Source organism: Vitis riparia, chromosome 1 (assembly GCF_004353265.1).
Source record: "Vitis riparia cultivar Riparia Gloire de Montpellier isolate 1030 chromosome 1, EGFV_Vit.rip_1.0, whole genome shotgun sequence".
Taxonomy (NCBI): domain Eukaryota; kingdom Viridiplantae; phylum Streptophyta; class Magnoliopsida; order Vitales; family Vitaceae; genus Vitis; species Vitis riparia.
Genome location: NC_048431.1, coordinates 9196749 through 9302916, shown reverse-complemented (window position 1 = coordinate 9302916; position 106168 = coordinate 9196749). Strand labels below are relative to the sequence as shown.

Sequence of the window (106168 nt, the reverse complement as noted above, 5' to 3'; positions counted from 1 at the left end):
AAATGTTGGCGCTGGTATTGTAGGGTTTGTTTGGAAGGTCGAAGGGTGGTTGGGTGTGGTATGAAGTTGATTGAATTTTTTAGTGGATAGGAGGTAGAGGGCAAAGGAGGATGTTTACCAGGTGTGGGGGCATGGCTAGGGAATAGGGATAGAAACATTCTCCCCGCCAATCCCAAGCCAACACATGTCACGTGGATATTGGGTCCTTTGCTTGCCGTGTGGGACTGGGCAATCAGTCATGTGTGTCTTTAGTCTTTACTCTTTACTTTATATGAACATGGTTATTATACGATCCATCGTTGTCTATTTAGTATTTACCTTGCTCTAGGGCCAATCTTGGGGCCTGCTCCTTCATCACTTTCTTCATGGTTTTCCTATGACTTAAGACTTTATTTTGTTTTTAATTAGGGGCTAAAAAATTCATGAATTCAAACCATTTGCAACACTTTTTTTTTTTTTTTTCTGATTATGTTTCATATATGCTTGGGAGTGTAAGTACCTAATATTTCCATATCATATGTATTTGCTAAGTTTGGCAACATGTCACATCTTTATTGATTCAATTTTATAACTGAAAATATTTTTTAAGATTTGTATGAACTGTATTCACGAGAACATGATTATCATCGTGACAACTCGTTCAAAAATCCTATACAGATTATCAATTGTCGTCTCATCGTGGTTATTTGAATATTCTCATATGCATATATATTTGTAAAGTCGTCAACATGTCACATCCTTATTGATTCAATTTTATAACTGAAAATATTTTTTAAGATTTGTATGAACTGTATTCACGAGAACACGACTATCATTGTGACAAACCATTCAGAACTTTCACACAGATTCTCAGTTGTCGTCTCATCGTGATTATTTGAATGCCCACTTCAAGGAGGAGAGTATGTTTTGTAACAACTCCCTACAAGCTTTAATTTTTCTTTTAAATTTCAATAGGCATATATATATGATTTGAGTACATGAAAATTAAAAACATTTTAAGTTTTAAATTGTTTACATATTTGTCAATTCCCTTTCTATCTTAATTGAACTTATTTGACATTAGAAGTAGCCTCATTTTCTTGCAATGATAAAATATTTTTATATAAATATAAATACTACTAAGTTCAACTCTTCACATGGGGAAATACTTAGGAGGGTTTAGATATAGGAAACTGCTTAGGAGACGAGGGTAGGGGTTGTTGTGAATGGACAGTCTAAGTGAGATATTTGAATTTTAAATTTTTATTCTGATTTTTCCTGGTTTGATTCAAACAATAAATATAAAGAATTAAGGATCCGCATAATAGTGCCAAACATAACATGAAAAAATCACCTATAAAGTATAGATATAAAAAGATCATAAATGGAGTAATAGTTTAATTGACAAGATATGTATATCTTAAGAAATCATATCTTATTGAGTAAAAAGTACAAAGAGTATCAATGAGATATGATATTATTGGAGGATCTAGATATAGGAATTGCTTAGGGGATGAGGGTAGGGGTTGTTGGGAATAGACAGTTTAAGTGAGATATTTGAATTTTAAATTTTTATTCTGATTTTTTTTTTGCTTGATTCAAACAATAAATATAAGAAATTAACTATCTACATAATAATGTCAAACATAACATAAAAAAATCATCTATAAAGTATAGATATAAAAAGATCATAAATGGAGTAATAGTTTAATTGACAGGATATGTATATCTTAAGAAATCATATCTCATTAGGTAAAAAATATATATTTAGAGTATCATTTCCAATGAGATATGATATTATTGGATATTATATTTAATGAACATTATATCTTAAAATAGTATATATAATGCCTATTTTGTAAAATGAAATGAAATATATATTATTTTTTAATATTTTAATATTTATTTAAAATTTAAATTATATTGCATCATAATATTTGCTCTTAAAAAAATATGAATTTTCTTTAATGTGGACAATATTCATGATTAAAATATTAGGGTAATAATATGAAGGTGCATAATTTAGAAAGTAAGAATGAATTGAAAACTTAGAAAAATCGATTTCATATATATATTTTAGGAAAAATAATCTTCAAATTATGCATTAGACTAACAACTTGTGTATGCTTCCAAAATTACCCTCCAACCTCCACATCAAATATGTCATGTTCTCGTAAATTAAGCCATAATTAACCAAAATTAAACATCAAACATAAATTCCAAAATTAAATAAACCCAAAAAAAAACTCAAACAAAGACGAACCCTTTGGAGAGCCCTAACCTTCACATCTTGAAGAGCCCCATCCTACCCATTTCTTCATTGTCAATAGTCACTCTACGTGGTTTTGACATCATTAGATGGGAAGAAAGTGGCGTCGACATCATTTATAGAATTAATTTGATCACTTATGTGAAAGATTTATTTTGAATTAAAAACCTTGAAAATTTGTAGACTTGATTTATTTTTTATTTTTTTAAAACTATAATTTTAGTCATTTAGATGCATGTTTATGTGAGTTGATTTTGATCTTGTTATAAAAGGGAGTATTGGGGATGAAGTTATCTTTGGAATATATTTTGGACATGCAAAGTTGTGTTACTATAAATTACTTTGTTTTATCGTATGTTTAGTTGATGATGAGATAAGATAAATTATTTTATCATTTATTATATCTTGTGTTTGATTGAATGTAAGATATGATAAATGGTGGGATATATTATCCATTTTTTTCCTTTATACATAAAGATAAATGTTAATCTCGAGTTAAAATATAAGATATGTATATCCTATATATCATAAGTTTATTTATTTATTTATTAAATTTTATATTTTTTTATATACTCATTTTGAAAAATAATTTTTTAATAATAAATTAAGTTTATGGTTTAAATTTTTTTTAAAAACTATTTATAAAATAAAATACGTTGTAAAATTATAAAGTGAAATAGAAGAAAATAAGAGAAATCAAAATGTAGAAAGAGAATAGAATACACGAGAAAACTCTATATTAAATTTTATTAGGGGTCTCTCCCTTTTATAGGGAGTTACAAGAGATATTTATGGATAATCATCCACAAGTTACCATAGTGGTACAAAATCTCATATTTTATAACACTCCCTCTTGAATGATCATAAGAATATGCCTCATTAAAACCTCATTAGGAAAAACCCTAGTGAAGGAAAAATAGTACAATATTCTTTTGGATTACTATAAGTGTCTCGTTAAAAACCTTGCTAGTAAAACCCATTGGGATAAAACCTGGATGAAGGAAAAAAGAGTGCAGTATATCCATATTATCATTCTCCCTCTCATGTAAACATGATTATGATTTCTTCAACATTTCAAATGGTAAATCTCTCGATCTTCGTATTCCAAAGTCATACCTTAACTTTTTCAATGTGGTCGAAGGTAACACCTTTGTGAATAGATCTGCTAGATTATTGCATGACCGAATCTATTGAACATCGATCTCACATTTCTTTCGGAGCTCATGAGTATAAAAGAATTTAGGGGAGATATGCTTAGTTCTATCATCTTTTATGAATCCTTCTTTAATTTGTGCAATACAAGCAACATTATCTTAATGTAACACGGTTGCATTGCCTTTGATGGAAGGCAGTCCACATGTTTCTTATATATGTTGGATCATTGACCTTAGTTATACACATTCATGACTTGCTTCATGAATTGCAAGAATTTCTGAATGATTTGATGATGTGACCACCATTGTTTGTTTGATAGATCTCTATGAGATAGCAGTATCATTGTAATTAAACATATACCATTTTTGTGACTTACCTTTATATGGATCTAGAAAATATTCTGCAGTTGCATATCCAAACAATTGTTGCTTTGATTCACTTGAGTAAAATTGACCCATACTAGTAATTCCGCAAAGATAACGCAATATATGTTTAATACTATTCCAATGTCTTCGAGTTGGAGCAGAAGTATATTTTGCTAATAAATTGATAGAAAAAACAATGTTTGGACGTATACAATTGGTAAGATATATAAATGCACCAATAGCACTAAGATATGGTACTTCAAGATGAAGTAATTCTTCATCCTTTTTCGCAAGGATGAAATGAGTCATTTTTCACATCAAGTTATCGGACAACCATTGGAGAACTTAAAGAATGCGCTTTATCCATATAAAAATGCTTCAAAACTTTCTTAATGTATGTTGATTGATGTATTAAAACTCCATTTGGAAAATGCTCAATCTGCAAACCGAGACAAAATTTTGTTTTTCCAAGATCTTTCATCTCAAATTCATTTTTCGAGTAATTTGTTGTTCTTGTGAGCTCTTCAGGAGTTCCAACAAAATTTAAGTCATCAACATACACTGCAATAATTGCAAATCTAGTTTCTGATTTCTTAATGAAGATGCATGGGCATATAGGGTTATTCATATACCCTTTTTTTTAGCAAGTATTCACTAAGGTGATTGTACCACATGCATCTAGATTGCTTTAATCCATACAAGGATCGTCGGATCGTTGTAACTTGATTGAGTACATGCTACGAGACTTTGTACAATTTGCTTCAAGCAATTTAAATCCTCAGGAATTTTCATGTATATATCATTATCCAGGGATCCATATAAATATACTGTAATAACATTCATAAGACACATATCTAATCCTTTTGGGACTGCCAAACTAATTAAGAAATTATATGTGATTGCGTCCATGACGGGAAAGAATGTTTCCTCATAGTTAATACAAAGTTTATGCAGGAAACCTTGAGCTACTAATCACACTTTTTATCTTATGATCTCATTATTCTCATTGCATTTTTGTACAAATACCCATTTGTACCCAACAGGCTTTACATCTTCAGGTGTTTAGACTACAGGTCTAAAAACTTCTCATTTTGCTAATGAGTTTAACTTTGTCTGTATATCTTCTTTCCATTTTGGCCAATCATTTCTATGTCGGCATTCTTCCACATTTTGTGGTTCAAGATCTTCATCATTTCTTATAGAGGCCACTTGGAAAGTGAAAATAATATTATTTTAATCCCATTTTTCTCATGTGTATACATAATTTATTGATATCTCACAATTTTCAAGTACTTGTGCCTCTTCAAGGGTTTCTTATTCAATATGTGTCTCTTCAAGGGCTTCTTGTTCAATATATGTGCATATTCAGGGGCTTCTTGTATTATTTGTGTCTCTTCTAAAGCTATAAATTTATCAATTTTAAACTGATCAGTTATTTTTTATGGCCTCTTTTAGAGTGCAAAGTTTTTCTTGGGTACTCCTCTTCCGAGGAGTTATATCCTTTGAGCCAATAGGTCTACCACGCTTCAGGCGTATCTTAGATTAATTTGTTAACTATCCTATAGGGACATCAATTTGTGCTGGAGTATTTGCAGTCGGGATATATGACTTTGTCACTTTCTTTGTATCAATGAATGCATCTTGCAATTGATTTGCAAGATTTTGCAAATGAATGATCCTTTGAACTTCTAGTTCACATTGATTTGTATGAGGATCAAGATGAGTTAAAGTCAATGCATTCCAAATAATTTCACGTTGTTCTGCTGGAACTGGCTCTTCTCTCCCTAACGGAGGGAAAATTGTCTCATTAAAATGATAATCTGCACAACATGTCATTCTATCTTTTAAGTGTATAGGTAGACTAGTAACTAGTTAAAAACTTCTGGATTTGTAATGTACATCCATATGACCTTTTACCCCGAGGGACCAAGTTGGTCTTACAAGATTCTTTTGGATCTATCATCGTATAAAATGTCATTCACATGGAATCAAATACTACTAGTGACATAGTATAAGCTCTTCTAGAGAGCTGATGTAATATTAACATTATTTGTCATCAATGTTGTGCAATTAATGAGACAAGAGTTTCATCAAAGTAACAAGTCATAAAACATTGTCATAAAGACTTCGTCTTTATAGAGTTAAATAAATATTATCATAGAGAAAAAGTTAAAATCAATGGAAAATTATTAGTCATTGATGATAACTTAACTTAATAAGTTGTGTAAAAGCAATGAGAGCATATATTACACAATAAAACAAATATGAAAAGATAATTTAAAGTTATATATTTCGTAAGTATCTCACACATTTGATTTTGTAAGTGTGGAGCAATTTATACATGAAATAACTAAGAAGTATTTCAATAATCAAACTAATTGTAGTGATGGATCAAGGTATGAGAGAGATCCATGTATCTTCAAGTGTAAATAAAGAAAAGAATTTAAATGATAAATAATAAAATGTGAAATAAACTATAAAAGATGAACAATAAACAATGTGTTCAAATCTGATAACAAAATAAACCTATTTGCAAATAATTAAATAAAAACATAACGTTTAATCATGACAAATATTTCCATCACCAATTAGATGGTCAATTTTCCCATTAGGATTCTCAAAGAAATCTGAAACATCTAAATGGGTTAGATCCACTTGGTCATCACTATCAATGAAGTTCATTTCAACTTCCTTTCCTTTTATTGATGCTTTGTAAAGGTCGACCAAATGTTTGGACATACGACAGGTACACGACCAATGCCCCTTCATACCACATATATAACAATTATTCTCATAGTTCTTAGGAGGTTTATCTTGTAAACACTTCCTATTTTCTTGTTTTACCTCAGTATTATTCCACTTCTGGTGGTGCAATGAGGCTTTCCTTTTTTGAGAATTTGGTGAATTATTACTATAAGAACCATGGTATATGGGATTTCTTCTACGACTACGACCACGTCTTCATCATTGTTCACGAGTTTGGGACAATATTGCATTCACTTCAGGGAATGATTCAGATCTAGTTGGACGAGACTGGTGATTTCTCATCAAAAGCTCTTTTTTTTTTTGTTAAACCTTCATGGAGATGATGACAAAGGAAAATCAGTGCTTTTGTGCGATCTTGCAAGGATGCTTGATTTCCTTCTTTGATTATAGCTCTAAGATTCATTGACAATTTTGTTTTGAATAACTTCTGGTTATACAAGAGAATTAGAAATTGTATGCATAACTTTTGGCTGTGAAACAATTGTTAATAAAAATTGTTTTCCATAATTCCTGTTGTGAAAAATAAGTGAGTACAAAATAAAAATTGAAAGCAAATATTTTTCATAACTTTGAATTATAATCATTTTGTCAGAACAAGAAAATATGCAAATTTGTACATAGCTTCAGGCTATGAACTATTTATGTATAACTTCTAGTTACACAATATAATTAAAAGAAATTAAAGAAATTAAGAGTGAATATATTTCATAGCTATAGGTCATGATTATTTTGTCATAACAAGAAAATATTTAAATTTGTGTATAGCTTCAGGCTATGAACTGTTTTTTTATATGAATTTGTGCATAACTTTAAGTTATAAACTTTCATTATATAGATTTATACATAATTTCAGGCTATGAATATTTATTTATTTATTTTATACCTTTTGGTTATATAATATTGTTCGGTATAACATCCAGTTATACCGTATAATTAAAAATAAATAATTAAGGATCATATACATAACTTCTGGTCATATATCTATAATTCTGTAATTTTTCCCATAACTTTTTATTATAAGAATTGCACATATTTTTCATAACTTCTAGTTATGAATTTACCCCACAATTTATAATTTACCCCATAACTTCTGGTTATAGGGATTATATATATTTATGTATTCAAAATAAATGAAAATAGAGATCAAAGGGTAATAAAATAGAAAATCATGATATAAGTTTATCACGTACCTTTTTGTGAGAAAGAAGAAAGAAAATCTTTCTATTTTTTTGAAGAAAATAACATATTTCTATTTCTTTTGTAAAGACTATTCGTGTTGATAACTTATTGTAAAATTATAAAGTGAAATGAGAAGAAAATAAGAGAAATCAGAATATAGGAAGAGAATAGAATGCACAAGAAAACTCTATATTAAATTTCATTAGGGGTCTCTCCCTTTTAGAGGGAGTTACAAGAGATATTTATGGATGATCATCCACAAGTTACCACAGTGATACAGAATCTCATATTTTATAACAAAATAATATTAATATTTGATGTATAAATTATTTTTATATATTGAATAACATAACATAAAAAAATTATTTATAAAGTTTAAATATTTTAATGGTTAATATTGTTAAATATAAGATAAATTCATTTTTAAAAAATAAAAAATATTACCATATAATTTTTATTTTAAACATTGAAATATATATATATATATATATATCCCATCAAGTCTTACTGTATTAGTTTAGGTTAACAATTTTTGTTTCCAAAAAACCCAAATTCACAACTACTAGATTCTAATAGAAATCACTAGCTTTATGAATATGATGGAAAGCTCAAGGAAGTGAAATAAATTAAAGTATCTAGTTTTGAATTTGGTTAAATAATGCAAAAATTAATAATGAAATTTAATATGCAAAGAAGTTTAAGAAAATTAAAATAAAATTTAATAGCCTTTTGGCAATCGTTTTCAAGAAAATTCTTCAAGAAAATCTTTCTAATTCCCTAATTAATAATGATTTTATATTTTGTATTATATAAATCTATTTATTTTCTCATTTTTTAATAAACTTAAATAAAAATTTTGTTAGTTGACATCAATAATAAAATAAGAAATTTAAAAAATAAAAATACAATTAAAACAAAAAAAAAGCATAAAAATAAGTACAATTAAAACAAATCACTTAAAATTTTAAAAAATAAAATATTGACTATCATTATATTTCCAACTCTTTCTCTAATTTTTTTTTCCTATAAGTGTGATCTAACAAAGTGAAAGTTAATATTTTATTTTTTTTTATTTTTAGCTTTAAAGTTTTTTTAGTTTTAATTATATTTTTAATTTTTTAAATTTCTTATTTTATTGGTCTCAAATCAATTCTCCCAATAAAAAAAATTGTCAATTGGTATTATTAACCTAACAAATAAAAGGTGTTCTTGGCCAAACTAGTATTTTATAGAGAGCTGACAAAGAATTTTATTAGTAACCAGTTGTTTTGATCATTTGGAAAAATTCAATGAACCTATCTAATTTTTATGATGCGATAGTTGACTGTTCACCAACTAACTATACCTTTTTTTTTTTCTTTTTTTTTTTTTTGGTTAATATCAACAATTTAGTTTATCCAACAAATTATAAAGTTGCAACAAAATCAAATCAATTGAATCGTACCGGTTTTTATCGAGTTAATAATTATTTGATTTATATTTTTTTAAAGTAGTGACTTGAAACCCACTTTTCTCTCTCTCTCTCTCTCTCTCTCTATATATATATATATATATATATATATATCTTTCAAAATTTGAGATAAGGAGTCTTATACATATAAATTATTATTATTTTTTATTTAAAAAAAAAAAAGAAAAAAAAAGATATACCCAGACAATGCTATAGCTTCAAGATTAACTAAGCAAATCCCAATGACCAATCAAATCTTCAGGTTTTTAATTTCATGCAATATCTATCCACATTGTATTTTGAAAAAAATATCAATAATATTCAAGATAATAATGGTAGAATTTGAAACTTTTAATATTACATTATTATGCTTTAAAGAAATAAAAAAATAATAAGGAGTATGTTTGGAAAATACTATTAATAATTTTTGTTAATAAAAGATGTGTTTTCAAACTTTATTGTTGTAAAATATAATGATATAAATATGGAAAATGATAAAAAAATAATTTTTTTTTTTTCATTTGTATATGAATATCCTGCCATATCTTGATATATAATTAGAACTTAAAAATATTTTTAACTAAAAAAATAAAATAAAAAATCTTTAAATTGATGATTATGGAAAGTGATTATGAATGAATAAATAAATTAATTAATTAAAAAATAAATAAATAAATAAAGACCGGGCAGTTGGGCTGGAAGCGTGGAGGCCAAGGTCGGCGCGGCCCATCCTTAACGGACCTCTATATAAACACATCCCTCAAATGCTTTGTCTATTCATCGAAGCGAAAAGAGGGCAAGATTATCAGAATCAAGAAAAAGGCAAGAAACCCTTGAAAAAGCTTCCAAGCAGCAGGAAGAAGAAGGCGGCCAAGAAGAGAGAGCGAGGGCTTACCCGGAGATTCAATGTCTCTTCATTGAGACGCATACTTTCGTGCTCTTTTTCATCGATCGCCTTTCAAGATCGGCGTTTCTAACGTTTCCGCTGTTCGATCCGCTCCCCGGCTGAAATTTCACCTGATCGAAGAATCGGGGCGATAGATCGATCCAAGGAGGTGTTTCGGCTTGTTATCGGCGCGATTTGTGGCCTGGAATAGGAGAAATCTTGGCTCCTAAGAGAGATCTTGTTGCGTTGCGCGATTCGAAGAAGAGGATCTTGATTTCAAGAGTTGTTGATGGGGTTTGTTGCGTCGGTTTGATCTTTCTCCGAGAGAAATTGCAAAAAGAAGAGATATATTTTTGTACTTTAATTGAGTTCAATAACAGGCCTTTTGTGGTTTTTTTGTTGATTATCAAAGGGCCTTTTGAACTTAAGAGTTTTTTTTTTTTGTTTGATTTATCCAAATTTTAGAGGGAAAGAACTGAGAAAGAAAAAGAATGGCAGTGTATTATAAATTCAAAAGTGCAAAAGATTTTGATTCGATTCCAATCGACGGACACTTTATATCAATTGGAAACTTGAAAGAAAAAATTTTTGAAACAAAGCATCTGGGCAGGGGCACTGATTTCGACCTCGTGGTCACCAACGCCCAGACTAACGAAGGTTGGTTTTGTTTTGTATTGCATATCTACTTCCTCGATCGTTATTTTCTTCAAAACTTGCGAATTTGGGTTCGTCATCGATAAGAAAACGAATTTCAATTTATAAAGATTGCTTTAGTTTTGAAACTAATTGGCTCTCTGATTTCCAGCTAAATGCTTGTTGAGAGTTGTAGAGAATAAGGGTGTGTTTCTTTGTGTGGTGGTATTACGGTAGTGCATCTTCTGATGTGTGGCATTGCATCTTTGCATAGGGGTTTTGTGGATTTCATAGTGGTGTATCATTGATTTAAGAAGACAAGGGGTTTTTGGTTTCATTAGGTAAAGAGCTTCTGCCTTCCATTATGCAAAGGGGGTTTTGCAGATATTTTCCTGTGTTTCATTAGGCAAAGGGCTTCATCAATTACTTTAGGCAAAGAGGTTTTGCAGATTTTTACATTGATTAAATTAGGCAAAGGGGCTTTATTAATTCCATGAGGGAAAGCCGCCCATGGTTTCCCTTAGGCAAAGGAACTTTCGTTCATTCCATTAGGCACTAGGTTTCCTTGATTTCATTAGGCAAGGGCCTTCATCAATTCAATTAGGCTAAGGGGTTTCATAAATACCAAGGGGTTTCATTAATCCCATTAGGCGTGGGGTTTAGGCAGAAGATTTTCAGTCATTTTTACAATTATAGAATGAAAAGTGTATCTCGGTAGGCAGATTGGTCTCAATTTCTGGTTGTTGATTCCATGCTATAGGGCATCAGTATACTTGTAAAATGAAAGGTGCATTTCAGTAAGGACTTGTTGACCCCCTTCTGTATGGGGGTACTTCATCTATACAGGGGTACTGGGCAATGAGCACTTGTTTGATGATGATTGCATATTGTATTTGATGGAAAGCATGCCCCTTGTGAAGAAAGTAGGAGGTTGCTATTAATGAATCTGGGAAAATTGTGTTTAAATTTACATGACCTTAATAAGTTGGCCAGGTCGTGAGATCAATTTTTTATTACAGCAAATATTTGATCTCTATTCAGGAATGTTTTTGTTTTTGGCTAGAACTATGTAGGTTAATATTTTTGCAGAGTTTTTATAGACCTGGTGTTCTTTCTTTTGCAATTTCAGAGTATCTTGATGAAGCAATGTTGATCCCGAAAAATACCTCTGTTTTGATTCGCCGGGTTCCTGGACGGCCTCGAATGCCCATTGTGACTGAAAAGGACGAGTACTGTCTCAAACTTTTAAAGCTTAGTCATTGTATATCAGTCCTTTTTATGTTAAAGATGTCAGGGTGTTAGCTCTTTTAACTTATGTGTTACTTCCATAAGCTTAATGGTCTAGCCAGTATTAGTTACTTTGATTACTTGTTAACCAGTGTTAGAGACAATTCTGGATAATCGTTTTCATCTTCCATTTGAGCTTTTAATTGTGGGGCAGATTCCAAGGATTTGGCTGATTGTATTTTTTTTTTCTAAATTTATTTTATTCTGTAGGCCTAAAGTGGAAAATAAGGTAGATGAAGCTCAACCAACAAATAGTAACTTTGTGGGTGCTGATTCATCTGCCATGAAATATGTAAGCTTTAGTTTCTAGTGTTCCTTTCTCATATTTTGGTTTTTTAGCAAGTGTCTTTTGTACTGTGTTGAAGTGGTAACCCATGTTTCAAATTTATAGCCTGATGATTCAGAGTGGGATGAATTTGGAAATGACTTATACGCCATACCTGAAGTGGTGCCAGTTCAGTCAAGCAATCCAGTTTTGGATGCTCCTCCTCCAAGTAAAGCTGATGAAGACAGCAAGATCAAGGCTTTAATTGATACTCCAGCCTTGGACTGGCAGCGGTGAGATGTCTTGTTTTGTCACATTACTTGATTTTTTGATGATTGAATTTTAACTCTTACTAATGGAGGAATATTTCTATTGTCTTAAATATCTAAACTTTTGTATTTACAGTCAAGGCACTGATGGCTTTGGACCTGGAAGGGGTTTTGGAAGGGGTATTGGTGGAAGAATGATGGGTGGACGTGGTTTTGGTGATTATCTATACCTCTTCTAATTAGATATTGGTGCTAGCTGCTATATCATATTGCTTAGTAGATTTTCATTATACCTTTGATTGTTTTTTGTCTTTGTGCTTCCAATGCTTTCTTTATGTTGGTGAGGATGCTTTGATTTTTTTCTAGTTGATTTTGTATGAGCCTGAAACTTATCTTCACTAACTCAGGCCGGATTGGGTTGGAGCGGAAAACACCTCCACAAGGATACATATGTCACAGGTGCAAGGTGCCTGGTATGTTCATGTTCTTGATGGATATGTGTTTATTTATTTAATAAAAAATTTTGTTGGTTGTATGGTTTATGTTTCTTTCAAAATCATGATCACTGAATGACATTCTCCTCTTCAGGACATTTCATTCAACACTGTCCTACAAATGGGGATCCGACTTATGACATCAAAAGAGTGAAACCCCCTACTGGCATTCCAAAGTCAATGTTAATGGCAACCCCAGATGGCTCATATGCGTTACCAAGCGGAGCTGTTGCTGTTTTGAAACCAAATGAGTAAATAGTTCCTCATTATTTGTTATATTTTTTATAATTCACTTTGTTGGAATTTGGAAGTATAATTTTGTTCTAATCATATGCCCTCAAAACAGAGCTGCTTTTGAAAAAGAAATTGAAGGGTTACCTTCCACTCGTTCTGTTGGTGAACTTCCACCTGAGCTTCATTGCCCACTATGTAAAGAAGTGATGAAAGATGCTGTTCTAACAAGCAAATGTTGTTTCAAGAGTTTTTGTTATAAATGTAAATTGTTCTTTCTTTCTTTCTTCCTTTTTTTTTTTCTTTTTTTGTTGTTGTAGTTTTAGAAAATATGGTTCCAGATCTGCAAGGGCTTATTCTTAAAATTTTACTCAGGTATCAGAGACCACATTATCTCAAAATCAATGTGTGTTTGCGGTGCCACAAATATACTCGCAGATGATCTTCTTCCAAACAAAACCCTTAGGGATACAATCAATCGCATTCTGGAGTCTAACAATAGTAGTGCAGAAAATGCTGGAAGTGCTTTACAAGTTCAAGGTCAGTAGATATATGATCAACTTGGCTCCTTTTTTATTTCAATAATCATTCTTGTTGTGGATCTAAATTTTTATTTGTTTGATTTTAATTTTCTTTTATCCAGATATGGAATCTGCTCGCTGCCCACAGCCTAAGATTCCATCCCCTACATTGTCTGCCGCATCAAAGGGAGAGCAGATGCCACCACCTCAGATTGAAGAAACTCTGAACATAATAAAACCAGTTGCAGATGAGAGTAAGTCTGCTAATCCTCCACCACAGCTTCCAGAAAAAGGGAGGACAGGAAAAGCTGCTGATGTGTCTGAAGCTACACTTGAGTCCATGAGTGTGAAGGAACTGGCTTCACAGGGAAGTGCTCCTCTGGCTGAGGAAGAAGTGCAGCAGAAGCTTGCTTCTGGTGAGGCAGGTAAATGACATCAAAGAAAAATTCTGTTAATTTTTTTTTATTGAAAAGAAAATCTTCTTGAAGGAACATCAAACTCCTTGTTTACTGTTTTGAGAAGTGAGGGAGTCGGTTAAAATGTGGAGAAAATTCTATTGATGTGAATGTGTTCTTAGAAATAATGCTTTTAGTTTCAATTATTGATGAGGCTAGGTGGATCTGGCATTTAGATACTTACTGCTGTAAATTTTTATATCACCCTTTTTTTTGGGTGCAAAACAGCTTTTATATACAAATGGGCAGTGCCCATTCAAAATGATTCTAGCTAGTTTAGTCCAGATACAATGTTGACCAGTTTGATTATTGCTATGGGAGGTGAAATCTATTATTCTATTTGGGTCCCTGCCAGGAGTTGAACCTAGAATCTTCCACATAGCCACTCCAACATCCTGTCACCTGAGCCTGACCTCAAGGGCACCTTACCCTTGAGGTCTTGTACTGCAGTAGGAGCTGGATGGGTTCTTGCTCATATAAGATTGAATTTCCATTAGAAACCTAAGAAATGATGTCAATATCGATAAAGAGAGATATACATTGCTTGTTCTTGTTAACGTAGGCCATGAATATTATCTAAGTTATATTACTTATTGCTTTTCAGGAAAGAAAAAGAAAAAGAAGAAAGCTCGTGTGCCTGTAAATGGTTTGTGTGCTGCCATTTTCAATTCTATCTATTTATTACTCATTAAACCTTTTCATGTGAATTTTGCTAATGATATTCTGTTCTGGTTACAGCAGCAGACATTCAGTGGAAGTCCACTCAAGATCTTGCAGCTGAGAACTATATGATGCCTATGGATCCCACATACGCTCCTTACTGGAATGGCATGCAGCCAGGAATGGATGGCTTTATGAACCCTTATGCTGGTGCCATGCCATATATGGGGTATGGTTACAATACATTAGATATGCCTTTTGGGGGTGTTCTACCTCAGGGGCCTTTTGGGGCACCGGGTTATATGCTGCCTGTTGTTCCACCTCAGAGGTATGCACTTTACTTCTTGATTATTGTGTTCAGTTGTGTTTTATGTCTAGATAGTATTTGGTCTTTCTATGCATTAATCTGAGCTTGCATAGCTTAATGTTTATAAATGTTGGCAACTATGCCTAATCAGTTTGCTATTTTCAGGGATCTGGCTGATTTTGGAATGGGTTTAAATGCTGCACCTCCTGTTATGAGCAGGGAGGAATTTGAGGCTAGGAAAGCTGATCTGAGAAGGCGTCGTGAAAGTGAGAGACGAGGTGAAAGGTAAGAACAGCAATTCTACTTTCTTATTGATAGATATTTGCAAACGTCTTATAAAAACAATGAGGCTGGAATTCTTATACGAAATTTTTATGAAGGATAAAAAAATTTCATCAATTTGTATACTTTAAATGAGGCAGAAGAGTAGAAATAAAAATGAGTATCGTATTAGTTTTAATCATAGGCCTGCTAGAAGGAAGAAAGATTTCACATTATTCCTCAATGGTTGGTTGATTGCTTATTAATTTATTAGTAAGTTTTATATTCTGTTATGTTATTGCTGTAAATTTGTTTCCACCTTCGTCTTCCTTTTTCACCATTATATTTTTTTGCTTAACTAGAGGTTTGAACTATATAATTCTAGTGGATTGGACATTGTACTGAACCATAAATTTAAAACCGTTGTGATGAAACTTTTTTGGAATATCCATTTGTTTTTTTCTGTTTTCATCTCCATTGTTTTTGCTTGGCTATTGGTTATTGGACTGCTATTTGCTTTATTCTTTTTTCACCTATAGTACCGGTTACCATCTAACTACACCATATAGTTAACAAAACATGAGAACAACGAAGCCTAATATAGACAGCTCTAGCTGCTAATTAATGACAAATTTTATTCCTTGCTCTTGCAGCAAAGAGTTCCCTAAAGATCGAGAATATGGTAGAGAAGGGAGCATGGGCGGTGACGTTTCTACAATGAAACCAAAACCCGTATGTCTTTATGTCCAAACTTGCATTTTTCCCTGTTATTTATGTACTGCAGCAGGTATTTTTTATGGCCATGGTTGCAAGCTACACTGTCCAGAAATCGCCAATGTGGCCCGAGAACGACAATTGGGAGAGACAAGACTGAACATTCATTTTCTTTTAGGCTTAGGAAGAAAGAAAAGGGAAAAATCTTTTATATTTTGGGTGCGGTTAGGATCAAAAGATATGAAATTTATTCATTGGATGATATTTATTTTCTGTTTTTTTCCCCTTCCGATGCTTCATTTGATTGGTAGAGAAATGGTAGGAAAAGAAAGGAAAATGTGGAATCTTTTATGTGGGGTGATTGCCACAGCAGAAGTAGGTGGCAAAAGGACTCCAAGTTTTCATTTCTCGTTCCCTTAAGTCTTCTTTGCAGTCAAATGGAGCTTGAGCAGGAGGAAAAAAAAAAAAAAAAATCAAAAAACATAATCCCATTCAAACAAATGGCTAATTAACTCTTGGTTTAAGACAATAATACGAGTATTTCGAAATTGTTTTCCAATTAAATTTTTTATTTTCTTCTAAAAAAAATTGTTTAAATATCGTCTGATATCTCTTCTTTTGTTTAAAAAAAAAATGGCTTTGCATAAAGTATAAATCATTAATTTTAACTTGTTATGTAAAATTTTTATATTATCAAAATGATTTTAAAGCACAATCAAAAGAATTTATGTTTACAACGGAGAGGGAGTGGTAAAGGAAAGCACCAAAAGAGAAATAAATAAAAAAGAAAAAAAATATTATTTAGTAAATGGTAATCTACTCTTATGATATTTATTATATCTAAATTATTTATGAAAAAGGTACTTAACGGAATTGCATCCTAGGACCTGGTAGAGGGGGAAAATAGCAATAATGATAATTTGTTGGACTATGGTGAAAGAATTTTGTTTTTGTTGTGTCTTCTTATGTAATGTGACATTTATAACATAGTGTTTCGGGATGTGATACAGAAATTGGCTCCCCAATCATCGAGCGCCGACCACCACCACCGCCGCCCTCGACAGGAGAGGTCATCGCCGGAGCGCCCCACCAGAGACGTAGAGGCACCGCGCCCCTCCAAGAGAAAATCAGAGCACCACCACCACCGCCCCTCTGACTCATCCGCCCGACCTCCTCCCTCCGCGGCCGCTGAATCATCTAGATCCTTGGCGGATCGCAAGGCAAAGCCCAGCGTCTTCTCCCGCATAAGCTTCCCGGAGGAAGAGCCCACCAAGAAGCGTAAGTTGTCTGAAACTCCAAGCGCCTCGGCGATTCCAAACGGACAACATGAGGATTGGAAAGTGTCGCCCTCTTCGGCGGCTGCGTCGAGAAAGAGCAGTGTGACAGAGTACGAGTCAAGTGATGAGGATAGGCATTTCAAGAGAAAGCCATCGAGGTACGAGCCGTCACCGCCAGCCCCGGCCGCGAAGGAGGCGGAGTGGGAGGAGAAGGAGGCGAGGCATTCTTCGAGGGGGTCGAGGGAGCGCGAGAGAGAGTACGATAGAGATCGTGGTTACAATAAGCACAGATAAAGAAGAGGGTAGAGAAATTGGGGATGTGAGAGGAGTGAGGAGTGATGAGGAAGTCTTTGGTCTCTTGCGCATCGTGGAAAGATGGGAGACTTGATTTTATATGACTTGAAATATGACTCTGTATTCACCCTTTCTTTTTTTAATATAAATAATTTCATCTTTTTCAACATTTCCTCCTGCTTCTCCCTTCATTCAATTTTTTTCTTTATGCATGTGTTATAAATATTATATGTGAATTTTCTTTTTGATTATTGAATTCTAAATTAATAATTTTTAGATAAACACTTCATAATAATTCAGAGTCAAAAGCTTACTATATCCTATTTGCCCACATCCATGAAATAAATATCAAATATAATTAAAATTACTTATATATTTTTTATTTTTAAAAGAAAATTAAATATAATTAAAATTAATTATAAACCTACGTGGAAGAATTTTGCTAAAATGTGATTAGTTTAATCACATTTAATATCTTCCCTTGATTTGTGTAATAAATACAATATTGTTTTCATATAATATTGTTGGCTTATGTTTGATAGAGAACGAGTTACATGACACCCAAATATGCTAAATCTATATAAGTTTACAACTTGTTTCATTAATTACATAAATTACAAATATTTAGAGATGTAATTACCACTATTTGCTTGACTGATATTCATAATTTCTTAGTATTACTAAAAGTAAATATGTATCTATCTCAAATCAAGTTTTATAGGGATTGGAAAGATATTCAATATCAACATATCCAAGCAATTACGATTTTTATTCTTTTGAATAAATAAAAAAGCTCATGCTAATTGTCCTATGAAAATATCATCGTATATGTTTGAACTCATTCCAATACCTTCAAGTTGGTGTAGAACTATATTCAATAAGAAAATTGATAATGTCTAGTACGTGTAAATTGCAAAATACATCAATGTGTCAACTGTATTGAAATATCATAGTTCTAGACCAAATTTTTGTTCACTTCAACAGAATATTATTTATCCATATGGAAAATACTTCAAGACTTTTTCCATATATATTAAATAGTAGGCTAGTAGGCTAACACACACCTGAAAAATATTTAATCTACAAACCAAGACAAAATTCTGATTTTCAAAGACTTCTTCATTTCAAATTCAGTTTTTTTTTTCAAATAAGAAATTTTTCTTACAAACTTTTTAAGACTGCAACGATTACAAACCTCCCCTTCAAGCGTAACTTGATAAAATATATTGTCATCATGGATAGAATCATTACTTCAGACTTTTTAATCCTTCTAAGAATGATTTATTTAAGGTATTTTAAATCCTTCAATGAGTTTAACACATTTATTGATTTATATATTATATTATTAAGTATATACCAAGTCCTTTAAGAATTATCAATCATATTATTGAGTCATTACAAAAGCTAATGCTGGAAAGTGTATTGTCATTTTTTGTTTTCTATATCCAACAATTTTCATGTCCTTAAGTGTTCGACTTCAAGTCCAATAGACTTCACATCTTCAAGTATTAGACTTTAGTTCCTAATACTTCTATAAATAGGTCTAAGGAACATGTATTATTAGCTGATAAGTCTTTCAAGTTTCAAACATATCTGTGATTCATTTACCATGATAATGGTCGATTGTCCCACTAGGGCATCATTGTATCATACTTCAAATATTTATTGAATTCATTTGTTAGAGTATTGGTTAATTATACCCTAGCCATCAACTCATATTTACTTGTACAATAATAAATAATATTTCCAAGAAATTTCACTCCCATTCTTCACCCCATCTTTGCTTCACTATAATTCATCATCCTTGTCAAGATTTCATGGTGCTTTCACCAACTCACCGAGGTTTAAATCATCTAGGACCTATTTGATAATTGTTTTCAAAAAACAATTTTTGAGAATAGTTTTTTTAAAATTATTTTATAATTTTTTATAGAACAAATGCCTATTTAAAAATCTAAAATACTTCCAACCTATTTTCTATATTTTAAAAATAATTTTTATATATAATATTTTATTTTTATGATTCTTCATATTTGTATAATTATTTTTTAAAACAGTTTTAAGATGTTTTTTGAAAACATCATAATTTTTATTTTTAAGAACAAAATTTCTTTTCTGCTTTTTGATTAATATATATATATTCTTTCTTTTTTTATAAAAAAAAAACAGAAAATTATTTTAGCATACAATTACCGAATAGAGCATTAGTGATTGTCTCACTGATCACGACTTTTTTTGTTAATTCCCTTCCAACCCATCCTGGATCCCTGTAATAACAAGACAAGTGATTTCACCCTCTAGCCTTTGGGCGAAGGGGCATTTTGACGCTCGTAAATATATGTCTCTCTTTATGTTTTGTTTAATTTGAGTGTCATAATTAATTTTGTTTTTTGGAATATCTTCGGCCATAGCTAATGAGCTTATACCCCATGTTTGGTTTCTACAAAGTTTAAAAGAATACATAATATACATATATATATATTAAATAATTTTAAAACATATAAACTTTTAATTATATTTAATTTTTATTTGTATTTTTCATCAATTTCCTTGGTATTCATTTTTCTTTGTTTGACACTTTTCTAGATCCAAACATGGCATTAGAAGCCCTCAATTATTTGTCATTTCTTTTTTTTTTTTTGGGCCAACTTAGGTAGATTCATGCATTCAAGCAAAACTATCATTCCCCACTTTTTGAAGGATGAATAATCAAATTAAGAGATACTTAAGAAGATTCTCAACCTCATTGGTTGATTCATCATCTTAAAGATTTCTTGGAGAGCTTGTGTGGAGCACTCGAATGCATGCTGGATTGCATTTGTAAGAACCATGCATAGCACAGTCCGAGTATAGCAATCAAAAACTTGATTAATAACAAACCTTTCTGAATTTTGCATAACAATTGATCGTTTTCTCTTCCCCAAATTTGCAGAGAGATTCCATGCACACTGAAAAAATCTGATCAATGACCAGGAAATATGGGTGTGCCATCTTTCTTCATTTCAACTTAAATTGAAAAACAGCTCATTTACAGAATAAACACAAGCACAAAAATCCACAATTCAAATTTCTGGTAATAAAAACGTATTTGCCTTATCATATACCAGAAATGAAATTAGGGGAAGCAAAGCTTAACAAACATCATATGTGCAATTTCATCAAGTATTTCTCAGTAGACCTGGATGTCCACAGTAAGCCCTCCCAAATGATCAGGCCTCACCAACCTTTCCCCTGAAATCTTTTGGTTGGCATGGTAACGGAGCCATAGGCATGAGATTCTTGCCAGAGCTGCCTGGCCAGCAACTCGAAACCTATAGACTACACTTAAATCTGCCCATATCTCACTTCCTACAGCACCCGATTCAAGACATGGGTCATATCCATCAAGATCCGATTCTGTTACCACAACTATAGTGTCATCATCGAACGCTACAAGATCTTCTGCAGCTGAGAGAACTGGAGGTTTCATAACTAGATTTGTCATATAGCCACAGACACCAGTCTTCTTGACATTAAGATAGTAGTATTCCTGGACAGCCTACAAAATCAATCAGAACAAAAAAGAATTAGCAACTGTACAGAAACATCTTTGCCAAGACACATTATTCATATGCATATATTTTGAAAAAGTCTTAAACATCATATTCTGTCGGTAAATCCCCTCAAGGATATTTTAAAGCGGATTAATAAGAACTGGCTTCTGTATACATATGGAATTACATGGGAAAAACAATCTTCCTAGTAATGCCCACGTGCAATAATAAAAAGCTGTCAGTTCCAGACAATGGGGGAGGGGAGGAATGCAAAACCTTGCCAGGTCTAAGTACCTGCCACTGCGAAGAGGCTAGGAGCACTCTTGGCCGGATTGACTTTAGATAATCATATGCATCAGCGGGCATCATATGCTTGTGCTGCACCTGTATAACAAAGAAACCTCAGAAAGGTGCAGTCATTGATTGATTACCCAGGGTTTAAGGAATTTTAATGCATCACTGACCAGATAACATATAACAATTGTTGTGCTGCGGCCTCGGCCAGCTTTACAGTGGACATATGTAGTTCGCCCATAAGTTGCATTCTCTTCAGGACGAGATATGAAAGAATGATTATTAAAAATTAAACAAAGATGGTTCCCAAAAACAACAGGGGAGAATACTTGTTTGCAGAATTAGCTAAGAATGCACAATATGTGATAGTAGCTTGGTTGCTTTTTGTACATGCCATCACTGAATACTTGCACAGACTGCCATGTTTTAAGTTCATATCCAAGCATTTTCCAGCTTGGGTACTCCAATAGCCTCACTAGACTTTGGCAGTTTGGAGATGCAGACCCACCACAAAATGGCACCTTGATCTTTGGTCCCATGCTTTTTACTTGCAAGCTGTGACTATAATGTTAAAAAATGTGGCATTGATCAAGAACTGAGCATTCAAATCCAACATTCCCTACTTGGACTTAACAATGAATGATGTCCAACATTCACATCCAAGCATTCAGCTCTGTATGTCCAACAGTTAATATCCTGGGTTTGCATCAATTTTCAAAACTTACTGTTGAATAAAAGTCAAAGTTATCACATGCCTCCATTAAAGTATAAAGTGTGCCTGTGAAACGAGACACAACATTTTTTTTATTGTCCGAAAAAGCCCAGAACTTAACAATGAATGACGTCTCTGTTTAGCAAGTTAAATGACAATATTTGTCATGGCCCAATGCCAAAATGATATAAAGCAATTAGCTACAAATACTATAAAGAAATTAGCTAAAAATACTTACTATGAATGAAATCTACAGCTTGACGTATATCAGTTAATGATGGTGCAAAGAGATAATCTCTAGTAGGGATCACCAAATGGTCAATGTCATGAGCCTGCCAAAAGTAATTAAATAATCATTAAAAGATGCAACAACAAAATGATAAACTTGGCATTAGAACCATTAAAATCCAAAATATGTTAGTCAGCAATGGTGCCAAAGCCAAAATGGAGAACCAGAAATTTTTTTTCTTCTGGATAGGTATATTTTTATCCCCATTGAAACTTGAACCTAGAACCCACAAACCCTCCCCAACCTTTTACCGCTTGAGCAAGGCCTCAAGGGCAAATACCCAGAAAACCATCAACCTGGAATATGCATCATATTATCACCGGGGTTACATTTATTCTCATCCAGTAGAACTTCTATTCCCAAGAGGGCAGAAATATCACAATTTTAATACTCTATTCTAAGAGATATGAAAGCATTCCACCACAAACTGGCATTGGAAAGAATCTACAGTGACAGTTAACTCCAAACATGATAATAGTAGCACAATGGGCATAAGGTCTTCACATAAAATAAGCTAAAAAATTAGAAATAGAAATTCATACTGATTTTCCAAGTACTGTTATCTGCAGATCAAATTCATATAAAAATTGAAAATAAATGGCTAGCCTCAGCACCAAGTACTAGAAATTTGAATTCAAGCCCAGAAGTCCAAAAGGACTACAGTGATGTTGAAAGGGCAGCACAGCAGCATGAACTGTAGCTTGATATGATAGAGCTAACTTAAATAATGCTAACAACATTTGTTGCTCAATCATGGTAAAATAATCATGCATGAAACACTAGATTTATTTCAGCAAAACTTGCCTACATCCATAGAGGTAAAAAAAGCCCTATCAATGATTCGAAAAAACAGAAAAACTTATGCCACTTGTCAACTCTTTTCACTTCCAAAACCATGTCCAAGAACATCAAACTAGAAGAGGAAAAACCCACACAAAATCACCGAAACCACCCACAAATTTTTTACCAGTCATCCTGCCCTTGACCTCCCATATTGGGCCACTTGGGTTCCTTGCCTGTGTCTCTCCTCTGAGCCAGGCCACATTGGGCCTAAAAGACTAGTAACATAAGAATGCAAGACATCTCACAACTTTCTTACTATGGAATTACTAATATGGACCACCAAATCTATGAAATCAAACAAACTAGAACAACCCCTATTACCACTCTACACATCATTTTTATTTAGTTAAAAAGCACATCAACCCAGCACATGCACCAAATAGCATGAACACTAAAAAGGCAAGAGTGAAACCAAGCTGCCACTTGCATTAACACTAAAAAGAGAAGAATACAAGCACGCTGCAAAGAAATAGGATGACTCAATAATGGAAGCACTCACATGATACAGAGATGTTGGAACCAAAGTCTCATATGGCTCATTTAGTGTGACCACTCCACCCACGCCAAGCTCCTTTAGGCGTGAAACATCAGATGGAAATGGAACAGCACCTAGCAGTAGAAACTGAAAATCAATATGTTAGAACTAAAAAGAAGTAAGGTTCACACCATACAAGTACTAATCCCATGTACAATGCTTGAAATCAAAGAATACAATTACAATTGGAGTATACTTCTATTCAAAACTAAACATGAAGAATTCGGTTGGGAATCTTATGACACGTCTTTATATGATACAAACAAATGCATGGTTTTAGACTTCTCAATTTATCTCGTCCTGCTCATTTGTTACATGGTCTTCTTCCACTGAGTTCCTGTTAAACACGTTACTGCTTGAAAATTATTAAAGAAAAAAAAATCAAATCAGTGGGTCCAACCATATGGAGTGTACGACACTTCAAAATTCATTATCACTGAAAAATTTCGACAAAGAGACTCACCAAAGACTGAATACAGAATACTACACTCAGTGATTAAGTCTTCAAAATTTTATGTCCAGGCAGCATTTTTTACTTAAAAAGTGTTTTACTTCTGCCTATTTATTAGCTTAAGATCTTCAATACTATTAGCTCAATCCTAAAATTTCCTGGCACTCCACAAATAAGAAATTTTTTTTTCTTCTTTTTTTTTTGTGGACTTTAGAAATCCATATGGTGAGAATAGATTAAAAGAAGCAAAAATCACATAACTGAAACAAAAAACAAAACAAACTAACTAAGGCATTTACACAAACAAAAACCAAAACAGCAGAAAGAAATTGCAGAAGCAATTGACACAACAAGAAACCTCGAACAGACAGAAATAACATAAATTTACCTCATCAACCCTATCCCACCACCGGAACTCTGCCTGAACCTTATTCCTGAGAACATTGTAAAGCAAAGTCGGATAGAAAAGTGCCCGAGCCCCCGCTCCGACCAAAGCCCTTCTCGCATCCTCCGCAACAAAACCAACACGAAAAGCGCCACTACCAGATAACTGTTCTTCCTCCCTCCCACAGTCCACTTCCCCTCCCTTTAATTCTTCAATATACATAGCCCCGATTCAAACCCAACAACCAGAATAAACACCACGCCTCCAAATGACACCTGAAAATGACCACCAAACAAACTACAGGCAATGGATTAACACATATCACATAATACCACGATTTTCACATCCGTTCAATTCCCCAGATCAATACCAAAAATCCACCGATTCTTCCTTCGTTTCTCCAAAATCCCGTAAATCAGGCTATGACAACAATTATATCTAAAACAATTGGAAATTTCATCGATCAAGGGAGTCGCGATAAGGAAATGCACGGGCTTTGGTCAACAGCGAATTTCGCCGAAAACGGATCGATCGGACGGGAAGAAGGAGGCGGAGACAGCGGAACTGGAGTAGTATCGAGCGGTTTGAGAAGATTCGAGAGATCTGGAAACCCTTAACCTAACCCTAGGTTTTGGTAAGGAAGGAATGGAGGAAAACCTTGGTTCTACTCCACCTTTTGCCCAACCAACTTCGAAACGGATACAAAGAGGAGGTAGTGTTCGTCTCACCGGCCTCGTTTGGTGAAGATTGTGACAGCCCGTGAGTAAGTTCCACGTGTATGAGTGTGATGGTTAACCGCACCATCAAGTTGAAATTACAGTTGATGCACTGGTTTTTTTTTCAACGGTGGATATGGCATTGAAATTGGATCGCTTCTCTATTCCATTCATTCTATATTATATTTAGAAATATATTAAATACCCAATCCCTAACCATTCAACTCCCGGCGGCCATTCATTATTTTAATACACGTTTTGACTCACTAATTAATTTAAATATATAAAAAACAAATATTTAATTTTTATAAATCAATTTTATTGTTTAAAAATATTTTAAAATACATACATTTTTTCATAACTTAAATAATATTTCCTGCAATGAAATTTTTATTTATGACATTAATAACATCAATTAATAAATTTTTTTAACCATAAATTCTTATTTAAGATTAATAAAATATCAAAATAAAATATTAATTTTCATTTATAAGGACTCTGGTAAAAAATATAGATATCAAGAAAGAGTAAGAAATATAATAAAAGTAAATATTTTGTTCTTAATTTTTTAAGTTTTTAACTATATTTTTTTAATATATTTTGGTTTTAATTGTATTTTTTATTTTTAAAATTTCTTATTTTATTGTGAACGTAAACTAAGAAATTTTTTATTCAATTTTATTTATTAAAAAAATGAGGGGATTTATATAACACAAGATGTAAAATCGTTATTGAGGGGATTACAAAAATTTTATTTATCATTTAGAGATCTTGAAAAAAAAATTTACAATGATTTGTATATCATATTATATAATAAAAAAATTATAATATATTTATTTTTAAAACACTTTGATCAAATTAAAATGATAAATTTATTTTAGATAATTTTATTTAGTATTATCAATTAAAATTGTATTTTAAGAAATAATTATTTAACTTATGAAAATGTATATGTATAAAAAAATATTTTTAAATAAATGAAGATAAAATTAATTTATAAAAATTGGGGTTCCTTAATTTTTTGAAATTAGTGAGCCAAACTCCACTTTTCCCTTAAAATTATCTATTTAAAAATCATTTTTAACTTTTGCTTTTAACCATTCCAAAAATAATAATAAAAATAATTATTTTATGGCTAATTTCATTTACCTCCCCTAAAGTGTTAGTTAAATACACCTAATCCTTATTGATTTGAAATTTTATCAATACCTTTCTATCATTCTTATTTTTAACTTTCACTTACCTCCTTTCTCACTCAAAATAAGGGAAATATTTGATGAAATTTAAATCTTAGGAGGGTTAGATGTATTTAGCCAAAATATCAGGAGAGGTAAATTAAATTTATTCTTATTTTTATTGTCAAAACGACTTTACATTTGGAATATCGTGTTTTTATTAAAAATAAAAATAAATTTGAGAGGTTTTAAAGTATTAATAATTATATTAAATTATTTTTTTATATAAAAAAATTAATGATATTTAGCTTATTAGAACATAATATTCATTAAAAGAAATTTAAATTGGAGTTAGTTTTCTTCCTATGCAAGGAAGGAAGAGAGTAGAGTGATTGAATTTGCTTTTAGAGATGAAGGAGGTACAATGAAAATGATCTCATTAAAGCTAAAGCCAAAGCCAAAAAAGGATGTTGCCAAAGTGTTGGTGCCTTGAACCTTCCTCCCTTGTATAGTAAACGAGTCCCCTTTTTTTGAACATTAGTGAAGTAAGAAAGAACAATCAACGACTAATTGAACTTATTCATTGTATAGTTCTCTTACCTTCAAGAATCAAGCAAATGGGCCTCTTTAAAATCCCTCATCTATGGGTTAAGTTGGTTTCTTTGGAGAGTTGTATGGGTTATGGTTTTTTCGATAGTCGTTTGCTAAAATATAATAATATAAGTTATCGTATGATTTGATTTATTTAAATATATCATATCGATCTCATATTTTATTTATACAATAAATAACAAATGGAATGTGGTAATATTTTCTATTAAAAAAAATATAAAATCTTAATCTTTGATTCCTCGCTATGTGACAAAAGGGTTTGGGAGGATTTGAGTAAGGTTTTATTTAGGTGTAATTATAGTCGGTTTAAATATTTATTATGAAAAAATAATGAAATATCTCTTATGTTTAGTAATATTTAACAATTATAGACAATTTATCTTTTAATAAATAAAATTCTATTTTTTTATTAATAATATTCATTATTAAAATATTTAAAATTAATAAATAAAAAAAATATTATATTATGTTGTTACATATATAAAAACATTCTATATGTACATATTAATATTATTTTGTAGTATATTTTATACATATTTTTTATTTTTTGAACCACAATTTTCATTTATTAATTAATTTTTTTGTTTTACAAAATGAGTAACATAAAAATTTGAAAAAAAGAAAGAAAGAAAATAAATAATAATAATAGTAAATTGATGATATGACTGACTTACACTTCTTAAACCAATAGTATCCTCATTCGTGTCGAAATGTTTATTATTAATAGGAGCCCACTATGAAAATGAGATGCCATTTGAAATTGATAATGAAGTGATGAGCCAAATTGACATTGATCCAATAGAAGAAGAAGGCTATTCTTGAAGATAATAGATCATGATGTCAAAATGATTCGACATCAGCAAAAATAAAAAATCATACCTTTAAAACTATTTTTGCCTTAGATTTCTAATTGTCGTGTGTCACGCCTTGACCACTCATCTCCAATGTTACTTGTGTTCCAAGTTATGCAACACTACACGATGTGTGGTGGACCCATGAAAAGCTAGTGTCATCATCTTCACTAACCACTGAGCCTATAAATAGGAGAACAGGTTGTAAATTTTGGGATAAGGTTTTCCAAAAGAAAAACTAATATTGTGAGTGATTAGATGTCAAATGTTGCAATTGATTTCAATTTTTATTAATAAATTTTAAATATGGTAATAATGAATAATATTTCCAAATAATAAACTTTTATTAATAAATAATATTAAATATGTTAGTGCAATGCCAACCAAGTCGAGTTCGTCTAACTTCTCTGAAGTTAGACGGGCTTCTCCCTGCATAAAAGGATGTCCAAATAGATGGTTCAGGCACACCCCTCTGAAACTTAAGTCAGAAAGGAATAAGGATGGATCAAATTCTGTCGAATGACTCTATACGTGTATACCTTTTTCATGCTTCTCACGGGGCTTTTATAGAGCGAATGACACCATTGTCATAGCACTAACGACGCCTTCATGTCTTTTCTGTGATGGTGGTTGCCATCAGGATAGAAATCAAGCCTTAGCAAGAGGGTCAACGCCATCATTTCTACGCAGATTGGGTAATCATACCAAACATAATCCACTTATTGGTATCACCAATTGACTGTCGAGCAAGAGTCCTGGACCATATAGTTGACCATGCATTTACGTTTGTCAATGTTGCAGATTGAGTGTAGCAATTAGTAGACATTGTCTTTCAAGCGTAAATGTCGTCTAGGCTGTTGCTCAGGCACTGGATATCATTATTCGTCTGCTCAATGCCTGGAGTCTCCGACTTTGTTGGTTAATCCGTCTGGAGATCTCAATTGACATGGTCTGTCTATTCTATTTGACTCTCAAAAAGAAGAGAAGCTCTTTCTACTTACGCCAAATGGAGTTTGTTTTAGCTCAAACGAATGGATCTAGAAGGATCATCTGCTTCCTTGAACGGACCAAGGGTTTTTTATTTGGGGGAGGACACGTGGAGGGAAGCCCCCCTATAATACCCCTTTAATTCGTCTTCTTCTATCCGATCGAGTAGACGATGGGTTGAGGCAGAACGGATTATCTGTCTCTTCAAGTTACTTGGGTGCTTGGGAACACGTGTCATTTAGGGCAACAATGATGGGTCACATCCATCAAGGCTGATTGTTAGGTGGCGTCCCTATTTAGGAAGCGTTTCTAGGCTCCTTGTCCCTTGGAATACCTAGGGTTTTAGATCCCTATAAATAGAGGGGTTCCACACTTTCTAGGTTACTTTTTGACTTTTCCCCGCGTTGGAGTTTCTCTTCTCGCACTACTCCTTCATTGTTGTTGCATCTGCCACTGGTCCCCCTTCGTCTTTCTTGTCGTCGTCCTCAGGCTTGCTTCAAATGGATTTCTTCCCCACTAAAGAGCACTCATTCCTAACTCCGGTAAGTTTTCTACTGCTCACTTTTCATTTTGTTTGCTCTTCTTCTTTGAACTGCGTCTGCGGTTGTTTGGTTAGAGGGAAAATGGACACCTTGGTGTCCAAATTCTAGGGTTTTTCTGTGTTTTTGCTTTGGAGATGATGAATGTGCCGATAGTCGAACATAGGGTTTTTCAGGTTTCCTCTTTTGCTCCTATGTTGTCAGTGCATTTGGTGTTGGTTCATGTTTTTTGTCCCGCTATCGTCGCACCGGGACAATGGGAGCAATCCTTCCTCTGTTTATTGGCTAAGGGACTTACTTCGCAAGTTTCGGTAGCCAATCCATCTAGGCTTGGACTTTTGGTATGTCTAGGTTTCTTGTTGTATTGCTGAGGTAATATTGAACGACGGATGGGTTAGATGATCGGTTTTGATAACTACATTGTCTTGTGCAGGTTTCCATATGACCCAAATCCACTTAGCATAATGGCAAGAGGATGAGTCGCTTCTACTAGCGGAAGGCCTCAGCAAAGTGGAGGAAAAAACACTAAAGTCGGGCACCTCAGACCGTCTAGTTAGTATCCCATCTGAACGGGAATTCTGAGCTCATTTTCATATCCCAGACAATATCTTTATCCAACTAATAAATGGTGAGGCTTTGTCATCAACCGACCTTCCCAACAACATGATGTATTTTACCAAGGAACAATTCGTTGTTAGGCTCCGTCTACCTATCCCTTCTCTTTTCAAGCAGTTCATATAATTCACACAAATCCCTATAACTTTTCTTCATCCGAACGTTATCCGGGTGTTGATGGGGTGTAGTGTGTTGGACATGCTATTCCAACTTGATCTTTCCTTGTTGGAACTCTTGTCCGTTTATACCGTCAAAATGAGCAAGAAAGAAAGGTTCATTTTGTCTGTCCATATTCCTCATCTCCAACTGGTGACAGGTCTTCCAGATTCATGTAAAGGTTGGGCAAAGGGGCATATCCTAGTTTTTGGTCCTTGGAGTGGTTCGTTTGAGGGACCAGATGAAGCCTTTTCTCTACAACGTTTGTTAGAGATTCCGAGTAGGATATGTTTCTATCACTTTCTTTGTATCTTGCAGTTTTTCTTCCTTGCTATAAATTCTCTAATGATCTATCAATTTGTGTACTACATGCAAGGAGAGGCGAATACACCTTGTAGAGTGGGTGGAAAAGGCTTCCTTCACCCAGCTCAACAAGCTGTTCGAAATAGACGCGATTGAACGAGCTTACAAGGTTCTTTTTTTGGAAAAGAACTTGCTAACGTTGATCGACGATCCCAAGTTGTTCATCATTCCCGTATTCTCTCGTCTAACTCCACCGTCTTTGGTGTTTGCTGAACACTTTGTGCGAAGGATCTACCCTTCTACAAGGTTACTCGTCTAGCAGATTTTGAGGCATGCCAAGCTCGTTTAAAGGAGCGGGAGAAAAAGCATCAAGAGGGGACATTGAGGCAAGCTGCGGTTGTTGGTCGTCCGTTCTCCAGTTTCACTATCCGTCCTCTCACTCAAAATAGGAAGGAACTTGCTACTCGTCCTATCCAGAGAGCCTTCTACGCCATCGTCTTCTTCATCTTCTCTTTCTTTTTCATCTTCTAGCGACGAACCAGAAGTAGGGTTGACCGGGTAGTACCCCTTATTATTTGCGAAGAAAAAGAAGAAGAAGAAGAAAAAGATGAGGATATAACTTCCAACTTAAGAACCGGATTTCATGAGAGACAGCATAAGCGCCTGTCCGAATCCAATGTTGTCAATCCTACACCCTTTAAGAAACCTGTCCAAAACCTATTTCAGTTCCCACAAACGGCACCAATGTTGGTGCAATGCCAACCAGGTTGAGTCCGTTTAGCTTATCTGGAGTCAAATGGGCTTCTCCCTGCACAAAAGGATGTCTAGACAAGTGGTATGGGCATGCCCTTCAGAAGTTTAAGTAAAAAAGGAATAAAGATAGATTAAATTCTTTCGAATGACTTTATATGCACATACATTTTTCATGCTTCTCACGGGATTTTTATAGAGCGGATGACACCGTTGTCATAGCACTAACGATGCCTTCATGCCTTTTCTATGATGGTGGTTGCCATTAGAGTGGAAATCGAGCCTTAGCAAGAGGGTTAACACCATCATTTCTACACGTATTGGACAATCATACCAAATAGAATCCACTGACTGGTGTCATCAACTGGCTGGCGAGCAAGAGTCTCGGACCATGTAGTTGACTATGCATTTACGTTTGTCAATGTCGTAGATTGCGTGTAGCAAGTAGTAGACATTGACTTTCAGACGTAAATGTCGTCTAGGCCATTACTCAGACACTGGATATGATTATCCATTTGCTCAATGTCTGGAGTCTCCGGCTGTGTTGGTTAATTCTTCTGGAGATTTAAGTTGACATGGTTTGTCTATTCCGTTTGACTCTTAAAAAGTAGGGAAACTTTTTCCTCTTGCGCCAGACGGAGTTTGTTTTGGCTCAAACAGATGGATCATCTGCTTTTTTGGATGGACCAAGGGTTTTTAATTTGGGAGAGGATATGTGGAGGAAAACTTCCCACAAAATATGGTAATAATAAAATTTTTAAATCATAAAATTGAGATAAGGATGCAAGGGGAGGATTCACTTTGGACATTCTCTGATGTCTTTTTTCCATGATATTCTTTGTTCGGACAGACAAATACCCACTCAACTGAAGGAAGATGGAATTATTCATGTCACATATTCCAATCCTTTCCATTCATAGTTATTTTGTATCCTTTTATAAAATTTTATATATTTAAAAAGTTAAAATCAATACACAACACCTATATTTGTCTTAGGAAAAACCAACTCCTAATTTCCACCATTAAAAGTACAATATATATATATATATATATATATATATATATATATATATATATGAAATCGTTCGATAAAATTATAATGAGACTATAATACAAAGCAACCGACACGAAACACTAAACACTAGAACCTAAATTTATACTCGACATAATTTGATTGATTGCACATTTTGGTGGGGTACCTCTTTTTTTACTATTGACCCTTTATTTTATATTTATTTTTTTTATTTGATTGTAATACTTAATCGAAAGTGAAACCAATCAAGTCATAATTTGTATACTTAAATCTCATTATTTTATACCTCGATTTCGATTTTCATATTTTCATCCAATGGTCTAAATTTTATGTACTTTCACTAATAGAGATTAGGAGTTTCGTAGGTGCATTTTCAACACTTTTTTTTTTTACATTTATTTTTTACTAATAATATAGTTAAAAATACGTATTATATGTATTTCCTTGGCAATATGTTAAAAATTAACAACATCAAATTTATGGAATATCGCTTTAGAATCACTTTCACTATTCAAATTTTATACTATGTGGAATTGTTCAACATAATCCATTTTTGAATAACTAAAGAAGTTTATTTCAATGCTATATTTGGAAAATAGGTAATTTAAAAAATATAGTTAATATAATATAATCATAAAATGTGCCTATATCCTTATTAAAATAAGAACAAAAAATGTTATATCATGGAATAAGTAACCATTATACTTATCAATTTAGGAGAAGGACATTACATTTAATTCTATTTATAAATATAATTTGAAAATTTTAAATTCAAAACACTAATTATTGCCATTTTACAAAATGAAACTTTTTAAAAATATATTAAAATTAAAAAAACCTTTGATATTCAAAGAAAAATAATAAAAATATTAAGATAAAAAAATAGAACCAAATAAAAAAGGAAGGAATTAATTAATACTTAAACATTGTATACACAAGTAATATTAAGATAATAATTTCATGAAAAAAAAAGAGAAAAAAAGGAAATTATGAAAAAAAATAAATAAACAAAAATAAAGAAGTGATGGGTTTTAAGCTTCGCTAAGGTTTTTAAAATTTTATGTTTTTTAGTTTTATCTTTTAATTTTAATTGTTATTTTATAATGAAAGAAAACTAATATGATAAAGAATTAAAACACCTTTCAAATGATTATAAAGATTTCAATTTAAATCATACTTAATTTTTCTTTAAATAAATAAATAAATGAAATGATTAATTATGAAAAAATATTTTGCTTTTTACATCATTATTTTTATTTTTCCCTTTTAATTTTCTTTTGATTATAATTATAATTTTTATTTTTATTTAACTTGTAATTCAAATAATAGAATTTTTATTCAAATAAGAAAGGTTAAATTGTTTGGATGCCCATATTTTTTATTTTTCACTTAAAAAGATTACCGTGATTTGTTTAGAGGAATTTAATTTCACCAAATTAATTTTCCATAATTACGATTAAAGAGATAATAAACCATGGTTTTAAAAATCGGTCAAAACCGGACGATTTGATTAATTTTTTTTTTATAACATCAAAACAACGTCGTTTTGGAGGATATAAAAGTACATTCCAAACCCTCCATTGGTCCAAACCGCAGCAGTTGCCGCCTGGCCCACCCCCAATGTGTCGCGACAACTCCCACCGACAACCTGGAAGCCATGCAAAACCTCCCTTCACCGACCATTACAGTGTCGCATTTTCCCTACTACACCGTTGCAAGACCCTCCCTCTCATCCCCTCTTCCCCCTTTGTCGCTATAAAGCGCCCCCCTCCCCCCCGCCGTGTGCTATAAAACCCCCACTTAACCCACTCCAGTCGGTAGCTGCAATTGCAAAGGTATGATATTTCATTATTTTGAAATTTATTTTTTATGTTTAATTATTAATATTCAAATTTTAACTTATTTATAATTTATTACACATTTTTATTTATAAATTTTAGATAAATTTACCCATTGATTCATCCTAAGTAAGATGTAACCTCTGTCTTCATTTTGACTTAGATGTTAGGTTTCATTAGTGCATGGTTTACTAAAATAAAACTTTTTGTTGTCTACAATCCATTGTTGGGGAGTTGGATACAAATTAAATATTGTGACGTGGAATGAGCATGAGAAAGTCTAGGATTGGTATGTTATTTTGATTCAAATTAAGAGTGATATCTGGTGAAATTTTAAACTCATGATGTATGCAACCTCTCTTTGATGGACTGTTTTCAAGATGAAGTAAATAGAGTGTGAGATTTGACTAAGCATGTGGGCTATGGTGGCAAGATATGAATTTTTAATTTTCAAATGTTCACAAAGTCCCCCTTACCCCGGTTGTAGTGACAACAATTTATAAATTTTAGATAAATGTTTGGTTTGAAAGTAAATTTCTTATTTTTTCAATTATTGATGATTTGATTATAAATCATTAAATTGTTGATGACTTTCATTCTCTAGATTAATGTGAGATTTTTGTACCTAATTTGATAGAAAAATAAAAAATGAAATCAAACTTGACCCCATCTTCTGGTCAAAATTCAATTACCAATTCACAAACAACTAAAAATAAGATCGACTCTACATGGGAGCATGTTTCTGAAGAAAGATATGTAAATGGAAGGAAAACTCTTATTTGTTTGTATTGGAAAAAAGATTGCAAAAGGTGGGGATATTCATAAAATGAAACAACATCTTGTTGGAGTGAAATGAGATATTGGTCCATGTAAATCAATTCCTCTTGATGTTAGATTTCAAATGAAAAATTCTTTGCAAAAGTTTGTGAATTCTAAGAAAAGAACCCAAGAAGCATATGAATATAGAAATCCTTATGGTCTTAATGTGTCACAATTTGAAAGGGATATGACAGAAGGTGAAGGAGAAATTCAAAAAATGCAAAGTCATATGGCAGCTAGTAGTGGAAAAAGAAAAAAATCAACAATGGATAAGTATTTTGTACCAAGAAATACTCAATGAGCTCAACCTTCCATGAGGAGTGTATTAGCTAAGAAATAAGTTATTTGGAGAGCATATATGACGGTTGGGAGATTCTTTTATGATGCATGCATTCCTACTAATGCTATGAATTTCTTCTACTTCAAGCCAATGTTGGATGCTATATTTACAATTGGTCCTAGATATAAGGGTCCAAATTACCATCAATTGCGGGTTAATCTTTTAAAGGATGCCAAGAAGGAAGTTCAATTACTTGTGGACTCTTATCATGCAATTTGGGCAAAAGTTGGGTGTACAATAATGGGTGATGGTTGGACAGATAATAAACAAAGAACACTCATAAACTTCCTTGTGTATTATCCTGAAGGAATATCATTTGTGAAATCTGTTGATGCTTTAGACATTGTCAAGAATGCAACTAATTTGTTTATGTTATTTAATGAGGTGATTGAATGGGTGAGTCCACTCAATATAGTTTATATAGTGACTGATAATGCAACAAATTATGTGACTGTAGGGAGATTGATTTCTCAAAAGCATAAACATATCAATTGGTCACTTTGTGCAGCTCATTGTCTTAATTTGATCTTTAAGGATATTGGTAAGATGAACCATGTTGCTGAACTTGTAAGATGTACATCAAAGACAACAATTTTTGTGTATAATCATGTTACTTTGTTAAGTTGATTGAGAAAAAGAGACGGATGGACAGATATTCTTCGACATGATGCAACTCGTTTTACTACTACATTCATTGCACCCAAGAGTCTTCATGATTATAAACATGACTTGCAAGATTTGGTGACTAGTAAGTTATTTGTGGACTCTAGATATTCAAAAGATAATAAAAGCAAAGTTGCAGTTTCCATCATCTTGGATAATAAATTTTGGAATGATTATTTGATTGTTGTGAATCTTATGTCTCCACTAATGCGCTTATTACGTATTGTTGATTGTGATGAAAGGTTTTCAATGGGATATGTGTATAAAGGCATGTATAGGGTTCGTTTGGGCATCAAGAAATTGTTTAACTACAACAAAAGACTATACAAGCCTTATATAGAGTTTATAAAGCAACGTTGGGATCAACAACTAAAGAAAAGCATTCATTCAACAGCTTATTGGTTGAATCCATGTTTCCAATATGATCAGAAAAACTTTTGTAATAAGTCAACTGTGATTAGAGGTGTCATGGATGTTATTGATCAGAAAGTTCTGAAAGGCAAGCTTGATACAATGAATTAAATGAAGTTGTTTCGTGATCGATTGAAAAGTTTTGGAAAAGACCTTGCTTATTATTCACATGAAGTACTTCAACCTAGTAAAAGATTATTTTCATTTATTAGTGTGTTTGTTCTTTTTCATTAGTTACCTACTTACTATTTAATATTTTAAAATTGCTAATGTTCTTTTTTTCTTATTTTTAATGTGAAAATGGTAACTAGATGAATGGTGGAGGTTACATGGATACAGTGCACCACATTTGCAAAAGTTGGCCATTCAAATATTGAGCCAAACTGCATCGTCTTTTGGATGTGAGAGGAATTGGAGTGTCGTTGAACGTATACATACCAAAAGAAGGAATAGATTGGAACATCAAAAGCTTAATGATCTTGTATACGTTCATTGCAATTTGCGGCTAAAAAATCTGTATAAATGCTTTTTTAGTTGTTTTGAATTTAAATTCTTTTATTCACAATTATGAATAATTATATGTTTTTCTTTTTTAGGTTCTATAAAAGAAAATAATCTATGATCCCATTGACTATGCATGTATTGATGAGACCGATTTTTGATAATTGATGAGGATCAACTAGTAGGGTTAGATGTTGAAGAATTGGAAAATCTTCTATATGAAAAATGGTCAATTCCAATAAATGAAGTGGAAGGTTCAAGTTCGTTAGTATAATATTTAAACTTATAAAAGTTCAATAATTATATTTTTATTCTTCAAAAATGATTTCTTGTTGATATATATTCAATATTTTTGTAAATGATGAAGATGGTGGTGACGTGGCTATAGAAAGGCTTGATGTGAAGAACTTTGGTTTTCCATATGCTCATTTTCAATTTCCATATTCTAATTTCCAAAAAGAATGAAGACATGAATTTTATATTTATTAGTATGCAAAAATCTTCATATTCAAACATAGATATGTTATATTTTAAGTAACTATTTAAGTGTTGTAGTTGACATTTATATTATCTATTATGGACAATGTGTTAAGTTAACAACTCTTCGATAATTTGGTTATTATAGGATATCAAACCACATCATCAATTCGATCGTTGGTTTTACCAATAAACCGTGAACCGGTAATTTATTAATTTATTAATTTTTAATAATATATAAAATAATAAAATATATATTTACAACGGCTCAATAATCATGTAACCGTACGAGTGACTTTTCCAGTTCAATGACCGATCCGGGTCTATGACCGCTATGGTTCTAAAAACATTGTAATAAACTATTTTTTCTCGACACTATAATGAACTCATTTCGTTTGGATTTCGTTGTATTTGGATTTGGATCCAAACGCGGCGTCACTCGTTTGCAGATGAAGCATTGTTTGGGTTATGCTCTGTTTGGTTGCCGGGAAAGCTGACAATCGAGACAAAGACGAGCCGACGGTAAGAGTATTGAATTCTGATGCTCTTTTGATTTTCTTTCTTCTCCTCACTTTTCCTCTGCAACCAAACAGAGGATTTGATTGAATTTGTGTTGCTAGGTATTTGTAGTCTGATGGGTGATTTTGTTATTAGATAGGGAAAACAGTAGCGAGGGGTGGAACCAAGGAGTTGGTGGAGGCACTGCAGCCCGAAAAATGCGAGAATAATTAGAGAAAAGGACGAGCAGGATCCAGATTTCGTACATTGCTTCATCATCAAAACCTAGGGTTAGGGTTTTCCAGATACTTCCCCTTTTCGATATTCTGCCGTTTCAATATATTTCCATCCAATGTGGTGGTAAAAGTATTGTTCTGTTAAACAGTACTTTTTACAGACGATTTTTTCGGGTCCGTTGAAGTCTCCACTTTTAGGGATCAAAACCTAATGCTTATCTGCAAATCAATGGCATTTTCTTCAGTCTCTCGATTACTGCCATACTCAATTCGCCACAAAAACCCTAACTTCTCAACTGCGCTGTCACCTGCGGAGAAATACTACACCCACCTGCAGAAATATGGGGATGATATCGAGAAAACCCTACCTGCGGTGAGGGCTAAATTAGACTCTTCATGTGTCAATGAGGTCTTAAATAGATGTTCCCTAACTCAGTCTCAACTGGGTCTTCGGTTTTTCATATGGGCTGGTGTCCAATCATATTATAGACACAGTTCATATTTGTATAGCAAAGCTTGTGAACTATTCAGAATTAATCAAAATCCAAGAGCCATTATTGATGTTATAGAAGCTTATAAAGTGGAGGGGACTGTGGTTAGTGTCAAGACATTTAATGTGGTTTTGCATCTATGTAGGGAAGCAAAGCTTGCTGATGAGGCATTATGGATATTGAAGAAAATGGCAGAATTTAATATAAGGGCTGACACTGTTGCATATAACAGTGTTATACGTCTGTTTTGTGAGAAAGGTGATATGGATTTGGCTGCAGGATTGATGAAAGAGATGGGTTTAATTGATCTTTATCCTAATATGATTACTTATGTCACCATGATTAAAGGGTTCTGTAATGTGGGCCGGTTGGAGGATGCTTGTAAGTTGTTTAAGGTTATGAAAGGACATGGGTGCTCACCCAATGTGGTCGTGTACACTGTGATTCTTGATGGGGTTTGTAGATTTGGGAGTTTGGAAAGAGCTTTGGAGTTGTTAGGGGAGATGGAGAAAGAGAGTGGTGATTGTAGTCCTAATGTTGTTACATATACATCTATGATTCAGAGTTGTTGTGAGAAGGGTAAGTTGGTGGAGGCATCGGAGATTTTGGATCGAATGAGAGCTTGTGGGTGTGCTCCAAATCGGGTCACAGTTAGTATTTTGATGAAGGGGTTTTGTGCAGAGGGGCGTGCTGAGGAGGCTTTTAAATTAATTGATAAAGTTGTTGCTGGAGGTAATGTATCATACGGTGAGTGCTATAGTTCTCTTATTGTGTCATTGGTAGGGAATAAAAACCTTCAGGAGGCAGAGAAGCTCTTTAGGAGGATGTTAGCAAATGCTGTGAAGCCTGATGGTTTGGCATGTGGCACTTTGATAAAGGCGCTTTGTTTGGAGGGACGTGTCTTGGATGGGTTTCACTTATTTGATGAATTTGAAAAGATGGAAGGATTGTCATACCTTGATTCTGATATTTATTCCATTCTTTTAGTTGGACTCTCACAAAAAAGGCACTCAGTAGAAGCTGTGAAACTTGCACGGTTAATGGTTGATAGAGGAATTCAACTGAAGACTCCTTACTTTGACAGTATAGTTGAACACCTGAAGGAATATGGAGACAAGGAGATAGTAATGTATTTGTCTCGTATTTTTTTTGATAGGCAATAAGGTGATGTTAAATAAAAGGTCATTTAATGGTTGTCTTGGAGTCATTCAGGTAAATAAAGGAAAAACCATTTTTTTTTGTATCATTATTGGGGAAATTGAGTGGATGTGAAAATCTCAGTGTTTTATGTTAATCCTATATACATGGTTTATTTTGGTGGTTTGGTTTTGCATGGTGGATTCCATTTTGTGGTGGTGATGCGATGTGTTGGGGGTAGTGCACACACTTCTGTACCCTGGCTCTGCTTTACAATGTTCTTTGGAATAAGATTCAGGCAAACTTCTGGTGGTGTGATAGGTTTGATGAGGTAAATTTTATTTTACATTTCTTTTTCTAGTCTTCATGTATTTGAATTCCTTTTGCAACTTTGTTTGTATTCTGACTTTTGTTCATCCAAGTGAGTTTTTAGTTTGGTTTGAAAATTGGAAATCAGGCACTAGAACTTCAGTACTGAATTAGTGGTATTTAATACGTTAGACTATTATGCAGAACCAAAGAACTTGTTGGGTAATATAGAGGATTTTGTATTTGTCAGATGGGTCTGAAGGATTTCTCATCCTTCTTTGTACTTACTATTTCAATGCAATGAAATAATTGTTTTCGAATAAGGAAGAAAAAAAAAAAAGAAAGCTTGTTGGAAATACCACTTGAATATTTTTTTTTTTGATAGGCAAAACACACAACAAAAATATATTAGAAAAGGGCGCCTTGAGGCTGACCCAAGCATACAGGAAGTATACAAGAGGCGCCAATAGGCCCAAAAAGAAATAGAGATACAATACCCGCCCTCAACTAGTGCCTAGCCAATCAAAAAAATTAATCAAAGGAAGAGAACCCTCATTTACAACCGATTTAGTCCACAGCCAAAGATTACAAACAAAAGAATTCTTCAACCTATGAATTGATAACTCTTCATTATCAAAAGCTATCCTGTTTCTTTCCTTCCAAACCGCCCAAAAAATGCACAAAGGGGCTGCGTTCCACACCTTCCTACGCTTCTTGTCCAACTTGAAGCCACACCAACCACTAAGAGTATCTTTAACCGAAGAAGGGAGGACCCAAGTAACACCAAACAATGCAAACAATAACTCCCATAACCCTCTTGCCTTAGAGCAATGAATGAGAATATGATCAATTGACTCTTCTTCCATACCGCAAAGGAAGCATCTGTTAGCTAGAGACCGACCCCTCTTTTTAAGTTGATCCAAGGTTAGCACCTTACCCCAATAAGCTTCCCAAGCAAAGAAGCTCACTTTGGTAGGCACACAAATGCTCCAAATATTACTATAAGGAAACTGAACATCTCTTCTTGAAGCTAGCGAACTATAAAGGGACTTAACTGAGAAAATCCCATCTTTAGTCTCTTTCCACAGCATTCTATCTTCCAAAAGAGGGTTAAGCCTCCTACCCGGATTGTCAAAAGTAATCTCTCCACCCCCTCCACCTCCCAGTCATTAAAGGACCTAGAAAAGCTAGGATTCCAAACCCCTTCATCACCCGAATGATCCCATAACTCCACTAGCCAAGCCTCTTTAGATGAAGCAAAGGCATACAAAGAGGGAAACAAATTACTGAGAGAGAAATTCCCACACCAATTATCTTTCCAAAATTTCACCCTTCTACCATTCCCACAGAAAAGACAACTTTGTTTTGCACTAGAGCTCCTTCCTTCCTTATTTCCTTCCACAAGCCTACTCCAAACCCTCCCTAACTTCTCTAGTATACCAACCCCCTTCTTCCTCCCCGAACTTCCTACTAATGACTTGCCTCCAAAGAGCCTCCCTTTCATTCGCAAACCGCCAGTTCCACTTGCATAACAGGGCTCTATTGAGAATAGACAAGCGTCTAACTCCCAAGCCACCCTTCCTTATGTCCGAGCATACGGAATCCCAATTTACTAGATGAGGCTTCCTCTCCAAAGCTCCTCCCCCCCATAAAAAATCTCTTTGAATTTTTTCCAATCTTAAACTAACCACTCTTGGCATTCGAAGTAAAGACATCAAGTATATGGGCATACTTGACAAAGTACTCCGAATTAGAGTAATTCTACCGCCTTTGGAGATATAATTCCTTTTCCACAAGGCAAGCCTTCTCCGAAATCTCTCTTCCACCCCATCCCAAACAGCCACGGACTTGTGATTTGCCCCCAAAGGGATCCCCAAGTTTGGCATCCTTCCCACTTTACAGCCGACCTCAAGAGCCAAAGCCTCCAAGTTCTCTACTCTCCCAACCGGCAAAATCTCGCTCTTATCCAAATTAATCCTCAATCCTGATATGGCTTCAAACCACAACAACAACCAGCTAAGATGAGCCATCTGATCTTGGGAAGCTTCACAAAAAACTAAAGTATCATCGGCGAACAGCAAATGGGATACCACAGCCCGTCTCCACTTCTTCCTTGTATCCTACAGCCCGAAAGAAAACCCCCTCTCACTGCTCTAAGGATGAGCCTACTAAAAGCCTCCATCCCGATAATAAAAAGGTAGGGAGAGAGAGGATCCCCCTGACGCAAACCCCTTGAACTATTGAAAAACCCGGCTGGAGTGCCATTAATCAAAACTGAAAACGACGCTGTGGAGATACACCAAGAGATCCAGCCAGTCCACTTCTCCCCAAACCCCATTCTTTGCAATACCAATAGTAGAAAATTCCAATTCAAGTGATCGTACGCCTTCTCTATATCTAGCTTACACAACACCTCACTCTCATTTCTCTTCAGCATCGAGTCTATTGCCTCATTGGCAATTAGGGCAGCATCCAAAATTTGTCTTCCTTCAACAAAGGCGTTTTGAGCTGAAGATACCACCTTTCCCACCACCTTCTTGATCCTGTTTGCTAGCACTTTTGCTAACAGTTTATACAATCCACCTATCAAGCTAATGGGTCTGAAATCTTTAAGGTCCTCCGCATCTGGTTTTTTAGGGATAAGGACTAGGAAAGTTGAATTCAGGCTCCTCACAAATCTGCCATGCTCGTGGAACTCCTTCATAAAGCCCATGACCTCATCTTTCACAAATTCCCAGCTGAACTGCCAAAAACTGAGAGAAAAGCCGTCTGGACCCGGGGCCTTGTCTCCATTCAGATCTGAGAGAGCAGAGAAGACCTCTACCTCTGTGAAAACCCTTTCCAGACAAGCTGCATCCTCACCATTAATCCTATTAAAATCTAAACCTTCCATTGATGGATGCCAATCTCCAGGATCTGTTAACAGATTCTCGAAAGCTCCAACCACACCCCCTTTTATGTCCTGCTCATCTGTTAACCAGCTACCATTAATCTTAATCTTAGTCATACAACTTCTCCTTCTATGGGAATTGGCCATCTTATGAAAGAAGCCGGTATTTCTGTCACCCTCCCTCAACCACAATTCTCTCGATTTTTGTCTCCAAGAAATCTCCTCCATAAGAGCCCATTTCTCAAAGTCCCCCTTAGCTTCCTTTTTGGCTTCCAGCTCCTCCAATGATAATGTACGCATCTTCTCCTGAGAATCCCAGAAATCCACTTTGTCCAAAGCCAATCTCTTATTCACTGCTACCTTCCCAAAAACTTCCTTATTCCAGGACTTTAAGATTGCCTTTAAGGCCTTCAATTTCTCTGCAAGGATGAAGCTAAAAGACCCGCTGAATCTTAAACCTTGCCACCACCCCTTCATCAAATCCTTAAAACCCTCCTCCTTGAGCCACATGTTTTCAAAGCGGAAAGGGACAGGCCCCCTCCTCACCCCTCCCCCATCCAATAGAATGGGAAAGTGGTCTGACACTGGCCTGGGAAGAGTACTCTGTACAGCCCCATTAAAATGGCCCTCCCAGTCCTCCGACACCAGGAACCGATCAAGTCTTGACATGGTTTGGTTGTTCAACCCTCCACTCCATGTAAACGGACCCCCCTGAAGGGGCAGGTCCTCAAGTCCAGGTCCTCGATCACCTCCGAGAATCTTCGCATTGAATGAGTCAGTCTCCCTCCTCTTCTACGCTCATTCGGAAATCTGATCATATTGAATCTCCACCAATACACCAGGGGTCATTCCACAGCCCTCGGATGGCCCTAACTCTTCCCAAAATAACTCTCTATATCTTTTCATTGTAGGACCATAAACTCCTGAAAAAATCCATCTGAACCCGTCTTCACAGTTCTTGAAACGACAAGAAATGGAAAAAGGCCCACCTCCATCCCCATTAACTCCAACACTCTATTGTCCCAATAAACTACCACCCCTCCCGCAGCCCCCCTGGCATTCAGGGCTCCCCACTCCAGAAATCTCCCCACACCTAGGCTTCGCACTACCCCTAAAGACATCTCAGTCATTTTAGTCTCCTGCAGACAAACTAAATCCACTTTTTGGGAACTAATTAAGGCTTTAATTAGCTTCCTCTTATTTCTATCATTTATCCCTCGAACATTCCAAGATAGGATCTTGATCTTCATTTAAAACACAAGGATCTGTCCCCCCCTCTTCTGTCCGAACCTTTCTTTCTGCTCTTTCCATCATAGTTAACCGACCATTCTAACTTTTTAACTTCCCGATCAAACTTGGTCAGTCCTAACGATTCCTTTTTCTTGCCTAGATCCCTTCTGGTCTTCAGTCTAAGCAATAATTTTAGAATTTCCCCTTCCACGCCTTCTGTAGCGAACCCCAATGCCTTACTGAACTTCAACAGATTACTTTCATCCCAAATACTACTAGAATCCTCCCTATCTTGCACTTCCTCACCAACCTCCGGCTTATCCACAATAGCCTTTTCCCCCTCTGAATCCATTAACCACGGATTACCATCCGATAACACCGCCCGTAGTGGAGCAAGGTTACTAGCACCTTCAGCGGCGACATCCAAACCAGAAACATTTCCCACCACTAAGGCTCGGTCACACCCAGAAGAAGGAGTAGAAGAGAAGAGGTCTCTTTCCCCCCCAAAGACCGTAGAATAGGGTTCGTACCTGGAAACCTCATCTATCAGCGCTTCGTCACTTATCGGCGCCCTAACACTCGTCGGGAAAGCCTCAGATGTCCTCTGGTCCCCTCCAGGAAAGCAGACGACCCCAGCATCCTCTCCTCGCGACGAATCCTCTGCTTCCCCCATCTCCACGACCTCAGAACAAGAACGAGCCCTAACTGATTTAAATCCCTCCAAACCGGGCCCAAAGCCTAAATCGGGTAAGCCCTCACAGCCCGAAAAAGATCCCTTAATGAAAAAGGGCCTTTCTTCACAGCCCATCAGCCACCCTTTTAACATAACGGGCCTTGACAACGGCCCAACCTTCTGGGCTTCCTCAAAGGCTGACTTAAGGCTCCCTTCCCCAAGCCCACATCTAAGCTGGGCCTCCCCAAAAGCAAGCCCATCATTAATATCTTCAGCCCCAAGAAGGAAACTACCCTTTTTAACTGCTGAACCGGTTGCAGGGCCCCTACTCCCTATGCTGTCTGCTCCATCAACCGCCTCCAAACCACACCCCCTTTCAGCGGAATCAGAGGATAAACCTGTGGCATCTTTAGAAAACCAACCACAGGGCGGCACGCACTGTACTTCCGCCTGCACCTTGGACTGATCCTCCTTTTCCAACACTCTTCCTCTGCACACTCCACGAGAATCACTCCTTGAGTCTTCCTCCTCCACTGTGACGTCCTTCCCGTTGACACATCCCGCCGGCACCACCTGAGAGAACCAGGGTGGGACTTCCCACCACAACTGGACTGAGAAACACCCCGTCCCAACCACAATCTGGACAGATGTAGGTAAGTCTCTACCTACCACCTTCACCAATAATCTAGCCCATTGCATTTCTACCATCCTATCCGTTTTATCATCCACTGCAATGAAGCCACCACAGCCATCACCTATCAGTTTAAAAACCTCGCGACTCCATAGGTGAAGAGGAAGACCTACTACTCTCACCCATGCCTCGTTTGCACTGGTTTTGTTACAAAAACACCCCACCTCCGGGTGCCATTTCTCCAAAAATAAGGCATTGTCTTTCACTCTTCTTTTCCCTCTTTCCAGAACATGCTTGGCTTCGCTTTGCAGTTCAAACTCAAAAAGCACAAGACCTCTTCCCAATACGGATATATTCAGTTTTCCTCTGAGGAGCCAAACTTGACCAGCCCAATTTTTCAGAGAATCCAACTCAGGGGGAGGGATCGCTTCATTTTCCCATCTACCTACTAAACAGCGATCCAATTGCTCTAGTCTTTCAGGCTTCACCCTTTGGCCCAACTCCAACCAAACCTTCTCTCCTAAACTTCCCGTTTTTGAGATTGCTACCTCCGCATAAGTCCTTGGTTCTGGTTCCCTTTCCTTCTTCAGCGCCTCAACGAGCTCAGGATTTTTTGAGCCTCCAGTGGGGACTACCCTAACCTCTCTCAACTTCTCTGCCAAAATATTCCACCCCCCAATCATCCCCTTCCCTTCTGGAAAGACTAAGCAAAAACGTTTTGCCTCTAAATCCCGCACAGAACAGAGCAGAAAACTTCCTGCCTGATTTGAGCGACGCTCCAGAATGTACTTCCTTCCCTTCTCCTCCCAGACGATGGACCAACCTCTATCATCTCTACCCCTGCAGCAAAACTCAATACCTTCCAATAACCTGCAGAGACTAATGTCTCCAAATCTAATCCAAGAGGTTATTCCTCTGCTTCTCTCCCAAATGCACCCCCTCAGCTTACCTCCTACTTCATCAACCAGAATTTCAAAGGATTTTGACTCCACAGCAAACCATCTTCTACCACCTCTTAGATTCACCATCCCCCAGAAACTCCTACTTCTCCCCACAGAACTAATTATGGACACAACCCTTTGTATTCTCCTCTGTTAGCTTTTCTGAAAGGCATTCAGTTAAACTTCAGAGAACGGAAATACCACTTGAATATAATGTCTTAAAGCCTCAACTGCTGAGTTGTTCTCGATCAGTGTCAAGCAAGTTTCTCTAACTGAAAATCTGAAGCTTTTTAATTTATTTTTTTAATTGCTACAACCATTTTGCAGCACCAAACACACAAAATCCCACTACCCTTTATTTATTAATTTATTTAAAAATTTCATTGAATAGTATGTCTATTGTATGAGCTCAGCAAAATACATCACAGGACAAACAAGCATGCAATGGACAGGATAAAAATTGAGAGGTCAAAACCATGTATTTTTTGTTTTATCATAGGAAGATTCTTTGTGTCACATCCCATTTCAACATGGTTTCTTGTTTGAACAAAAGCATACATCCAACAGAGGTTGGATGCGTGGAGAAGATATTGTCCTTTATGCAAATGTTGGATGTGTAATGGGATCAGGAAATAAGGCTACTGCTCAATGCCTTTGCCACCTGATGTGATAATAGTATTTTATTTTGGGTTGGTAGTTTTTTCATAATGCATTTCAAGTTTATTGTTAGATTTAACTAAGGGGTTTTGCATTCTAGATGAGTTATGAGTTGAGTGAAAGATTAAATCAGCCAATTGTTCTCACCACATGACAAATAGAAAGAGAGCAAAGCAATTTTATCAATATTACTATCTCTCAGTGCCTTAGAGAGCAAAGCGACTGATTTAAAATCTAATTGGACTAATGGTAAGAACGTTTAATGTTTTGTATCATGAATTGTGTTAATTTTTTTATTTTTTATTTTATTGTCTGATTGTATGGAAATTGTGTTATTTTTAACTTAATTTGATTGGCTAATGCTTGTTCAAGGCTTTTGGTTTTTCAAGTTTACTCGTGATCTTCCATTATACTTGTTTATATATATATTATGTATATATTGCTTTCTCATTTGTATTTTTATTTACTTGCTGTCTTGTTGTCATTACCTTTTTTTCGCAGCTGTGTTTTTCATATGCAGGATTAATTGTTTTTCTAGCTACATCATAGGTCGTTAGGTTGGGATTTTTTTGTAGGTCAATGGGATTTGAGGACAGTTATGTGCTAATGAAAAATCCATTGTTTACATTTTCTGCTCATAGATTATTTGCAAATAAGGTTATGTTTATTGTTAAAATTGTTTTTATTTCCACACTAATTGTTCACATATTTTTATGTGACTAGTATGTGCTTAGTTTTGTAGAAATGGCATTCTTCCAGTTCAAGCACTGGGATCTCATTAGAAATCTCTAAGAAACCCTGAGGGTTTGTTAGATCTGTTATTGTGAAAATGAAGCTAATATTTATATGGTGCCAACCAAGCTTCTTTTCTAATATATCAATTTTCAGTTCATACTTCTTGGTGCTGTTCCGTTTATGTCTGAAGTTTTGTGCCTAAAGTGGCTTGGTGGCCATGGAGTGGTCAGAATAAATGAGATGTGAAGACTTTGGTTGTGATATCTCTATGTCTTGTGAGTGTTCTGTTATTGGTTGATCCAAGTTCATTGTGGCTTAGTTGCTTTCTTCTCCTCACCATCTATAACCTGTTACTGGGTTGATGTGATTTGTGTTCACTAAAGCAAAATGATGGAGAGAGTCATTATGCTAGTGGTTCTTTTAGTCCTTTTAATTTTTTTTTTTTTTGTATTCTTTTAGTCCCTTTGATTAGGAATAAATTGGGTAATCGATATTAGTAATTACTTGGGAAGAAATGTTTAGCGATTAGTCACTGTAACTTGTATCTTAGCAAGGCATTGTTTATGTACTTTTAACGTTATTATGCTTGGAAGTAAGATTTTTGTCATCTTTGGAGGCCCTATTTCCAGGGCTCAATTGTTTGAGGGCTAGGATTAATCGTTGTTAGGTTTATGCATGTTTGGAAATCCTAGGATTACTTGGGTGCTCTCTCTTTCTCTTCTGGTCTTGAATCCAAATTTCTACTGCTTGGTTTTTGTCAATGCTAGCCCTTCTGTTGGTTAGCAGACAGCAAATAATTGGATAGCAATATTATTTCTGTTCTTAATTTTTTTGAGAATGTATTCTGTGGAGATCTTATAACTTCTGTGCGAGTATCATGTTTGGACTTGCTATGGTTTCAGATTATTCCAGATCCCAATTTTAATGGAATGCTTTTTCTCTAAAATTTATACTAGTAAAATTGAATTATGTAAGCTTGTTATTTTTCTGGTTCTATTGGAATAGGAGCTTTATTGGATGAGTTTAGATGTTAGTCCTGCAGATAAAATGATATAGGTTCTCCATTGTTTTCAGCATATGAATTCTGGTTTGGGTATCATTGTTTGCTGCATTCTTTTGGCCTTTTCAATTTCATGCCTAGTTATTCATTTTGTTATTGTGTGTGCTATTGTCATACAACAACTTTTGACAGGCTCATGATGTTGATAAATTGGTGATCCCTAGAGTAATCTTCTCTGTGCCGTAATTAAGTGATATATGCTAACTGTTGAGCTCTTTCATAGTAATTATCCTTTGGAAGTTGCTTTAGCCTGCTTTGGGTATTGGCAATAACAAATGTCATGTTATGTCTAGCATAACAAATATCATTTTGTTAAAATAGATAATAAACCAGTATCATGCTTCATTTTGTTTTTTTTTGGTGATCAGAAATGAAATATATATAGATAACTGTAATGTTCAAGAGAAGGATGAGAGGTCCTTCCCACAAAATACAAAACCTGATCAAACCAGTATCATGCTATTTAATATGCCAATTTCTAGATTTTGTTGATAGTTATGTCCTTTGCAGTTTGTTTTGAATGCTCAGGATTATTTTAGGCCATAAGAAATATTACATTATCTAACTGAAATTTAGCCTCACATCAGGGAGGCATGTGCTATAATTTTCATTCAGTTGTAGGTTCTGAATCTTGATACAAACTCAGGTTTCAGTTTATAAATGTACCCAACTGGATAATATCCTTGGAGCATATGTGGGAGATATGCTTTACCCAGCTGGATAATTATATTATTGGAGCGTATGTAGAAGATATAATTTTCAAGTAGGGAATCCTTGCATTGAAAGCTCATTTCATTGTCAGCATCCTATCTTTTACATTTTTTATATTCATCACTTGCAAATAGAAGAACTGGACCAAACCTTAGATATCTGCCTTGTTAAAAAAAATTCAAATTTGGATGCTTGAATGATGTCATTTTAGATTTTGGGTAGTCCTTCCTTGTAGTTCATATAGAAGATGAAACAAAACTTATCAAAAAAAATATTACAGAATAGGAAACAAAAGAGAATAGGAGAGAAAGTATTGTTCCTTCCTAAGATCTGAGAGAGCAAATGTCAATCTCCTTCTACACCAAGGATGCCTAGAAACTCTAAATGCAAGTAGAAACATACCGGAACTCATCCTGATCAATACATAAACATACTATAGAAACATACCATGACTCAAGTTATTTCCCTAAATCACAAAACTTAAAAAATTTAGAATACAGCAATATTCTTAAAAATAGATTCTAATAATTCTAGCCTACTAAATAAATGACTTGGCTTGTCATTTGGTGTGACCCCTGACAAATTAGACATGTCAAGGGCCAGGGCCACTGAGGTTGCTGCAGCAGCTGTGTTGATAAATACTTGGGGTATGAGGCTAAGGTATAAATTGTTAGCATTTACAAACAAAAACCAGCTATTGTCACATATCATGTATTCTCAACTAATTTTTGCATGCTGATTGCTCTTGCTACTTGGTGTATGTTCTGTTTTCCTTTTTCTGCTAGTCAACAAACTTGTGGATAGGGAATTTGAATGTTGTGGTGGGCCACTGAGGTTGCTGCAGCAGCTGTGTTGATAAATACTTGGGGTATGAGGCTAAGGTATAAATTGTTAGCATTTACAAACAAAAACCAGCTATTGTCACATATCATGTATTCTCAACTAATTTTTGCATGCTGATTGCTCTTGCTACTTGGTGTATGTTTTATTTTCCTTTTTCTGCTAGTCAACAAGCTTGTGGATAGGGAATTTGAATGTTGTGGTCCAGCTGTTCTTCATGGTTTCTTTAGCAGGAAGCTTTTTTTAATGATTTTGTAATCATCAAAGTTTTTGTGTCCCTGTGCTTTTCGTTATTTTTATTTCATGACCTGATCTTTCTTTTGTTTCCTGAAGAGGGGAAAGTTTAATTGGGCTGTATTCACTGTAGAGCTGGTGACGCTGCAGTGCAACAAGTATCATTAGTTAACTGGTCTTGTGATGCTAAGAAAGCCTTTAATGAACTTATCAATCAATGTCTCTGCAATATTTCTGAGGTTTCTCTTTTTGCAAATGCAGCACAAAGGATGCCTGATGCTGCATACAATGTCTGCAGTCAATCCACCAAGGATGCTCCTGGCTGCTTCCCAATGGCAGGCATGCCTGACTTGATGTTGGCAAGAGATTGTATTCTCCCCTCATTCTCTGGAAGTTGGGGCAAGAAATGCAGGCATTCCTGCTTTTTGTCATTGAGCTTGGAGGATTTTCTACAACTTCATTTAGTATGTTAAACATCAACACACTCATTCCATTTGACACATTGATCATTCCCATGTGGCCCTTGAGGCCTGGCTCCGATGGTAGGGGCTTAAAGTGGAGATAGGGATTGGGATGGGAGAGGCTCCGGCTATATTATTCTAAGCTTCTTTTTGTTTGTTGCCCTTGCAGGCTATCCGGGAATACTATCATCTCAAGGTGAAAGACTGGGACCAATCTATTTATGAAAACCGCAGTGGCCTTAGTTCCATGAGTTCTGGTGGCATTCGATGATGGCTCTATGGTTCTGGTGACTAGAGTAGGATCAGGCAGGACCAAGTCTTGAAGAATGAGGTCTGCAGGAAACAAGATGTGGTCAGATTTAAGCATTGTTTGCAGGGGTGCAAGTTATGGGCATGCAGGTCTGACTCAAAAGATTTTGGAGGACAAAGTTGGGCGGGGAGGGATGGCAGGGCTGATCAACTGGGTGGACTCACTGTGGATGTCATATCCACTGAGAAATATTGCCGAACTTCCCCATAAGATGTTTGACACATTTCTGTTTTCTTGTTACCGTTCTGGTACCATATTAAATAAATGGCAAATAAATTTCACCAGAAGTTTAGATGATGTATTTTTTCCCATTTTCTTGTTTTTGTTCTGAAAATTAAGATGTTCTGTCTCGAAAAAAAATGAAGAAAAATGTTCTCATATTTCCTGCTTGTTTCTTGAAATCTTTCCAGTTCCGGTGGAATCTCTGCAAAATTAGAAACAGAAATTGGCTTCCCGCAGATAATCAATGTTAGAAACGCATATCACAGCAGATAACATGTTCTTATGAACAGACTTGTGATTTCAATTATCATGGTGTGGTACTAGTACTACATTGTAATAATTCCATATGCCTATGGCTAAAACAAGCTTCATCAAGCATTGCAAGGCACAGGAAAAGAACAGATCTAAAGTTATTGCACACTTATAAATTGCCATCAAACTGACTTTGCAGTCATGCATTTGTAGATTGTGGTTCATAGAACTAAAATCAAGTGTTCATCAATGATTCATCCTCTGGGACCTGGTTATTTCCCGAAGAGATTCTTGATCCAGGAAGGCGACCAATGTGATGATGGATATCTAGTGATCACCTCAGCCGATGCCTTTTCTTCCAGATAAGGCACCACGTACTGTTTCATGTCGCTGTGGGAGATCCCCAGATGATTTCCTGGAACACTGATGTACTTAACCCTTCCAGCATCATCCAAGGTTTTCAAACCAATCCAGTCCTCAGTGTAAAGCTTTGTCTGCCCAGATGAAAACATGTCAGAAAACTAAGATGGCATATAAAATTACAACATAAAAGTATCTTCTAATACCAGACTACCTTTTACAAGATTCTAATACATGAGAATCATTACTTCTATTATTGAGCAACCACATGGTAGCCTTAAAACCTTTAAATGACTATTATTTAGTGGTCTGTGTCTGCTATGGATTTTGTTCACAATGCTGCCAACCAGTTTGATTGTCCACCTTCAGAAGTTCAGATTAGATGACATGGACTGTTATCAGTCTCTTGTTACAATCCGGTGGTTCTCTTCCCTCCATAATTTGAATTTATACCTTCAGTAAATGGCCCAAACAGCAACCAACCAGAATCATCATCCAAAATATTTTCGATTGTTGAGTTCAATTCCTTTAGACATACATTTTTTTCCTTTCACTTCTAAGAGCTGTTGTGACACTAGTCACCAATCCATAAATTTCAACAAGCATCAGGTCTAAAATTAATTTTTCAAATGCAATACCTGTTGTGGAGGCAGAACTGGTTCAAAGGCCCCGTCTGGATAATATCCAAACCAGGAGGTTTCTTTAGGTATCAAAACAGTGTCCTGCTCAAACTGTTGAGAAACCAATATGATAAGGTGGCAACTATAAATATTCTTGAACAGCTAAACCTACATAAATTGAGTAAAGAGAACAATAATCTGAGGACTAAGAGAGTTATAGTAAGGGAGAAAAAGCTCTTTCAACTCACCATGATAAGAACCAAATTCTCTAAGCTACTGAAACGTTCCTTGTAAGTTGAATTCCTCTCATTAGGGAGTTCATTATTAAGCTTTGGTAGAAATCTACATTTTTCCAGATACTTGGGGATATCCTGGAAGAGAAAGTTGATTGTTATTATTTTGATCTCAACAATTAGTTCCAAGAGAATAAAGCGATTATAACAGGCATTAGTTCATTAATACAACATATAACACATCTGATCAAGGCCAGAGCTGTCCTGGCATGACGCATCTGGATTCCAGATGGGTGGGGAGTAGGTTGCAGTTCAAAGAAAACTGTCATGCAAAGCCCAAACCCTACCCAACAGATAAAACACCCACCCACCCCCCAAGAATGGGAGGAAGTTGGATATCTAGGGGAAAATCAATCAACAAAATGTAAATAGTAAAGCATAATTTGTTCCCATGACTGTTAACTTTCGAATTTGTATGATTGTAGAGGCTTCATGAATAAACTAATAACAACAGAGCATGCAGTAGAATTTGAAAACATCTCCTACACTCTGTTAAGTTATTTTACTCACATTTGGTAGTTTAAGATAACCACTGGGAGCCAAATGAGTCTGCATTCCACAAATCAAAGTTTGTCAAACCTTGTTAGAGGCAAAATAATCAGAAACAGAATCAGAACAAACATATTTTAGTGAAAAGAGAGATAATTGTCTTCAACTAAGAAGTTGCTATGCTACAAAAATCTCAACTGCCAATGATGCTCTAAAATTAAAGAAAGCTCAAAGGCAGACGTATACTTGGACATAGTCGCTGTAGATCTGTGATTTGATCAGGTTGTCCGCAATGATGCAGAAAACGCCAGACTGCAAAAGGAGAAATTCCTAGCATATTAACAGAGCTCGAGATTGGGCAAACTGAAATTTTAATAAAATTGTCACCAGGTCCTTCTATGCATGCAAATCTAAGATCACTGCTATAGTAATCATTGATTCAAGACACATATCCATGTTGAATTGAACTTGCCAAAAATTTCCAAGTTGTACATTGTATAATAGGGCAATTCCTCATTAAAAAATACAAGGCCATTTTAAGTGGACTGCATGGTAGAAATATCAGCAATAACTTGTAAGCATTACAATCATACTCCAGTATCACAGAACTATCATATGACAGTGGTACAATATCATATGATAACATTGTAAATCTGGGAAGGATTCCTCATCCTTCTCATGCACTTGCTTTGTCCATTTCTAATACATTCTTGTTTCTGATAAAAAATAAATAGTCAGTCCTTCAAGGGTTGTACTTCATGGACAAAATTTGAATCATGTAATAAAATTTTAGTGTCGATCACACTCTTAAGCAAAATAGATTTAAACAGCATGGGCTCAGTTGATTAAGGCTTGTGATAAGAGTGGAACAATGTGAGACATGTTGTGTCCCCAATTTTTTGGATAAAAGCACAGAAGAAAACAATAATCCAGTCCATCTATGGAAACAGTGTTGTTCGTTGCTCATCATCCATATGCATTTGAAAAGCCTTTGTAACTACCTCTAGTTTTTTTTCTTTAGGTAAATTGTATTCCAAGTAGTTTACAAGTTGCAGTTAACTTATTCCAAAAAAATCTTATTTTCCCATCCCTTTTTTGGATAGACTAACCTTATTTCCCAATCTTAAACCAAGCAGTTTTAGAATTCATCATGCATGATATGATAATGATGACCACAAAAGCACTTACCCCACAAAGAGGGACAGAAGCAGTACCAGCATGAGGTCCTGCTAATGAGACAAAGTTCTTAACCTGTTGCAATGATTGGGAACGAAAAAAATTGAATGCAATCTTGAATTCACAAATTGAAGGCAGGAAAATGTATCCATATAATTAAAAGAATGGTGATAAAATGGAAAAAAAATGTGCAAAAAGCAATGAACTATACTTCACAAATAATCAAGCATTAATAGTCTTACAAAAAATGACATGCTGTTTGGCCTTCGCCCAAGTTGGTTGGATTTAAATTGTTGGTCTATTACCAAATAGCTTAAACTTTTGGGTTAAATTGGTGTAACTTAACATGGTATTAGAGCATTGATTCATGGGAGGCCGTAAATTCAGGTCTCACTGATGTTATTCTCTATTTATTTAGCCCACATGCAAACCAAAAAAGGGTGATCCTGAGGCAGGAGATTAGAGCTTTAGACTAAGCTGATTGATATACACCGTGGGTTTATTACCTAAAAGCTTAAGCCATTGGGTCAAATTCATAGTTTAACATATACCATCAGTGTGTTATGAAGAATACCAAGTACTGGAGAATTCATGATAGTAAATAGGAAGAAGCCTCTCACTCAAAGGCTCTGCATAATGGCATTAATCAATGGTACCTCTAACCTGGAATTTGATGGATCCCTCTAAAATACATACTATGAGTTCAGTGAATACCTGATCAGATGAAAGCCAACATCCAACTAAATCACATTTCATAATCTTTTCCAAAAAACATAGAGAAACTGTCTGGAGCTTAGTATCATCTGATATAATTAAGTTGGTCAAGAGTTTTCAAAAGTGGCATAGGTTCATGAAAAACAGGATGCTTTTTATGGATCTAAATGATAATTAGTCAAAAGAGAATTGAAAGCACCACATAGTGGTTTCCAATTAGAAGTTCAACTGTAATAAACACCATCTGAATTTTGATTGGTTTAATTCTTGGTTCCAGGAAGCTCCTCAAAAGGTAATGCTCCCATTCAAGAACTGCAATTTCATGACTTCTACTTAGAAACTAGTTAGATTCAAAGTTTCCCTGTGACAAGCTAGCAAGGATTGTGATAGAAGCTTGAATTTCCTTAAAAGGAGTTCAAACTCTCTAGAAGCTCAAATACTTTCATCGACAAATTAGTTTATCACCTGGGAAACATTATAATATATTCCTCTCTTTTCATAATATAGATACTCAAGATAATGATATTCACAAATTTTATTACTATTTGAACCATGTGCAAGAAAAGCTAAATCCATTTACTTGCCAGGGGCTACAAGAATTATTAGATGACTGTAATGCATCTAATCATCAATCGAGGCTATCCTTTTCTTTTCCTTGATTGCACCACACTTATACTGTATCAGACACACGACTGTCTCAAAATTTTTTTCCTTCAATATAATTGGTATTTGAAGATCATGCAACATGACAAATGCACTTATCCACTCTATTTGTTGCATTTTAACCCAATGAACAATATATTCTTCCCCTCATATTCCTTTCACTCATTACCAGATGGTTGAATAGGCACAGCAAAACAATCACCACTGAGACTAACCTGGTCATCTCACTTTATCGTCATTTATACTCATTATTTTACAAATATTAACCTAAAAATTCTACATTCTAAAGAATCTTCCCATCATTCTAGCTTTAGAATTTATGCCTACTTGGTTTTAATCAATTAAAAGAAGACTATTAGTAAACAAGAAATACCACAAGACTTCCATTTGAATATGTTCAGAACTAATATGTAACTGATATAAAAAGGATAAGGACTCGTTGCTGACTTGTAAAATGGGCTTAGTGTGAATTGTGATTAATAATTCACTTGTACACACTCCACATGTTCTTGTACTAGTTACTGCACCATCATCCTTGGTCCTTCATAACATAAATATATCAAGTTGATAACTCCTTTGCTAACGTCCATCATATCATCCCTCTAGCACCTTTTTTTCCATAAATTTATCAACTCATGATTATATATATATGAGTTGAAAATACCACATATATGCCTTTCTCTCCTTTTCAAACCTTTTGATGATTTGTTTAGGAGAAAAGATTTTTCCATGATTGATTTCCCTAACATAAAACCAAACTAGTTTTCTCAGACTATTGTTTAATTGCTTAATCTTTGCCCAATCATTCTACTAGTTATAGTACAGTGCATAAGTTTGGTACCAAGAAAATCTGTGAACTTTGAACATTAGCTCCATTTGCCATTGGGCCAAAATAAATAGGAAAAAGGAATCTTGATTATTTAATCATCACTGTTCATGATTTTTAGGTAAATAACATTGGATCCAATTGATACAAAACCTAAGCTATTACTGGAGCTTGCTCCTTGTCCTAGGGCCACTCATCCTGCCTTGTAACTGTGATAGAAACATCAAGGGTGGTGGAGATGTAGGGTGTTTGTGTACAATGATGGCAATGCTTACACTTGCATGACATAGCAATTGATGGCAATGTCTCTCTCTGTCTGTCACACACATGCAAGCATGCACACACACACGCACACACACACACACACACCCACACACCCACACCCACACTTTTCTCTATAAGTGGATAGAAGGACATCTATGTGAAACATGGTACACTGTCATAGTTCAAAGTTCATCCATTTTACCCCATTCATTGCAGTTGATTTTACCTTTTTCCAATTGCCTAGTGCTACCAAACATATTTGAGAAAGTCTCTCACATGGATGCCAACATATATAGTCTAAACTCATCCATGAAAAAAGTGTGTAGGTAGTCCTTAAAGAGATGAAGGTTTTGCAAATTTATCCAGGAAAAAAGTATCTGAGTAGCTCATTGAGTAATTAACTGAAAAGGAAGACAACACTGAACCAGCAAAGTTTTAAGCTCATTCTTACAGGTGGTCCTCCATCGCAGAACTCAACAACACCTCGACCTATTAAGTTACCCTGTAATACGAAAACAAAAGATCAGAGTGAGAGCCAGCATCCATAAAGCCACCTGAGTGTTATAACTCAAAAATATAGAATAAAGAGTGGAGACATTAATATGCTAGCGGTAAGAAAATTAGAAAACCATCCAAAATGAATATATGAACATTCTTTATGAACATATGCTAGATAACAGCAGGTCTAATAACCATGGCAACAGCAACAAGAATTAAGATGCATTTGAGCTTAACTGCATGGTCCACTTCATCCACAATCAGAACCAACCAGAAATACGAAGATGTGCTGGAGAAATTATACAGTAAAATCATCCTTAGCTAATGCCATAATAAAGATGTATCATCAGAAATTTTGAACATGTGTTTAATTGAGAGTTCATTTGATGTTAGAAAATGGATGTTGAGACAGTGAGGCAGTATCAGAGTGTAAGAAACTACAAATATGAATTTTGTAAATCACTCTTCTCCATCTTGGCAAGTCCCTGCCAGCCTGTATTTCATCAGAGAAGTTGTATCACAAAAATTATGGATAACATTTGTGATTTACGTGATATTTACATATATTGTACAAGGAAAAGGCTGATTAAATTGGTCACCTCTTTTTCCCTTTGATTACAAACTAAATTTTGATAGTTCTAAACACTATGAGATTTCAGCACTCCCAGACCCAAAGTGGGTTGAAAGAAACTAGGTTCAGCCATATCCCATCAACATGACTCCTCTGTTTCATAAGGCAAGAATTCCTGTCCATTAATTGGGCCCACAAGTACTAATTGAATGGATTTTTTGGGCTAATCACCATCAGTAAGCGGACTCTAAAACACCATCTTGAATGTAGCTATCCTTTGTAAGTTCAATGTTGCATTCCGAAAGAATACCCAAGGCAGGTGTTTAAGAATTCTATTTTTAGCTTATTTAAGACAAGGCTCCATATGCCATCAGTTCTTTTTAGATTTTTCAACAAGGTTTGAAAATTGTACCATATGGTATAATGCAAGTTTACTCTTTTCATTGAGTGAAGAAAGCACTAATGTGGTGGCTTTCCCCATCAATCACCTTCATTAGGAGTACAAGGAAAATAATGAACTGCATTTAAAAGGGTATCTGTGCAAGGTGCATTCAAAGCCACCAACATGAGTAAGGGGGTAACAAGTAATTGGTTCTCTGAACTAAGGGGATCTATATATATATATAGTTTATATATCGTTCTTCAGTGAAACAGTAGTAATTGAAAGATTCTTTTTACTAGTGACTAAAAAGTTCCATTTTAAATGAGAGATGTCTTTAACATCCAACCATCACAATGAGTCGACTCTTAAATTTTCACATGGGAGTTCCAAGGACAGTTACTTCTATGTCAAAAAAGTTTTAGTTGTAAAATTATTTGGAAAAGATGGGATATTAAGCAGTGCCTAAAGCTTAGATGAAACATGTTGAATTACAAATTTAATGTACAAAAAAAAATAAAAATTGCAATCCTCATTAATCACCTGGGAGAGACCAACTATGTTGTAACCGTCTCTAAGTTCTTCCATTTCCTTCACCTATATGTTTTATACAGAACTTATCAGAGACAAGAAAACCTTTAAAATTCTTGCCAGCAAGAAAACTAAAATTACCACACTGCTTCACCACCTTGTTGCAAACAATTTCTGCCTGCAAAAGATGACACAGTTCAAATTGCAATCAGATGATGAAAATCAATGCTTCAAAAATAATGAACCAATTAGTTTCTACTGTGTTCTTACCTGTTCCTTCATTGGAATAAACCAGGAATCCCATGTTCCATCTCCAACTTCTCTACAGAGAGGAAAAGAAGTAAAGGAATAACGTTATATATGCAAAAGAAAATACCAACACTATCAATTTACTTCAGAACATACAACATAAGGGCGAACACTATTTTTGCAGACTGTTAATAAAACTTTAATGTAGAAAGGAAACAAAATAGATGAAATCATGATTACATAATTGCCTATTAGAATTACATATTCAGATGAATGGTTTTACTAAATTCTTGATATATTATTTAAGTGGATAAGTCAATTTAAACTGGATAGTTAAAATAGATTTAAGAACAACAATGTAAATTCAATGCAGAATCTTTTGCAATTATCAGTCACAAAATAAAACCACTCCATAAAAGATAAATGCAGTTGGATTTCCCCTTCTCTTAGATCGAGTTTTGTTTCTGATGCTGAAATCATGATCCTTTCAAAGTGAAACCGAATATTGTGTGCATCCATTTTTAGATTGCTCTATAAGCAGTGTTTTTCACCTTTAAACACAGATTCAGGTTCACAACAGGTTTAACAAACTGTTAAATAGTATGCCATTAAAAACAATGAAAGTTTCTATTAATATATGTTTTGCTTGCCTATAAAAAAAAAAAACAAAAACAAACTTGAAGACTGTGAGATTGACATATAAGTAGACTTACTTCTAAGATAAAGATCTCAATGGAATACATGAGCAGACCTTCAAGACTTGTGCTAAAAATTGCATCAAGTAATAGTTTATTGTCTTGTTATTGATGTTGTTATTATGTTATTATCATTTCACATAAATAATAGCAAGCCACATAACCCAAAACGCAAGTTGTTTGGATAGGGATCAGCTTTCACAAACTAAGTTTAGAGTCAGACATCCAGTAGGCATGCTATTACTACCTTAAACAAAACAAAGTATACAACTATACAGACATACACACAATATCCTTCAGAGTTGGAGAAGTTCCTTAGTAGCTCAGTGAACTGTTTGACTCCTTTGTTGGAGCATTGATCTCCAATTCCTGCCATAGATTGGTCATTAGAATTCAAATAGAAAAGATAGTTAAATTGAATTAGAAATAAAAGAGTAAAAAGTCAATCTAAATCTACTATTGCAGTTTATAAATATAGGAAACTGAGCATAGTACTGCTGAGAAAGACAAAAGGTCAACCCAAAGAAATAATCCACAAACAACATTTCACCACAGGAAATACAAGAAGTCAACTGAAAAACAACTTGATTGGATACTTTGAGGCAAGAATACCCTTAATCAATTTCCAAAGTATAAGAATTCAGAGCAGGAATCATACTGCAATCAATATGAATAACAAAGTAGATATTGTTGTCAGACAAGCTGAGACTTCTAGGGACAATAATCAAATCGTGTTTTGGATGTCAAATGGAGCTTGACTTAGTCCATTATATTGCACACAGAAGGACTGCACAAATTGGTGACATAATATGGACTATGGAGACACATATCATGAAATAAAGTAAAGCTAAGAGAAGGAAATAGGATCTATAGATATCATAGAAAATACGGTGGACTCACTATCATATATAAAACACAATGCACTGACTTGATTTCCGTAGAACATTTCAATTCCAAATGCTCCAGCAATATATCTTCACTTTTAATTTAACCAAAAGTTGTCTACCATGATATGATTCAACTGCAAAACTATCCATTGATATATCTGCCATGTAAATTCAACAAATAATCCACAGCTAAGTTGTAAATTTTGTCCAATGAGTTCTAACCATCAAGGAAAGGTTTGGAATCGAAGGTACCGTTACTTTATAATTGGAGAACCTTAAGACAGAGATGAATGTAAGACATCTTGTAATTTGTGGTAGACGCACCACTGCAATGAGAGGCAACTCGCAAAACTCCTGTACTGTGTTCAGACCCTTCTACATAACTTGCTATACTTTTTTCCCTCAATCAAGCATCTAAATTATATCAATTTATGAGCATAACAATCATTAAATATTTGGGCCAAATTGAGGGCCCTTTTCTGTGTTATGCAAATGCAAGCTCCTCCTGACAGTGGATCATTGTAACTTCATTATGCGAGGGGCCGGGAAGCATGAGGATTTTTCTCAAGACAATGTCCTCATGTCACTACTCTACCAGGCCAGAACGAATTTCATCTTTCAAACCCACTGCTATGACAGCAAAATCCCAATCCAGTTCATTGCAATTTCCATGGTCAAATTCATGAGAACTACACAAACACATACACGCTCAATACATAAACATCAGTACGAAGCAAATATAGAAAGAATCCATAGTAGATAGTTCATTCCCATTTCAACCTTCAAAATACAATCACAAAATCAACAGCCCATATTGGAACTCAGAGTCTTCAATCAACCATACAACAATAAGCATTGAAAGCTTTAGCTCAAAGAAACAATATTATCAATTAAAAAAAAAAAACAATCATGCCTAAGAAAAAGGAAAAGTTACCATGGAGTACAATGAAAGGAATGGAATATGATAATTGGAAAATGATGAAGAAGCTGAGCAAGATAGTGAAAGATGGAGAGGAACCCATGATTGATTCCTCCTAACGGGAATGGGTTTTCGTGGGCTTTTGAGGTTTCCAGCAACTTTTGCAGAAATCGATGAGGAGACAGACACCCAACTGCTAAGAGTCAGGCACCAATTAGATTTTGGTTGGACTTTCAGTTACGGGATTAGGATTAAGATCCTCTGCAGTCCTACCGATTTCTTACGGTTGTTACGATTCAGTGAACTGTAGCTTGCAACGTAGGCAAAATTATCGCTATTGCTTATTATCATTGGTTATCATTTTTAAGATTGTGAAATCTGACCCATTATCCAACGTTCCAATGGATCAAGTCCATTTATCCTTCACATCAATCAACATACTATTGGATTATTTGATTGAGTTTCTTCATGGAATTGGATTGTATGATTGAATTTCTTTGAGGGTGGGCAAATCCTCTTGGCTTCATTCAACAATTATTCATTTATTATAGAAATTTCAAATTTGTTAGGCTTATTTATTTTATACATTAAAAAATTAAAAAAAATGGAAAATAAGGTTTAATAGATAGGTTATTTAAATCTGTTATAAAATGGATAAATAAATATGGAAAAATAATAGGAATTTTTAGTAAATAAAAGGAAGAATAATATGTATTAAGAAATAAATAAACAAGGAAGAAAATGCACATGACATGATAGGAATTTTTAGTAAATAATTTTTTATATAGGAAGGTAGGAAAATATATACTAAATAATAAATAAATATAAAAAAGACAAAGTGTAGATTGTAGTAGATAAATTATTTATGGTCAGTAATTATTTTTAAAAATAATTTTTTATTTTCTAAAATAAAAAAAGTAGGAAGTCATGTTTAAGATTTAAAAATAAAAACAGTTTTTTATTTTTAAAATTTTTTAAAATATATCTAAAAAATGATTAAAAATAAAGTATTATATATAAAAATTATTTTTAAAACATACTTAAAAATATAGAAAATATGTTAAAAATATTTTAAATTTTAAAACAAACATTTATTTTACAAAATATTAAAAAATAGTTTTAATAATTATTCTGAAAAATTGTTTTTTAAAATTATTTTTGAAAAATAGTTATCAAACAAAATCTTAAACTCTTTATAAAAAAATTTACAGATGAATGGAAAAACACTATGAATTTTTAGTAGATAAATTATTTAATTATATTATATAAAGTTATGAAAATGTATATTAAACAATAAAGAAACATGAAAAAACAAACTTTAATAAATGTATTATTATTTTTATATATATTATAGAATTACAAAAATAAAAAATTTCAAGAAATACCAAAATACAAGAATAAGTAAATAAATAAATTATTTAAAAATCTTTGTAAATAAAGAATATATATATATTAAATAATAAAGAAATAGATACATGATCAAAATAATTAAGGAAATGCATAAAATCAAGGGTATAATTGATATGAATTACATGCACATAATCAAGCACGTAACAAACATGAATTCCCTTTGATAGATAATTTCATAAATTATAAGTAATTAAATATTAATTAAGGAGATGCAATAAAATCAAGTGCATAGAAGGAAGTCAAATATGTAACAGACAATAATCCTGATGATTCCATAAATTAAGACAATCAAGTAGTATTATACACTTGATTTTAATTCTTTCCCGTTATGGGCTTGATTTTGTGATTCCCTTAATAGTTAGCAAGAAAGATATGTAGCATGGATGAAATTGATATTGTTTGATATGTTGGTCCAAACATTTTCTTCAACGATTCTGAAAGCTTCTCTCTATGCTTTTTGTGCTGGAAGCTTTGGTGTTTTTGGCCACCATTTGAGGGAAATTTTTTGAGTTGTGAAATGGGTTCATGTTGAAGATACCCACCACTGTTTGAGTCTCTGTAGGTACACATTGTTTCAACTACGGCTTCTGTTGCTAATTTTCACGAAGGATTTGAAATTGAATATCTTCTAGTGTTTGTTTATTGGCGCTAAGAGAATGGGGTAAATTTACTGCTGTTTGGTCGAGAGAATGAAACAGAAAGGAATGAAAATGGGATTTTGAGAATGGTTCTTCTTTGTTTTGGTAACTGAAAGTTGTGAGCAGCTTACTCTATGGGGTAAGCCAAAGTGTTGTGTGATAGGTTCCTGAGTTTAGGTTTTGGTTATATGGGTTACCACTAACTTCAGAATCAGATGTTCAGAATTTTAATTTCTTATATTTTCCTGCCATTTCTTCATTTTTGTGATTCTGTTATGTATTTATACTGCAATAACAATTTGTGGGATGAAACTGCAATGTGAAATGCAGTAGACTAATGAAATTTCAGTTAGCCATCTAGCAACTCCTGAGAAGGGTCATGTTTGATTTTTCATGTTAGAGAGTTTGGGAGTGTTTCTATTTGAAGTGCTTTCTCTAGAAGCATTATGGGAGAATCAACTACCAAAGTGCTTCTTTTCTTAGGAAGCACCACAAGTGATTTTTCAACTTTTCTAGTATTTATCAAATGGATTTTATTTATCCTTTTGTGTGTGACTCCTTGGCCTTAAACATATGGTAACAATGCAAAGTGTGTGGGTGCTAATGGGTGTAAATTTCTGCATCATATAGTAATATGACGACCAGTTTCGATGTTGCAGATTATCCAACTTTCCACGGCAGTGTTAGGAGAGCCACAATGGACAAAACTGCAATTACCCTTGAAGCTATCAGCAAGGAGATTGTTGATCTGGTATTTATTTTACGTTTGTCACATTACTATCTTGCATTTCCTTGTAATATAATGCTGTGTATTAAGTTACAGAATAGGCTCTGGGTGTGGTTTTTCTGCTTCAGTAGTCAGTACCATCTGAAGTCTTCACAAGAGATTGTGGTATTATATATGCCTTTAGAGGGTGACCACTTAGAACTCCTACTGTTCTTGGTAAACCACATAGCCTTCTTAGAGTAAAAATGTTATCTTTGTTTCTAAACCATGATCTCTTGTAAGTAATATAGGGTAGTGTTCATTTTCCAAGTCTTCTTAGAGGATAGGCTCTATTTCTTGCTGCAAGTTGGGAATGGAGGCTTCTATTTTATTGAGATAAAATTGAATTACATAGTTCAATATATATTGTTCCTACCACGTTGGTGATATAACTTCTGTACTTCAGATAAGAAAAATTATTCATAGAACTGATTCAGTACTAGGTATCCTAATATTTTCAACTCAATTTAACTTAACAAAGCCTTAATTCTTAATTCTAGCTACTTGGGCCAGGTGAATTCTCTTTTTTTTTTTTCTCCTAATAATGTCTATCTAGAGCCATGATGCATATATATCTTAGAACTGCAATGCTGTTTGACTACATGGGTTGGAGGTTCCACCTTCAGTTTTGATTAGGTGACTGCACCAATTTATAAGTCTCTGTTGGCAGGAGAACATCCCTCTTGAAGAAGTTTTTGAGAAATTAAAATGCACAAGAGAAGGTCTCGGCTTGGATGAGGTAGAGAAGCGATTGAAGGTGTTTGGGCACAACAAACTTGAAGAGAAAAAGGTCTCAACTTGTGTTCTTCTCTCTTCTCTAGTTATAGTCTTCCTCGTCACCTCTCAGAAGTTCAGTTTCATTTTTGGTCAAGTTCCCAACTTTTTCTTGATTTGTAGTTGGGTCATTTTCTTTTCAGGAAAATAAGATTATCAAATTTTTGGGATTTATGTGGAATCCTCTCTCATGGGTTATGGAAGCAGCAGCAATCATGGCCATTTCTCTTGCACTTAAAGAGGTAAGTCTATAGATATCTATCTTATGTTGATGTTGGAAATCCCCTTTTGAAGACACTTGATTGAACTGAACTCAGAGCCCAATCTTATCTTTTTTGACTGTTGCAAACACTTTTTTGTACAGAATAAGGATGTAGATTACATAACCTTTCTTGGCATTCTGGCACTGCATATTATCAATTCAGCCATCAGCTTTGTAGAGGAAAACAAAACTGGCAATGCCATGGCACGCCTTATGGCTTGGCTGGCTCCAAAAGCAACGGTTTACATTCTCACATTCTTTCAATCTTGGCTTTTCCACCAACTATTTCAATCTATTGTTTCCATTACCCCATCTAGACATCTTTCTGTATTTCTTGCCTTCAAAATGTCATCTGCTTCTTCAGGTTTTACGAGCTGGCAAATGGAGTAAGGAATATGCTTCCGTGTTGGTTCCTGGAGACATTGTCAGTATCAAACCAGGAGATATCATCCCTGCTGATGCACGTTTACTTGAAGGAGATCCTCTGAAAATTGATCAGGTATCTGACCATGTTAAATTCTGAAACTAACTAATGAAGAATGTTTGAATCTGATTATGAATGTCTACTTTGCAGTCACTTGTTCTATATATCAGTTTGAGATGTGTGCACTTGAAGCTTGAATTGACGAGATAGGTAGTTTAGGACCTGAAATGAAGCTGAAAATGCCAGAATGGAATTGGAAATGATCTCTAACTTTCTACTTTTGTTCTTTGATCCTAATTTTCTCTGCAATTAGAGTGCTGTATTCATGTCTATCACCAGTGTATATATAGGTTATAGCGCCTCGCTTACCAAGGCGTGGGCCCTTATTGTAGAGGGGCTTCTAGTTTACTTTAATTTTCCCTATTAAAACATTTTTATTCTTGAAATTTATATAGTTTCATTACTTTTTTGTTGTCTGCTTATTTTAAATGTTGGAATCTTTATTTTTTTGTTGATTGGAGTGAATTTTAAATCATATTTTATAAAATTGATGTGCATCATACTTAGCAGCATTTCACTCCACTTAGGCACACACCTAGTGCCTAATCCCTAAGAGACTTTTGCGCCTTAGGTGTGTCTTGTACCTTTTAAAATTGTGGTTACCAGATTATTGGAAATTTTCTGTTCTAACTGTTTTGTTCTCCTTAAACTCCCTTCCCAAGTTGTTTCTCTTCTATTCATATATGCCCGAATAACGGCTGCCTCCAAGTCCCTCAGTAAAAAGAAAAGCCCATAAAAACAATTCTTTAGCTTCTAATAGTCATGCATTGTTTGAAATGCTGGTTAATATCATCCAGTTGGTTAGCTGTGCTATTTCATTTTCCCCTAAGAAATTTATGATAAAAAACAGAGATAGGTCTCATTGTCCGTCTTAGATCTTCATAATTGCTACTGTAATTCTTTACTTTTCTTTCCTTTTCTTTCCTTTGCTCCCTTATGGTTAGGCAATCCCATACATTTTTGGATAAAATTTGGCCTCATGCCTAACATAATCCTTGTGTTACCAAATGCTACTGTGGAATGGCATTACTAATGACATGATTTTTATAGTTCATAGTGATAATTTCTTACAAAGGAAAAAACCATTAGTCTTTCTGGAGATACCTTAGGGTGATTTCAAATGGTCAAAAGATGCATATGGATTATGTATATCCAGAAAAAGTGGGAGAATATTCATCCTTCTTGGGGCTGAGTAACCAAATACCAGATCTGACTGGCCTGATAAGGCACTGCATTATCCAATTACACATTTTTTATCAGCAAAAGTATGCAACTTGTATTGGTCAGCACCCATCCTCAAAGAACTTGGCAGATAATCTTCTAAAAGAAAATTATACCATTCCCAAGGGTTTCAAGGACCGATTAGTATTTCAAACTGTTGAGGTTGTTGAACCAGAAAATAAAAATTTAATGTTGCTTCCTACCTTCCCAGAATCATGTTCTGTAGACCTGCCTTGAGATTCTGTTTCTTTTATACATTGAGTAGGGTAGTTTGTTACCATGACAATGTGGTCAAAATACTGAAATTTAGCAGGATTACTTATTTGGAAATCTAGAAATGTTATAGTTCTATCTAACTTTTAATTATGGATAGATGTGGAGTACCTGTCATTATATTTTACGCCTTAACTTCTATCTAATCATTATGCGACCTGAAGTGTTTGCAAAGAGATTTGATTTCATAAAAGTAAAATTTGAGTGGCTTCAATTTCTGCGTTTCTAACTACAGTCTTCTTTTTCAGTCTGCTCTCACAGGAGAGTCACTCCCAGTGATAAAACATCCTGGTGAGGTAGCTCACTCTGGTTCAACATGTAAGCAAGGTGAAATTGAAGCCGTTGTTATTGCAACTGGAATGCGTACTGTCTTTGGAAAGGCAGCTCATCTTGTGGAAACCACTATACATGTTGGGCATTTTCAGCAGGTTTATTCCTGAAACTCTTAATCTTCATAATATACTCAAACTGGTAGTCATGGACTTCTGGTATCAGTCTGAAACTTATAGTACTAGGCGCATGGAATTTATAACAACACATGAGGCCTTGTGCGTAACCCATGAGAAAGAATTTGTTACCCCATTGTGTATTTGGGGATTCATCACTTTACTTGATGGTTTCAGGTTTTTACTGCAATTGGAAACTTCTGCATTTGCGCAACTGCCATTGGGATGTTAATTGAGATCATTGTAATATGGTGGGTCCAACACAGAGATTATCGTTCTGTAATATATAACTTGCTTGTCCTCCTCATTGGTGGTACCCCAATTTTCATGCCAACAGTTCTGTCCACTACCATGGCCTTCAGTTTTGAATGCCTATATCAAAAGGTTTGTCGAGCTAATATTGACATAACATTTTGGAATTGTGCTTTTGCCTTGAAAATTCTGCAGAAATTATTCAAATAATAACCTGGGAGTTTTAAAAAATTGAACAATCCCTTGAGCAGGGTGCTATAACTAAGACAATGACAGCTATTGAGCAAATGGCTGGGATGGATGTGCTCTGCAGTGATAAGACAGGAACTTTAACTCTTAACCAACTTACAGTAGACAAGAATATGATCGAGGTACTACTTCTTGTCCTCTTATGACAATTTTCATTTCTTTGAATGGCATAGCAAAAAACTGTACTGTAGCTTTGTTTATAGTAACTGAGCTTAATTAAGGGTTTGCTTTGGTGGTATGATTGATGTCTCACACTAAAACTTTGGCCTGAGAGTTGTTTCAAGTTCACTAGCATGAGCTTTTATTGAAAAGAGCTTCCAAGATCCTATGGTTAACATGTATTTGCATTGAATAATTGCCGATTGGCTCAGAATATAAATAATACTTCTACTGCTGGAATCTTCATATAAAATTTAAGACTCCAATATTTGCCAGAAGTTTATAGATATCATGAAGAATGGATCTAAAGAGCTGCAGAATCAATGCGATTACTTGGGTCTGTCAGAATTCAAGTCTTTTCCATTTTGTTTTGCAACATATATTGACATGATTGACTTTGCTACAGGTTTTTGCCAAAGGTGTTGACAAGGAAATGGTTTTATTGATGGCTGCAAGAGCTTCAAGGTTGGAGAATCAAGATGCGATTGATGCTGCCCTTGTTTCAATGCTGGACGATCCTAAGGAGGTATTGGATCCCATTACTTAGAATTTTCATGCAAGTCTAGTAATATTCACGAGAATATTCATGCAAGTCTAGCAATATTCAGGAACTATGTTCACCTGAGGCTCTTTTTGAAATATATAGACCTAGTGCACTAGCTTGATGACCCAAGAAGTCTTGAAGATCTTTTTTGCTCAAGTTTTTTCTCTTCCTTTTGGAGAAACTGAAGAATATGAAGGTTATCATTGGTCTTTTAGTGTCATCATTGCTGTTGTTTCTGTTGGACAGGAATGAAATGGGCATCTTTTTAGTATGCCCGGAATCCCTAATACAGTATTAGGAAAAAAATTCACGTAGACTTCTTCCAGCTTTATATATTTTTTTGTGTATACATAACAGTTGCATTCTCCATGCTTGAGAAACAAACTCGAAATTTTGATAATCCATTCTGTTGATTTTTTTTTCCTTTCTTTTGGTGTAAGGCACACACTGGGATTTCAGAAGTTCACTTCCTTCCATTCAATCCAACTAATAAGAGGACATCACTTACATACATTGACAGTGCTGGTAAAATGCACAGAGTTAGCAAGGGTGCACCAGAGCAGGTATAGCACTTTTCACTTTGAAGCCTTATTAGATTTGAACCCTTGGGCATACAATTGATTCAGAAACTTTGGATTCCCTTTACATATGACTTGAAGATTCTCAATTTGGCACATAACAAGTCAGATATCGAAAGAAGAGTACATTCAATAATCAATAAATTTGCAGAGCATGGGCTTCGATCCCTTGCAGTTGCTTGTCAGGTAAATTTGTTTTTATTCACTTGCTGGTGTTTTTTGGAATTTTGTTCCACAAATGTCTGAATGAATGAGGGGCTGTTCTCTTTGCTACAGGAAGTACCGGCAGGCACCAAAGATAGTCCTGGTGGACCCTGGGAATTTGTTGGTCTTCTCCCTCTCTCTGACCTTCCTCGCGTTGACAGTGCCTTGACAATTAGAGGAGCTGTAGATCTTGGAGTAAGTGTTAAGATGATTACAGGTGACCATCACTGCTGATTCTCTCATGGAGCTTTCTATATTTAAAATGATTTGTTTTTCAAGAGTCTTTAATTGTGTCAACTGGGTGTATTCAATATTGCTACTCTTCAATGAAAATTTTAGAACAATTGGGCAGGCTATTTCCAACTGGTTCACTAATGTAAAAAATATGCTTCATGAGATTATCGATAAAGACAATAGAGATGATGCAAACTGGTTGCATACACACATAAAAGTACCTCTCAAATTGAGAGGTTTTTCTAGTTAACCACCATTATCCTTGGTTCCTATGACAAAATAGAAAAACATAGACTAGAGAAGAACAAGCTAGCCAAAAAAACAGATGATTCTGCAACTGCAGCAAAATGATGGTACTTTGATTTATAAAGGAGGGTGTGAATGTATATGAAGAAGTGGTTGTTTGATTGCTAGAGAAGGATCTAAGTTCTTTAGTCTTAGTTTAAGGCTCTCTTAGATTTGGTGTTGGGTTCATTGGTACTTAGAATTTCTTAGACATCCTTTTGTAGTTTCAAACACCTGTATTTGAAAGTAATCTTTCTCATGCCTTTTGACACGCCTCTTACCTTGGTGTCTTTGAGGACAACCGGTCTATCTTGACACAACTACAGTTTTTTTCATCAACTTCATCGTCACTATATCCACCTTAAACCAGGATGGCAATCCAATCTCTCCAAGTTTTACCAATCTTCTTTAGGAATTTTTTTTCTCTCTAATTGAAATTGAAAATTGATACCTTACATGCACCATTATATATACCAAAAAGAAAAACATGCATCATGACTATGTCTCACATTGGATCCTTTTTCAGGTGATCAAATGGCAATTGCTAAGGAGACTGGAAGACAACTTGGAATGGGCACAAACATGTACCCTTCATCATCTTTACTTGGTCATAATAAGGATCAGTCTGTTGCAACCTTACCAGTTGATGAACTCATTGAGAAAGCTGATGGTTTTGCTGGTGTCTTTCCTGGTAAATATGCTGGTTGTAAAATGTGACCATGTGAATCTTTTTGCACAACTATTTTTTATCCATTCTTCCATGCAGAACATAAGTACGAGATTGTGATGCAATTACAATCAAGAAAGCACATTGTTGGGTTGACGGGTTATGGAGTTAATGATGCACCTGCATTACAGAAAGCAGACATAGGATTTGCTGTGGCAGATTCAACAGATGCTGCTCGAGGTGCTTCTGACATAATACTGATACATCCTGGGCTAACTGCTATCATTAGTGCTGTGTCAACCAGCCGCTCAATCATTCAAATGATGAAGACCTACTCGGTAAAAAGAGATTTTATTCTTTGAGGAAACTTCTCTTAACAAAAAAATTGTGCTTTATGACCATTAATGCTTAAAAGTTTCTTTTCCCCTTTTTTGTTCCCCAGATATATGCAGTATCTATCACAATACATATTGTTGTAAGTTTCCCTTTTTATTTCATTTTCATTGGATTGAATATGGGAGTTTTATCATATGTGCCCACTTTAATGTTCATTTCTGATTGGCAACATGGGTTTTTTAACAGCTTGGTTTTCTGTTGCTGACTGCATTCTGGAAGTTTAATTTTCCTCCTTTCATGGTTCTCATTATTGCCATTTTCAATGATGGTTAGTATTACTAGTCTCTTATGCTTCTATATTGTGTGATTCATGATGATTGACAATATTTTGTTTCCTTGTTTTATTCCCTACTTACCCAACTTGATTACTTGTTTTCAGTTGCTATCATAGCTATATCCAAAGACAGGGTCAAGCCGTCTCAAGTTCCTGAGAGTTGGAAGCTCAGTGAAATTTTTGTGACTGGGGTTGTCCTAGGAACTTACCTTGCCCTAATGACAGTTGTATTCTTCTGGGTAGCCTATGAAACCAGTTTCTTTGCGGTATAACCTCTTGTTTAATCAAATTTTGTATTCCACACCTTGATTTTAGGAAAAATTTTGAACTTATTCTTTATGAAGTAAAAAAATGTCTAATTTGTGCAACCAATTTATTGCTCTTTACACTAATCATCTCGGAACACACTTAAGTTTGCTGGCTAGTGAAACATGATTTAATTTCTTCATTTGTTCCCCTCAGAAAATCTTCCACGTAACAAACCTCAACAAGCATCAGTACAATCTCTCAGATGAGAAAACCTATGTTCATCTGTATGCACAGTTGGTATCTGCAGTGTTCCTTCAAGTTAGCATCATCAGCCAGGCTTTAATATTTGTGACTCGCTCCAGGGGCTGGTCTTTGAGGGAAAGACCTAGTTTTGTTCTTGTTAGTGCCTTTGTCCTCACTCAATGGGTAAACTAGTTTCCAACGCCTTCTTAATCTTCTGCTTCTACCTTGTACTGATTTTTTGCTGTGAACTATTAATGCTATCTATGTATATGTATATATGACAATATGTTGTGAACCTTGCATCATGTTTCTTACTAAGCTCCCTATGCAGGGTATGCTTTTGTTTATTTTTTGTTTTTCACTTGAGAAACTGTAATTCTTGCAGAGTGCAACTATGATATTTGCCACAACATCAAGGGAAAATGCTGGGAATAGAAAGATTGACTGGGGTTGGATTGGTGTTATTTGGCTGTACAACATTGTTGTCTATATATTGCTGGATCCTATCAAATTTGGTGTTCGACATGCAGTCAGTGGGAGAGTCTGGGGCCTGATGCTAGATCAAAGAGTGAGTTCCAAGTATCCTTTCTCACAACTTGACTGTTCCTTGATGAGAATTTAGTTGAGGTTGAAGGTTGAATGGGGTTTGATTTGCTCCTAGTGACCGTTCTCAATGGGATTGTTTCCAATTTTTGCTGTTTATATATCTCTGAGTTTTGGCAATTTATTTAATTTTCCAGAGGACATTCAGCACCCAAAAGGACTCTGCTAAGGAAGCCCGCGAGGCTGCTGGGGCAGCTGATCAGCGGACACCTGATGGGCTTCAATCTACTTTGGGAGGAGATTAGTGTCATTGCTGAAAATATCTTGCATCCTTAGCCTTGCCCCAGCGGGTCTAGCTTACCATATGTTTAGAAGTCCTCGACCAAACGAGTATTTAACAGAGTCTACAAGGAATTCCATTAATAAATTGGCTGTATTGATCATTTAGAACAAATGAATTTAGTAGATCTTTTTACGAAGTCCCAATGACCATAGATCGAACCTATCCAATTTTTTCAATGGGATGGTCGGTTGTTCACAAACTAGTCATACCTACCATTTCTTTTTTGGGGTTAATGTCAACAATGTAATTCATTTAATGATAAACCTAATCCAAATTATAGAACTATGACACAATCAAATCCGAATGAATGAATAAAATATTGAACCATAGATTAATATGCATGGCCAACACCTTTGGTGTTTGTCCCATAGAAAATTTAAATAAATAAAGCTAACCCTATTGAATTCGGAATCGGTTTGAATTGGTCCCTTAGGCAATTCTAAAAATATTGGGTTCACCTCTTTTTAAATAATTTTCAAAGAAAAAAATGTCAACTTTAATTATATTATTTATTATTTTATTCTTTTGGGAAAATAAATAGTTTTTAAATGATCTCTTATTTATTATAAAATATAAAGTTAAATAGCTTATCATTCGTGGATTCAATTCAACCCAATCTAGATTTGACTCATACAACTTAAACAATTCATCTAACCCGAAAACCTGAAAAAATTGAGACAAGTTGGATTGGGTTGGTTTGAACATTTTGGATTAAAGATCAAATTGGGTTAGGGTTTGGGTTGGATTGGTTGGTGTCTTCAAGTTAGCATCATCAAACCCAATAGACCCCAAAATCAAGTTGCAGCCCCAACACTAAACATTGAAAAGATAAAGTTGTAACTTTATCCAAAATGGGTCACACTTCACATTAATTATACTAAGCTTATTTTTAATACATTTTATCTAATCAGAATGGTACCTCTCAATTTCCTGTGTAGTTACGCCTGCAACATACAAGACAGAGACTTGAATGTGTCAAAGCAGACTTACTGTAGAATGGGAAATTACAGCTGTGGCCATTGACTTCTACTTTGTGATGATGATGAACTTCTTTATCATCATTGCCACTGTTTCAGCCTTTCAGGTATCAACTCAAAATAAACATAAACTCCATTGGATGCTCGTCTTTGAAGTCACTTCCATGACTTTTAAACTGGTTGATGAAGACCCCTCTTGATTGAATATTCAGCAGTCTTGAGGGCTTTATAGTCTCCCAATGACTTTTGAACCTGGAGGCGGTTCTCTTTTTCCTTCTGACCATCCAGTTTCTTGGAGTTATGGATCTTTATGCTTATCAGTATTGCCACAATGAAAGCAAAGATGCCAGTGATTAGGCCTGCATAGAGGGCATTTCTCAGTGAAATTAAATATAAATGGAATGTAAAATCATTGAGAACTGAATAGAGGGCATACCTATAACCAGATGCTTATTTGAAAAACCTGCAAATTAAGCCAATGGTTGAGGATTAGCATCATTTTGTACATCAAAAGCTTACATGTGTATTGCATCATAGGGTTTGTGACATCTCAAAGATGGGTGTTGGTTTTCTTTGTAGTAGTACGACTATTCAGTGCCCAGTCAATTGTGCCAACTTGAGGAAAGTATGGAAGAAGTATCCTCTCATGCACATCATGGAACAGTCAGTGGAGTTAGGTCAATGGCTCCAACAGCCACGTACCTTTTGGTAGTTGAATGGTCTAGGTGAAGTTATTTTGTTCCTATGCTGCTACTTTTTTTTCTTTTTTTTTTCTTGCGGATATACCCATATATGTACTTTAATTTGTGTGTTAGTTAGCAAGAATTAGGGTGTTAATTTGTGTAAGTGGATCGTCTTCGTATCGTGTCAAAACACTAGCACTCGATTAAATGGATTAACCTAAACATGATGCAAATACAAATTAAAAAATATGAACAAAAATATGATCTATTTATTCGAAGTCATATTTTGAATGAGTCAAAGTCAACAAGTCAAATCCATGTTATATAGGTTGTCTAAAAAATAATCTATTTATTAAATAAGTTATACAAGTATAATACGAATTTGATCTAAATACTATTATACTTAATTAAAATTAAAAAAAAAAAGTGTCAGATTTATTCTCTTAAATGGTGAATCTTATCAAAATTTGTCACCCGGAAAACACGAATAGATCAAACCTGTTAGAGTAGGGGTGTGGTTTTCTTTTTCTTGTGGCTTCCTCAGTTTGAAAAGGAGCACAACTACAAGGCTGATAACTTGGAGTATGGTATAAATTGCTTTGGTCCCTAGTTCACTATACAAGGAAAAAAAAATTCTCATAGCTATTTGGGAAGAATTTAATGGCTCGAATTGCCCATGGCAGCTGGTTCTACTTTTCAAGACTTATCCCCTTCCACCTACTGAAATAAATAGCTGAATTTGAAGTTGATGGAGACAATCAGACAACAACCACTCCAATCAACTTGGGCAAATTTGATGTGATCCATAAATTAAGGCTTAGAGATGAGAAAAGGCCTTTGGCCTCACGCTAGAATTAACATTGACTTTACGCTAAAGAACAGGAACATCAATCTTCTTTGGTTGCCATTTACAGTGATCAAATTCTCATATACCCCTTAAACAACTAGGCAATTGAGCATGTGAACTCTGATACACATTTTGAAATTTCATGAGATATCCTGTTAGTAGTCTATTCCATCAGATGTTTCAATGAATAGCCCATCATGTTTATTTACAAACAAAAAAATGTATATGATGGAGAGAAGAATGGATCATTCAAGGCAAGAGTACTGAAAGGAACAAACCAAGATTTCTAAAGAATTTAAGGGGAAGATGAAATTCAAATACCTTTGTTAAAACAGCTGGTTTGATCCCCTGTTTTAGACTGCAAGTTGCAATGGCCTCCTTTCTCATTGCATCCAGGCAAGGTCCAAGTTAACCCGAGGCCGAAGGTATTATCAGAGAGATAAGGACTGTAGGGAAATGGGATTGCAATTGTCTTCATAGGCATGCAAGAAAGTCTGGAAGCCAGAGAAGACTCGACAGTATAGACATGATACTGGGAGCCACTTAGGCATGGTACTGGTGCAAAAGAAGGCGAAAGCTGAGCTGAACAATTGAGATATGTGTAGTTCTTGACATGATAGTAATACTGGAAGGGGGTGAGAGAGAGATTGAGATTAAGAAAGACCTCATGGACACAGCTTTTTGGGTCAAGAAGGTTTAGTTTTTTCATGTCATAAGATATGGATTGTATGACCAAGTCTCCATAAGATGGAAACTGAATCATGGTGCTGTTTTCTTTGCAAACGAGCTCGAAGCCTGGGTACCCGCAGTGTTGGGGCTGCTGGCCTTTGAGTCGAAAAGGGAACCGAATATCAGGAGCGCCATCACCACACTTGGCTGGTGGGCAAGTGGCATCAAAAGCTTCAACATGCAGAAAGATATCAGAGATGAGGATGAGGAAGACGAAGATGAAGGCTGCCATCAGCCTCAACAGGATTGAGGATGGAATAAAATGGTAATGTTTGGGTTCAAGTCGTCTTCCAGTCCATTATATAGAAAGTAAAAGAAAGGAAAAGAAAGATATCTTATTGAAAGAGTATGATACAAGGAACCTTTGTGAGAAATTTCCAGTTGACTCAAAGAAACAGGTGAATTTGAAGTCTGGGTCATCGAATATTATTGGCGAGAACACAAAAAAGTTAAGTGGGGTACCTAACTCCGCAGGGCCGTGGGGGGAAAACAAGGAGGCAGCATTCTAGATGATTAGAAATTAGTATTTATTCAATTTTGTCATTTTTTTATCGTTGACCCAGACCAACTGGTCTATCATGACAAGTGCCATATCATGGCAATAGGAACAAGCCAAAAAAAAAAAATGGAACATTGAAAAATTTAAATTTGTTTCCTTTCTTAATTATTTTTCTTTTCTTCAATAACTCTTACATATCCTATGGAGATGTTTTTATATGGAACATCCATAAAATGGTCACTTACGTATAGAACATTTCTTCTCAATTCATTAAAGGATTCTGCTGAGATGGAAAGAAAAAGGAGAAGGCAAAAGCTTAATCATACACATGGAAAGAATGTAGGTAACAGCCTAGTCTTGATTCTCGGGCCCGCTAATCATACCAGGAAACATAACAAGGCTTAGAGCCTTAGACAACTAAATTGAGATTACATGTTTACTGATATACTACTTTTACAAACCAACAGACCCAAAATAGCAATTAAGAAATTGTAAGAGAAAAATTACAGAAGATCCTTAGCTAGCTTCACTGGTTTTTCCTTTACAAATGCCATTTCACCATTTGCTCCAGTCAGTAGGTGATGATCTGGCTCCTCCTCTTCGCTCTCTCCTGACGCAGATGACACCAAGGAAGCTGACTCATCCTCTGTTTTGCCATTACATTTAGACCATGGGAAAAAAATTGTCAGAAACATACATGTTATAAAATATATATTTAGAAGGCATTTTTTTCTCTTTTTTTGGGCCTATACAGAATATATATTTACAAGCCATTTTTCTTTTCCTATTTTTTTTCTTTTCTTTTCTTGGATAAACACAACTTCAGCAACAACAGGCGAAGCAGCCCCCAACAACAAAACCACACGCTTCCCCCTCAGCCCCCACCCAAAGAACCTTTAAAAAATAAAGGGAAAAAAATCAGAGGGAGAGAGATTCTCCAGTTCAGTGGAGCACATATTCAATAATGACAGGAGACCAATGTAAGGCTCTTAACATACAGAATTATGTGTGCTAAGGATCCACAACAATCCATGAACTTTGCAATATCCCTAAACTTTTCCTACTCCACTATTCATGACTATATTGAACTTTTGACTTATGGAAATAAAGCATGCAGGTTGGTCCTTTAATTTCAATGGATTATAATTCCTATCCAATGCCTAACAAGGCTCTTAGGTAAGAGGATCAATATTACAATATAATAAAGCTATGGTTTAGCATATCACATGAAAACTTCTCGTCTTTCTTCTCATTTTTCCTTCTTAAGGTTCAAATGTATAGCAAAATATAGGTGTATATATCTTCTTTTTTTTTCCTTTTTCTTTTTGATAGTAACATAAGGTATAAAATACAGGTTAATTCCACGCATCTCTAGGCTGCATCAGCTCCATTCTCTGATATGATACGACTTGAATGGATATAAAGAATGTGGTAGATGCAGCAGATTTCAAATTTCCGTGTCAACTAGGGTTGACTAATAATTGACAAGCAGGTCTTAATCTTGATCATCCAATTTTAAGCAAAATTATATTACAGAGAAGAAGCACAAAATACATAACCTAAACCAGGTAGCTTAGAACAACAAGCTTACCAGAATAGATAGGATGATCGGGTAGATGTCTAATTGCCGTAGCTTGAATACTTTCCGGCAGCAGACAATTGCAAAATGAACCTGAAACTTCAAACAGCTCTCAAATTAGATAAAAAGGCAACACTAATCAACACCGGCCACAAGATGTGAGGTCAAGGAGTGCAAGCAGCTACATAAGTTGCTTAGATCATTACCCCTCCATATATCCATTGCCAGAATGACATGGAACTACCAGAATATATGAGATCTTTGGCAGCTATTCTTCAGAGGATCTTTTCTTAAATGTTTAAAAGTAAAAACACTTGCTCAAAAATTGATTGATATTAGAAAATTGAAGAGCTACAGGATTGGTTTCACACCCATAACCAACACTTAAATAAATCTGTAACAAGAATAGTGTGGATATGCAATTTACCATAATCACCAGATAATCTACATGAACAAACAACAGACCTTCCAACTTACCGAATCGGGCTAATCGATTCACCCATCCAGGAATAGGCTTGCCAGTGAGACGAAGGCAAACTTCATCAGTAAAATGGTTGCAATTTTTAGCAATCAAATGATAAGTATCCCCATGATATTTTCCAGAAAGGTGCTCCATGAATGACCGAAATTCTGCACGAGACATGTCAGTGCTGCCCAACATGACTGACCGTCTGAAGATAAAGCCCGGGCAACTTCTTGGTTCCACCTCAAACACTCCACTAGTTGGGTATTCATGTGCTCCATATCCATACTCCATACCATGTACTGCTTATCAAATTAGACACAAAATCTTCTGTTAATGCACTGTAGGAATTTAAAAATGGAAATATGGAGAAAATCAGCAGCACATGTTCACCATATAATGTGAAAAGCTTGCCATAATTTAAACTAGGAGCTTTAAACTTCACATACAAAAATGGTCAAAAAGCGTATCCTTCTACCGTTAAACACATGCAACCCTAAATTACAGTCAATTTTCTGTGACATAATGGATTGTAATCTAACATCATGATTGCTAGGATGTGAAGAGGCATCTGAGCTTTGATGGCTAGGTATGAAATTGTATGGATGAGTCATCAAACATTCTAGATTTGGTATTCATACCAAAGTTGAGAAGGGTTTATGAGGACCCTTATTGACTAAACTTGATATAATAACAATTTAAATAGAAGCAGTCAAATTTCACATACAATCGTAGGTTGACAAGGGTCCCCATCCAGTATTAAAGAAATGGCACCTAAAATTGTGGTCATTGCAGTGACGTCATGGATTGTAATCTAACATCATGATTGCTAGGATGTGACTGCCCCATTTTTTATGGTCAGGGGTGAATTGTGTATGGATTAGTCATATAACATTCTAGATTTGGTATTTATACCAAAATTGAGAAATCCTTATAAGAATAAGGGTGAATTGTGTATGGGTGAGTGAGTCATCAAACATTCTGGATTTTGTATTCATTCAAAGTTGAGAAAGGTTTATGAGGACACTTATGGAATAAGTATCTGATTTGAAGTGACATTGCACCTAGATATCAAACATGACCCATCAATGCCTTTTTCCATTGCATCTAATAAGCACCACCTAAGTTCAAACCTGAATGATATCATAGGTTTCGCTCAAATAAGGCATTTTAGATTTGTCATCCAAATCCCCAATACCTAGGCAACTAAACACTGATAGAATTAATTACTAATTATTTTAATAAAATAAATGTGAGGAAGATAGTTCCCCAAGTGAGATAAGTTTTGAAGTTCAATTTTTGGCCACAAAAAATCCCCTCAATTTGCAATTAAGGTGTCAAAAGACACTCAAACACCATTCTCAAGGCACTGCAGAGGAAAAGTCCAGATTTCTTTACATCACTAAGAAATCACTAATATCAAATCCAGCATTAGTCTTGATGAGCATGACTTTCAATATGATTGGAGTACTCAATACATGGTCCCTAATAACACTTGTAGGATGATTCCATTGCCCCCTCTTTTTAAGCAATAATCAACAGAATAGCAGATGCAGATATTTTTTAGTAGCAAAAATCATATCATTAATTGCATGTCCTTTTGGCCATGAAAATAATGTTGTATCTATCACACAGCCTAATCATCATAGTAATATACAAATCTGGCAAAGAAACTATTGTTTCAAGCATCTCCACTTAAATATAAATGACCATGCCAATTGAGAGATGCTTTATGTTTCCTTTTTTTATTGTCTGCCTAAAAAAAACACAATTGGTTCTTTTGAAGGTATGGCACCATATTCTATGAAAAACTACCTCTAGTTCCTATGCTTAATGTGGACCTTATGGAGGGAAAAAAATGATAGTGTTCAATGATATTGAATGATTCGACCAAGCTTTAAAACATTCTTTTTTGTATACTTTTGTGAATTGGGCTAGGGTGTATTTAGAGAATCATACTTTGTCCATGATTGATTTTATAGAGTTGCTATTTGTCTAGCTAAGGGAAAGGTTTTGGTCTTTCTTTTTGCCTAGTTTCTTGGGCATTGTTTGTATACTTCATGTGTACTTTTCGTTGCTTCTAGGCGTTTCCAATACAAGCTCATATTTACTTATAAAAAAAAAAGTTCCTGGAGGTTCCTAATAAAAAGCAATACTTCTTGTTACTTAATAAAGTAGTCCACCTTAATTACAAATAACTTTGAACTTCAAATTATCAGAGAGAGTACAAACCAAAAATATTTATCTAGATTCCTATAAGATTTGTTATAAACTTATTGAACATTTCTAAACAGTGCCAAGACAGCTTTTCAGGTTTTGTCAATACCACACATGTTTATTTAGAACTTCCTGACAGTAGAGTTTGCGTAAGATGTTTGTTTTTCATTTTATGGGATAAGCGATATGTTAGCTCCTATTAACTAGCATTGTCTAGCATCACTACAATAGCATTGCTATCATCATCAAAATGAATATATATCAGCAGACCTTAACATTTTCAATGTAATATCCTAATCCCGAAAGGAGAGAAACTAATACTTACCAGGAGTGCTCCCCTGAATTTCATTATTCCAATTTCAGTCCAAACAAGATTTAAGATCTTCAAAGAGATTTCTGTGGGTGGAGTGGCATGCTAGGCAAGTGGGTATAGAGGTTAGAAATGGAGACAGGCAACTAATGGACAAGGGTGGTTATTGATATGTAGCATATTGTGAGGGTGAGTGGGATAAAAGAGGTGAGAAGTTCTCATAGGAACATTTACTGATGAACTAAAGGGGCTAGGAGGCTTTCTCATCATATTTATCTCAACGATTGAGGGGCACAGGGAGAGATTTAGCTTGATGTTTGGCACATTCATCTACTTCTTAAAGAAGAGTTCTCTGAATCTCTTAGAATAGCATATAATTTTAACAACTGGGTGGACTCCAGAAGTGCCCAACGGAATTTGTGATTTTGTGCTAAGGTTCATCAAAGGCTTCAATGATTAGGAGCTTGAAATGGTGGATTTCTTTATGAAACAATAGCACAAAACAAAGATCAGGTAATCCAATATGAATAGAATGGCTAGGAGACTTTGTTTCTCAGTCAAATCTTTTTATGGGCTTTAATGTAAAAAAGGATATGTTACTTTTTTTGAGAAATTGGGGATCTTTGCTTCCAGAAGAAGGATCATTTTTCATCTCGATTGCATTCTAACTATGGATCTTCTCACACAAAGAGGAAGGTAATTGGTGCTATCTGTGTAACTGGAATGGGACTATGGCAATCATCTATTAATCACTACCTGATGGCTAGGAAGCTTGGCTCAAACATTTTGGTATTTAATGGGGTGAGTTGATTTAGAAGCCTCATTTTTCAACAAAAGCATTCTAAGTATCAATCTTCTCATGCAAAGAGGAAGGTCATATATAATTGGTGTTGCATGTGTAACTGGGCTAGGGACTATTGCAATCATCCATTAATCATGATCTGATGAATTACAAAGCTCAAGACAATGATTTTGCTATTTTTAGGGTGAGTTCATTTTACCTCGAAGCATCTTTTTTCATCACAGGCATCATCCTAACTATCAATCATCTCATGCAAGGAGGAAGGTACTATATAATTGATGCTACATGTGTAACTGTGGAAGGGACAATTGCAACCATCTACTGATCTGCCTAATGGCTATGAAGCTTTGATCCTTCATTCGGTATAATTGACAGTTTTATGCATAGAATTGGGTTCAAGAGATGTGAAGCCGATCACTATTGCTATGTTAAGTTTTTTGACAATTCTTACATCATATTACTGTTGTATGTGGATGATATGCTTATTACAGGGTTTGGCATTGAGGAGATTAATAATCTGAAGAAGCAATTGTCCAAACAGTTTGCAATGAAGGATTTGGGAGCTGCAAAGCAAATCCTTGGTATGAGAATCATTAGAGACAAGGCTAATGGTACATTGAAGCTTTCACAATCAAAGTATGTGAAGAAAGTTCTCAGCAGGTTCAACATGAATGAAGCTAAACCAGTGAGCACACGCTTGGAGAGTCATTTCAAACTAAGCAAAGAACAGTCACCGAAGACAGAAGAAGAAAGGGACCATATGAGCAAGGTGCCTTATGTCTCAGCTATTGGCAACTTGATATATGCTATAGTGTGTACAAGGCCAGACATTGCACATGCAGTGGGAGTTGTGAGCAGATTCATGAGTAGACCTGGAAAGCAACATTGGGAGGCAGTCAAGTGGATTCTAAGATATCTGAAGGGTTCATTAGATACATGTAGTTGCTTCACAGGTGCAAGTTTGAAATTACAGGGTTATGTAGATGCCGATTTTGCTGGTGGTATTGATAGTAGAAAGAGTACTACTGGGTTTGTTTTTACTCTAAGTGGTACAGCTATATCATGGACTTCAAATCTACAGAAGATTATTACTTTGTCTACTACAAAAGCTGAGTATGTTGCAGCAATTGAAGCTGGAAATGAGATGATTTGGTTACATGGTTTCTTAGATGATTTGGGTAAGAAGCAGGAGATGGGCATTCTACGCAGTGACAGTTAGAGTGCAATTTTTCTTGCCAAAAATTCGACTTTTCATTCAAAGTCGAAGCATATACAAACAAAATGTCACTTTATCCGTTATCTTGTTGAAGATAAACTGGTAATACTTGAGAAGATTTGTGGATCTAAGAACCCGAAAGACATGTTGACTAAGGGTGTCACTATTGAGAAGTTGAAGTTGTGCGCAGCTTCAATTGGTCTTCTAGCTTGAGGACAGGAGGATGAGTTGCAGGGATGAGGGATTGTTTCTTAGAGGATAGCGGTTTGATGTTGGTGATTGAACTAGTCTCCAAGTGGGAGATTTGTTGGGCTTTGTGGAGCCTAGTTTTGTTTGATCCGGTTTGACGACCCGACCCGAATAATATTGCATGGCTTTTTAATGGAAGATTTACTAAGGCTTGTTGGGCCTGTTTAGCTCATTGTGGAACCACCTTTTGTAATCAGGGTTTTTTAGTGTGGTGTGGTTGTCGTGTTATATATAGAGAGAAAATATTGTAGTCGTTGTTGTTGTACTCTGTATTCTTTCCTCATAATAGTGGTATCCCTGCAACTCCGTGGACGTAGGCAAATTGCCGAACCACGTAAATATTGTCTTATGTGTGTGATTGTTTTTCTTTGGCGTTCGTTTTCTCTATTTTTTTTGTTTCTCATAGGTTGGGAATTCGGTTTAATTCCCTACAATTGGTATTAGAGCTTGGGTTGAAGATTTTTGGAAGAGTAAAAGATCACAAAGCACACAAGATGAAAACAAAAGGAATTTTCACTGAAGGTGGAGTCGATTGCTCTTTCGTGGTGATATGATACAAAAAGATTTGTGTCATAGAGAGATTGAAGATTAACTTTATGGAATTTGGTCCAAGGTGGAGATTGTTAGGAAGTGTCCCAAATTCCTAATTAGTATAAATTCCTTTTTGTAAAGAATATTATATAGAATATTTCTAGGTTGATATATTATTGTAATATTAGACTTCCTTATAGAATAAGGAAGGTTGTTGGAAATATCTCTATAAATATTATAGGTCATAAGGGGAAAAAGTTATGAGATGGCGATGGACCTGTAGAGACTATACGAGGTGGATAGAGATGTGAGGAAAAACGGGAGGTACCCGGTGGAGCGAGATGACTCGTAGTAAGGTATGGATACAAGGAGTGGGGAAACATGGGATGTTTCGGGAACCCAATAGTTGTATCTGGTTCTATCCTCTGTAATATTCTCTATTGTATAGTGGAATCATTATCTCTCATCCGTGGACATAGGCATGGTTGGCCGAACCACGTTAAAACCTCATGTACCGTATGTGTGATTGTTTTATCTTTGTGTTATTGCACTAACATTGTTGGCATTAAAGCTTTCGCTGACACTACAGGTTCTATCTCAGTCATTGAAGCACATTATTGAGTCGGCATGTAAAGACCTATAAACTAAAAAAGAAAATAAGGCATTGAGGGAAGACCCTAATTTATCGAAACTAGGACATGTGGAAGGATCATGACAGAAGGGCACTTGAGGGGGCTGAACTTTTCCCTTTGGAACTAAAAGATATTCTCTAGAGGTAGCAGCACTCATGAATGAAGGTTGTACTAAACAACAGGTGTTGATTCTTCATTTTCTCATAAGCAAGCAAGAATCATAAATTAATTTAAAAAGGTAACCATGAAGAGGCAAACCACAGTGCATAAGATATGTGTAAATAGCACCATTCAATCAAAGCTAAAGATGCGAGAGGAAAAGCAAGAGTTGGCGGGGTGCCTTTGTTGGGAAGATAAAAAAGAAGGCCTAGAAAGCAACTCCTTTGTGCTTATTTTGGACCTTATGGAAGGAGAGAAACCGAAGAGCCTTTGAAGATTCAAAACTAACAAACCATGCTATTTTACGCTCCCTTATGTACATGTTTTTGGAGTGGGTCAGCATACATTTAGGATCTAGTTCTTTGTCCCTTTGACTTCATAGATTAGTTGGGCTGCAGGTGAGGCGAGGGTGTTGTTTTTTGTCCTTCCCTCCTTTTTGCCTTATATACACCATGTATACCTTAGACGCTTTTTTTGATGCTTTTAATACATTTGCTTTACTGATTGAAAAAAAAAAAAAAGTGAGAGTTCCCAAGAAGTCTAACCCCAAGCCAAAGGGCATATCGGTTTTATCAATGAAATAGATGATTCCCTCCCCAAGAGAATCTCTAGACCAAGAGTACAAAGACAGAAGGACTATTTCTTACCCAAAAAAAAATTGTCTATTAAAAGAAAAACAAAAACAAATAGATTCTTTCAACTTTAACTCTGACACTTCCAGCCCTTCAAAGATTTCTGATTTCTTTCCTTCCAAAATATACCAAAAAAGGATAAATGAAGTAGTTTTCCATCATTTTATTTTTTACTTCCCCAAAATACCACCTTGCAGAAGGCTAGGGTATCTTTGATCAAATAAGGTAACAACCAAGAAACACCATAAATGGAAAAGGATGTGATTAGACAACTCTGCTTCATCTGCTTGCAAAAGCAACACAAATTCACAAGATTCTAATCATATTTATTAATAGGTCTATGATAAGACTTTTCTCCCAAGCAGCTCTTCAATCAATAGAACCAATCTTAGGTGGCAGGCAAGATCCCCACAGTATCAACAATGAAAGGAGACCACATGCCTTAAGGAGAATTCCTTGAGCTATTGTTTAAGAGAAAAACAACCCCTTTGAGACATCTTTACTAAGAATTCTTCCTCCTCTGCATCACAATACAAATGCAAGACTACACAAAATTTACCACTAATTTGAGCTCCCATTCATGGAAACTTCTGAGGAATCTCAGACCCCAATGGCCACCCCTCCCTACTCTATTCTGCCACCTCCGCGTCTCTATTAGCTGCCAATGCCAAAAAAACTGATAATTTATCCTAGAGGAGACTCCTCGCACCAGACATTAAGCCAGAGCTTGGTTCTATAACCATTCCACACAAAAACATTGGTCCTAGCTACTTGAGGGTGCTGTTCATGCAAGTGGAAAATTACTCATACTATATGAAGAAGTCAGTAGTTCTTTTAGGTACTTGTTAAAAAAAAAGAGTCAGTAGCTCTTTTAGGTATGAAGGATGTACTTGGGTAATAAGCCCAATTTGAAATAGAGTCTCTTGCTATTTTACTCTATGAATCGAAGTGGGAAATTGTAAACGAGAAGTCCAGGCATTATTTGGTAATGTACAAGGGAGTAGGAATGAGGGAGACTAGGAGAGACCAAAAAAGGCTTTTCTTTTAATGTAAGTAAAAAGATCATTATAAATTTTATTTTTGGTTATGTAAATGCTTTTTTTTTATTTTTTTGATAGACAAATAACGTAAATGTTATTTAATTGTTCCCCCCCTGCTTTTTTTATTACTGAAAATAGCAGCATAATATTGGGATGAGACAGAGCTTATCCAAGTTAGTTTCAGAAATATCCAGAGTGCCTTGGGTCACCCACGCTTAGCATTTCTTTTAATAGGCAAACAAAGCAATATATTAAAAGATGCCTAGCAAAAGAGCACACAAAAGCACATGGGACATATACAAGGGCACAACAAGACAAAGAACAAGAAGAGAGAAAACAAAAAACACTCTTTCCACTTACTTGCAACTTAACCAATCAACAAAATTCATCATAGATTTTTTTTTGATAGACAAAGAGAACCATTAGATTAAAAACGCCAGAAAACAGGGGACGCTCCCTATGTACACGGGCTGTATACAAAGAAGGCCCAAAACAAGGCAACAAGAGATATGGACACATCCTCAAAAACCACCTTCAACCCACTCCAAAATATTACTCATAAAGAAGTTTTAAGCTCTTGATCAGACAGCTCTACATTGTCAAACGATCATTGATTTCTCAACAGATTTTTCCTCACCTTTGCACATAAGACTTTTTTTTATAGATAAAAAGCAATAGTATTGAAAAGCACCAAAAAGGAACGCACCAAAGTACACACGATGCATACAACGGCCACCAAAAAGCACCACCTTTGCACATAAGACATCTATTCACCAAAGTCCATCCTATCCTCTTTGACTTATCTATAATCAAAATTCCTTGTCAAATTGCTTTCCAAGCAAAAAAAACTCACTTTCAAACCAATGGATTCCAAATCTGATCTCCCACATTCCATCCAAAAGTAATAGGATTTAATTGAGAAGTTGCCACTCTTCAAGGCCATCCACACCACTCTATATTTTTTTGATAGGAAACCACGCAAGAATATATTAATAAAAAAAGAAGTACACAAGGAGGATGAGGAATCCTCCCTCAAAAAAACTAAACAACATGAAAAAATAACAATACACTAGGCCGTCCCATTGGAACTATTGGAACTACACACTGATAGCCAATCAAGTAGTAATACGTTAAGGGGGGTGCCCTTAAAACCCGCTGAACAAAAAGCCCAAAAGGACGCAAGGAAATGAATGGAATCCCAAAGATTCCCTGAATTCCTAGCCTTGTCCTCAAATATCCTAGCATTTCTTTCCCGCCACACAACCCAAATTAACGCTATACTCGCGTTTTGCCATAGCATTACCCCTCTCTTGGACTTGCCGAATCCTCTGTAATTGATGAACATCATGTCTGAAATGCTTTTCGGAGGAACCCAATCCATCTTGGCTAGCTGAAAAAGTCTGTGCCACAACCCCAACGTCACTGAACAATGGAGAAAGAGATGATCTGCTGATTCTCCTTGTTCCACACCACTCTATCTTCAACACCCCTCTTTACTGATTTTCCTTGCAGTCTCAAAAGGAATGCTTCAACACCATCTAGCACTCAATCATGGAGTTATCTTGCAAAACTGACTCCAATGCCCTCCTAGTTGGCATGGTCCCATACATCTGCTACCCAAGCATCACTTGAGGTATCTATAGCATACAATGATGGGAAAGAAACACTCAAAAACAAATCTTGCACTATATATCCTTCCAAGATGAATGCCCACCCTTAGCAGTGTTAGATACCCCATTGGAATATATTTATACCCTAGGAAAAATAGACTTGTGGTTAGAAATGGGGGCACTTATGTTTAGATGACAGGCATATTTGGAATCAAGGGGATAAGGAAGACAATAATTCCAAAAAAAAAAAGTGAAACAATAATTGCAAAGTTTGTTTAGAGTCAAACGGCCATAAAAAATAAAACTTGTGAAAATGTTAGAGAAATTTCAGATAAATGTGATCTAGTAATTCTTTTGAAATACACGAGGGAAAAGGTATTGAACAGAATTGGAAGAAGATTGAATTTCATAAGGGACAAGCCCTGCCATAAAAATAGTCCCTATTTTTTTTTATGACGAGGATCATTTGGATCAATTAGAAAATTAGCTAGGTCATCTACACTAGTTATTCTCTGTTTGGGATTTTCTTGGTGCTTCCAATGCCTTTGAAGGAGTTGTTATTGGGAACTTGGGGGTAACCTAACACCTATGTTGGGAGAAGGTGAAGGAGGTTTTGGATGCTTGCTCCTTTGTGAGTGATCAGATCAATTTGAAAAGAGCAAATCTTTGAGGGAGAGGAAATTCCAAAGTGTTGGTAAAAAGGACCATTTTAAATATTTTGTTTTCTTGCCCAGCAGTTTCCTCGTATTTTAAGATTGACTCCTTGTTATGCAGTGCTTAAGTAGGAGGTAGGGTTTGCCTCTTTTCTCCTATCCACCTGGGTCACACACTCTTTTTGTTAGGCACCTTGAATAAATCTATTTTTTTATAAGCACTTTAATAAATGTATTTTAGTTGTCTATCAAGAAAATTAGCTACAAGGGCTGGTTGACTCTAACAATAGAATTATCAGAAACACTTGAAATAACATTTCCACAATGAGAACAAAGTGAAAGAATTATATGTAGCCAGGGAATCATATAATACCCAAAAAAGTCAATAGCATTTGGGCTCTGATATTGTTTCAGTTGCTTTATAAATTCTGAGATTCTTTATATCTCATTCAACTATCTGCTTCAAGTTTCTTAGTTCTAGTATTGCTTTCAAAATTTAAGAGATGCAGAGATCTAGTAATAGATTAAAAAAATGCTTAATCATGCAGATAGGTTGCCAAAGTCGATTCAATCAACATTACAGCTCCACCAAGGAATGGCACTTAAACTGCAACTTTTAGATTTAAGATTGTGATTATTCAGATTCAATACTAGAAAAATCCCCTCAGCCATTAAACAAAAATATGCATAAATCCCCCAAATCACCTCAAGAAAATCAGCAATGATCTATCTTCTCTGCCCTTGCAATGGAAACCAATAATTCAACAGCAAAAACTTCGTTCAAAATAATATTTGAATTTGGACACTCTAAAAACAATTTAAATAAATAAATAGAATCCGTACCTTCAATGCCCGAATGGAAGATTCCGAGGCCAAACCAGTAAAGGTAGTTGTTTATAGGAGTAAGATCATATACATTGAGATACAAGAACACCCGACTCTTTGTTCCATTATTCTGCTCCTTTGCAGCGCTCGAGCTCGACGAAAACAACCGCATTGTATTTAATCACCACCCCCTCAATTCTCCAACTCTATTTCTACAATCTCAACCTCAACATCTGCTACAACAAAAAAAAATAAAAAACCTAGAAAAAATTCAAAAAAAAAAAATCAACAAACCAACTTTTTCCTTCTCAAATTTCAATTTCAGAATTCAGGGCTAGCATCAACACAGAAATAATGTGTAGCAAATAGAAAATATAAAACCCCCCGTGTTTGGTTGCCGAGAAAACCACCGGCAGACAAAAAGACAACGAAACAAAATCCCACGAGAGTGGAGGTTCCTGCTTTGATCAAGATTGCAAAAATCTTTTGTCGGCAACCAAACAGGAGAAGGAAACAGAAGAGAATTATTACCAAGAAATGGAGAATTTGAAGAGAGGTGGGAGAAATCAAGGTGGAGGAGAGTGGGAAACCCTAGAAATTCAGAATGGACGATGGAGAATGAGAGAGTATCTCAATTTATGTCTGTATATATTTAGAGGGGAGAGAGAGAGAAGATTTGAGGCTTTAGTTGAAGCACTTTGGCGTGATGATGGTGGTGTGAGATAAATTAAATAATAAAACTTTATTTATTTAATTAGCCAAAGAGAGGTTAAAGGAAAATTTAATTGATTATAAAAAATAAACAATAATTTCTATTTAAAAATATATTTTTTATAATTAACAAGTTTACTCATTTGCTCCTTCAATCTCTCCTTTGGTTGATGCATGGATCCAAGTTATTTTGAGTGTCTTTCCTTTTATAGCTTTTGAGCAAATTATAGATAATTTTTTCCCTCATATAAGAAGATTGAAGTAAAATAATATGGATGAAGTTTTGTCCTCAAAAGGACACCAAAAAGAAAAAATACGTCCTAGACATTATCTAATATTTTGTAAAACAAATGTTTGTTTAAAAATTTAAAATATTTTTAATTTTTATACATAGTTTTTATTTTTATTTTTTTATATTTATATAATTATTTTTTAAAATAGTCTTAAAAATATAACTAAAAATAATTAAAAGTATTTTCTGAAAACAATTTATTTTATGTTTTCTAGTTCTCAAATATATATATTGTTTTAAAGAATAAAAAACTATTTTGAAAAACAATTACCACATAAACTTAAAACTTCTTCTCAAAATGTTTTGTTGTAGAGAGGTAATTACCTCAAATTTTTTTGGTATCATTTTTATGTTTTTTTATTTTCAAGTTAAAATATTAAATAATGTTCGGTTAAACTTAATAATTAAGTCAACTTAAAGATAACTTTAAACTAAATCATATTTAAGTTGTTTAGCTTAAGACTTGACAATATCTATATGGTTAAAAACGGATCGTTACAAATGATATTAGAGTTAATCATCAACCTTATTGTGGGGGTTTGTTTGCCTTTATGAGGGTTGTTTGTCTGTCTGACTTCACAATCCCTGAAGACATAATAAAAATATTATATTTACATGAAAAGTAATTATGATATCCTATATTGAATAGGGAAAAAAGTTTCACATTAAAAAACGAAAAGAGATGGATTCAAACTCTTGGTACGAATAACTCATGCAACAAATTCATCCACCACTACAATTGGTACACACAAGAAATAGACTAATTTGATAGTTTTTTGTTCCATATAAGTATAAGTTTCTCTTCATCTTATAAACGCGTTTTAGAGCTATGAGAGCTCTTTGGACCTATACAAACAATATCTACATGATTGAAAGTAAGTCATTTTTCTCGAATTTTTATTTTATGTATTAACATTATTCGATAAAACTCTTTTAACATTTTTTTTAACTATTAAATCTACATATTTACCTTCATTTAAATAAAGTATTAGGTTTATAAGAGAAAAAAAAAAGAATAAAAAATTGAAAACATTATAAGATGTGTATATTTCTAAAAATATATGAAAAAGCATAATAAAAAAATATATAAGTTGCTTTCACTTGAATATCCTGCCTAGCTTTAGAAGCCCACATTAATATTTTTCACTGTGCAACTAGTTGACATGAATGATAATTGTCTCTGCAACTTAAGCATTGTATGTTAGACTTGCCTTTTGCCATGGTGGGGCTTGGTGCTGACAATAATTGTAGTGCTATGCAACTTAGCTTTTAAGAAATACATGGCATGGCAGTTGACAATATTAGCAGGTGCCTAATTAGTTTCGCCAATTTAATGATGACTTTTATTATCACTTACTATTTCACTTAAGCTCAATAAGACTTTTTATACCCGTCAACTAATTTTGTTAAAATAATTTATGATTTTAATAAAATAAAAAATAAAAAATTATTACTATAAAAGTAAGAAAAATGTTACTTTTTTGTGGAATTTCTATTTTTACTTATGTAATAAATTTTTACAATATCAATAATATTTTAAAAAATCGTGACTTTTGGCCAAGTCAAAAAGATAAGAAGCATCCCAAACTGGTGGTGGGTAAATCCTCATTATGAAGATGGCTGGCAGCCATCTCTTTGCTTCCTGAGAAACCAAAACTTTTTCTTTGGTTTCTGTTTGCTCTATCCCGTCGCCGCCCAACCCCCTTTTTCACGCCAATAAAGTTTTACGGTTTTTTTCTTCAGCCATGAAAAATTTCCCATAAATAACAGGTTTCTGAGGATCATTTGAAGAGACAGAAAATTCCAATCACATAGAGTAGTGTAGAAAATTGGAAAAAGGGTGACGGGTATCATACCAAGGAGAGTGTGTGAGAGAAAAATAAGTGTTCATAATAGAGAATACCAAATGATAAAATTGTGAAAATATTTTGGGGTGTGTAAGTAAGAATAATATTCGAGTAATATTTTGTTCAAATTTTATCACATAGTGGATTATTTTTTCTACTTCGTCCTGTGAAGGTTTCCCTCGTTTTAAGGGTTTTACCATATAAATTGGGTGTTCCTTTTTCTCGTCATTTTATTTTATGTAGATTGGTATAGTCATCTAATTGCACATTTTATTTTCTATGAATTGACACTACTATCCATTTACTCATTTATGAAGGTTGATATAGTCATCTAATTGCTTATTTAAATTTTTGAAGGTTAGTATAGCCACTCAAGTGTTTATTTAAATTTCTAAAAATTGGCATAGCCACTCAATTTGCTTATTTAATTTCTTGTGGATTGACATTACCATCAAATTACTAATTAATAATTATCCTAGATCAACAAAACCATCCAAATATTACTTATAATATTTAACAGGTGTCGTGCATTCCCAATGACGGGCTCTTTGTATATATTGGATTATACACAAAAATGAGAAAGTTTCTTAATTTGTAAGGAATTATTGGACATACCATTACTTGTGGAAATAAGCTATATTCCTAACGTGAAGAGTATAAAACAAAATTCAAGAAAGGAATAATCGAGTAAAGGATAGCCTTATTTTTCATCCATTTTTGAATGCTCCTACCCCACTCTTTGGGGCACTACTGATGAGTCTTCTTCACTCACAAATGATAGAAGTGAAAGCACAAAATGTAAGTATGTATATATGTATTTGCTTCTCCATTTGCATACAGCTTGCTGTTTGGCTCTGTGGAAGTTGGAAAGAAAACTATGGGCATTCAAAACTATGGGCATTCAAAACCAATTCAAATGAAAAACCTTAGCTGTTAAGACTTGTGGTAGGACCAGGGAAAGCAGTGGCAATATTGAGCTTCTTCATATAATCCAAGTGCCATTTGCAGACTATTCCTAGCAGCATAATCCATCCAACATATGGCCGATGTTCTGAATTTTCCTGGGGGGTTCTCAATATGGGACATAGACTGCATAACATTTTTGAAGCATTCCACTCCTTACGTCCAGCTATGTTGTACTCCTTAAGAGTCAAATATAAGTTAGGGTGTCACTTTCATTGAGTGTATGAAATGATCAACCATCCCATTTGAATGTCGTGTCTTTCTTTTACAAAGAATTTGAATAGGGAATTATGGTAAAATTAAATGGCTAGAGGGTATCATTCTGGGAAAAAGCCAACTTAGCAGCTGCAACTTTAGATCTAAACAAGCAATGTGCCTTAGTGAATTAAACAGAACATGGTGTAACTTGTAGATGTGAAAGGGAAAGGGAAAGGGCATCCATTGTGACAGGACCACCAACCTTGGGCCAGAATAATGGAGAGGGACCCAGTAGATTGATGATGTCTGAGTATTAATTTGCTCGTTGGCACGAGCACGTCACACATGGCATTATCTTTGTCCTGCCTCTGACTGGGGAATTCTGGCTGGAGATGGGAGGCTGGGCCGGCTGAGGCTTTTCATTGTTGACCCTTCTTTAGGAAGTAGGATCATCCCCATTTTTAATGTCTTCTGGTTTACTGTCTAGTTCAATTTCTCACTGTCCATTTCAGGTAAGTCCAGTGTGACCCACAAGGATAAGATTTTAAGAACGAGAGTAGCTTGTTCACAATCAAGCATACTTTATAGAACAACCACGGCATACTTTGAGAGTCAACCAATGAACACAGACCACATGCTGAAAATGCTCAAAGCAGAACCTGATATTTCTGTGAATGGATAAAATATCCTGCTTACAATTCAGTCACCTGCAGAGCAAATGGGGCACAGAATATCATACCGACATTAGAATTATTAATTTTGATATGTTAGGTAAAGATTCAATGCTTTGAGTCCAGTTATTTCTCAGGTGTATGGAAGTTGCATGGACATTTTGTCAGTGAATTGTATACTTCACTTGGGAATTGAAATGAGCCTAAGGTATCTTTGGTAGTCCATGAACAGCTCTGGTTTAAAGAAGGCTCAACAAGGTCATCTGGGTCCAGCTTCATCACCAAACAAAATGAACCCTTTGCCCTTTTTTGAACACATTGTTTATCTGCTACTAGTCTTAACAAGAATCCGGGATTTTTAGGATTCCTAATTTCAGTAGATGACCTGAAACTGTTAATGCCTTCTTCAGTCATTGAGACCAGGAAAAGAAATTTCTTGGAAGCTTTGATTTCTTTCCCCATACATACCTGGATGCCCATTAGAGCATAAGGATAATCTCTTTTTGGCATTTTGTTTCAATAGAATTTGTGGTATGTCTCATTGTTCAGCTACCAGGATTAGATAAAATACAATGTAAAATACAGTAAACTGATATAATCTCCACAAGTAAAGAGTTTCTCATTTTTCATTTTCACAAGCCAAAGGCTATTATGGTCGTACATTTACAATAGCCACGTCCTAAATTACAAGACATGTAGATTAGAAAGATCTTTGTTATATCAGTAGTTATATTTGGATTTGGACAACATTATTGCTCGTAGGGTACTTGTAGTTAGGTCGAAACGGTTGAGCACAAGGAGGAAGAAAATAATATATGCATTCCACCTGAGAGCAAGCCAGAGAGTTGCCTAAGCACAGTGGAGTAGAAGGTAGCTTTAAAGGCCTTGACAGTTGAGATCTTGAGCTTCAGTAACATTATAGTATAAAGAAGATAGTTTTCCATCAAACTTAGAGACCAGTTGTTGGGCAGACAGCCCACAATAACGCTTCCCCAGCCTTGCAATGCAAATGTCAATGATTTTCTTGAACATGCAGTCTCCTTGGATTAGTGGTTGCTCCACAAACTCATCTAAGGGCATCCACTGTGTGATTCCACAAAATAATGCTCAGGATGAACAGTAATAGCAAAAGAGCATATGAGGCAATGATTTGATGGGCCTAACCCCATTGTCATGCAGCAAGGAATTTACCTTAGCAGCTTGAATTTCAATATCATCCACGGCAATCTGAGTCGACAAGGGTCTTAGCATGCAGACGAAGAACAAATCTGACTTCTCAAAAGCCACGTTGTGAGCATGCCTGGAATTGGAGTCATACAGATAACATAAGAAAACTGATGGTTTAGGAGACAGCATTTGCAGAAAACATGTAACTGTGGGGTTTGACTGATTTCATCCAGCTATAAAGCTATTTCCCTTCTTATATTGATGAAGTTTTGAGACTTTTAAGTCTTGCTATAACATTCAATCCACCCAAACCTCACAGAAAAGCAATAGCTTTCAACTTAATGAAAAAGGGACTCTAGCCTGTAACTAGCAGTTCCAAGTAATTCCTTTCTACTGGAATCACACTACTAATTTATAATAAGTTAACAAAAGTGAAATTCCCAAAGAAAAGAAGCAGCAAAACTTGCATAATGATTCATTGAATTAACTTTCCTATATGTAAGAGAAAAGTATATTTTTTTTACCTGAAGGCAATAACCTCCACAAATTCGGTATCAATCTGCAATATAAATTAAAGGGAAGTTAACATTTATGGGAAAGCTTGTTCTCACCTTCTACACCACTCTATATGAAATATTAAATGGAAGAGAATCCTAGAGAGGAAATATTTTCCAAGTACAAAGGTTCTTACGCCAGTTTCCTCCTTGATTTCTCTTACAACTCCTGTGGAGATCTCTTCTGCCTGATAAAATGCACTGAAAAGAATGAATAGAAATTCTTCTTCTTTCCTTGCTGATCTTCATTTATTATTTCATAGCATAAGTAAAAGGAGAAAATAAGGTAATTTTCCAGACTCAAAAAACCTACCTCTAGAATGAAACCAGTTGGTATTTTCCAAAGACCAACAAGCGCTGGAGCATAGTGTTTTTCTTGTACCACAAGCACCTGTGGGCAGTCATCATCAGAAAGCTTTGTATTTTGTACAAGTTTAGGATCAGATGTTAAATGTTGTCATCAAATTATTCAACTGTTTCAACCAAATTGTTTCGTTAGGCTTTGTTTGCTTTGTAGGAGAACATAAACAGAGCTACTTCCTTTATGAGCAGTGAGGTGATTGGAATGAGATCAGCTATTAAGTAGAAATAACTAAGGGTTGACCACAAATAATGTGAGAAACAATTGGTTGTTGTATTGAAAAATCAAGTCTCTGTATCTGGAAAAGGATTTCTAAGAAAATAAATGAAGTCTAATTGGCATAAGGGTTTAACCAAAAGACCATATCCATCTGGAAATTTCTTTTTGTGATTCTTTAGTGAGTGCATTTAGGAACTCGATTGGTAGCAGGGGAATAATGTTGTTTCTGACAAACAGGAAGCATGGAAGAGTTCAACAATGGCTTATGACATATCCAAGGAATGAAGAGAATGACCAGAAGTAGAAAAAAGGGAAAATTAGAATTCTACAGGAACAGAACACAGATAGCAGCCACAAATAAACAAAAAATTGTTGTAGAACCTTCCCTACTTAATAAAAGGGCAAGTACACTGTACACCTATGCCCTGTTTGCCCAACAGCATGGAAGGGTGCTTAGAGGCATTGAGTTAGAGAGGGCAGCAGTTCAAAAACCCAGTGAAATTTAATGGTACCGGTCAAGGTTGTGCATGGAAAGCAAGTCAGATCAGTGCAATCCCACATTATAATCAAAAGAAAGTGCACCTCATTGTTGTCATTAATCACAAATCCTCCAACCCCCACATGGTGGGAAGCATTTGAAGGAAGCATGCAGGGTCCTTCAGGAATCCAGTATGTCAACATCACATATCCTCGCTCAGCATGATGGTACTGGAAACCTTCCTGTAACCAAATCACTCATCTCAGAGATTCAGTGACTTATCAATAGCGAAACAAAGAGCTGGAAGAGTGATCACTCAACACAACACCACTTTTGGGGTTATTTTGAGAAAATTTTCAAGTTCAGATGGAGAAGGTCCAAATGTAAGTTCTTGTTTACTTCCAGTGCAGAGTGCAGGAGTTTAAAATCAGGACATTAAGGATATAATCTTCACCTTCACTGCAATAGGAACAAGTTCTGACCGTTCTGCTGGCAACTTAAGCCAAACCCCCTTCTTTCCCTACAATCAAATGATATAAGAATATGAATGCCCTGAAAATACAGGATTACTTGGAAAATACCAAATTATTCTAGCTTCTTTTCTGGCTACGCAATTTCAAGTTTGTAGTACACAAATGTGAAAAATCCAGGCCCTTCTACCATGTGAAGAGTGCATTAAAAACTACAAAGGGTAGTTTGCATCCCACACTTGGGCAAAATGGCAATCCTAGAATTCAGAGAAACCCTCAAAATACAGAAGATCATCCAAAAACTGGGAATTTGAATGTATTTTCTGCAGGGTATGCAATAGGAATACAGAGAAAATTGCAGTCCCATTAGGTAGCCTTGAAGCAATCAATTATATTAGTTGAGAAGATAAGTTAGCCTAGAAATATTCAGCATACATTGACCCTCAAGAGCTGATACAATAATCAGCTAAGTGGAACCTTTCACAGCCTCACTATGATAATTGAGACACTAGCGAGCAAATTACCTGCATTTTCCAATGGGAAAGAGAGGAATGGAGAACCGTAGCAAAAGAACTTGGATTAACTGGTAATCTTTGTGGATCAACAACGACTCCTCCATACTCATCATCAATGGCATCAAGTACTCTCATCTCTCTGGAAAACAGATTTGACCTTGTCCCATTGGTTCCATTAAACCGATATGAAAAGGTTTCCACTCCAAGCTTCTCTTGCCCAACTGACTGGATTGCTTTACTTGAAGTATTTAAATAAGAAACCTTTGGAGAAACCCCTGAATATGAAATTCAAGAAAAAAACACACACACACACACAAAACATCAATCGTTTCATTTGAACTTTCAGTAGGTGAGACTACTGCCTCAAGCAATGCCCCAAAAGAATGCCAAGATTGATAGTCGACCCAAAGAGAATAATGCCCTGTTTGATTGCCAAGGAAATGGAGGAAAAGAGAACTTGGGAATCACACAACTAGTTGGTATTGAAGTGCTTGTCCTAATAACCCAAATTACTTTTACTTTCCTTTTCTCCATTTTCTGCTGAACCAAACATACCCCAGATTAGAACTACGGTTCCAGTAAAGAATTTACCTCTGTAAGAGCAGAACCATGGAAAGATTCTACCACCCCTTGAATTCGAAAGCATGCTAGAACACGGCCTTCCAACTAGGTCAACATCAGAGACAGACACTGACTTGGAATCAAACAATTTCAACTCCATTATAGACAGACTTCAAATCTCAACCACCTCTGTATAGCCACAAGCCCACAAGTAAACGATATCAAATGATAAATATATAGTAACCCAGATTAAAATACACAGAAAACGATCGCAGGATGGAAGAAAATTCTAGATTCCCATAACACGTATCGCTCAAGAACAAGGGTAACCCTTAGGATTCATCGCCTTTTCGGAGTGAACTAGAGATTGCACACGGAAATAAAAACACCGGGAAAATGGAATGGAATACAAACAAACAAAGAGTTATGGAGAAAACTCAGCTGGAGACAAGCATTAGAGCTGTGTATAAACTCATATCTTATCCAAGAAAACAAAAGAACAAAGATTAACGAAAGGGATTTGGTGGTGAAGTTGCGGTGGGGAGTGCGTGGCCTGTGAAAATGACAAAGAAAGCATCAATCAACCACAAAAAAAAAAAAAAAAAAAAAAAAAAGCTCAAAATAATCAGCAGTTATAATGAAGAAAACGAGGGAAGTGGGTATGATTTAGAATAAGGCTGGAAATTAAAGGAGACATGAACGTGTAGTGAAGTCACTGTGAGTGTGGAAAGGAGAGGGAGAGGGCATTTGAATATGGAAATCTCAAGCACGATGCGTCTCTTAAGAGCGTGGACCAATGAATTTTCATACATGTAAAATTTATATTCTAATTCCGTGACTCATCCCGGACGTTTAAGGGATACGTTGTGATGAGTCTTGGGTCGGGTTTTGATCATCTTATTTAAAAATTCGTTGATACCTTAGAAAAGTTCGGTCAATTTTCGATATCACATCACATTTGTTCTAAAAATTAATATTCGATTAGTTTATAAGTGACATTATTACGTCTCAATAATGAAAAAATATCATCATAAATATAAAATCTTCTAAAATTTAAAATATTTAGTGCTAATTCACAACCTTTATTTTTCTAATAGATTTTTTTATTCTTCATAAGATAAACTTAAATGGTTTTAGATCAAACTTAATATTTATGATTTAATGACTTAAGTTGACTTTTTAAATTATACTTAAATTTTTATTTAAAACTTATTACTTAATTTTTACTTTAATTATTAAGGTTATTTGATAAAATTAATTTTAAACTTATTCTAAATTATCAAATTGACATTTATTTGTAGAAGTAATTAGAGTAAATGGGGATAAAAAGATAAAATGAAATATGAATTTAAGAATAAGTTAATTATTTTAATTAATTATTATTTAAAATTATTTTTTACTTTAAATCATGTCATTAAATTATTTTATCAGGCTTACTAAGGGGATGTTTGTTTTTCTTTTTTTATTGAATTTGGTTTTTTATATTTAGTTAAAAGTAACTTGTTGATATTAATTTATATAATTAAATTAAATTTATTAATAACAAATTCATTTTAATTATATTAGTTGATATTAATAGTTACTTTTAGCAAAATAAAAAAAGTCAAAATTTTTTATTTTTTCCATTTAACCGAAAAACAAACACTACATACTTATTCAATAATTTAAAATAAATTATTAAATAATTTTAAGTTATCAAATTGGTTTATCAAATACCGATTAAGGTGGTGTTTGTTTGTTTTTATTGAATAAAAAAAATCAAAATATTTTATATTTTTTATTTAGTTAAAAATAACTTGTTAATATTAATAAGCATACTTAAATTAAACATATTAATCACAAATTTATTTTAATTATATTAGATGATATCAACATATTACTTTTAATTAAATATAAAAATTCACATATTTGATTTTTTTTATTGAGTAAAAAAATAAACACTTTCTTAATTAATCATTCATTTACTAAAAGAAAAATAAAATGTTAACAAGTTTTAGTGTTGATTTTTTATTTTTAATTTTGTTTAAATATTAAAAAAAAAGAAAAAAAAAAAAAAAGAGGTGGACCAAACATACATAATAAAGTGGAGTTGGGAATAAACCTAAACTAAGTATCGTTACATGTCATAGGATGATTGATATTATTTTTAACGTGAAAAGTATGACGGGATATTGTATATTTTTATTTTACATGCCATAGTGGTTTTGGTTATGTACCACGATAAGAACGTGTCTGACACTCCCTGGAAAACGCGTGGTGTCCTTTCCAAACTTTTCTATTGCGAAATTGCGTGGAGGGCATAAGATCTCGTGATTCTCAGATAGGCAGCTATGGCTTTTGAGAAATATTTCTATTCCCTACTCCTCAGGGCCATGCTAATACCATACTCGCATCATGTCAACGGAGGATCTTTGCTATGATCAGAGATGATCTCAGATGAGTTGAGACTCTGTGATGGCGATAAAGGGTTTCTCAATTGTGGGATTTAAATCCGGTTGTAGTGTATGTAAGATGGAATAAAAGCATTGTATCACCCCCTTAAGATATTATTATTTTTTACTATATTTTACTCAATGTGTGGTGGAGGATTTTGTGCCATCCACGTAAGATGATCCAAACACATGGCTGGACAAGGACACTTTTATTGCCTAGCTCTCCCATCAACGCTGGCATGGGCCCATAGCGAACCCCCACAAGGCCCAATGGGCCCACTACGAAAACACGTCGAAGGCCCAAATAAAACGTGAAAATAACAATAAGGGGAAGTTGTGTTTTCATGGGCCAATATGGTAATAATATTGTTTTTGGAACCCAGGTTTGTGAAATGGGAAAAACATCTGTTAATGTGGAAACTTATATCAGTTTCATGCACTCTGAGCTGGCTGTGTTTTTTCTACCGAGCTTGCCCCTCCAGGTACCCATTCCTCTCATCTTTCTACACTCTGTCACGGAGGCGAAGCAGAGGTTCCCACAAGAAAACCCTAGCGTTCAGTCGTTCTTTCTTCCCTCTCTCTCATTTTTGCAGCCATTCCTCTCATCTGTCTTCACTCCGTCACCGAGGCGAAGCAGAGAATCTTGTATATTTTTCAACAATTTCTCTCATTTAATTTCTGAAGCCTTTAATCCCAAACTCCAATCTAGTTTTCTATCTTCAGCCCCTTCTCCTCTCAAAGTCCTAACCATTTGAACCCGATCATCCCAATTTCGTCACCCCTTCGGATCGAAGAGGGTGTGAAAATTTGCAAAATTTCACACATTTGAAAGTATAAACCTTTACTTGAAAACCTGAATCGAAATTTTTGTTGCTTGTGGTAATTGTGAAGAACCAAATGGAGCACTTCATTGAAACAAGGTCGAGTTAAGAAGACGGCTTGAGGAGGGTACGTGTTGACTGAAAATCTGGTTTAGGAAAGCGAACCGGAATGGAAGCGACAACGCTGATATATTGGGTTCATGAAGAAGAATCTCGTGTTCTTCTCATTGGATCACATTTTTCTGTAACCTTCACATCAAATGTGAAGGTAATTAATTTGTATTTAGGGTTGTTTTTTTAATATTTTTTTTGTTTAAACTGGAGCAAAAGAGTGATTTTCGAGTGGTTGTTGTATTTGCAATTTTTCCTCCATTGGTGAGGGCATAGGCTGAGGCGAATGTCGATTTTGGATCGTATGAGCGGCTATTCGATCTCAATATTTTTGTGTATTGGAGACTCATGAAATGGAAAAATGTTGTGGACATATTTAGAAATTGGGTGGAAAACTTGTGTATTTATTCAGATTTTTAGACTGATGGTAATAATTGATGAATATAATTAGGCAATATCATATATTGGCGATTAAAATGCATAAATTATGTGTTGGTTAGTAGAAATTGTTGGTAGTGTTTGTGAATTTGTAATGTTTGTTGGAATTTGTAGTGTACATCTTTTGTCAACGAAGACAGAATTGTTTCATCGCATCAGGTACTACCTTAATGCAAAACATGTACTACCTTAATGGGCTTGAGGTACTACATTAATGTACATCAGGTACTATCTTAGTGCATATTTGAGAAATGTTGTTGTTGTGTGACTTAAGACACAATTAGTTCATTTCATTACACATTGCAGCATGACATTGTTATGTTCTCATAGGTTACTCCATCGGTGGCGTATGTAATCATAACAAATTTCATGTACTACCTTAATGCACATAAGGTACTACCTTAATGATCTTCAGGTACTACCTTAATGTACCTCAGGTACTACCTTAACGCACCTGCGAGAAATGTAACCATTTTGTGGCTTCAGATTTTTATTAGTTAATTTCATTACCTATTGCAGCATGACATTGTTATGTTCTCATAGGTTACTCCAACGGTACCTTATGTAATCATAAGAAATTTCAGGTACTACCTTAATGCACATAAGGTACTATCTTAATGGTCTTCAGGTACTACCTTAATGTACCTCAGGTACTGCCTTAACGCACCTGCGAGAAATGTAGCCATTTTGTGGCTTCAGATTTTTATTAGTTAATTTCATTACCTATTGCAGCATGACATTGTTATGTTCTCATAGGTTACTCCAACGGTACCTTATGTAATTATAAGAAATTTCAGGTACTACCTTAATGCACATAAGGTACTACCTTAATGGTCTTCATGTACTACCTTAATGTACCTCAGGTACTACCTTAACGCACCTCAAGTACTACCTTCACGTGCTGAGATGGGCTGCTGACCTGGATATCTGGAGGGGCAATTTCGGTAGAAAAAAAACAACCGGCTCAGAGTGCATGAAACTGATATAAGTTTCCACATTAACAAATGTTTTTCCCATTTCATAAACCTGGGTTCCAAAAACAATATTATTACCATATTGGCCCATGAAAACACAACTTTCCCCAATAAGATCACTAGATTGACCAAATTTAATTTTAGGTACGGACATCAATCACTTGGGGATTTCATTTTTAATTACCCAAAAAAAGTACACAAAATTGCAGACAGAGAATCTCATGAAAGTAATAATACAAATAATATGATTTAAGAGTCAATAATTAAAATTTATATTGAAATTTAACGACTAACATTATATTTTTTGGACATCATAAAAATTATTTTCTTATGGTAAAGAATAAAACACATTAATTATTAGTAAATTTGGTTCTCCTTATCGGGATTATAGTTAGTTTGATAGTATTTCTAGTTGAATTGTTTTAGTATAAATATTTTTAAGAGAATTATCTGTATTTTTTAAAAAAATATTATAAATGACCTTTTTAATATAATTTTTTTTATAAAAAAATTTATATAAATAACGTTTTCTAAAATTGATTTCTAAATTTAATTTTTTTTTTATATATATTTTCATTATTGGTTTGAATGCTAAGTGCCAAAAGTTTGTCGGTAGGAGATAAAATAATCATATGTGAGGATAATGGGCCTATGTCATCAGTGTGATAAGCTCTCCACCCACCCAATCAAACAACCTACAACCATATTCTTGTTTATTTTATTTTATTTTTAAATTATTTGTGTTTATTTGGACATGATGTTTTGTTTGATCCCATTTGAAAATAGTTGAGATTTGGAGACCAATTGGGTTACACAAAAATCTGAATAATACGCCAAGTTACCAAACAAAGAAGTCACTTTCAAGTTTCAACTTCTTGATTGTAGAATTAAAATGTAAAGATCATGGAATAATTTTCAAAAACAAAATTATATAAATTCTATGTAATTAAGAATATGCATGGATGGGGGTATAATTCCATGTTCACATAGTAGTTTCCTAATTAACAATGAGAATAATGCTCTTAGTTATGCTTATATAGTTTTTTTATTAATTAATGTTTTTTTTAGCTAAATATTGATAAAAATGATAGCAAGATGAGTTTTTTTGGATGTCAACTTTAACCATAATAAGATAAAATTTGGATAAAGATAACAAATTGCAAAAGCTTCATCGGGTTTGTTTCAAAATGACTCAAGCGAAAAAAATTGGTTCAACGAGTAGTACTGTCTTATTCTTTCATGTTTATTTATAAAATTTTAAAATAATTAAAGATTTAAAGAAATAATAAAAATAGTAAAAATAAAATTAATGAAAATAAGAATAGGATTAAACAATTAGAATAAAAAGAGAAAGCCAATGCATATATGTATATATGATATAACTAATTATTTTATAATGGATTTAGCACTTACAATAATGCTTACCAAAAAGTGATTGAGCATGTTAAAGAAGAGAATTTATTAAAGTGCTTTGGAATTGTGATGGATTAAATAAAAATATTTTATTCTTATTGGAAAACATGAGAGACATGAGGGATTAACAAAAAGATAAGATGCACATTTTGTGTAATATATTACAATATTTGAAATAAAATAATTATCAAAATTATTGTTAATAAATTTAAATCTTTATTATTGGTAATTTTAAGAGAACTATGAGTGTTGATAATTTTATTATCTTAGTACTTAATTTTAAATATATTTAATTAGAAGTTAAAACTAGTTTAACGATTAATCATGTTTAATTATGAGTTAAGTTTTGATTTAGGTTAATTGTGATTAATGAGTAGTTTAAGTTCTATTATCTTTGTGGGTTAATTTTTAATTAAGAAGACTTAAGGGATTGATTAGTAAATATAAAAACATAAAAAGTTACAAATAGGGGGACTAAAGTGCAATTTGAAAAAATATTGGTTAATGGTAGTTGTAGAGCTTGCCACCTTATATTTGCTTTTAAACTATATTAAAAAGGTTTTAAGACTTCATTTGCAAGCCCAATTTAGAACACTATTATGCTTAGAGAGAGAACTTAGAGAGAGAA

General features: G+C 34.7%; 8 protein-coding genes across 16 annotated transcripts; 3 read left to right on the top strand and 5 right to left on the bottom strand.

Annotated features, from left to right (window-relative positions):
- Window positions 1-9955: 9955 nt before the first annotated feature.
- LOC117915833 (E3 ubiquitin ligase PQT3-like) lies at window positions 9956-17886 on the top strand. 2 transcript variants are annotated; one of them, XM_034831555.1, is made up of 15 exons: window positions 9956-10706; window positions 11812-11911; window positions 12180-12261; window positions 12361-12527; window positions 12640-12719; window positions 12911-12976; window positions 13092-13248; window positions 13344-13492; window positions 13604-13768; window positions 13872-14174; window positions 14809-14850; window positions 14946-15192; window positions 15337-15456; window positions 16086-16164; window positions 17157-17886. In XM_034831555.1, the coding sequence occupies exons 1-15, from the start codon at window positions 10541-10543 to the stop codon at window positions 17715-17717; spliced, it is 2484 nt and encodes an 827-aa protein (XP_034687446.1). In that variant the 5' UTR covers window positions 9956-10540; the 3' UTR covers window positions 17718-17886. The 2 variants fall into 2 exon arrangements, with proteins under 2 accessions (XP_034687446.1, XP_034687437.1); XM_034831546.1 differs by having other exon boundaries at window positions 14943-15192.
- A 2797-nt stretch (window positions 17887-20683) lies between these two features.
- LOC117919879 (putative dual specificity protein phosphatase DSP8) lies at window positions 20684-25444 on the bottom strand. The gene is made up of 6 exons (XM_034837164.1): window positions 24763-25444; window positions 23888-24010; window positions 22495-22588; window positions 21715-21797; window positions 21545-21634; window positions 20684-21255 (listed from the first exon to the last, which is right to left on the bottom strand). The coding sequence occupies exons 1-6, from the start codon at window positions 24979-24981 to the stop codon at window positions 20887-20889; spliced, it is 978 nt and encodes a 325-aa protein (XP_034693055.1). The 5' UTR covers window positions 24982-25444; the 3' UTR covers window positions 20684-20886.
- Window positions 25445-37899: 12455 nt separating this feature from the next.
- On the top strand, window positions 37900-51969 carry LOC117917605 (pentatricopeptide repeat-containing protein At5g47360). 3 transcript variants are annotated; one of them, XM_034834119.1, is made up of 4 exons: window positions 37900-38067; window positions 38204-40238; window positions 51080-51282; window positions 51449-51969. In XM_034834119.1, the coding sequence occupies exon 2, from the start codon at window positions 38491-38493 to the stop codon at window positions 39931-39933; it is 1443 nt and encodes a 480-aa protein (XP_034690010.1). In that variant the 5' UTR covers window positions 37900-38067; window positions 38204-38490; the 3' UTR covers window positions 39934-40238; window positions 51080-51282; window positions 51449-51969. The 3 variants fall into 3 exon arrangements, with proteins under 3 accessions (XP_034690010.1, XP_034689861.1, XP_034689938.1); XM_034833970.1 differs by having other exon boundaries at window positions 38200-40238; XM_034834047.1 differs by having other exon boundaries at window positions 38200-40238; window positions 51080-51360.
- A 119-nt stretch (window positions 51970-52088) lies between these two features.
- LOC117917802 (palmitoyl-protein thioesterase 1-like) lies at window positions 52089-62512 on the bottom strand. Its single transcript, XM_034834235.1, has 12 exons — window positions 62213-62512; window positions 60676-60760; window positions 59718-59769; window positions 59605-59625; window positions 59460-59513; window positions 57920-57970; window positions 55014-55076; window positions 54072-54137; window positions 53847-53885; window positions 53292-53414; window positions 53062-53154; window positions 52089-52557 (listed from the first exon to the last, which is right to left on the bottom strand). Exons 1-12 carry the CDS (start codon window positions 62298-62300, stop codon window positions 52336-52338), a joined length of 957 nt encoding a protein of 318 aa, XP_034690126.1. The 5' UTR covers window positions 62301-62512; the 3' UTR covers window positions 52089-52335.
- A 1399-nt stretch (window positions 62513-63911) lies between these two features.
- On the top strand, window positions 63912-73962 carry LOC117920422 (ATPase 11, plasma membrane-type-like). Of its 2 annotated transcripts, none has more exons than XM_034838055.1 (21): window positions 63912-64384; window positions 64905-64996; window positions 65682-65801; window positions 65929-66027; window positions 66150-66287; window positions 66412-66546; window positions 68274-68453; window positions 68649-68855; window positions 68975-69094; window positions 69538-69657; window positions 70116-70238; window positions 70335-70439; window positions 70530-70652; window positions 71503-71667; window positions 71835-71981; window positions 72086-72118; window positions 72226-72307; window positions 72419-72579; window positions 72776-72988; window positions 73191-73373; window positions 73546-73962. In XM_034838055.1, exons 2-21 carry the CDS (start codon window positions 64943-64945, stop codon window positions 73651-73653), a joined length of 2616 nt encoding a protein of 871 aa, XP_034693946.1. In that variant the 5' UTR covers window positions 63912-64384; window positions 64905-64942; the 3' UTR covers window positions 73654-73962. The 2 variants fall into 2 exon arrangements, with proteins under 2 accessions (XP_034693946.1, XP_034693866.1); XM_034837975.1 differs by having other exon boundaries at window positions 63913-64384; window positions 70530-70674; window positions 71743-71981; window positions 73546-73950.
- A 421-nt stretch (window positions 73963-74383) lies between these two features.
- Window positions 74384-77302, bottom strand: LOC117916821 (RING-H2 finger protein ATL22-like). 2 transcript variants are annotated; one of them, XM_034833015.1, is made up of 4 exons: window positions 76520-77302; window positions 75105-75131; window positions 74794-75027; window positions 74384-74758 (listed from the first exon to the last, which is right to left on the bottom strand). In XM_034833015.1, the coding sequence occupies exons 1-3, from the start codon at window positions 77157-77159 to the stop codon at window positions 74840-74842; spliced, it is 855 nt and encodes a 284-aa protein (XP_034688906.1). In that variant the 5' UTR covers window positions 77160-77302; the 3' UTR covers window positions 74384-74758; window positions 74794-74839. The 2 variants fall into 2 exon arrangements, with proteins under 2 accessions (XP_034688906.1, XP_034688898.1); XM_034833007.1 differs by having other exon boundaries at window positions 74384-75027.
- Window positions 77303-77715: 413 nt separating this feature from the next.
- Window positions 77716-91019, bottom strand: LOC117916834 (deSI-like protein At4g17486). 3 transcript variants are annotated; one of them, XM_034833033.1, is made up of 5 exons: window positions 90876-91019; window positions 90363-90604; window positions 79483-79770; window positions 79018-79104; window positions 77716-78072 (listed from the first exon to the last, which is right to left on the bottom strand). In XM_034833033.1, the coding sequence occupies exons 2-5, from the start codon at window positions 90514-90516 to the stop codon at window positions 77930-77932; spliced, it is 672 nt and encodes a 223-aa protein (XP_034688924.1). In that variant the 5' UTR covers window positions 90517-90604; window positions 90876-91019; the 3' UTR covers window positions 77716-77929. The 3 variants fall into 3 exon arrangements, with proteins under 3 accessions (XP_034688924.1, XP_034688917.1, XP_034688933.1); XM_034833026.1 differs by having other exon boundaries at window positions 90363-90577; XM_034833042.1 differs by having other exon boundaries at window positions 79018-79098; window positions 90363-90577; window positions 90876-91018.
- A 4597-nt stretch (window positions 91020-95616) lies between these two features.
- Window positions 95617-100124, bottom strand: LOC117923755 (nudix hydrolase 8). 2 transcript variants are annotated; one of them, XM_034842197.1, is made up of 9 exons: window positions 99382-100123; window positions 98800-99065; window positions 98260-98325; window positions 97910-98047; window positions 97061-97138; window positions 96885-96935; window positions 96718-96752; window positions 96218-96326; window positions 95617-96109 (listed from the first exon to the last, which is right to left on the bottom strand). In XM_034842197.1, the coding sequence occupies exons 1-9, from the start codon at window positions 99509-99511 to the stop codon at window positions 95903-95905; spliced, it is 1080 nt and encodes a 359-aa protein (XP_034698088.1). In that variant the 5' UTR covers window positions 99512-100123; the 3' UTR covers window positions 95617-95902. The 2 variants fall into 2 exon arrangements, with proteins under 2 accessions (XP_034698088.1, XP_034698095.1); XM_034842204.1 differs by lacking the exon at window positions 97910-98047 and having other exon boundaries at window positions 99382-100124.
- Window positions 100125-106168: the final 6044 nt, after the last annotated feature.

Bases quoted from the DNA above. Each gene is read 5' to 3' on its own strand.
- LOC117915833 (XM_034831546.1), top strand. From the start codon at position 10,541: ATGGCAGTGTATTATAAATTCAAAAGTGCAAAAGATTTTGATTCGATT. The intron at 12,720-12,910 runs GTGATTATCTAT...TCACTAACTCAG, and splicing joins GATGGGTGGACGTGGTTTTG to GCCGGATTGGGTTGGAGCGG. The intron at 13,493-13,603 runs GTAAATTGTTCT...AATTTTACTCAG, and splicing joins CAAGAGTTTTTGTTATAAAT to GTATCAGAGACCACATTATC.
- LOC117919879 (XM_034837164.1), bottom strand. From the start codon at position 24,981: ATGTATATTGAAGAATTAAAGGGAGGGGAAGTGGACTGTGGGAGGGAG. The intron at 22,589-23,887 runs GTGAGTGCTTCC...TACTTTTGGCAG, and splicing joins TTCCAACATCTCTGTATCAT to GCTCATGACATTGACCATTT. The intron at 21,256-21,544 runs GTACTTAGACCT...TTGATTTTGTAG, and splicing joins TAGCCTCTTCGCAGTGGCAG to GCTGTCCAGGAATACTACTA.
- LOC117917605 (XM_034834119.1), top strand. From the start codon at position 38,491: ATGCTTATCTGCAAATCAATGGCATTTTCTTCAGTCTCTCGATTACTG.
- LOC117917802 (XM_034834235.1), bottom strand. From the start codon at position 62,300: ATGGGTTCCTCTCCATCTTTCACTATCTTGCTCAGCTTCTTCATCATT. The intron at 59,626-59,717 runs GTAAGAACACAG...CATCTTTTGCAG, and splicing joins TTATTCCAATGAAGGAACAG to GCAGAAATTGTTTGCAACAA. The intron at 59,514-59,604 runs GTGGTGAAGCAG...TAAAACATATAG, and splicing joins CAGAAATTGTTTGCAACAAG to GTGAAGGAAATGGAAGAACT.
- LOC117920422 (XM_034837975.1), top strand. From the start codon at position 64,943: ATGGACAAAACTGCAATTACCCTTGAAGCTATCAGCAAGGAGATTGTT. The intron at 66,547-68,273 runs GTATCTGACCAT...CTTCTTTTTCAG, and splicing joins ATCCTCTGAAAATTGATCAG to TCTGCTCTCACAGGAGAGTC. The intron at 72,119-72,225 runs GTAAGTTTCCCT...GTTTTTTAACAG, and splicing joins CTATCACAATACATATTGTT to CTTGGTTTTCTGTTGCTGAC.
- LOC117916821 (XM_034833007.1), bottom strand. From the start codon at position 77,159: ATGGCAGCCTTCATCTTCGTCTTCCTCATCCTCATCTCTGATATCTTT. The intron at 75,132-76,519 runs GTATTTGAATTT...CTTAATTTGCAG, and splicing joins AACCAGCTGTTTTAACAAAG to GTTTTTCAAATAAGCATCTG. The intron at 75,028-75,104 runs GTATGCCCTCTA...CCCTCTATGCAG, and splicing joins AAATAAGCATCTGGTTATAG to GCCTAATCACTGGCATCTTT.
- LOC117916834 (XM_034833033.1), bottom strand. From the start codon at position 90,516: ATGCGGTTGTTTTCGTCGAGCTCGAGCGCTGCAAAGGAGCAGAATAAT. The intron at 79,771-90,362 runs GTACGGATTCTA...TTTGATAAGCAG, and splicing joins CTTCCATTCGGGCATTGAAG to TACATGGTATGGAGTATGGA. The intron at 78,073-79,017 runs GTAAGCTTGTTG...ATGGCAAAACAG, and splicing joins CGATCATCCTATCTATTCTG to AGGATGAGTCAGCTTCCTTG.
- LOC117923755 (XM_034842197.1), bottom strand. From the start codon at position 99,511: ATGGAGTTGAAATTGTTTGATTCCAAGTCAGTGTCTGTCTCTGATGTT. The intron at 97,139-97,909 runs GTGCACTTTCTT...GACTGCCCACAG, and splicing joins TGATTAATGACAACAATGAG to GTGCTTGTGGTACAAGAAAA. The intron at 96,936-97,060 runs GTAGGTTTTTTG...GCATTTTATCAG, and splicing joins CAACTGGTTTCATTCTAGAG to GCAGAAGAGATCTCCACAGG.